Below are 144179 nucleotides of genomic sequence, written 5' to 3'. Positions count from 1 at the left end.
ATTAAAATTACCTTTATCTTTGCCAGCTGCAACATTAAAGTGATGAACACATTAATGCTTCAATGATTATAGTCTAATAATATATAATATTATGAAATGGGCCATTCTGCATGATGAGTACTATCACTTTTGGTGCTTTATGTATATTTTGATGCCAATACTTTTATATTTTTACTTGAGCAAACCTGTAAACAGAGTATTTCTACACTGTAGTATTATTACCTTTACTTGAGTAAAACATCTGAGTACTTCTTCCGCCTGTGCACTTGAGGACAGACATTAAAGTTCTTAATGACAAGCACCATCAGGGCTCTCCACCATCAACAAACCCTCACTGAGTCTAATTACAGAAAAAAATAATAAGACATAAGACATAATATAAAGCTCTCTGGGGTGTGCAGTGTCCTTGCCGCGGCGGAAGTGGATTCAGTTCGAGCCCAGGGCCCTTCTCTGTATGTTGTCCCCTCTCTCTCCCCCATTCACTTTTGAAACTGTCCTTTCATTAAAGACAAAAAAAGCCCAAAATCTTTTAACATAAAGTTCTCTGACCTTACATGTCAGATTCTTCATGGCCTGAGTGATCTGAGAGTTAGGATTTTTTATCTTGTGGGCCTCATCCACAATCACAGCCGACCAGTCTATGCTGCAGAAAGGGCAAAGGTAGATTTTAGTCACAGAAAAAAAAAAAAAAAAATTAAACAAGGAGCATGTATTGTGTGGTGTTTGTTGCCTGTGTGTGTTGAGCATGGTTCTTACTTATTAAACTGATCCAGACAAAGGCGCAGAGTCTCATAGGTAGTGAGAGCGATCTCAATGCGTCCCTTCCTGATGCGAGCCAACTCTTCCTCTTTTTTCAGACCGTGGACCACCACACACTGGAAGTGACCCCACGTGTCCAGTTCCTCTTTCCAGTTATAAAGCACTGACAGCGGGGCCACAATGAGGAACACCTGGACCAGATCATGGAAACACCAAATCAATGCTCATATCTGTAGCTGTACACTATTGCTGCACATCATTGAATGCATCTGGTATTTTAAAAAGGACTTTATTTATCCCTACAAGTTTTATGATTCATAAATATTTCCATGTACATAGCATATTTCAATACTCACTTTGTTTGGTTTACTTTGCTTTGAGGAGGTCATCTGACTCTGCAGAAACTGAGGCCTGTTGTTCTGGATGTCCTGCCATGTGCCTGTTTTCTGCAATACAGCAGCAAGGAAACCAATGACCTAAAATATGACCAAAGAGGTGGAGAGAGCGAGATCAAGAGAGACAGCCGTGTGGAGAAATCATGCAGACATTTAAACATTTCTGAAAACAGATGTGCAGCTAGTGTACTTTGTACCTGTACAGTTTTTCCCAAGCCCATGTCGTCCCCAAGGATACAACCTCTGGAACGGATGTAATTGTTGTAAATGAACCTGATTCCCTCTCTCTGGTAATCCCTCAGGTATCTGTTGACGGTGTAGGGGACTCTGTGTCCACCAACATGGCCCAACTTTAAGGGGACACACAGCCTGGTGTCTGTGACGCTGCCGGGAAACAGGGGTTTTTCCTGGGTGCAGTGATTCAAACCTGGTCTCATGAGTTTTGAGACAGGCACAGCTTCCGCCGTTTCTTCCTCATCCTCTTCTGCATCTTCATCATGGTTAGTGAACACCACCCATGCTGTGGTTTCATTATTATTACGAGAGGAGGAGGTCAGTCTCTTAATGATGGATTCTCGCAGGGTGCCATCTCTTGGGTCAGGGGCCAGACAGCTGTCACCTTCACGCCATGCTGCTATTAACCAATATAAGCATGTCATTCGTTAAATGTGCTTTGCAACATATCAAAAAATGTAATTAATCAAAAGCACACACATTTTTTGAATAATAGTGGGTGTGTATAATCAAAATTAGTCAAATTTTACCTTGGTTTACAACAAATATCTTCACAAAATAATATCTTTTCATGGAAGGGTTTGGGATGCATTTTCCTACTATTAAACTCCCTGCAATATCATCAGTAACAGTGGTTAAGTTTATCCTATCTAAACATAGATCTGACCTACTGATTGAATCAATCTTATGATAAGAAAGTAACTAAGACCCTACTGTTCCTGGACAGGAAATATGGCTAACTTAATTATTAGCTAGCTTCAAAAGCTTTGTGTAGGACTTGTATTGTGTAAACCAGTGTTCCGCTGAATTGTAGAAATAAGTAAAAAACATTCATTTCAAACCTTTATCTGCTGTAGATGTTGAAGCCATCAGGGTACATTGTAAGAGTCCTCCCCTCCTCTTCTCAGTGTGTAGGTGAAGTCACTGTAGCATGCTAACGTTAGCTAGCTCGGTTAGCTTAACTTAGCGAACATATTAAACAAAAGAAAGGGCGACGGCAACTATGGGAAAACTATGGGAAAACTGAGTAAGCTTTCACTTTATCCTCCGGTTACGTTCATTTAGTTGCTAAAAAGGCACAGGCACACAGACAGACAGACACACACACACAATCAGCAGAGCAGCTGCAGCCCCACAGCAGCTTGATGGATGTTTGTGTATTTTCACGACGAGATACGCACTTTCGACGATTTTTAAACTGATTTAAAATACAATTTGAAGACCTACTCCACAAAACAAAAATACTACAGAATTATTTATTCTAATAAAACGAATGTTTTCTCTTTTTTTTTTTTGCTGTCTCCCCCTTTTTTTTTTTAGCTTTACAAATTTCACTGTGGACAGCATGTTGAAAGTGCTGGGGCGAATCTAAATTACCATTCTACGAAATAAAACAAAACTAGGTTCAATTTAATTAAAAAATGCTGAAATAAAATCTGAGGAGCATTTAATCTCATCAGTACTCTTATCAGCGAATGTACAGGCTATATATATCCATAATAAAATAAAATAATATATTATTGCATTTCTGCTGCTACAGAACGCCTACTTGGAACTTCTGCCCATTCACAATAATGTGTAAATGTGCCATTATCAGTCTACAGGTCTTTAAAAAGTCTTAAAATGTCTTAAATTAAATGTTACAACAATAAGTTCTTAAATGTCATTAAATAGTCTTGATAGTCTTGTAGAGTGTTAACTACTACAAACATTTTATCTAATTTAATCTATCCATTTTTTAAATTTCTTTTTGTGAAAATGAGAGAAACCTTTCTATGTAAAAGTCCTCATTTCTAATGTTAAAAATCTTAAAAAAAAAAAACAAAAAAAAACCAACAACAAACAAACAGCTATATAACTGACATTTGCATAATATCGCCACTTACCTGTTGGCAAAATGTAAATCAGCTTAACTCACTCTAATAACCATATTCCTATAAAACACTTACCTCTGCACCAGACCACATATATACTACCTGCCTGCAATGCTTACTTGCAATGCTTAAATAAGTAAAACAAGATTTGTCCAGAAATCTGTCCTAAATTTAGTTAAACTGTGTCTTGAACAGGTCTTAAAAAGCATTAAATTTAACTGTCTGATACCTGTAGACACCCTAATTATGTACTACATGGTGCTGACATGTAAATTGTAAAATGTCACTTTCCCACGTGTAATTGATATTAAAGGAACACTTCACCCACAAAATGACCATTTGATTAGTCATTCCATGCTTCCTTGGATTTGTGAAGAAAGCTTTGTATTTCTTGCATGCCCCTGCAGAAAACAGTAAATTGATTGATTGGGGACCATGTTGAATGACTGCAAAATTATAATAACACATCCATTTACAAACTCTCTCACAACTTTCATTTATCCAGTCCTATGCTTGCAGGCTACTTCCAAAACACATGCATTTTCACTGAACTCTCACAAAACTTATCTATGCTCTCTTCATCACCACAAAATGCATGTTTTGGAAGTACTGAGCATTCTACTGGATACATGAGACTGTAGCCTATTGCACAAATTGTGATAGAGTTTGTAAATGTAAATGAATTTAATTGCCCAATCTCTCTGTGTAGAGGACCTTATAGTGTATAAGCATGTATGTTTATTCAGAAAGAAAGAAGGAATCAGTGAATATGTGTAGGGTACATTATTACTGGTCTGATTCTAAGGACACAATCTGGCATTACAGCGAAACAATAACACATCTCCTAAATGATTTTAGCATTATAAATACTTGGTCACTGTATTTAACCACAAACCTTGAGTGATTAAAAATAAAGATCTGCCCATGAGGCCAGAGTTAAACTGTAGAGTAGACTGTGAGAGGGTGGGAGAGCACTGTCACTGAAACATTCGTAGAGTGGAAACAAAGCATCATCATATCAACCAATATTTCTCAACAGTCAAGAGATTAACACAAGCAAGTCTTGACAGAAGGTGAAAGAAAGGAATCAGTTCAGTTTGAAAGACCTGAGACTTGGTGGTCTCAGAAACAGACACAGAAAGAGCAGGGTGAAGAGTTTGTCTGTCCTCTGGGGTTGATACGACGGCCATCAATAAGTTCATTTCAAGGTTTTCTGTTGCTATGCGGAACAGACTTGTAAACACACAGTAACACTGTCTCAGTTCTCCATCCCCGATTTGACTTTCCCTAAACGTTGGCCATGGCTCTGCAGATGAGGCACGACTGGGTCCGCTTCTCGCCATGGTACACTGCCATACAAAAATTGAACTTTTTGTTCCTGTTTTCTCAACACTGGGAATTTATAGGGCAGCTGCCGCAGATGTTCTCATAAAGAAAGCCCAAACACTGATGTCAAACGGTTTACATACTGCACTGGATCTCACACACACTTGTTCTCTCACTGAACCACAAGGGCCTTCTCTGGCCTCATTTACAATAATACATTACCGCTCAAGCAGATAGAGCTGGGATAAATAGATCATTGGCTGCAGATAAGAAGTTCTCATCAACAGCCGTTTTCACAGATGACTAGCTGAATTTGTTGAGTGACTGTGTCAAGTGGGCTGTGTTGGGCTTTGGCTTGATTTTCTAAAATGAAGTGTCGGTTTTCAAACTTCTTTGCTCCTTGCTCGGTTTGGGGGGAAACTAATGTGTCCCATTCTATGAAAAACATTTGATTTATGATGTGACACAATAATTTTTAGCTCTCCATCTAATAAAGACTGCAAAATATGTGACAGTCCCAGAGTTTAACCAAAACTGTGTGGATTTTTACTGTAATGGTCCAAATGTAAAACATTAAGTTTTCTGTTGACATATATGTTGAGGTCATTTTTGCAGCTGCATGTTTTCAGTCTCAAATCTTCCGTCCTTGACACAAGGAGATATTTTTACGCTGAAAAAAATGTAATTACTAAGCAAATCCAAATATATCAAAACATGCATCTACAGTGCCCTCCAAAAGTATTGGAACAGTGAGTCCAATTCATTTACTTTTGTTGTAGACTGAAAACATTTGGGTTTGACATCAAAAGATGAATATGAGACAAGAGATCAACATTTCAGCTTTTATTTCCAGGTATTTACATCTGGATCTGATACACAACTTAGAAGATAGCATTATTCGTAATGGAACACAAAATTTTTAGGTGAGCAAAAGTATTGGAACATATAAACTTAAAATAGATTAAAGTGAATGAGACTTAATATTTAGTTGCAAATCATTTGCTTTCAATAACTGCATCAAGCCTGTGACCCATTGACATCACCAAACTTTTGCATTCTTCTTTTGTGATGCTTTTCCAGGCTTTCACCGCAGCCTCTTTCAGTTGTTGTTTGTTTTGGGGGGGTTACTCCCTTCAGTCTCCTCTTCAGCAAGTAAAATGCATGCTCTATTGGGTTTAAGTCTGGAGACTGACTTGGCCAGTCTAAAACCTTCCACTTCTTGCCCCTGATGAACTCCTTTGTTGTTTTGGCAGTGTGTTTTGGGTCGTTATCTTGCTGCATGATGAAGGATCTCCCAATCAGTTTGGTTGCATCTTTCTTTAAATTAGCAGACAAAATGTTTCTGTAGACTTCTGAGTTCATTTTGCTGCTGCCATCATGTGTTACATCATCAATGAAGATGAAAGAGCCCGTCCCAGAAGAAGCCATGCAAGCCCAAGCCACGACATTACCTCCACCGTGTTTCACAGATGAGCTTGTATGTTTGGGATCATGAGCAGATCCTTTCTTTCTCCAAACTTTCGCCTTTAAAATAATAAAACTTTTTCCCAGAATTTTTGAGGCTCATCTCTGTACCTTTTGGCAAATTCCAGCCTGGCCTTCCTATTCTTCTTGCTAATGAGTGGTTTGCATCTTCTGGTGTAGCCTCTGTACTTTTGTTCATGAAGTCTTCTAACAGTAGATTGTGATACCTTCACTCCTGCCCTCTGGAGGTTGTTGCTGATGTCACTAACAGTTGTTTTAGGGTCTTTCTTGACAGCTCTCACAATGTTTCTGTCATCAACTGCTGATGTTTTCCTTGGTCTACCTGTTCGACGTCTGTTGCTTAGTACACCAGTGGTTTCTTTCTTCTTCAGGACATTCCAAATGGTTGTACTCGCTATGGCCAATGTTTGTGCAATGGCTCTGATTGATTGTCCATCTTCTCTCAGATTCACAATTGCTTCTTTTTCACCCATAGACAGCTCTCTGGTTTTCATGTTGGTTCCACCTCTAAATGCAGTCTGCACAGGCAAAATCTATTGTACCCAATCTGAAACTGAGCTCAGACATTCAGTGCTATTTATTGTTTGAATAATCAGTGTAACTGGGAGACACCTGGGCAACAAAACACACCTGTCAGTCACATGTTCCAATACTTTTGCTCTCATGAAAAATGGGTGGGTTCAAACAAAAGGTGCTATCTTCTAAGTTGTGTATCAGATCCAGATGTAAATACCTGGAAATAAAAGCTGAAATGTTGATCTCTTGTCCCATATTCATCTTTTGATGTCAAACCCAAATATTTTCACTCTACAACAAAAATAAAGGAATTGGCCTCACTGTTCCAATACTTTTGGAGGGCACTGTATGTAAATTCTATTCAGATCCTTAACCTCAAGTCAGGGTAGGCAATCTGCGGCTTTGAAGTCGCTTACAGCTCTGTCACCCCTCTCCAGTGGCTCGCTGTTGCTTTGCCAAAAAAAATCACATGGAAATAAATAACGGTTAGTTTTTAATATTTTAACTTTAAATTTATTATTATGACTAAAGTGATTCTTACAATCTACAGTTGTAAATATCTATAGCCTACACATCAAATAAAAAACGTTTCAACATCAGTTACCCAAATTGTGCATCATACGTCTACAGCCTGGGGACTTTTCCTTTAAATTTTGTCGAACCTCAGTAGCGGTAGTTGGTCTGTGGATACCAAATCCCCTCCAAAAAGTATTTGAGTAAAATAGAAAATGTATTGTATATGCAAGAATAGATTTGTTTGCTTTCACCGCCAAAGTTTAAGTAATCATAAATAGCTGCCTACAGGGTAGTCACACTGCAGAAAAACATATTGATGAATGCTCATTTAGACCTGTTAATAATGGTGTTAGGTTTGTATTGAAATAATGGGTTGTGTTACCTTGCTAACTTATTGCTCAAATATGTTTTGCTGTAAAAATAACACCACGGTGTGAAAATAAAAGTAAAAAATTTGAGCTAAATGTACTGAAAGTATCAAAAAAGGAAGTACTCATAATGCAGAATAAGTAAGTAAAGTTTATTTATATAGCGCTTTTCACAGACATAGCTGATGAAATGCTTCACAAGGACAATATACAACAAGAAAGAAATCATAGAGACAAACTGACTGCGTGAGCCACATTGTGAAAAGTACACAAAACTACTAGCAAAACTATTTGCACACACACAAGGAAAAAAAGAACGACACAACAACAATACACGGGTGGCACGGTGGTGTGGTGGTTAGCACTCTCGCCTCACAGCAAGAGGGTTGCCAGTGGGAACCGTGTGGGGAACCGTGTGGGGCGTGGGAGCCCTTCTGTGCGGAGTTTGCATGTTCTCCCCGTGTCAGCGTGGGTTCTCTCCGGGCACTCCGGCTTCCTCCCACAGTCCAAAGACATGCAGACTGGGGACTAGGTTAATTGGTAACTCTAAATTGTCCATAGGTGTGAATGTGAGCGTGAATGGTTGTTTGTCTCTATGTGTCAGCCCTGCGATAGTCTGGTGACCTGTCCAGGGTGTACCCTGCCTCTCGCCCGATGTCAGCTGGGATAGGCTCCAGCCCCCCCGCGACCCTCAAGAGGATGAAGCGGTTAGAAGATGAATGAATGAATGAATGAACAACAATACACAAGATTTGAAAAGGTACAGCCCTGGTACATACAAGTTACCAAAACGCCTGTCTACACAGGTGTGTCTTTAGCTGCCTTTTAAAACCACTGAGTCAGCAGATTGGAAGGGAGCAGACAAACATTCAAAATTTTAGGTGCAACAGTTGCAAAAGCTTGATCACCTTGTGTGTTAAGGTGAGTGTAAAGGACAGACAACAAGTTATATGATATTTTTGTACTGATGCATAAATGTGTGAGCAGGATTTTAATGCTGTACCTCATCAAAGTGGTGCTTGCTTTAACATCTGGTAATTGCCACTGGGTAGCTTAACCTATAAAAATGCATCAGATTTTATCTGTGTATTTGTTTTCAAAAGAAAGTAGCAAGGTAAAAAAGATAATTTTCCTCTGACGTGGTGGATTTTGAGTATAAAGAAACATATAAAAGAAAAACTCAAGTGAAGTATCAGTGGTTAAAGGTTTACTTAAGTACCACATATGAGTAAATGTACTTGGTTACTTTCCACCACTGCTATTTAGTAATGGTCGTGCCTGCAGCTGTGTCAACTTTGTGGTTTTTTGAAGTGCCTCTTTAAGTAAGGTCAATTTCATCGCATTTAATACATAATCTTTAAAGACTGAAAGGGAACTGTTTCATAATTTATTCTAATCAGGTCAGGAGGGTGCATTCTCTTGCATCCGCCATGAAATTTCCCTATTGGCTTTCCTGAGACCCACCTGGATTGACTTAAGCAAACTTAATTCTCTGGACGAGGTGTTTCCTGCAGCCATAGCTTTCATCTCAATCACATTAATTTGGCTGAATCGAGGTTTGATTTGAATAAAACATAGTGTTGGACCAGACGTTTGCTGAACTTCTGTTGTTGGTCATAATCAGCGGTTGGAGAGGAAGACCTGAATGGAGGTCTTGTCCTGCTCTCGGGAGCTTCGGAAACACTCCATCTGTGTTCCACCACCTCTCTCTCATGAGTCAGAGGGTCCGCTACGGGCCAAAAGCAATTACCACTATGCCAAAAATGACAGTTTCAGCTTCATAAGCATTGATTGCAGAGATGGAAAATTAGGTTGATAATTCATGCTTTTCTTTTCTATTTTATTTCATTTGTCTTCACTTGCTTTCCCATTCAACTGCTTTCCTATCCACTTCATTAGTTTCTTAATAATTCATTCATGGGGTGAGTGTGTCTTCACTTAAAGAAACCGAAAACAGTTGGATTAATATGACGTACCGTGTCTAAAATCAACATATTACACATGGTTTTTTAATCCAAAGGGCTGAATCATATTGGTTATGATGTTTTGGCTTCTTTTCCCTCCTCTCATCTCTTGCCACTGAACTCGACTACAGTAGTTGGGACATCATTATACTGAATACAGTTGCATTTGATTAAATGTGATGTTTCTGAAGTGAGTGGAAATAATATGTTATGTTTTTACATTCATGTACTGTATGTTACTCTGGGACACATTTTTGGTTTTTTGCACCGGTTACCGCGCAGAACAGCACAAGTTCAATGTTTAGTTTTTATGTTCGGTTTGTGGTAAGGTTTTCTTTTTCTTTCCAGACCAAATTACTTTTAGTTTGCTTCAGTTAATACTGTACCTGGGATATCATGCTAACATGAAATCCATCTTTTTTTAAAAACAATGACATGGTGATTTGATTCGACCTGATAGCATTGTCAGTGAAGATTTTCAGTCATCCAGGTCATGGTAATCGTAAGTGCTATATCATAGGCTTGAGTGCTTGAGTTTCTTGAAGACGTTTCACCTCTCATCCAAGAGGCTTCTTCAGTTCTAACAGACTGGTGCGGAGTCATGTGACCTCGACAACTATGTAACGTAAAGGTAAAGGTAAAGTTCCACTGACTGTCACACACCTGAGTGTGTGAAATTTGTTCTCCGCATTTGACCCATCCCCTGAGGGAGCGGTGAGCAGCAGCGGTGCCGCGCTTGGGAATCATGTTGTGTTCTAACCCCCCAGTTCCAACCCCTGATGCTAAGTGCCAAACAGGGAGGCAGTTTTATAGTCTTTGGTATGACCCGGCCAGGGATCGAACCCACGACCTCCCAGTCTCAGGGCGGACACTAGGCCACTGAGCTGAAACGTGGAACATCTTCAAGAAACTCAAGCAAGTTCAGTTGCCTATGATATAGCACTCAAGCTTAATAGCATTGTTTGTGTTCTTGACTTGTTGACATCACTTCCAGCACATTCTCACTATGACCTTGTCACATATCAATCGTTTGGTCATGGACTTTCAATGTCCACATATGACGTTTAAGGTACCCTGGGTGCGTTGGTTGTTGACGTTCTGGGATGCCGTGTCAAGTTCAGCCTTGTTACATGCATTTTCTTCTTTCAAGATACACTTCCGTTTTCACAGGAAATTTACCATTTACATACAGTCTCTTTCAAAATAAATGTACTGTATCGGTACAATACCTCGAATTTACGTTTTTTCTTCAACAACAAATGCACATAGTTGGGTTAAAGAAGACAGAACAGGGTTTGGCTTTAGAATCTTATGGGAAGTGAACACCGCTCTCTTGGGTAATTATCTGCCGCCGTCCAAATCGGACTTTCGCCACCTTAACTTTCGCCCTTGTCCCGCTGTATTTCCCCCTGATGCCGCTGGGTGCTGTTAAACTGTAACAGTAAGCACGCTCTTTTCATGCTGATGTTAAAGGACGCCCTTTTTTGCTGGTGTCTGATGCCACAAGTCACTACCCAAGTGCCAGATTTCGACGACTTCGGAGTGAGACTGGGCTCTCACTTCTGTAAACATAGGTGTAAAGTTTGGAGAGAATGGGACACATGCCCCCCAATATTTAGAAAATGTGCATCTGTCCTCCCCCAATAAATATATTAAAGAAGCAGGGGACTTTTATTTTTGATGGAATTAAAGACATATCTACCATAAATGAATGCAAAAAAGGCAAAAATAGATGCATAAAAATTTGCCAGAATGCAGGAAATTAAGTGTTTCACAATCCAAATTTCCTGAGCAAGGACCCCAAACCCCCCATTTCATATGTGTCCCCGAATTTTAAAACAAAACCTACGCCCTCGTCTCTAGAGATCGGACCAGCCTATGTCCCATTTTTTAAATGCAGCTATCATCTTGTCTTTGTCTTATTAATCATCCTTAGCCCATAAAAGTAAAGGCTAGTAACTGTAAACAGTGTCTATTTAGCAAGGCTGGAGACAATAAAAGCGCTGCATTGCTTTTTAATTGAGTTGTACAAACTTTGAATTTCTTCCAAGCAGCTCTGAACATCATCCAGTTTGTCTCTCCCCCCACACCTCCTGCTATCCTACACTCTTTTTGTTTTTTTCTCTATTTCAGAGGTATTTAGTTACACACAAGGCATGATTAATTGAAAACTTCTGCGCATCGATGCTTGAATTCTTTCTAAATGTCACAGAGCTCTGAGCAAGCACTGAAATAGAGAATAACTGTCACCTGTGCTTGGGGAATCCTGCTACTGTACCTCTGTCGTCCACTTTGGGGCCACAGACAGCCGTGATGACACAACTGATTCTGCTCAGTGATTTGATTTACAACGTAGAAGCCTCTGATGACCTGAATTTGATGGCTTGTCCCTTTTGTCCTGCAGTGAGATGGAAAACTCTGTAGAGCAACATATTTACGATCAAACCGCCCCTCATTACACTGCAACCCCGTAGAGGAGCCTTTTGTTCGTCTACTTTGGCCACACTAAGTACATCGACCAGCGCTGTGCGTGTGTATGCATGTGTATATGATGTGTGCATCCTTGTGTTTGTGTTCTTTGCTATCAAAGGCTCCACAGGCCCTTTTAAACAGATGATTAAACGAGACTGTTAAACTATGGGACAGAAATACAATAGAAATAGGGAATAGCCTCAGATTTCTGTCTCTGTTTTACTCCACTCTGGTCACAGCCACCCTCCTCCTGCCAGGCATGTGGGACCGGCACAGAGTGCTTGGTCTTGGAATGAAATATCTGGCCGCTAGACAATATTTCCCCCTCTTCCACTCTTCTGAACCACCCCTAACCCAACATGAACACCGACGGGGACTCAAAGAGCTGCATGACTGCACGTCCCAACAATGAGGCCACACAAAAAGCACCAACTCAGCAGAACTGGACGTCCGTTTCTCAGGCGTTTAAGCATGCAATTATGTTCCCCTCCACTCCCCACTTCACAATCAGGATTGGGGGAACACAACGTGGTGTCTGTAGTAGTTCAGTTCCTAGAGGGGAGATGTAGAGACAAGAATACAGTGCTGTCTTGATTGGAAGGATTTTGTTTGCAGGAGTTGTTGTGTGTGAAGAGAGATAAAAGTTGAATGGGGCACTTGTGTGCGTGGGTGTGTATATCTGTACCCTCAGAAAATGTAACATAATCCAGATAATACTCTGGTTCATGCCACATATGCTGAAATGTATCAGCCATGTTTTAACCCTGGTATATGCCCTTATGCGTGTGTGTTTGCATATGTGTGTCAGTGTTTTATGGGATGTTATCCGGTGGGGAGCAGTCCTGCTGAGGGCTAGGCCATGCGTCCATGCATGTAGCGCACACACATTCACCATATGGGGTCCAGAGGGGCTTGCAGGGCCAGGCCAAGCCATGCTTATGGACCATTTAGCACACATTGCTTTCTCCTTCATGGCTGCACTGCACTCCCCGAATACACAAGTCAGGGCTGGAAAACTTTACAGTGAATCACAGAGAAGGGCCCCACAAGGCACAGAGGATCTAACTCGAAGGATATACAAATCTGTATTTATTGGCATATTTGTCCATTTTTCCATTTTCCGTTATGTTATTTCTTTGATACTGTAGGATATCATTTATTTAAATCTGTCAGTGAAGCTGCAGTGTGTAGCGGGGCCTGTCAAAGTAGGCTGTTGTGAAATACAACTGCACACCTAGTTAAGAGAAATATGGCTTCTAAATAGTGGTGTGTAGTCTTTTTATTGAGCCTTCTTGCAAGATGACATACCCTGATTTACGTGCTCAAATACTTTAGGCTTCTTCATGTTGTGGACATCTTTTGTGCCACTACTTCTTCTACAGTTTTGAAGCCATATCCGATGATGTTGGGTGGGTAAAGTCAAGACAATTTTATTAATATAGACCGTTATCATGAATCACATAGTAGCATTTCGGCTCTAGCTCAAAAAAAAACAACAACAGAACAAACGAAAAAAACTTTTAAAGATGTCTTTATTTTCACTCCTCTCACACAAATTACCAGCTTGATCTCACACATTAACACATCTAACACATTCTCACTTTGACCTGGCCACATATCGACGTTCGGTCATGGACTTTCTACGTTCTGCCTGTTATATGCATTGTTTTCTTTCAAAATAAACTTCCGTTTTCACAGGAAATGACCATTTACACACACTGTCTTTCAAAATAAATACACTACATCAGTACAACACTGCAAATTGACTTTTTTTTCCTTCAACAACTTTATAATCTTACAGGATGTGAACATCGCTGTCCTGGGTGAAAGTCTGTGTTGGTTTGTTGGACCCATCCACTGCGCCTCCCACCCACCCGACTCGGACTTTTGCTGTCTTTACTTTCGTTCTTGTTCCACCGCATTTCGCCCTGACGCCGCCAAGTGCCGTTAAAATATGCCTTTGACTGGCTGCAAATCATGCCGACATCAAAAGACAGCTTTTTTTGTAAGTGTCTGACACCAAAAGTCACTGCCCAAGCACCAGATTTCAAAAACTTCGGAGAAAGACCAGGTTACACTCATTGGATACCAAGGTACCTGTGGCCATCAGCGACAGGTCCCTCCAGCATCTGTAAAAGATGCACCAAGCTGTCAACCAACTCCAGTGTAAACCAATCTGCTCATTATTAAATGTTCAGAGCGACGGTAGCATAAAGAGTTTGAAAGGGCGCTCAGGGTGGATGGGCCCACAACCACAGGACTTTGACCCAGGAGACTCGTGTTTGTGTCTCATGTAAAACTAAAAGTCAGCTCTGAGTTATTTTTTCATATGAGTTGACTGTCGTGACCATAGTCAACTAAGATCTTTTCCTAACCCTAACCAAGTAGTCTGGTTGCCTAAACCTAACTGCCAACCCCTTTGCGTCAAGATACAGCCCAAAGGCTGCCACCACTGGCTTCTGTCTAAGCGTTAAAATATGACACGTAGGGATGAGATTGTGTTGCAAATGACATATCTTTAGCTCAGTGTTCAAATACTTGAGACTGTTCTTGGTCTCCAGAATACTTTTGAAGGTCTGAGTCTCATTTTGAACAGGACCGCATTTTTTCTCAGACTTGTCTTCAGACAAAGAGAACTCTGCTCAAGATCATAACTGTGGAAATATTGCTTAATTTCCTGAGTGAAAAAGGGAGTGTTGAATAAAGATGATTCAGCTGATTTCAGCTCCTTAGTATTCGTATTTGTTTGCTGATATAAAACAAAGGAAAATTCCCACATAAAAAAAGTCACCTTTGCAATGCGGTTTGATTATTTTTATCAAGGCATTTCTCATTATAGACTCATAGATATGATACACAATAGTATGGCAACAAAAGAGTTAGATAGAGAGGACGCTTTATTTCTTTTCTGTGGGTGTTTTTACAGGAATGTGGATCTTTCAAATCAGTTTGAGGAGTGCTCATGGTTTGCATGTTTCACAATTTATCCTAAATGTGTCATGCAGTGTGGGACTCACACTGGACTGGTCTGGTCTCAGTCTTGGTTTAGCTGGTCTTGACTACAACACTGATTCAGCTACAGACCCTCTTACCCTAATTGAAAAAAAGTGAAAAAAGTGATAAAGCTTTTACTGTTCGACTTTTTGTTTCTAAAAAAGCTCAGGCTGCAACCAATACCTTTAAATCTTCACTGGACAAATTTAGACTGTATGAACTCATATAATTTGAGTCGTACACATATTTAAATCAACATTATGAGCTGAGCTGAAAATTTTAGCAACCACATTGCAAATCACTTGCATTAGTTTGGAAAATGTAGGCTCCTCTAGAGAAAATTTCATGTAATTTAGCTGACATGGGGCCCTTGGTTATGAGCTCCCACACACACACACACACACACACACACACACACACACACACAACCATCAACGTTATAATGTTGGCCTCTACAGTCACAATGCCCAGTGACTCAGTATCAGGAGTTACCCAGAACTTCCCCTCCCCTCTCCTTCCTTCTATCTCCCTCTTCCTCTCCATATCCTCCCTCCATTTATTCATCCCTCCCTCTCTTTCTCTCTCTGTCTGTCTGTGTGTGGTCTGGAGACACTGTAAATCCCCAGCTCACACATGGTGCCACCCAACACGACGCTCAGGCCTCCTTATCCACAGTATCAACTACCATGTCAGACCAACCAGGTCAAGGCCATTTATGCCTTTATACTTCCTTACAGAGGCATAAATGAACTCTTTCCACTCACACAAAAAGCCAATATGTAACCGCTTTGATATGTGATAACTATTAACTTATGTATTCCCACCCATTGTGAAACTGGTTCTATCTTCAAGTGGTTTGTGGCTGTGTGAGAATTGAGTGAGGTTTGCAGTAGCCTCAGAGATATGGTTGAAATTAAGGAATTCCTTGTACCAGTGGTTCCCAGCTTTTATTGTCAGACATACTCTCACAGTCCTGTCAGATCAGTTTAAGTACCTCATTGTCAGAACCACCCATCATGTTAAACGAAGGCTGGATTTGTAGTTCCAAATGGATTTCATATTTTATTGAATGAGATGCTTTGGTTGGGTTTGCATCCTATAGGATTCCTGGAACAGTTGGGAAAATAGAAAAACTGTTTTTCAGGCCTGGAAATGATTTGGAATAAAGAGAATGTTTTAGAAAGGTTTTGAATATACATTGCTTTGGCTATTTTTAATTACATGTTTAAACATTCCAAAACATTACCTGATTTATGTTCCTTGTATTACAAATTTAAAATCTAGTGCTGTGCTCTGCTGTGTGACTATTGAAACGTCACTAGTATCACATAATACACATAGAACATACCGGCATCGCATCAATGCCCCTTTTCGAGGAAAGAAACACGCTGTCACATTGAGAGAGGAACAGGTAAATGCTGAAAAGCATGAGGCACTTGAGGCATGATTATCACTGTCAGTGATTTACCAATCACTAAAGAATGCTGGTTGCAGCCACCACTTAAGGATAGCTAACATTAGCTTTAGTGGGAGGATGCTGCAGTGCTGTCATACAGTATAGCAGCATCAGACTGCCTTCCCCAATTAAATCTCACTCTATAGATCAAACACTCATTCATTCATTGATTTTCCGTTACCATTCATCCTATCGGGGGTTGCAGGGGACTGGAGCCTATCCCAGCTGACATTGGGTGAGAGGCGGGGTACACCCTGGACAGGTCACCAGACTATTGCAGGGCGATAACACATACAGACAGACAACCATTCACACCACCAACTCTTTGGACTGTGGGAGGAAGCCGGAGTACATGCAAACTCCACAGAGAAGGGCTCCCCCAACCCTCTTGCTGTGAGGCCACAGTGTTAATCACTGCAAAACACCGTGTCACCCAGTTGGCTGTTGATAGGTTGGTTATTCACAGACAATAATTAGCCTGATGATACTTGGTGATCTGCACATCTATACATGTAACAATGTCCGGATAAGCAATAACCAGCCAGTGTATTGGGTCAATGATCCACTTGGACAGGGGACACCTGATGGCGATAATTTACAATGCAGTTTGAAATACTGTAGGTATGTAGTGATACAGCCGTACATTATTAGGACGGAGGAAATCAGGTAGGTCGAGTCAGTGATCTCTTTTAAGTCCCCTCTTAAAACATACTTTTATCAGAGAGCCGATCCTGATTTTACCTGAGTTTTAAATTCATATTTTTATACTAAAGTGTTTTTATCAGTTCTTTAAAAAGTTGTTGTTTTCATGCCTTGTCTGTTTTAATCATTGAAAGCACTTTATAACTGTTTTGAAAAGCGCTTTATAAATAAAGATTATTATTATTATTATTATTATATTATTATTCAAAACATGCATTCCCCAGTTATTTGCAGATATGCAAACTTTGCTTTTTGTTAACTTTACTTGCTCATTAGACATTCCTGCCACCATCTAGCTGCATATGTCAGTAATCCAGACCGGCACGTACGTGTACTTCACAAAAACTCAAGGCTGTGCCCTTTTTGGGGCGATAGTAACTGTAGATCCTGTAGATACCAGTGATATTTGTCATGTGTTTGGATTATAATTTTGACAAGTTTGTATGCATTTATTTCTTGCAAAACAAACATTTGTTTCATAGATATATCTAGAAATTGTTTGCCACCTGAACATGAACATATGCAATGCCTTAAATAAAATCATGGAAACAGGATAAAATATTATGGAAAAGTTGTGGAAAAGTTTCATGTAATACCACTTGGAGTGACAGAGGTTTGACGTTTCACCTTTTCTTTTTTTTCCAGCAGTTTAAGCATCCATAGGGTGTTCACATTGCTTCCCATTTCCGCTGTTTAATTATTACTTTTACTCTACTTTTAACTCTAATCACTGCCCTATACTATATTTGAAATTCTCAAGGCTTCTTTACCTTGACTTTTTATCTACAGCCACTAGAGGGAATCACTTAAACAAATCCCATCTCATATGACTCACACTTTTCTTTCTTTCTCATTGTTTAATCAACACAAAACAAACCCTCTGTTTGCACATCCTATCTTTCACCTGGATGTTACACAAGTGAGCACTATCTGAGCTGTGTCATAATCACACATACTGGTGACAGAGAGGGATTAATCTCATTCAGCTCTGAGGCCCTGGGAACAGCGGAGGCGTTGAAAAATAAAGCCTTAACTCCCCATGTCTTGGCCCTGGCTGACTGGGTGGTCTACAGGCATAAATATCATACTAAGTGACCATCCTCTCTACAGTTCACATCAGCACATTCAAACAAACAGGGGCAGAGCATGCTGCTGGAGGGGAGATAGAGACACGCAACAGCAGGCACAACACCTTTGCTCTGCCTCGTTGTCTGGGCTGAGAGGAGGTGAAATGTGGAAACATGAGAGAAGAAGAGGGAATGATAGAGAAAGAGTGACCATATAAAACAGTGAGAGGGAGGGAGAGAGGAAAGGCAGCAGGAGGAAAAGAAAGAGAGTCAGGGAGAGCTCCTTGCACCGCTCTGTGTGTGGTCCGAAGACCTCCAGGCTTGTTCCGGGGTGAGTGTATGAGTGCTCCCTTCCTGGGCTCAGAGAGGAAGGGGGGAATAAAAGAAGGAGAAAGAGACAAGTCTGCAAAATAAAGGGAATGTTTGCCTTCGCTTGTGTATGAGAGCAAATGAGTGAGCTGTTCTTTTATGTGGAATAAGCAAGCAAACACAGGCATGTTTGGCCTGCCGTGGGGAGATTACTGTGTTATTTGCAAATATATCAGCTAGCTGGCCAAACAGTCTGCTTTTCACCGGGCCATCAGCCTGCCAAAAAGGAGCCTTTCCTCTCTGACACATACTTTTAAAACACTTGTGCACCTGTGTGTAGGCTGGTGTGTGTGCTTGGCAAAGGCGTGGGTGGATTTTATTGAAAAGCAGAATTGTAATATCATATAGACCAATGCTGCTTTATTTTCAATACCCCAAACTAAGTTGTACCATGTACTGTTATGCAGTGGTGAAATGTAACAAAACACATCTACTCAACGACTTTGCCTAAGTGCAAATTTGAGTTACTTCTACTTGAGTATCTTAATCTTATGCCACTTTCTACTTCTACTCCACTACAATTAAGAGTGAAAGATTGTACTTTTTACTCCACTATAATTACTTAATAACATTGAAGTTTTGAACACAAACAATATGAAAATATACAAGTGCAACTGAATTGATTAATTGATTAATTAGGAAATTGATTGTCAGCCATTTTCATAACTTCATAACTTCATTTTTAATGCAAAAACATTTCATGGTTCTTTTTCTTTTAATAATTTTGATTTATTTACTTCTTAAGCATTAAGTACTTTTAATACTTAATACATTTTCTCAATGTCACTTACATGCTTTTACTTAAGTAACCTTTTCAATGCAGGATTTCTACTAGTAACAGAATATTTTGACAGTGTGGTATTTTACTTAAGTAAAGGTTAATGGGGCCGGTTGCACAAAGCTCCTTAAGTATGACACTTAAGGCTCACATGAAATATCTCACCAATAACTCACTGGAAAGCTCATGTTGCATAAAACTTTGGAAAGTTCAGTGCTCCAGTCACAATCAGAAATTGACTTTCAGTCAAATATATATGCAAAATCAATTGCTCATCATTAAGTGTGTACATTGGATTCTCCAGGTCGTGAAACACCGGAGTCAGAGGTCCTTACTTTGGTTACTAAGGTCCTCAGTGCAACAGTTTAATAAACTTTCAGCAATTCCTTAAGTATCAGACCAAGATAGGAAGAAAAACTTAAATCCTCAAGTAAACAGTTTAAGGAAATCTTTAAGAGAAGACTTGAAGGTGTTTAATGCAACCGATTTGATTTAAAGGAAACCTTAAATCGTACTTGAAGGAAATTTTAACTTAAGGATCTTTGTGCAACCAGCCCCTGAATACTTCCTCTACCACTGCTGTTATAGATATACTATTATCTAAAGTACAGCATGCACATATGAAATGCAATCATTTTCAAAGCTCTCTGTTCATGATGTACCTTTAAGAAAAGTTTTGTTATTATCAACCAGCAAGTGATCCTTTTCAACAATGTGTTTGTTATTACACCGAAAGAATCATGACTTTGATTCAGTTTTTCTGTTACAGATTCATTGAACAGACCTGGAATACATGCTCTATACAGTATGTGACAATGAGGCTGTTGGATGGACATCTACAAATTCAAATTTCTATCTTTGTCTTCTGATGTCCATATAGCCTGCAGCCCAATTGCCAGAATAAATATTGGCAGTGTGCATCTCTGCAAACCACAGATATGTACCATTTGTATATTGTTATTATTATTATTATATTTTATTATGTTGCAGATGTATTGAAACTTTACATTTCTGTGAGATTCAACAGTGCTGTGGTTAACATGTGGTTATGTTTGGGTACAAAAACAACTTGATTATGGTTAGGAAAAGATCATGTTTAGGATAAAATAGCTGTTTTTGGTGGCACAATCATAGCTGGAAATGCCACGATGCCTTGCTAAAAAAACAACCAGTTTAGCAGTCATCTTGTCTAGGTGTCACGCCCTCCACCATCCCTCTACTGGAGACAATGTCAGCTCATATGCATGTAATCAGAACTACAGCACTTTCGAAACACTGATATGATATGTGTGAATTGTAGAAATGTAACATGGGTTGCAGAATCATACAACGCCTATATTTTCCTCTGGTGACTGGGCGAACACACAAGGAATTTTGGCAGTGTAGTGTTTCAAAAATTTGAAAGGCACAAGTGCAAGGTTTGATATGACAGCCAAAGTTTATTTAAGTAATTAAGATCATACAATACATGTGGATGATCCCTCTTTATCTCTTTCAACCCCACAAGCACACACACACTGCAAACACAAATGCATATGCGCAAACACACTGCAGATGTGTCTGTGTGTTTGTATATGCGGTGTATATGTGAGAGAGCACACACCCACATACATCAAACACACACACATACTTGCGCTCAATTAAAATCAACACTCAGTGAGGCCTCAAACCCCAAAACCATTTCCAGAGACATTTTGCGCCCCTCCAGTGAAATGTGGGCTGCGCCTGAGTCTATGGGACTGCAAGGACGTGGAGTGAGAAGGTCTGGTGCTGAACAGACAGGGTTACATATGAGTCCGCTGCTGTGTGCCCCAAATACAGAGACCCATATACCCTTCTTTAAATAAAGACTCTGATTGGACTCCATCAGTCATTTGTTAGGGTTGACCCAGAGGTTTTTCCACCTTCGACCTGGAGGGGAACAGATGTCAGCATATGTACACAAAACACACACTCGCTCTCTTAGGCACACACACACACACACAAACCACTTCAAGGACAGGTTATGAAATTATATATAAACTGCTGTGCAACTGATTATTTAGAAGAATTTTTAATTAAGTTTGCAACTGAACCTTGTTTGGAGAAAGATACATGCACAGCAGTGTACAATATTTAAAGATGAACATGAGTAACAACAAAATAAGGGTAAAATAAGCAAGTAGGAAGCTTGACTTCATGTAAGATGGTTTAACATTAGTGTTGTTGTATTTGTTTAATATTTGTTTATCCAGAGTGAAGAAAGCTATAAATGGGGACCGGCTTTCCCACTTTTTTAGTTACTGTGTGACTGTGATCTGCAACCCTACCAAAAGAGCCATTTTTTTTCAGAACAAAAATCTGTGCCGAGCCGCAAAAGATATTTGAGGCTTTTAATGAAGGTAAAACAGCCTATTAAGCCTAAATTAGCCTCTACTTATAGTCTAAATGAGCATTCATTCACATATTACCACAAGGTGGCCACTCTACAGGGCACTGTTTATGATTATTTGGTATTTTAACTTTGCAGAGCTGGCAGTGAAAGCAAATAAATCAGTCCATGCACTGCTAAATTCTTTATTTTATTGCAAGACTTTTACCTTTTTGGATTTGCCATCTATAACTAACCAGCTAGGAAGATTCAAGACTAGCCACTAATACTGAGGTTCAGCAAAACTACAAGGAAAAGATACCAGGCAGTATATAAGGATAGATATAGATATATTTATATAGGCATATATACTGCCCCGTTGTGGGTGAAGTTTAGGAAGGAGAGCCATCACAAACCACGGGTTGCATACAATGACTGTTTAATGATTCTGTTGAACAAGCCCAGGTGGAACAGTGCCACTGAACTGTTCTGCACGGCCAGAATTCATACCTTTGAAGCTCTGCTGAGGAACTTGATGTATAAATTTATATGCCGTCTAAACGGGTCAATGAATGGTGTTATCCAGGTGTCGACTAACCCCAAGTTTAGCACTGTCAGATATGGTTCCCAGTTTTGGACATATTGGTACCAGTGCCTTGTTCATTGATTTTTTTCTTTTATGTCTTTGTGTGTTTTTAAATGTTGTATGTGCTTTTATGGACCCGAGTGTGTTCAGTAAACTTGATTGATTGATTGATTGATTGATTGATTGATTGATTGATTGATTGATTGATTGATAAGGCACGTTTTAGTTGCGGAAATGTAAAGATTATTGTTTTATTTGGTATAGAGGCTTTACATGTTTACAATTGGAGAATGTACTATAGGCCTATAACATATAAACATCATCATCATTTCCACATAATATTATTTGTCAGAGCCACAGGGAACCACTGGAGAGGGGCTAAAGAGAATCATGCAGGTCCAGAGCCGCAAGTTGCCTACCCCTGAGTTAGAGTAATGTTCATTTACAGCAAAGGGGGGTAGATGCTTGTATTGGGTCATAGAGAGGGATGAGATTTTTTTGGAGGCCAACCTGGAAGCTAGCATCACCCTGGTTCCTCATCAAAAAGCCATATTGGATTTTTCCATTGGATTTTGCATTACTGCAGAAAGAAAAAACCTCTGTGGCAAACAAAGGTTTATGATGGTTACACGTTTTATTCAGTAAGTTTTATTCAATAATCTTCACAAATAAACACCACCTTTATTATTTTTGAAGTGTAAATACAATCGCCAGAAGCAAAAAGCTAACATTAAGCTATAAAGAAACTACACCACTGATGTCCCCACCACAGCGAGACTGTAAAGTTGTGTTCGACATGATGATGCTCTGTAGTCTCTTTTAAATCATGTTAAAGTGTTAAAATTCATGAGTGGGGTATTTACTGGTGCATTTTATATCATAGAACATCAGGTCAATGCATTGATCCCAGCCTGTGGACCTTTTTGTGGCTGTTCAGCCCAGTTACAAACTTTTTGTTGCCCTAGGGAGGCACAGTTTCACAGCAGCCCTAAGACTTTGCAATGTAGTAGAACAAAACATGCATATCTATTAAACTTGTGTTGACTACTGACCTTATTTCATGCATCTGCCCAAAAAACCCATTGAATTTGAGATGAGGGAACGGAAAGTATAAACATGCAAAAATTCAATTAGGACTCGTTCCTGCACCACTCTATTGGGATACAGTAGAACTGTTTATTGGCTGTATCTGTGTTGAAGCAATTTGGGATTTCTTTATTGCTTCTAAAGTTGGTAGAAATAGTATGTGCCGATAGTTTGCAGAAGTTAGGAAGGAAAGCATCAGAGCTAGGTGATTTGTTATTCAGCATCTGGTTTAGGGCTTTACTGAGTTCATGTGGTGCTAGTGTTGAATCTAAGGTATCGCCTTCTTTCTTGGACAGTTTCTGTAGCTCCAGAACAAATTGGGGTATTTCTCATGGGTCAGCTTCATGATCAGAGCAGCGCACTTGCAACATTTGGAAACAGATTTGAGCATTTACGAAGCACAATTGAGCTACACAAATATGGCACACGTAAGCATCTTTCAACAATGGATGGATTGAAACACATTAATCTGACATGCATGCGGAATCCGTTAGCATGAGGGCATCCGCAGCCAAACATTGATGTATGTGTGAAGTGTTTATCAAGAGTTTTTTCTCAGAATTACAGCATGTGTTGAGGTCATCAGTGGCAGCCCCACATGGCCCTCAGCACAAGCAGGATGTCCTGTCTGACAGCTAGAAATAATCAGCTTCATTAGTCACTTTGCCTTGGTTACACATACCTGCAAACACACACACACACATACTTGTTTTCAGGACATATCAGTACATATGACAAAAATGTGACAAATGGGAACGTACCTTTCCCAAGGTCCTAGAGGCTGGGGAATCAAAGTGTTTCTTCCCCATGCTTCCAGGAATGTGTGTATCTGTTGAGATTTTGGCTAGGGCTATATTTTGGTCAAACCTGATTTTAATGCGACTTATGAGGACACTGTCAGGTTTATGTGACTTATGAGCCATCACACACAGATTTGTCAAGTTTATGTGACTTATGAGTCATCACACACAGATTTTTCATGTTTAGGTGAATTGTGAAACCCATAGATACATAATCAATCAAAATAATCAAAAATGTGATCTTTCTACTTTTTAAGTAGTATTATTGTATTGCATTTATGAATTTTGTGGTAAATGTTCATCTAAATAAAAACATGGAAAACATCTTGCCATTCTTATTTTTAATTACTAGTAAATATGTAAATTGAATCCAGAATAGATCACAGAGAATGCAGCAATCTTGCCTCCAAATTTCTCCAAAATTCCAGTGAATTTTCAGTTCAAAAACCAGCAACACAATGCTGGAAACTTAGGGTATAGCTTAAAGTAACAAACCTTTCAAATACTTTCTCTATTGCTTGTTGAAAGAGCAGAGTATGCACCTATCATCTTAAACATAATTTTCTAAAAGAAATTATGGCAGGTACTGTGAATAAAACCAAGAGAGTGGGGGGTTAAACAAAAAATACTCATTCTTCAATCTGAACATTTGGTAGCACAGAGCAACTTGAGCAACTGAGTATCATCATTTACAAAAGATATAGAATGAAAATAAAATTAAGTTCAACTGATATGGAATTGTACTTGGGCCACATGATATAGTTCTAGCTTTTCATCTTCCTTTTTGTTGCTACGATTCTATTGTGAATGTAGTATTTGATGGCAACCCAGTCTCTGTCTTTCAGAGCTAGTGGTTCTGCTTGGAGGCAGGAGTCACATTCCTTTTTACCTGGTACTTTGCAGCTTGTTATGAAATGCAACATGTGCTGCTCAACAGCCTTCACTTCATCATCTGTCCACTTGCTTTTCACCTTCCCAGCTGTCATGAATAGAAACAAAAGAAAAAAAAAGTAAGATAGGATAGAAAATATTTTAGCTAATGATGTGGATACAAATTGCTTTTAAACCTTGCTTTCCACTGGGGTGTTTTGAGGATGCCTGGGATGAATGTAGTTGAAGTGCTGTGCTCTGCTGGGAATCTAAAAGGATGGAATAGAATAACAATGTAACACACATTCTACAGTCGATGGGTCAGAACATATGAGGACGTCACCTGAAACACACTCAAGTCTTTCACAGCCTAAAACAATATGAGGACAATGTAACACACATTCTACAGTCGATGGGTCAGAACATATGAGGACGTCACCTGAAACACACTCAAGTCTTTCACAGCCTAAAACAATATGAGAACAATGTAACACACATTCTACAGTCGATGGGTCAGAACATATGAGGACGTCACCTGAAACACACTCAAGTCTTTCACAGCCTAAAACAATATGAGGACAATGTAACACACACTCTACAGTCGTTGGGTCAGAACATATGAGGACGTCACCTGAAACACACTCAAGTCTTTCACAGCCTAAAACAATATGAGGACATGACGACTGAACACATATACAGTCCATGTTTCTAACTTCTAACTTCTCCTGCTGTTGTCAAAGAAGGCTCTAAAGCCCACACTGATGTAAACTGATCAACTTCCCCAGAAATCCAATCATGCAAGCTGATGAGCAGGAGGTGAAATGGACAAAACATGAGCCAGAGGACAAAAATATCAAATTTAGTGAGAATAAAGATTAATTTGATGCTTTAAGGGAAGTTACAGCTAACAAATGGTACAGCCAATTTCTATCAGCTATGCTATTCACAAACAAGTAATGCTAACACTGATATTGTGAACATTTCACACAAACTGACTGTTTGAATTCAGTGAAAGGGTATTAAATTTATGCACTGGGCCCACCTGAGACATATATTTAAATCCAAAGAGAAGAAATTCATGTGTAATTACCTGTTGGAAGGATGAAGTGGATCTCTCGCTCACTTCTTGGTCTGCAGAAGGTTGAGTCAGGATGTCAACACTTGGTGTCTGCAACAAAACACAACAATACAGTGTCAGAAATATTCTGTAAAATAAATCCTCACTAATTAATGAAGTAATGATCATACTTGTTTCAGTGAACTAAATTCAAAGGTGGATGTGGGCTCATTATGCCAGACTCTATAGTAACAACTAACACTGTATAGCATCTGCTACCCAACAATATGAGGACAATGTAACACACACTCTACAGTTGTTGGGTCAGAACATATGAGGACGTCACTTGAAACACACTCAAGTCTTTCACAGCCTAAAACAATATGAGGACATGACGACTGAACACATATACAGTCCATGTTTCTAACTTCTAATTTCTCTTGCTGTTGTCAGAGAAGGCTCTAAAGCCCACACTGATGTAAACTGATCAACTTCCCCAGAAATCCAATCATGTAAACTGATGAGCAGGAGGTGAAATGGACAAAAACATTAACCAAAGGACAAAAAATATCAAATTTAGTGAGAATAAAGATTAATTAGATGCTTTAAGGGAAGTTACAGCTAACAAATGGTACGCCAATTTCTATCAGCTATGCTATTCACACACAAGTAATGCTAACATTGATATTGTGAACATTTCACACAAACTGACTGTTTGAATTCAGTGAAAGGGTATTAAATTTATGCACTGGGCCCAACTGAGACATATACTTAATTCCAAAGAGAAGAAATTCATGTGTAATTACCTGTTGGAAGGATGAAGTGGATCTCTCGCTCACTTCTTGGTCTGCAGAAGGTTGAGTCAGGATCTCAGCACTTGGTGTCTGCAACAAAACACAATAATACAGTGTCAGAAATATTCTGTAAAATAAATCCTGACTAATTAATGAAGTAATGATCATACTTGTTTCAGTGAACTTAATTCACAGGAGGATGTGGGCTCATTATGCCAGACTCTAAAGTAATAAATAGTGATGGCGGAATGAAGTCTCATAAATCAATTTCTTTATTTTCTGAGCCCACCAGATGGCGATCTTTGTTCAACAAAAGGTTTAAAGCACACCAGATTTCTATTCTTCTAGCCTCTCTCCTTAAACCAAGAGCACCATCTACTGGGCTCGGAAAATGAAGAAAATGCTTCATGAGGCTTCATTCCGCCATCACTAGCAATAACTAACACTATATGGCATCTGCTACCCAACAATATGAGGACAATGTAACACACACTCTGTCGTTGGGTCAGAACATATGAGGACGTCACCTGAAACACACTCAAGTCTTTCACAGCCTAAAACAATATGAGGACATGACGACTGAACACATATACAGTCCATGTTTCTAACTTCTAACTTCTCCTGCTGTTGTCAAAGAAGGCTCTAAAGCCCACACTGATGTAAACTGATCAACTTCCCAGAAATCCAATCATGTAAACTGATGAGCAGGAGGTGAAATGGACAAAAGCATGAGCCAGAGAACAAAAATATCAAATTTAGTGAGAATAAAGATTAATTTGATGCTTTAAGGGGGAGTTACAGCTAACAAATGGTACGGCCAATTTCTATCAGCTATGCTATTCACACACAAGTAATGCTAACATTGATATTGTGAACATTTCACACAAACTGACTGTTTGAATTCAGTGAAAGGGTATTTAATTTATGCACTGGGCCCAACTGAGACATATACTTAATTCCAAAGAGAAGAAATTCATGTGTAATTACCTGTTGGAAGGATGAAGTGGATCTCTCGCTCACTTCTTGGTCTGCAGAAGGTTGAGTCAGGATGTCAACACTTGGTGTCTGCAACAAAACACAACAATACAGTGTCAGAAATATTCTGTAAAATAAATCCTCACTAATTAATGAAGTAATGATCATACTTGTTTCAGTGAACTTAATTCACAGGAGGATGTGGGCTCATTATGCCAGACTCTATAGTAACAACTAACACTGTATAGCATCTGCTACCCAACAATATGAGGACAATGTAACACACACTCTACAGTTGTTGGGTCAGAACATATGAGGACGTCACCTGAAACACACTCAAGTCTTTCACAGCCTAAAACAATATGAGGACATGACGACTGAACACATATACAGTCCATGTTTCTAACTTCTAACTTCTCCTGCTGTTGTCAGAGAAGGCTCTAAAGCCCACACTGATGTAAACTGATCAACTTCCTCAAAAATCCAATCATGTAAACTGATGAGCAGGAGGTGAAATGGACAAAAACATTAGCCAGAGGACAAAAAATATCAAATTTAGTGAGAATAAAGATTAATTTGTTGCTTTAAGGGGAAGTTACAGCTAACAAATGGTACGACCAATTTCTATCAGCTATGCTATTCACAAACAAGTAATGCTAACACTGATATTATGAACATTTCACACAAACTGACTGTTTGAATTCAGTGAAAGGGTATTTAATTTATGCACTGGGCCCAACTGAGACATATACTTAATTCCAAAGAGAAGAAATTCATGTGTAATTACCAAGGAGAAGAATGAAGTGGATCTCTCGCTCACTTCTTGGTCTGCAGAAGGTTGAGTCAGGATCTCAACTCTTGGTGTCTGCAACAAAACACAACAATACAGTGTCAGAAATATTCTGTAAAATAAATCCTCACTAATTAATGAAGTAATGATCATACTTGTTTCAGTGAACTAAATTCAAAGGTGGATGTGGGCTCATTATGCCAGACTCTATAGTAACAACTAACACTGTATAGCATCTGCTACCCAACAATATGAGGACAATGTAACACACACTCTACAGTTGTTGGGTCAGAACATATGAGGACGTCACCTGAAACACACTCAAGTCTTTCACAGCCTTAAACAATATGAGGACAATGTAACACACACTCTACAGTTGTTGGGTCAGAACATATGAGGACGTCACCTGAAACACACTCAAGTCTTTCACAGCCTTAAACAATATGAGGACAATGTAACACTCTACAGTTGTTGGGTCAGAACATATGAGGACGTCACCTGAAACACACTCAAGTCTTTCACAGCCTAAAACAATATGAGGACATGACGACTGAACACATATACAGTCCATGTTTCTAACTTCTAACTTCTCCTGCTGTTGTCAGAGAAGGCTCTAAAGCCCACACTGATGTAAACTGATCAACTTCCTCAAAAATCCAATCATGTAAACTGATGAGCAGGAGGTGAAATGGACAAAAACATGAGCCAGAGGACAAAAAATATCAAATTTAGTGAGAATAAAGATTAATTTGTTGCTTTAAGGGAAGTTACAGCTAACAAATGGTACAGCCAATTTCTATCAGCTATGCTATTCACAAACAAGTAATGCTAACACTGATATTATGAACATTTCACACAAACTGACTGTTTGAATTCAGTGAAAGGGTATTTAATTTATGCACTGGGCCCAACTGAGACATATATTTAAATCCAAAGAGAAGAAATTCATGTGTAATTACCTGTTGGAAGGATGAAGTGGATCTCTCGCTCACTTCTTGGTCTGCAGAAGGTTGAGTCAGGATGTCAACACTTGGTGTCTGCAACAAAACACAACAATACAGTGTCAGAAATATTCTGTAAAATAAATCCTCACTAATTAATGAAGTAATGATCATACTTGTTTCAGTGAACTAAATTCAAAGGTGGATGTGGGCTCATTATGCCAGACTCTATAGTAACAACTAACACTGTATAGCATCTGCTACCCAACAATATGAGGACAATGTAACACACACTCTACAGTTGTTGGGTCAGAACATATGAGGACGTCACTTGAAACACACTCAAGTCTTTCACAGCCTAAAACAATATGAGGACATGACGACTGAACACATATACAGTCCATGTTTTTAACTTCTAACTTCTCTTGCTGTTGTCAGAGAAGGCTCTAAAGCCCACACTGATGTAAACTGATCAACTTCCCCAAAAATCCAATCATGTAAACTGATGAGCAGGAGGTGAAATGGACAAAAACATGAGCCAGAGGACAAAAAATATCAAATTTAGTGAGAATAAAGATTAATTTGATGCTTTAAGGAAGTTACAGCTAACAAATGGTACGTCCAATTTCTATCAGCTATGCTATTCACACACAAGTAATGCTAACATTGATATTGTGAACATTTCACACAAACTGACTGTTTGAATTCAGTGAAAGGGTATTTAATTTATGCACTGGGCCCAACTGAGACATATACTTAATTCCAAAGAGAAGAAATTCATGTGTAATTACCTGTTGGAAGGATGAAGTGGATCTCTCGCTCACTTCTTGGTCTGCAGAAGGTTGAGTCAGGATCTCAGCACTTGGTGTCTGCAACAAAACACAATAATACAGTGTCAGAAATATTCTGTAAAATAAATCCTGACTAATTAATGAAGTAATGATCATACTTGTTTCAGTGAACTTAATTCACAGGAGGATGTGGGCTCATTATGCCAGACTCTAAAGTAATAAATAGTGATGGCGAGAATGAAGTCTCATAAATCAATTTCTTTATTTTCTGAGCCCACCAGATGGCGATCTTTGTTCAACAAAAGGTTTAAAGCACACCAGATTTCTATTCTTCTAGCCTCTCTCCTTAAACCAAGAGCACCATCTACTGGGCTCGGAAAATGAAGAAAATGCTTCATGAGGCTTCATTCCGCCATCACTAGCAATAACTAACACTATATGGCATCTGCTACCCAACAATATGAGGACAATGTAACACACACTCTACAGTCGTTGTCAGAACATATGAGGACGTCACCTGAAACACACTCAAGTCTTTCACAGCCTAAAACAATATGAGGACATGACGACTGAACACATATACAGTCCATGTTTCTAACTTCTAACTTCTCCTGCTGTTGTCAAAGAAGGCTCTAAAGCCCACACTGATGTAAACTGATCAACTTCCCAGAAATCCAATCATGTAAACTGATGAGCAGGAGGTGAAATGGACAAAAACATGAGCCAGAGGACAAAAATATCAAATTTAGTGAGAATAAAGATTAATTTGATGCTTTAAGGGGGAGTTACAGCTAACAAATGGTACGGCCAATTTCTATCAGCTATGCTATTCACACACAAGTAATGCTAACATTGATATTGTGAACATTTCACACAAACTGACTGTTTGAATTCAGTGAAAGGGTATTTAATTTATGCACTGGGCCCAACTGAGACATATACTTAATTCCAAAGAGAAGAAATTCATGTGTAATTACCTGTTGGAAGGATGAAGTGGATCTCTCGCTCACTTCTTGGTCTGCAGAAGGTTGAGTCAGGATGTCAACACTTGGTGTCTGCAACAAAACACAACAATACAGTGTCAGAAATATTCTGTAAAATAAATCCTCACTAATTAATGAAGTAATGATCATACTTGTTTCAGTGAACTTAATTCACAGGAGGATGTGGGCTCATTATGCCAGACTCTATAGTAACAACTAACACTGTATAGCATCTGCTACCCAACAATATGAGGACAATGTAACACACACTCTACAGTTGTTGGGTCAGAACATATGAGGACGTCACCTGAAACACACTCAAGTCTTTCACAGCCTAAAACAATATGAGGACATGACGACTGAACACATATACAGTCCATGTTTCTAACTTCTAACTTCTCCTGCTGTTGTCAGAGAAGGCTCTAAAGCCCACACTGATGTAAACTGATCAACTTCCTCAAAATCCAATCATGTAAACTGATGAGCAGGAGGTGAAATGGACAAAAACATTAGCCAGAGGACAAAAAATATCAAATTTAGTGAGAATAAAGATTAATTTGTTGCTTTAAGGGGAAGTTACAGCTAACAAATGGTACGACCAATTTCTATCAGCTATGCTATTCACAAACAAGTAATGCTAACACTGATATTATGAACATTTCACACAAACTGACTGTTTGAATTCAGTGAAAGGGTATTTAATTTATGCACTGGGCCCAACTGAGACATATACTTAATTCCAAAGAGAAGAAATTCATGTGTAATTACCAAGGAGAAGAATGAAGTGGATCTCTCGCTCACTTCTTGGTCTGCAGAAGGTTGAGTCAGGATCTCAACTCTTGGTGTCTGCAACAAAACACAACAATACAGTGTCAGAAATATTCTGTAAAATAAATCCTCACTAATTAATGAAGTAATGATCATACTTGTTTCAGTGAAATAAATTCACCGGTGGATGTGGGCTCATTATGCCAGACTCTATAGTAACAACTAACACTGTATAGCATCTGCTACCCAACAATATGAGGACAATGTAACACACACTCTACAGTTGTTGGGTCAGAACATATGAGGACGTCACCTGAAACACACTCAAGTCTTTCACAGCCTTAAACAATATGAGGACAATGTAACACACACTCTACAGTTGTTGGGTCAGAACATATGAGGACGTCACCTGAAACACACTCAAGTCTTTCACAGCCTTAAACAATATGAGGACAATGTAACACACACTCTACAGTTGTTGGGTCAGAACATATGAGGACGTCACCTGAAACACACTCAAGTCTTTCACAGCCTAAAACAATATGAGGACATGACGACTGAACACATATACAGTCCATGTTTCTAACTTCTTCTCCTGCTGTTGTCAGAAGGCTCTAAAGCCCACACTGATGTAAACTGATCAACTTCCTCAAGAAATCCAATCATGTAAACTGATGAGCAGGAGGTGAAATGGACAAAAACATGAGCCAGAGGACAAAAATATCAAATTTAGTGAGAATAAAGATTAATTTGTTGCTTTAAGGGAAGTTACAGCTAACAAATGGTACAGCCAATTTCTATCAGCTATGCTATTCACACAAGTAATGCTAACACTGATATTATGAACATTTCACACAAACTGACTGTTTGAATTCAGTGAAAGGGTATTTAATTTATGCACTGGGCCCAACTGAGACATATACTTAATTCCAAAGAGAAGAAATTCATGTGTAATTACCTGTTGGAAGGAGAAGAATGAAGTGGATCTCTCGCTCACTTCTTGGTCTGCAGAAGGTTGAGTCAGGATCTCAACTCTTGGTGTCTGCAACAAAACACAACAATACAGTGTCAGAAATATTCTGTAAAATAAATCCTCACTAATTAATGAAGTAATGATCATACTTGTTTCAGTGAACTAAATTCAAAGGTGGATGTGGGCTCATTATGCCAGACTCTATAGTAACAACTAACACTGTATAGCATCTGCTACCCAACAATATGAGGACAATGTAACACACACTCTACAGTTGTTGGGTCAGAACATATGAGGCCCTCACCTGAAACACACTCAAGTCTTTCACAGCCTTAAACAATATGAGGACAATGTAACACACACTCTACAGTTGTTGGGTCAGAACATATGAGGATGTCACCTGAAACACACTCAAGTCTTTCACAGCCTTAAACAATATGAGGACAATGTAACACACACTCTACAGTTGTTGGGTCAGAACATATGAGGATGTCACCTGAAACACACTCAAGTCTTTCACAGCCTAAAACAATATGAGGACATGACGACTGAACACATATACAGTCCATGTTTCTAACTTCTAACTTCTCCTGCTGTTGTCAAAGAAGGCTCTAAAGCCCACACTGATGTAAACTGATCAACTTCCACAGAATTCCAATCATGTAAACTGATGAGCAGGAGGTGAAATGGACAAAAACATTAACCAAAGGACAAAAAATATCAAATTTAGTGAGAATAAAGATTAATTTGATGCTTTAAGGGGAAGTTACAGCTAACAAATGGTACGGCCAATTTCTATCAGCTATGCTATTCACACACAAGTAATGCTAACATTGATATTGTGAACATTTCACACAAACTGACTGTTTGAATTCAGTGAAAGGTATTTAATTTATGCACTGGGCCCAACTGAGACATATACTTAATTCCAAAGAGAAGAAATTCATGTGTAATTACCTGTTGGAAGGATGAAGTGGATCTCTCGCTCACTTCTTGGTCTGCAGAAGGTTGAGTCAGGATGTCAACACTTGGTGTCTGCAACAAAACACAACAATACAGTGTCAGAAATATTCTGTAAAATAAATCCTCACTAATTAATGAAGTAATGATCATACTTGTTTCAGTGAACTTAATTCACAGGAGGATGTGGGCTCATTATGCCAGACTCTATAGTAACAACTAACACTGTATAGCATCTGCTACCCAACAATATGAGGACAATGTAACACACACTCTACAGTTGGGTCAGAACATATGAGGACGTCACCTGAAACACACTCAAGTCTTTCACAGCCTAAAACAATATGAGGACATGACGACTGAACACATATACAGTCCATGTTTCTAACTTCTAACTTCTCCTGCTGTTGTCAGAGAAGGCTCTAAAGCCCACACTGATGTAAACTGATCAACTTCCAAAATCCAATCATGTAAACTAATGAGCAGGAGGTGAAATGGACAAAACATTAGCCAGAGGACAAAAATATCAAATTTAGTGAGAATAAAGATTAATTTGTTGCTTTAAGGAAGTTACAGCTAACAAATGGTACGAATTTCTATCAGCTATGCTATTCACAAACAAGTAATGCTAACACTGATATTATGAACATTTCACACAAACTGACTGTTTGAATTCAGTGAAAGGGTATTTAATTTATGCACTGGGCCCAACTGAGACATATACTTAATTCCAAAGAGAAGAAATTCATGTGTAATTACCAAGGAGAAGAATGAAGTGGATCTCTCGCTCACTTCTTGGTCTGCAGAAGGTTGAGTCAGGATCTCAACTCTTGGTGTCTGCAACAAAACACAACAATACAGTGTCAGAAATATTCTGTAAAATAAATCCTCACTAATTAATGAAGTAATGATCATACTTGTTTCAGTGAACTAAATTCAAAGGTGGATGTGGGCTCATTATGCCAGACTCTATAGTAACAACTAACACTGTATAGCATCTGCTACCCAACAATATGAGGACAATGTAACACACACTCTACAGTTGTTGGGTCAGAACATATGAGGACGTCACCTGAAACACACTCAAGTCTTTCACAGCCTAAAACAATATGAGGACATGACGACTGAACACATACACAGTCCATGTTTCTAACTTCTAACTTCTCCTGCTGTTGTCAGAGAAGGCTCTAAAGCCCACACTGATGTAAACTGATCAACTTCCTCAAAAATCCAATCATGTAAACTGATGAGCAGGAGGTGAAATGGACAAAAACATTAGCCAGAGGACAAAAAATATCAAATTAAGTGAGAATAAAGATTAATTTGTTGCTTTAAGGGAAGTTACAGCTAACAAATGGTACGACCAATTTCTATCAGCTATGCTATTCACAAACAAGTAATGCTAACACTGATATTATGAACATTTCACACAAACTGACTGTTTGAATTCAGTGAAAGGGTATTTAATTTATGCACTGGGCCCAACTGAGACATATACTTAATTCCAAAGAGAAGAAATTCATGTGTAATTACCAAGGAGAAGAATGAAGTGGATCTCTCGCTCACTTCTTGGTCTGCAGAAGGTTGAGTCAGGATCTCAACTCTTGGTGTCTGCAACAAAACACAACAATACAGTGTCAGAAATATTCTGTAAAATAAATCCTCACTAATTAATGAAGTAATGATCATACTTGTTTCAGTGAACTAAATTCAAAGGTGGATGTGGGCTCATTATGCCAGACTCTATAGTAACAACTAACACTGTATAGCATCTGCTACCCAACAATATGAGGACAATGTAACACACACTCTACAGTTGTTGGGTCAGAACATATGAGGACGTCACCTGAAACACACTCAAGTCTTTCACAGCCTTAAACAATATGAGGACAATGTAACACACACTCTACAGTTGTTGGGTCAGAACATATGAGGACGTCACCTGAAACACACTCAAGTCTTTCACAGCCTAAAACAATATGAGGACATGACGACTGAACACATATACAGTCCATGTTTCTAACTTCTAACTTCTCCTGCTGTTGTCAAAGAAGGCTCTAAAGCCCACACTGATGTAAACTGATCAACTTCCACAGAATTCCAATCATGTAAACTGATGAGCAGGAGGTGAAATGGACAAAAACATTAACCAAAGGACAAAAAATATCAAATTTAGTGAGAATAAAGATTAATTTGATGCTTTAAGGGGAAGTTACAGCTAACAAATGGTACGGCCAATTTCTATCAGCTATGCTATTCACACACAAGTAATGCTAACACTGATATTGTGAACATTTCACACAAACTGACTGTTTGAATTCAGTGAAAGGGTATTAAATTTATGCACTGGGCCCAACTGAGACATATACTTAATTCCAAAGAGAAGAAATTCATGTGTAATTACCTGTTGGAAGGATGAAGTGGATCTCTCTCACTTCTTGGTCTGCAGAAGGTTGAGTCAGGATGTCAACACTTGGTGTCTGCAACAAAACACAACAATACAGTGTCAGAAATATTCTGTAAAATAAATCCTCACTAATTAATGAAGTAATGATCATACTTGTTTCAGTGAACTAAATTCAAAGGTGGATGTGGGCTCATTATGCCAGACTCTATAGTAACAACTAACACTGTATAGCATCTGCTACCCAACAATATGAGGACAATGTAACACACACTCTACAGTTGTTGGGTCAGAACATATGAGGACGTCACTTGAAACACACTCAAGTCTTTCACAGCCTAAAACAATATGAGGACATGACGACTGAACACATATACAGTCCATGTTTCTAACTTCTAATTTCTCTTGCTGTTGTCAGAGAAGGCTCTAAAGCCCACACTGATGTAAACTGATCAACTTCCACAGAATTCCAATCATGTAAACTGATGAGCAGGAGGTGAAATGGACAAAAACATTAACCAAAGGACAAAAAATATCAAATTTAGTGAGAATAAAGATTAATTAGATGCTTTAAGGGGAAGTTACAGCTAACAAATGGTACGCCAATTTCTATCAGCTATGCTATTCACACACAAGTAATGCTAACATTGATATTGTGAACATTTCACACAAACTGTTTGAATTCAGTGAAAGGGTATTAAATTTATGCACTGGGCCCAACTGAGACATATACTTAATTCCAAAGAGAAGAAATTCATGTGTAATTACCTGTTGGAAGGATGAAGTGGATCTCTCGCTCACTTCTTGGTCTGCAGAAGGTTGAGTCAGGATCTCAGCACTTGGTGTCTGCAACAAAACACAATAATACAGTGTCAGAAATATTCTGTAAAATAAATCCTCACTAATTAATGAAGTAATGATCATACTTGTTTCAGTGAACTTAATTCACAGGAGGATGTGGGCTCATTATGCCAGACTCTAAAGTAATAAATAGTGATGGCGGAATGAAGTCTCATAAATTAATTTCTTTATTTTCTGAGCCCACCAGATGGCGCTCTTTGTTCAACAAAAGGTTTAAAGCACACCAGATTTCTATTCTTCTAGCCTCTCTCCTTAAACCAAGAGCGCCATCTACTGGGCTCGGAAAATGAAGAAAATGCTTCATGAGGCTTCATTCCGCCATCACTAGCAATAACTAACACTGTATGGCATCTGCTACCCAACAATATGAGGACAATGTAACACACTCTACAGTCGTTGGGTCAGAACATATGACGTCACCTGAAACACACTCAAGTCTTTCACAGCCTAAAACAATATGAGGACATGACGACTGAACACATATACAGTCCATGTTTCTAACTTCTAACTTCTCCTGCTGTTGTCAAAGAAGGCTCTAAAGCCCACACTGATGTAAACTGATCAACTTCCCAGAAATCCAATCATGTAAGCTGATGAGCAGGAGGTGAAATGGACAAAAACATGAGCCAGAGGACAAAAAATATCAAATTTAGTGAGAATAAAGATTAATTTGATGCTTTAAGGGGGAGTTACAGCTAACAAATGGTATGGCCAATTTCTATCAGCTATGCTATTCACACACAAGTAATGCTAACATTGATATTGTGAACATTTCACACAAACTGACTGTTTAAATTCAGTGAAATGGTATTAAATTTATGCACTGGGCCCAACTGAGACATATACTTAATTCCAAAGAGAAGAAATTCATGTGTAATTACCTGTTGGAAGGATGAAGTGGATCTCGCTCACTTCTTGGTCTGCAGAAGGTTGAGTCAGGATGTCAACACTTGGTGTCTGCAACAAAACACAACAATACAGTGTCAGAAATATTCTGTAAAATAAATCCTCACTAATTAATGAAGTAATGATCATACTTGTTTCAGTGAACTTAATTCACAGGAGGATGTGGGCTCATTATGCCAGACTCTATAGTAACAACTAACACTGTATAGCATCTGCTACCCAACAATATGAGGACAATGTAACACACACTCTACAGTCGTTGGGTCAGAACATATGAGGACGTCACCTGAAACACACTCAAGTCTTTCACAGCCTAAAACAATATGAGGACAATGTAACACACACTCTACAGTCGTTGGGTCAGAACATATGAGGACGTCACCTGAAACACACTCAAGTCTTTCACAGCCTAAAGCAATATGAGGACAATGTAACACACACTCTACAGTCATTGGGTCAGAACATATGAGGACGTCACCTGAAACACAGTCAAGTCTTTCACAGCCTAAAACAATATGAGGACATGATGACTGAACACATATACAGTCCATGTTTCTCACTTCTAACTTCTGCTGCTGTTGTCAAAGAATGCTCTAAAGCCCTCACTGATGTAAACTGATCTTTCCTACTAGAAATTATTGTCAATCATTTGAATTAAATACACATCTTTGTACCTCCTCATACTTAACAGATCTTTTACTGTATAATCTATGAAAAGAATTTACTTACCAGAGCTCGCCATGGCCACTGAGATTTTCCATAGTCATAGGTTACACTCTCTGCCTGGATGTCTTCAATTGCAAACAGGCACAGATGAGGTTTTCCTGGACTGTCAGCTTTTTCATTTTGCAGTTTGGGGACTTGTGGGCATCATTAACCAGCCGGCCCATTGAGTCATCTTCATGGGAGGCATCGATGCTAAAATTGAACAAGGAAACCTATCTCAGTTTTCTCCACTAAAACCATAATGTTGCAAAGAACAACTGATCTTCTATAGGCCTTTACTTACCACCATGTGCTGTTGTTCCATTCAAAATCAAACAGGAAAGCATTTTGCTTCTCTGTGTATTTTTTCTGCCGCTTGTCTCGTTCATGTTGTGAGATTAACTCTCCACGGTATTCCACCACAAAGGATCCCTTTTCAATCGGTGCACAGGCAAATACACCACGTCCTAATACACCAAAGATCATTAATTAGTGTCAAGTAATACAATCCAAATCAGGTTCACTAACTGCAGCTAATCAGCTATTGACTAAACATATGCAGAACAAACATAAGACTTTTTAACAGTGTGAAAAAGATCTGAATGATGTTTAGTGATGTTTGAAATTGATGTTTAGGGCTGCAACAACAAATCAATAAAACCAATAAATAAACTATTATTAAAATATTGGCAGCAAATGTCATTATCAGTTTGTTGTCTTGCATGATTATGTCTATAATGTCTAGTGACGTTCATGCAGTAACCAAAGGGAATAATATATAACATACCTTTATAGTCATTGATCCACTGGACCTTTAAACAAGGCTTGTCAACTCCAGATAAAATAAATTGAGCAGCCTCAGCTTCAGGAGAAGTCTGGCTCTTCTTTTGACATGCTCTTTACTTGGCCATGTACACCTCAACCTGCAAACATTTACATGGGAAGATGACAAAAAGTCAGTGAGACAAATATAAGAAAGAACAGTACTTACTTTAAATCAAACAGGACTTCTAAAATGGTATTATTCATTACTCATTTGCTGATCAGGCTAATAGATCGGTGTGAACCCTGTGCAAATGTGATAACAGTGTGACATTAAAAAACCTTAACAAATAATATTAACCTACCAAAGCACCTTCAAAGATAAATGTTGCTATGAGATCATTATAAAACTGTTCGCTCCACTACCATCACCTATACTGACTAACTAAGATTAATTTGTGTTACATAGGAAAACATTAATATTATCATCTAAATTCCAGAAAACATATCTTTTGCTGAAATCAAATTTGTGTTCAAGAACAGTTAAAAACAACTTGGACTGTCTCTGCAGCCGAAGCTGAAAAAGTTTGTTTGGAGAATTGTCCCTTTAACTCATGCAGCGATTTTAACAACTTCTGCTGTCTATTGTTGAAGATAAAGCTAAAGTAAGTAATTACCATTTATCATGCATCATGCATCCCTTACAGTTTGAGTCCACTGCGTGTTGAATTTCCCTTCGCTAATTAGCCAACTTTATCTCATGAGGTGATTGTTCCAGCGTGACGTCGAAGGATTAAATGTCTCCTGTGGGCTGAAGGTCCCGGATGTTCCGTTCACCGAGCGCTCCGCTGCGGTCGTATCTGTTTTAGATGATTTGAGTCTATCGACCAATTAGAGGCTGCGTTTGTAATGAATGCCTCACGTGCCGCAGCGCTGATCTCAAACATAGTAAAGCTGGATTCCACCGCAGTTGAATGATAAAACGGAAACAAAACTGAAACCCAGAATAAGACTGGGCTGTGTATGGAACTGTAGAGGGCTTTTATTTTGAAAGAAAGAGACTCACAGGAAGTGGTTAATGCAGGATCTTCACCACTCACGGACTTTCACCGTCGTGTTTCCAGCAAAGGTTTCCAGTCGTTTTCAGGTAAGGACAATCTTTCTAACCTACTGACAATTGTCTCAACAATGTTTTGCAAACTGCTCTTACACTAAATTTGGTCCCGTTTGCATGTAAAACTGTTCTTTAACAACACTTGATAGACGCTTCAAAAACGTCCTCATTTTTCATGGAGCCCTGATTTTGGTGTGTTTATATAGGCTAAGTGTGTGTTATCATAAAATGTCCTAATTTGTCATGAACACAAGAGCAGCAATCTTGGACCTTCAGGTGAAAATACAGATATGAGGAAAATGCTTTAAAAATGTAGTATAATGTGTTGTTCTGAAGGATTTTATAGTTGCTTAGTGAATGAAGTGACTTCATTACCACTTTTAAATACTAAATTAATAACCAAAATAAGCTGGCACTGTGCATTTTTTAATAGTGTGTTAATAGTTGTTAAACATCTGCACTTTATACTATATTGTAAAACATATAAGGAAAGTTAAGTGAAGTTAATGAAGTATTGACTATGTCAATCAATACTTACAGATACACAAAGTGAGGAGACTGACGCTAATGATGACCATACTGAATCAGATGACGCAGCAGCAGCAGGAACCTCCAAGTTCAACCTATTTTTGCTGCACCTAAAGGTCCCTGAGGTAGAATACTAATTAACTAAAATGTTATAAACCCACCATGAATTGCTCTTTTGCTTACCCGCCGGAATGCTGTTGTCTCTTAAAACATTTTGAGTGAAAACAAGTAAAGCTTGACTACCTCAGTAGTCAGTTATTTCAAAGTTGGCAGTGCTTAAAGATTTCCTTCAGACAGGTTACAAGATTATATACAGTACTCTACTTTGAAAAGGTACATTATCTTGTTTAAATTATGGAGTGGGAGATACTGGGATCTGTGATGTCATACAGCCTGATGGCTAATGGTATGAAAAAGCCCCAAGAGTGCTTTGAGGCATGTGGCTGGATGAGTCTATGGCTGAAGTGCACCTGAGCAGCTTTAGCTTAGCATAGAGAGGATGAGAGGGACTGCCCATGATAGTTTTCAGCTGTCCTGTCATCATTTTATCTGTTACGTCTCCACACTGTCCAGTTCCATCCCCATCACAGAGCTGCCTTTCCTCACCAGCTTATTCAATTTATTTACATCACAGCTCGATGCCATCTCCCCAGCACCTTATGGCAAAGAAGATGTGCATCCACAGACTCATTTTGAATTTTTTTTATATTTCCAGACATTTCTCAAACAAGAGCTGCTGGCCCTGCACAACGGATCCTGAAGATCTTCCCTCGCACTCAGCATGGTCAGCGTATTCAACTTATACATTCTCACTGCAAAATTGAGAACAATCACAACAATATCCTAGACCAGTGGTCACCAACCTTTTTAAGTCCAAGATCCTGACCTCGGCCTTGGTGAAAGGCAAGATCTACCTATTGAAGTGTTGATAGAAAAGACAGCTAACACTGTGTACTTCCTACTTGAGGCCTTTTATTTGCCTGTATTTGAATTACATGCACCTTGCTGCAACATTCAAATTGATGCAACCAAGAAAAGACTAATTAATTGGCCTATCAAACAGCTGTCTTGCTTAAAGAATTGTACAAAATAACATTCACTTCAGAGTCATGTAGTTTCTTAACACAAAAATAAAGGCATGAGGAATACCAGCTAACAACATATTGACATTCTTCACATTTTGATACTTGGACTTATTATTATTCATACTTATCATTCAATTTTCAATTCAATTCAATTTTATTTATAAAGCCCAATATCACAAATCACAATTTGCCTCACAGGGCTTTACAGCATACGACATCCCTCTGTCCTTATGACCCTCACAGCTGATCAGGAAAAACTCCCCAAAAAACCCTTTAACGGGGAAAAAAACGGTAGAAACTTCAGGAAGAGCAACTGAGGAGGGATCCCTCTTCCAGGACGGACAGACGTGCAATAGATGTCGTACAGAACAGATCAGCATAACAAATTAACAGTAATCTGTATGACACAATGAGACAGAGAGAGAGAGACAGAGAGAGAGAGAGAGAGAGAGAGAGAGAGAGAGATATGCAGGTAATGACAGTCGCTTACAACAACATTATTGAAAGTAATAATATTACAGTTAAAGTTCTGGCTACTGCGGTACAATATGTTGAAAGTATGTATTAATATCTTGCAATCATTGACAGACATTTTTTATAAAGTGGAACTGTAATGTTTGCTTTCTCAGTCAGTGCTAAGCACAGTCACCTCATGCAGCATCACTTCTAGGTTTCATATGTAGCCTATCACTCTTCATTTTGACACTTGACCGACTTATTCTTACTTACTGTCATTTACAAATATAAGCATTTTATGAAGTAGATCTGGCTATTTTTTCTCAGTACTACGTGCAGTCATCTTATGCAGCATCACTTTTCACATCAGAAGGCAGTCGTGTTACTCAATCAAGTTAATGTGATGGCTGTGACTGGATACTGTCTGTGAGTGCTTTATAGTTTGGCTCATAGCTACAGACAGCCAGTCTGAGACAGTCTGTGAGATGTCTGTCAGTAAGGCAGCTCCTGTACTTTGATTTGATTATTTTCATCTGTGAAAATGCCATTTCAAATAGGTACGTGGATCCAAAGTAGGCACTCACTCTTAGTGCACATGCAGTGAGGAGAAGAAACTTCTCTCTGCTGACAAGTCCCCAAAAGTCACTGTCCCTGGATCTAGCTTTCAGCTCAATGTCATTTTGTAAATCAACCATCTCCATGTCAACTCCACTTGGCAAAGTAAATACTTTCTGGAATTTGGCTGCTACCTGCTCTATATCAATGGACAGGAATGAGTTTGAGATGAATGCAGCAATATCTTCCATGACGTCTAACTCACCAAAACGCCGATTAAACTCCGTTGTCAGTTTGTCCAGGTGAGAGCAGTACTGCTCAGGGAGAAAAGCATCCTTGTCTTCCAAGGCCTGTACCATCTTATCGAGGCTGGGAAAGTGTGTCAGCCTCCCGTTTGTCAGATGTGTCGTACAAACAAAGAGATTGGCATTGAAAGCATACAATGCAGTTATCATGTGGGGCATGATTCGGTCTCTTCCTGCAGCTCGTTGTTGAGTGTGTTCAGTTTTGCGGTTATGTCTGTGAGAAACCCCAGGTCCAGCAGCCATGCATCCTCTGACAGTTCCTTGTACTCCTCGTTCCTTGTCGACAGGAAAGTTTTGATCTCGAGCAGCAAGTCGACAAATCGCTGCAGCACTTTGCCGCGACTCAACCACCGCACATCAGCATGAAGAAGTAGGTCTCCGTAAGCAGCATCAAGCTCATCCGGGAGTGCTTTGAATAAGCAGTGCTGAAACGCTTTCGCTCGAATCAAGTTGACTAGTTTCACCACCAGCGTCATTACATGAGAAAAGTTCAAGACCTTCCCAGCCAAGGCCTGCTGGTGGATCACACAGTGATAATTCACGAAGTAAGGAAAATTGGGGTCATTACGGCACAGTCCTATAAATCCATTGCACGCACCACGCATTGCTGGGGCCCCATCAGCAGTAATCACCACCAGTTTATGAATGGGTATGTCATTATCGCCAACATATTTTTTGAACTCACTGTAGATATCCTCACCTCTCGTTTTCTCCTTTAAGTGCAAAAGAGTGAGAAAGTCCTCCTTTGTTGTAGAATCCGGTAAAACCATTTTGAGAAATACAACAAGCTGCGCTGTGTCCATTAATATCCAGGGATTCATCGAACTGTGGTGAGAAATATTCAGTTTGTCAAGTCCTTTAACACTTGTCTGTCCACGTCCTCTGAGAGTGACCGTTGCAGGGCCAAGGGGTACACTACAGAGTGCAGTTTTGATTTCTTCTTTGTTTTTGAAGTCGCTGAAAACAGTCTCTGCTGTAATGGCCATTGCTTCCTTAACTAAATCTCCATCTGTAAAGGGCTTCTTGTGTTTAGCCAAAAGGTGACTTACACGAAATGATGCTTCAGCTGCAGCCTTATTTTGAGAAGCAGGTTTGGTGAAAAGTGATTGCTGGGCCTTCAACCCCGATTTCAGCTCGTCAACTTTCCTTGCACGGATTGTGCTCTTTGGCGGGTAGCCGTCTTTGAATTTCTGGTGGTTGGTGTTCTGGTGCCGCTCCAGATTTCCTCTTTACACAGTGCTTGAGTTTGGTGGCATAACATACAAACACTCTTGTCTTTCACCAAGGTAAACAGAAATTCCTCTTCCCATTCTGGATGGAAATGATATGTTTTTGCCTTCTTACGCGAGCCCTCTGCCATGCTAGCTAGCCCCTCCGTCTCATTGTGTGTCTAAGTGACTGAGTGCACTTGTGTCAGTCACGTGACTGTGTCTGTGTGCGTCACATAGAGGTGACTAATATTCTCTTATCTCATTGGTCACTTTGATGCAGTGTCTGACACTGCAAATAGCTGGATCAAGAGAGAGGTGCTTGCAAAACAGAACATTAATATTGCGGGTGTAGGCTATTTGTGTATTTCTTAAGCTGATTTTCTATTATTTTGGAGAGCTACAGGAAAAGTCTGGAAGATCTACCAGTAGATCGCGATCGACGGGTTGGCAACCTCTGTCCTAGACTCTTATTAAGAATATAGAATGTTGTTGTTTCACTGTGAGAATTGGAGTGGTGCTTATTCTGCTTCAGACTGATTACTATACAGAACAATGAGATGTTTACTGTACAGAGCTATTCACTACTGATTGAGAACATTGTTGTTCATTGTGAGAATTTATGGTGCTGCTTACTGTAAAACTTCTTCACTATAGAGTTGAAGAGTATTGATTAGAATTATTAAAAATGTAATAATTATAATAAACATTTCAACTTCCCATAATTGCCAGCGCTATAAAAAGTGTTGTTCTTGCACAAGGTCACATTGCACCCATTTGATCTACTTTAGGCTACTGTTGGTAGTATTATTGATTGATTATTGATGAGAATATTAAAAACAATGGGATGTCAGAAATTTATTGTTTTGATTAGGCAAATCTAATACAAGAAAAATACAAGATTAGATCAACAGTAAGAATTGAGAATGTTTTTATTTGACTCTAATTATATGGAATATGTGTTTTGCAGTAATGATAAAACCTGCTTCAAATGTGTTAGTTTGTCTGAACAAAGTGACATATGAGGACGTGCAAAGTGACGTCACTGAAAGTGTGTGAAAAGTGTGTTAAGTTCCAAAACTGGCCACTAGTTGGCGTAACTGAAAATGAGCAAAAACGCTAAACACACTTCACACACTATTTTCATAAAATTGTGATGTTTCAGGACATTGGAGATTTTTGGTCTGGGAGCATGTTGGGAGGGTGTAGAACACTGTAGAGAGCTCAGAAAAATGAGGACATCAAAAATGTCCTCATTTTTCCAAGTGTCCTGATACTGAAGGTGTGTTATCATAAAAATGTCCTGATATGTCATGAATACAAGTGCACACACACACACACACACACACACCAAAGGAAAAGACACCAGACCCAAGTTCGACTGACTAATGGTCTAGGCCAATACCTTTCCATTTCCCCTTCCCTTCAGACAAAGCCTACTTTCTATGCCACACAGGCTCTATTTATTTTTCAATCTAAAACCAGACCTTCAGCCCTCCTATCCTCCCTCCATTCCTGCGAGCATGCAGACCAGGTGATGAGGTTTTGTTTGCAGGAGCTGTGAATGAAATGTTTTAGAAAATTGTGATTTTCATGACTATGCTGTATTTGGATTGGCAAATGTTATCTAAAAGAAGAAGAGAGCAGTTAGTTGCCTGATATCAGACAGAATAGTCAACTCGTTAAGCTTTGCTTAAAGTAGCATGAGACAAGCATTGAGCACGCACAGAGGCATTTATGCTCAATATGACGTTCGCTGCATTATGTTCCGAAGCACCATATTCATTCTGTGAATGGCTAAAAAGTCAATGAGTAATACTGGAAGAATGTTACTGGAAAAATAGGCAGCAACATACCACCAAACACTACATTTGTGTATTGTAATTCAACCTGATCTCACTCCAAAGTCGTTGAAATCTAGCATGTGGGCAATGACTTGGGGTGTGAGCACACGGCATTAAAAAGCTATCCTTTAACGGCGTGATATGCAGCTGATTGACATGCTAGTGTAACAGCACCCGGTAGTGTCAGGGGGAAACAAGAACAAAAGTGGCCGGGGTGGGTGGGAGGGGTGGTGGAAGGGTCCAATAACCATTGACGAAAAAGCCTAAAAAATAATCTTTAGACTTTCACCTGGGAGAACAGTGTTCGCGTCCTGTAAGATTATGAAGCCAAACCCTGTTCTTTTTTCCTAAACCTTACCACAACCTTTTAACCTTTGTTGTTGAAGGGGGAAAAAAACGTCAATTTGCGGCGTTGTGCCAACATTCGTACTGCATGCCTTTATTTTGAAAGAGACTATGTGTAAGTCATACATTTCCTGTGAAAACAGAAGTGTATTGTGTATTTTGAAAGAACACAGTGCATGTAAAAGGCATAACTTGACATGGTGTCCCAGAACATCAGCGACCAACATGCCCAGGGTACCTTGCATGTCATATCTGGATGTGGAAAGTCCATGACCAAACATCGATATGTTGCGAGGTTGGAGTGAGAATGTGTTGTGTAATTATAACTGTTGCTTACCTACAAGTCAAAATTATTTCATTCTGCTGTGTTTACCCCGGGTCACCTCTCTTTCCATTACCATTGATTAGCTTTTTACAAAATGATCCCATGTTCTTAGAGTCTAAAAGCCCCTTCTTTCCCCAGTGTGGCGGCCTTTCTTGAACCTAAGGCCATTTGACCATTTCTGTTGTCTCTCAATGAGGAGTCGTAGAGACGTCTGGAAAGACAAACCTTATCGGCCAGTCTTTCATGTTGAACTGAAAAGTGCAGTGTGCCTAGTTGCAAAAATGCAGGGGTGTAAAATGAGGGCTGTGACAACTTTCAGAGCATTCACACTCGACACAAAAGCGGTGATAACATCTTTTTTGGCACGCAAAGCTCCCGTTGGGGGCACTATAGCGAGTATAAATCACGCATTACAATCTGTTTCCATCTACAGTCTGACATCGGCTCCACTCTGACCAATTTCTGTGGGAGAGGGGATTCAGTTTTCCCTAACCAGTCACTAGAAATGCCATGCGAGTTTTATTGTTTTTGTCAAGGGTGGGGGGGTGGAAACAAACTGCGATGTTGGGCGATATTGGGAAGACATACTTATTTAGAATACCTTCAATAGCAGCATCTATATCGTCTGTAGCTGTCACCAATATTAGTGTTACTCGTCATTGGTTCAGGTGCATCGCTTGACAATGCTTTTCAAGAGCATAACAACAGTGTTAGTCTTGCTCGTGGTGCTGATTGGCTCCAAACTCCCCCAAGATCCCAGAAGAATTAGTCAGCTTGGTGGAGTATCTTCAAGGATCTGGAGCCATGCAGGCAAAGAAGTTGGTACAAGGGTATAGAAAGTCTTAAATGGGTGTCTTTACTCGTAAAAGTTCCAGCGATGCTTATTCTGTGACACACGTACATGCACACTCATATGCACACACTCTTAAAAACACGATTACAGTCATACACACACACAGGCATGCGGTGCTCCTTCGGGGCCTCATCTTTACCTCAGTAACCCACGGAGATATACGGGCCAGTGACGGGTCAGTGACTTATCTGCATGGGTGTTGTTGTTCATTCAGCTCACTCTTAAACCTCAGAAAGATCATCTCACAATAAAGTTCAAAGCTAACAGTTACCAGTTTATGAGGCACACCTGTACAAACAGAAAAATAATAATGACAAAAACAACATCAGATACTGTAAGACAAAATAAATGAGACCATACTGTGCCTAACGCCACTGTGGTTGTGTTTTGAAAAAATATTACAACACACAGAAGGAGAGAGTGTTGTTTTACAAGGCTACAGGTTGTAGCCCAAGGTGCATTCCCACCTATATGCCTATGATTCATACAGGTGTGTCTGCATGGGAGACCTGTGTATGTGTGTGTGAGCTGCGAGGTCATGTCCCTGTGTTTACCCACCCGTCCATCTAACCAGCCACATTCACCATTTACATCCAGTGAGTAGGAATGTTTATGATACTCTGTTAAATATAATGATGGCTCTGTTTGTCTCCATGAATTAAGACCTTTCCTATAAAAAGAAGAAAAGGAGGCTTCCCCCGGGGCATGTTTGGGGCTCTCTCCTCGCAGCACAATAGTTTTTACACACAGATCTTGAGAGCTATAACTGTGCTCTGTATATATGCTGTGACTTTACGCTGTCTGCTAAATGCAAGCCAGAGACCCTTTCTGACATTCGCAGGGATTTTATTGTGAGATGTTAAAATTGAAGCTCTGTTCTGTTTCATTTCTCTTTAAAAGGCACTGCGGTGGATTTTTTTCCGCAACTATACCTCTAAAAATAAAGAAAGCACTAAAGTCTGAAAAGTTATTACTGTTGTAACAATACAGACATGTCACTATGGAGAATGCATGAAACTCTATGTGCTTAAATCATGTCATCCTCACTGATACCACCAACTCCCATTTGTCTTACTCCCCTTTTTTATTTATTCATTCTTTCTTTCAATTATTCATTAAGGTTGATAAACATAAAATGCAAACATTTAAAAGTGCTGTATGTAACTCTGGAGAAAGATAGCTGAGTTTGAGTCTTATTCCCAGGTAGTCAGATATTGATGCATTGGCTTGGTGGTTTTGTCCAACTGTAAACCCAAAGTATTATTTGACAACCTGGGAATGAAACTTAACAGTCAACTGTCTTTCTCCACAGTTACAAACAGTACTTTTAATTCACACACACAAAAAAAACAAGATGTTATAGTTAACATATTAAAAGGAAAAAAATGACCAAAGCTTCGTTCACAGTGCAAGCCTGAGCGCTCATTTTGGATTTACTGCTCAGATCTAAATTTTTTATTTGGTTAACCATATTATTTTTCAACGTGGACAGTATCAGACGTGCAAACCGGTCACGGCCTTGAACTGACCCGCATGCACAAAAAAGCATTAACAGAGACATAACATGCAGCATCCTGTGGTACAGGAAATAAACATGGAGGCAACTTAAGTCAGCATTTACAGTTTTATTCATGAGTTTATGTGCAATGGAAGCCAGAACATTCATGAGCATCTAATATGGGGGACAAGGATTAGGAGAAAGAGAGCCAAATTTTTAATTTTGGCTCGTAGGTCCATGTTTGTATTCACCGCATGCACCAGCGCAGAATTGTGATGGATGTAAATCTAGAGTGTCGTAAAAGTCACATGAATTTCTATATGACTGTTCAGCCTGAGGTCGAATTGCGAAAAATCACATCTGTATTTTATTTAGGACTTCATATTAAGCAGAATTGGAAATATCATATTCTGTGTTATTTGTGCTGTTTACAATGTTATGAAAAAGACAAACAGTTTTGAGTCATATGAGGACAAAGAAAATGTTGTCCTCAGATTTGGGTCACTTTTGCCCACAGTCTGAACATAGCCTAAGAGTCTAAAGCAATGCTAACAAGCCAGCATGTTGATTGAAGGGGAGGTTCAGAAGGAGAGGTCTGCTATCATGGGTATTGGTCAGAATGCATCAGCCATTAAACTCTTTTTTGCACACAAAGGTTTATTTCCAAATTAATAAAATTGCAGGTACACATAAAGTGGGAGGAAACACACATGGTGTTTTGGAACAGCGCTGCAGCCCCATGTGATGTCGAAGAAAGAATGAGTGAAACAATGTTCAGCATTTAAATGGGGGTGAACAGGTGACCTCAATCAGATTAATGAGTATTAAGAGAGTGAAAGGAACCAATCAGTGCTGAGGAAAAAGGAGGAAAGGAAGTGAGGTAAAGGAAGTGAGGAAAACTAGTGTCAAATTAAAGAAAATAGGAATCTTTGATACACTGATGTTCAACAGGTATAATGTTTGACATGCACCACAAATGCACATCGATCAATCAAACAATCATTCAAACCACTTACAAACCAACATCTCGCTGCTAGCATGGCTAAAAAAACTGGGTTATTCAGTTTTTCACACACTTAAAAGATCAGTGTGTAAGATTTAGTGGGATTTAGTAGCATGTAGTGGTAAGAATTACACAGTGTGTTCAAGAGGTTCTTACTGGGAGCTGAATTATCCAAAGAGGTCTCCTCCTCTCTAAAACAAACAAACTAGGTGATTTAAACCGGTAAAAACACTGAATAAAGCTGTTTCAACAAATCAGCGTTTCTCCTGTGCTGTTCTTCACGTCACAGGGCTGTCACTACAACGCAAAAATGCGAAAATGCAAATGGCCCTTTCCAGAGCCAATGTTTGGTTTGTCTGTTCTGGGCTGCTGTAGAAATACTGCGGTGCAACATAGCGATTTCCATGGATGCTCCCTATGTCGACATAAACGACTCAACCTAAACAGGTAATTCTGAGGTAATGAAAACAAGAGGATTCCTATTTTCAGGTGATTATACACGAAAGAAAAACACACTCATTCTATTACTTTCTATTACTGCAAATATGTCTCACTAAGTCCGGCACACTGAACCTTTAAATCTGAAAGTGATCCATTCAAAAGTCCACAAATTATTTGCATTATACGTCCATGTGATTGATCTGACTGTATAATACACACAATAATACTGTTGTTAGCAAATTATACGATATGTTTGTTTTACTTACAATGAAAGTCATCTGTATATAAATGAAAACATCTCCTTTCTCTCCTCATCTCCTCTCATTTTTCTTTTATGTAACCACACCATCAGTCAACAACCATCACAGCTGACATCTACTTACCTCTGCTGCTTTCAAACTGCTTACATTTCTAATGTACCAATAATGATCCACAGGTTAAACCACAGGGAGAGGCAGAAACCTGATACAAGTATTTGAAGCAGCAGGAAATTGAAAACTACAATTACCTCTTTGCCAGCAGCCACAGGCACTTTATTACACATTACATTTGGACCGTAATACGAACTTTTGATAATAATATTTAAACGTGGCATTTTGACAGGTGATGATGCCTTTTTGTATTTAAGCATTTGTTCCACACAATGACAGCGTTTTACATATCATCGATTTTGGTTTTTCTCCGGTGACATGCTCCAAAACAACTCCGAGGAAACAATGGAGCCTGCTGGGCCCCTCAATCAGAGTTCAGGCTTGGCTCGACCAGAGCCAGATGTGGCTCTTGAGATGCTGATTATGTTTGTCTTGTTTACAAACGCAGCTCAGAGCAGATTCCTCATTTTCTGCCCCCCTCCCTCTCCCTCGGATCTATATACACAGACTCTGACTCTGACATAAACTGCAAACAAAGAGCATTTTGGTGCAGTCACATAGAGGGCTCTGTTTGTTAGAAAATGTCGCTCAGGGCCACGGTTTATGGCATCAGCGCAGCGGTTGTGATGCTTGTGTGAGTCTGCTCAAATTGCTTGTTTACTCAGGAGAAAAAGTACAGCAGAAATCTCTGAGTGACAGTTATGAGATGACACTATTTCCCATAATGTCAGAGAAAGAGAGACGACTTGATCATTGAGGGTATACATAATATAGTCAGTGGAATTCCCCTAAAAAGTAAAATATCAGCTAATACTGATATCTATCTTATATGTAGTATCAAAGTTTTGCCCCTATGTGCTCATATTTGACGTGAAATACAAAGATAGGGGCTCAAATTCACATATAGCCTGAGAAGAATACAATAAAATACCCATTATACATATTTCTTACAAAATATTGTGTTGCCCCGCTGGGTTAGGGCCCATATCACGAGGGCCCCCCGCTGTGGCCCCATTTGAGGTCAACCAATATAGCCCCCTTCACCCCTCACAGTCACTTTGGCAGGAAATGACCTCACGCACAGAGAATGAACCCAAACCATCAGACAACAATCCCCTTCACCTCAGGTCAAAGGTCAGTAGAGTCATAAGGGAGTCAGTGTGTGTGTGTTTGAAATGTGTGTGAGGGCAGTCTCTGATCAGTTGTCAGTGGCGGACAGTTTGAGTGACTCATGTATTTGTTTGAGCGGCTCTGTGGTATGTCAGGCATGTGTGTGTGTGTGTGTGTGCAAATATGTTTTGTTTTTAAGTATATGTCCACTTGGGCAGGTGGAGACATAAGTGCGGTCTATGTTATGTGTGTGTGTTGGGGGGCACCAGAAACTAGAGGTGTGTGTGGTTTTGTGTGTGTGATAAGGTCTTCTGGGGATTCCTTTAAAGTCATGCATGACCTCTTTTGGAATGACCACTCAAAACAGTGACAGAGTGAGGCCACTTCCTTCAGTCAGATCTCCCGATAGTTACTGGAATACCCCTCTTTAAGAGCGGATGTGCCCTTTTCTCCCCTTCTCTTGAGGATGCACGTGTCTTTTTACAGTTGTGTAACTTTGCGTGACTGACTGCTAGTGAAGACTTGCTGAACTTTGGAAATGAGAGAAATGTTTCCTTGCATTATAATTAAGCCAGCATCTTGCCTTACAGTGACTTCCAAAGTGGGGTGGGAGGTCCCCCAGGAGTGTGTGGCACTCTGCTAGGGGGTCCCTGAAAGGGTTTCAGAGTCATTAATTTAAATGATTGTAATATATTTTTTATTATAATATATTATGATAATTGATTATCATCATAATCTGTGTTTTATTTATCTTATGTATGCACTAGGGTGAAACTTTCTCTTGATATGTGTATAATTTATGAGATGCACTTCAAATCCACCCTGTTCTCTTGATTGCCTCTGATTGTTTAGGTACAGTGTTACTTGCAGATACTTGAATTAATGTCAGTTGCACGGTTTTGTGTTGGGATGGTGCAAATATTTTTTAACACATGTCCAACATCTTTCCAACACATTGCTCTTGTGTTGTTCTTTTACATCAGTGTCTCCCAACAAGTGGCTTGTGGGTCCATTCTGAATGGACCACAAGTGACTGAAGTACAGTAAATTTCTGGCACAGAGCTTTTATTTTGAAGTCCCGTTTCCTGCTGTAGAATGAGTGAATAACAGACAGCTACTTAGCAGAGACAGCGGACTTGCTTGACGACATAGCCAAACGCTGAGTGTGGACCTTACATTACTGACTGAGGAGAAATCTGGACCTTGTGGCTGGACCACTTTGGGAACCACTGTTTTACATGACTTTGACCATAGAAGTGCAAAAAATAGATTAAGTCAAATCATTCCAAGAGACATACATGAGGGGGGTCCACTGTATATCTTGTATGGGGTCCTTGGTGGAATTAAGATTAGATTAGAGAGTAGAAAAAGAGTGTTAAACCAGTCCACCTCTGACCCAACTCCCAATTTAGGAAGGGAACTCGACCTTACAGGTTATTTACTTGGTGTAAAGTGAAGCCAGAAAATGGACGATAGTGACGATTGGGTACAACTTGCAAAGGTTACCACTCATTTTTAAGATAAATGGATAAATAAGTGGAATCTTACGGATCTCCTTTCAAAAATATGTCCATTTCTGTGGTTCTTTACTGTGAGCAACTACTTAAGACCTGTCCTGAATCATAGATTTTTCACTCATCAATCTTTGAACCCACTGGCTATCATTTGAAAATGATAAAGCCTCTGAAGGCAATAGCCAATGATTCGGGAGATCCGGTGTGGTCAGCAGATATCTAAACCAAGACTTCCTCTTCCGTGCACTGCTCATTGTTCACAGTTTGATTAACAGCTTGAGAGGTTCAGATAACATTTCTGCTGATCCCTATAAACAGATATCTGCATATGACTGCAGATACATTTTTAAAAAAAGATAATAAAAGGCTAAATCATCGTCAGACAATAGCTGATGGCTTTTGAGATTGCGTTGTCGCCAGTGCATTCCACCTCTTTCGCTCTCCACACGAACTTGTTTCCATGCAGGCAACCAAAGCCAGCTCAATACTATTCGGACTACAAACTGAAATCAGAATGCTTCTGACACCAAGATCTTGTCTCAAATCATAGATTGACAAGTGCAGACTTTTTATTGTAAGATTTTATTTAGTTAGAGTGCAGTTCCAAGGTATTAAATCACACCCACATTATGTAAAGATAAGCGATATGATTGAAAGTTCCAGCTCCAGCCATTAAATGGACCTTATGGTGAAATTGTTTTCCCAAGTGCTATCGGTTTCAATGACTTTGGAGTGAGACCGTGCTCATTGGGCTTAGCTGGTTAGCATGCTCATTTCAGTAAATATCTCCGCAACACAATACAAAGACATCTTTGACATAACATCAAAACTCATTTACTTCTACACATTTGGTTGATAATGTTCATTTCTTGGGTGTTTTAAACTAAAATGCTGGCCATATCTTACACATTGGACCCATAAAATGCTCAAAAAAATGAAAATTTGATCATCTACAAATCCCTTACGATCAGACTCTTATCTGTTTATAAAGATCATGTGATGTGATTGAACCAGAACCAGGTAAATCAGCCTTGTGGTTAAGCTGTTTATTCAACATATAATTCCTGGTTTATGTCTCTCATGCTTTTCCTTTGACTCAAACCCTTGAACAAAACCCACAGAAATACTATTACATGATTTGGACTACATTACTGATGGTATTATTATGATATTTACAGTCCAAAGAAATCTATACCATTATATTGCCACAATAACATGCATATGCACATTTTTCTGTTCAGTGCACAGCTCAGTCCATGTTAACGATCATGCTACATCCCCATCTTTGTCTTGTTGTGATAAACTTTAACACATCAGCAGATTTCTGGGGGTTTTTTTCTAAATGATGTCATGATTACAGATTTCAGCTCATCGTTGACAATTGTATTTATGTCCAGATGTTTACGGGGAAGTTGTCTTGAGTCAACAACATGTCTTACAACAATATTGCTGACTTATTGTCTCTTTAAAGCCTGTTTACACACACAGCTCCACATGATCAGGGCGGCTCCACATTGTGCTGAGTTTTCCATTAAAATGTTATGATGTGCGGACAGAGATGAATGCTGCAACATCTGTAATTTGTATGGAGTAACTAAAGTTCCAAAAATTTATTTCTGAAATGTTTCGGGTCCGTGCTCTCTGTCATCGCCGCCGATAGAACCAAGAACAGGTCTCAGGCTGCCATTCTCCCCAAAGCAAGGTGATTTTATTAAAAAAAAGTCTGAATCTGTATACAAACACATGCTAACTTTGTTTCAGATTGTTTGACATTTCAGTGCTACACACCAGTGTGGTTGTGAGAGGACAGATGGATGTGTGTTTATCTGATGCCTGCAGACCCAAACCTGCAAACACTATATAAGGATGACTGTGTTACATCAGCTCTGAAACAGACTTGCACTGCAATAAACTACTTTGTTCTTTGAGATCTAACCTTTCCTCCTTCAACTCACACTGAGTCTCCTCTCATTATTTTTCCTGCATATCAAGAGATGGTTGTAGCAGACACGCACAGAGCAGCAGTTACATCACACTTGACATCACTACAGTAATCCCAAACAATGCTGCTTTTGAATCGAGCAGATGCATTTCTCAGCGCTGCCAAGACTTCTGAACTAGCACCTTCTCTGCAAGAAAGCGAGGCTGGACTCAGATAAGCTGTCAACGGCCCACTCAGTGTATACACAACAGTCCTTGGCAGCCTATGGAAAGTCAAAGCAATAATTAAAATGCAGCCAATAAACGTGCTTCTATTACATCCAGCTGTGTTTACATTTAACTATTCCATTTGGAAAGTCAGTCTCTCCTTCTCCATATACCGACCTCCTCGCTGTCACCACCTCAGTCCCCCTTTAATCTCATTTTATCACTGACACCTATTCATAGTCATGCACACCTGGCTCAGAAACTGCTCCCTCTTTTTTTTAAATTATCCTTAAAGAAGCAAAAAGCTGTTGCACATCATCTTGTGGCCTCATGCATAGTTGTTTTCATCAGAGATTAAGGTTGAGTATTCACCACTAACAATTTCTGGCTGGACTGTGAGTAAGTTAGAGGAGAGAGTGCCCACATCTTGACCAATACGCATAAATTAGGCAAGAAGATTGTTCGCAGGCGGTAATTAGGAAATGGGGATTTCAGCTGTAAGATACAGGCGTGGGTAATTATGACTGCCATTTTCCCCCGCTCAAGTCAGACCTCACAGTAAGCCCTCCAGAAGTTGAACCAAAACAAACCAGACACCCACAATGAATCAGAAATGAACACACACACAAATGCAGGTGTGATGGTAGGATGACAGGGATACAGTGGACAGGTTTCAAAATCCTTCATTCGCAGATGTCCAACCAATCCTGATCCAAATCTTGCTATCTCTGGATGTGCCCCAGACTGAACTGTGTTTGGGCTAATTGGCCACTTAAGCTATGACCTCATGGTGCGATGGGGAAAACAAGCAGATGATGCCTGTGACGGCGCATTGATGAGCCTGGAGGGAGTTAGTGCAGACATGGTGGTTTGGCTGCAGGTGCTGTCAACACAGGTCTGCACTACATCTCATGCAGTGACATTGAATTAATTAAACCCTCTTTTTTTCCCACCCTCTTCCTCTATCTGTCTCTGCTCTTAGTCATTCCTCCCTTTTTTTACACTCCATTAGGGGATTATGAATTTGTGAAAATGAGGCTCAAAAACGACTTGGAGAGGAGCTGTGACTGTAAAAATTAACGTTCCCCCGCTGCATCTACATCTACAGGGAGCAACAATTTATAAAAACTGATCCATGATCCAACATTTCAAGGCTGATGTGTCCTTGAAATGGTCAAAACAAATCCAGAAATCCACTGTGGCTGCACAAAAAAGTTCATTTTCCAACAGAAATATTGTCATTCTGTCAGGGTGCCAAAATTCCAACACAACTGATGCAAAGAGTATCATAATTAACAGTTTTAAGAACATCCCAATTTCTGTAATGAGTGTTTATGTCAGAGGAGCTCTCAACCACATGCTGTCTAATTTAGTCCACTGTGTATTGCCTTGTCTCCAAAAACTGTGCTTTTTATTTGTCACTCTTTCCTCTGTTTTTATGGTTGGTTTCTAAGGTCTTAGTCAAACACAAACATGATCAAATAAATAAAGAGTACTTAGTGAAACATAATCGTATTGTTTTTATTCTGTTGATTATGCTTTTTTTGATCCAATTGCATAACTATACAGTGCTATGTTGTTTTGAAAAACACAAACAAGGAGCTGTATAAAATATTCAGAGCATTTCTAGGGTTTGGAGTCTGATGCAGGCTGTCTGCACACAGTTCTCGACATGGAGATGGCTGACTAGCTAGCAGCTAACGGTGATAACAGTGGGAACGGTGCTAACGATGGCAACAGTGCTGATAGAGCTAAAGGTAACTGTCCACAGGATCTGTCATTTCCATGCCTCCTATTTATTGTCTGTGTGAGCAGCCATGCAGTGCATTCTGGTAGCAAAGTGTTGCATTTTGAGAGACGGGGTACCTACTCCTCATTTGCATAAAGTTGAATCTAGGCACCTCTATGCAAATCAAGGGCGTCCAGCATGCCTTAACTTACCACCTATGGAAACCTTTGGTAAATAGACCTGCACTTGTATAGCACCTTTCTAGTCATCCAACCACTCAGAGCGCTTTTTACACTACGAGTCACATTCAGCCACTCACAAACTGGTGGCCGAGGCTACCATACAAGGTGCCATCCGCTACTCAGTTTTTAACACACTCACACACTGATGGAACAGCCATCAGGAGCAATTTGGGGTTCAGTATCGTGCCGCCCCAACTTTTGAAAATGTTTAAACTACCAATCTATGAAGACAGATTCAGGAACTAACTGCATGGCTTATTTGTTGCCTCAAATGTTTTTAGAAGGACAATAAACTGTTTTTGTAATGTAAAATAAATGTTCCAAACGAGCCACCATATTAATAGACTTTGAAATCTGAGAGCAGACAGCCAAAAGGGTCCAGTGGTGCAACCCCTTGCGTCCAGAAACGTCCCTGTGGTCATGTACCATAATGCTGTTAACCTGGGGGGAAAACGGAGGATAGGTGGTATACAATACACCTCTGCAATGATGCTGTGGTTTGGCAGTATCCATAGGCAGATTATGACACAGTATGTCCCTGGACCCAGAAGCGTAAAATACTCCCCTACCCCCCAAGGCTGGTACAACATGCTGTTGCTTCTTTCCACAAAGCTGAAGAGCAGATATTGCATCAAGTACTCAGTGCATTTAAAGTCCTATAGATAAACTGAGGGAAATGGAAATGCTCAGTTAAAATGTATCATGATGGTTTCTTAATGATGACATCTTCAAAGTGAATATTTAGGCTTTACTTGAGTTTTCCTCTCTTTTTTGGACTTTTGGGGCTCTTTTATTGGCATGATGATGAAATCCTTTGACAAGAAATGCAACGTTAATCAGGGGCGGAAATCCCGGGGGGGACAGGGGGGACATGACTCCCCCTTCAGTAAAGCTGTCCCCCCCCCTTGAATAATTTGAGACACAATTAATAATTTTTGAACAATGCAGCAGCACAATTTAAGCGGTGCTCATTATAATCGCGCAATAATGTGCTATTTAAATCTTAAAAGATTTAGTCCCCCCTCCCATTCCTAATAGTGGTATATCCCACACACTTTCCAACGGGCGGGGCTGCTTGGCAGCAGTAGCAGCGTGTGGCTGGAACCGCTGCCCACATCGCGTATCGCAGAGTAAGATGTTCACTCACACAGACACAGTTTAACTTACACAAGTTACAGCACATCCCATTTACTGTTACAACAAGCCCCAGGCCCAGGCTGATAATATAAACTGTCTGCAACATTTCTCCTGCATTGTTCAAAAGCCTACTCAATTACAAGTGCTGCTAAGCTAAAAGCTAACGATTAAGGTCAGAGTTTAGTGATAGTCAGAGAGGACAGGAGAGAAAGAAGAGGGAGAGGACAGGACAAGAGCAGTCAGTGGTGGAGCGGCTCATGGGTCTGTGGGCTCTCCACCTGTCAGTGAGACAAACATGAAAGACATGCAGTCTAACTGACGAGGAGCGGTCATTATGCGCGACTATTATGCACGGTTGTGACGGAGCGGCTCGTAGGTAATGGGTACCTAGCTGTAGGCTCTCCACCTGTCAGTGAGACAAACATGAGAGACATGCAGTCTAACTGACGAGGAGTGGTCATTACGCGCAACTATTACGCACGGTTGTGAGGTGCGCAGCGGCGGATCTCACAGCACACTCTTAATAAACCAGTTTACCAGTTTAATTGCAGGAAATGTTTAGTTGTTAAGCCATTTCTCATAAGTATAGACATTCACTCTGCCTGCTGGAGAGATAGAGAGAAGATTAAAGCGTCAAATTGCGGTAAAAGATGCTGTATAAAGACAGGCTACAACTTTTTTTCCTTGTCCCCCCCTGGAATTGTTCTCTAAAATTTTACTGTTTATTGTTCCCCCCAACTATGAAATGGGATTTTCGCCCCTGACGTTAATAACAGTGATTTCAAGCAGAGGCTCTGGCTTAGGGGTCCACTGAGTCCTTGGGTCCCTGGGCCTGGGCCCAGTAGACCTGTTCGGTCATATATCAACAGTAACACCCATATGAGCACATTGCAGAGTGGCGACACAGAGGGAACGCCATACTGTCCACCACAACAACGAAGAGAGAAACAAACAGAGAGGTAGCGTGTCTTCATTCTCAGCTCAGGGCGCCATTACTCCTTTATATCTTTCCATAGTTGTTTGCTGCTATATTTATGTTCTGAATGTCATACAGCTCATAAAAAGTAGTTATTGTAAATATATCTTAATTGTTTCTGCTCTTTACATATCAGCTGATATATTTAATTCCATAACGACATGATGTCTTTTGTACGACTTAAAAGTATCACACTGGGAAAGAATTTCAATTTCAAAGTGAACTTCATGTTCCTCAGACAAACTATTAACAGACTCCAAATCTTGTAATTACAGGTTTATTATGCTATTAGGCACAACTCAGAATAGCTCTGGTATTCAAAACATTGCTTAACACCATTTCATCCTCATTAGTACAGCTCTTACTCCAAAACTGTAAACACAGACCCATGAAAAGAAGCAGTCACTGACACACCACAAGCTGTGGCTTTGTTTTAACAAACTTATGATAAATGATATTTTAATTTGGAACATTAATATTATGTGGGAAACATTTGATAGATTCATTAAGGAACACATGTATCCATGCTCTGTGGTGTTGGAATAATTTCTCTTAATGAAGGTTGATGCTGCTTGTTTATGAGCGTGAATTCCATTGAGGAGGGTAACAGTTCCCGCTGTTCTCGACTGAATAGGAGGTCTGGGTGAGTAAACAGAGGTCTGGACAGCTTATGAGGTTCTTACCTTTAAATGTGTCACTTTTTCCAGCGGGCCTCCCACAGAGACCCACCTCAGCTTCAGTGGAAGTAAGCAAACCTCAGTCAAAAAGTGCAGACATAAGAATTTATAACAAATATATTTGTTTGTGAGTAAAATGTCTTTTCTGTCTTTACACAATTTATAAAAATGAATTCGATGAGAGACCAGCTCCATCTGTTTCACCGCTCTCTCTGCCTATTTCAGGTTCCTTCTTTCTTTCAAACCCCGTCTTTCTTTGGGGCCACAGCGTTGATATTGTATTATACTGCTTATTTGTTGAGGCCATGTGTATACATTCAGAGCAGCACACGTTTCCTGTTAACATTGGAGGCTGAACTCACTTCCAAAAATTACAGCTTCTCAGGCCAGTTCTGTAGAACAGACCAGTGCCTTGTCTAAATATCGGCCTGCTCCAACATTGTCTATCCCAGATCTCAAAGTAAATGTTGGCCAAACGGAGAAGTGGACTGCTTCACGGGGAGCAAATGAGACTAATAGGGCTTAAAAGAGCTTAAATGCCCTCAAATCAAAATCAATATTCATCTGAGATTCAGAGTTTTCATTTGCAGTCACTCACTTTCGGCAAGGAACACTTTACCTCTCATTTCTCCATTTTCACATTTCCTGCCAACTTAGTTTTTTCATGAAACGTGACCGTAAGGTACATGTTACAATATTAAGTATAAAACACACTCTTACACACACACACAAACACAAACACACACACACACACACACCATCTGAGGACCTGTCATATGAAATCCTACAAAGTCCCCTTCCACTCAAAAATGTGTTATTCTTGCGTTTATGCCCTCTAAAATGTCTGACCTTGACTCTACTGACTTGTGTCTGTGCAAAGTTTGTCAGTAGTGAGGTGTTTTCACATTCCTCCACTAATACGAAATGCCAATCACTGTCTTAAATGGTAAACAAATACAGACAAGGGACCAGACAAGTACAGAGAGTGAGAGTTCACTTAGCATAGTAAAAGTTTTAATAGCAAACATGGGAGAGTGTGCAGTTTTTGGATGTAAACTGGACCCTGCTCATTCTGCTATCTACCAAAAACTAGATGCTGACTACATTTACCATTCTGATACAATGCTAGTCACCAATTTTGGTGTACTACAGACTTGTCATCTGAGTCTAGGTCTGACTGAGGCTTAAACATGTATGGCTGAATCTCCATTGTTACCTCCAACACTACTACTAATGTGCACTGCTCTTTCACTGGCCAACCATTCTAGCCCAGGCCACCTGGGAGTGCCTTGGGCCAATTTTTGTAATGGTCAAACATGGAATCACATTCCGAGTCGATCACAGGATGCCATCCCAGCCAGCATTTGTATGTGGGTAGTAAGTGGGCTGAAAAATGGGCCCTATGTAGGGATGTTCACGGGTTCCATATTGGCTCCAATACCCAAGAGGACCCCAGATAAGATGCCCGTTTCCGACCCATACCCACTTTGGACCCAGGTTGCCCACTTGGGCAAACCCACCCATGTGGGCAATTTGCCTGGGGGCAATACGGAACACATGGACAATGCAATATAGGGCCCATTTTTCAGCCCACTAACTACCCACATGGGCCCCACATACAAATGCTGGTTGGGATTGTACAACCCCCCCAAAAATGTTTCCCATCAACTTACATTGCGAAGAAGTGTAAAAAGTGTAAATCAAAGGATCCGATTTTTTGAGCATCGCAACTATTGTGAAATGACTACTTTTACAATCAGAATTTGATCAGTTGGGTTCCATAATATTTGAAAAGTCTAGAACAACTGCAGGACTAAATAATTTTATCATTATTCTAGTTAGTTGAGCGCTACACTGGAAATAGCCGGCTTGGCCAGTGGAAGTCTCTAGGAAGCATGGTCTATGGGCCCTGTAATGCAGAAGCAGTGCCGATCAACTGGGTAATTTTATACGCACCAATTAAACGTCTTAGGCTTCATGCGCCATTGAGCAACTTTCAAAGAATTGACTGTGACTGTGTGCCTCCAACACTGTATCCAGATCTCTTGATACATCCATGGTCTAGCCTTAGTAGCACAGCACCATCATCTCTTTATGCGGAAAAACCACGTTAAACAAAATATTCTTAATATATTTACACACTTTCAAACCAGTCTGGAGAGGGACTTTAACTCTTGAAATAGTGGTTAGAATATAGCCCTCACTCACTTTCAGTAAATCCCCATTTCTTTACCACACCAGTATGACTGCGTGTAGTCATGTATTCAAATAAACAATGTTCACTATCTTAAGGACCACAAGACACACAAAATCAACTTCATTTATTTTAAACATATATTCTAACGCGTTTTCCCTGAAGAGTTTATCTATTCTGATTAAGCCTGTCAAACTCAAGCATTTTCTGCATCATGTTAAGATGCCTTTGGTCAGCTTCTCTGCGTTGCTGTTGCTGGTTGAAGAATGGTGGAACTGTCCTCTTGGATCGTCTCTGAGCTGCTCTGATTGTGCATACAAAGCCAGTCGGAAATTGAAAGAGGTAAACAGAGGCCAGGCGGTGCTGCGAGCTGTCAAACAGCTCTGTGTATGATTGAAGACAACCTTGAGCTGGAACATAAACATCCCAGCAGGCTCTCACCGTGCACTCAGCCCCTACCGCTTCACTGGCAGCCATGATGGACCAGGGGGAGCCAGCAGCTGGGTCAAAAGTGAGGAGGAAGGGATAGTTTTATGACTTGGCAGAAATATTGGAAATGGTACCTGTATGGAGCATCCAGAGGGAGATACTGTGGGGGTGCACTGACAGGGAGATTTTCTCGTGAATATAAATGTGCTGCCTCGCAGATAGAAACACGTATTTAAAGGATAATTCCAGTTTAATACAATTTATACAAATTTCCATAGTTTTGGCAATTGTTTCCGTTACTTATGTTAACATTAAAGTAATTGCTGACATCTGGAAACATGGCAATATTGCTACAACATAGTCCATCACGGCGAGAAACGGTGGTCAGATATTCAACAAGTTGGAAGCCAACAACCAGCCAGATTCTCCAAACCATTTCATTGTTAAGTAAAAACAACAGTTAAAACAGTGTGTGAGCACGACTGAGTTTCAGTCAGGAGAGACGAGCTGAAAGGAAGGCTTAAAGAGTAATAAATGAATTTATGTGACAAAGTGTGCACAACAGGAAAAATTAAGGAGGCATGTGAGAAGTCATTGGCAATAACACCTAATCATGATGTAATCAGTTTAAAGGGGTAGTCATGCTGTAAGCGCTGCAGGAACATGCAGTCTAGACACTGGTGGTGGTAAAGGAGCGAAGATTAGCCTTGATGACGATGTGGATGGATGGACGTGGAGCGAGACTTCTGATTCGCTCATGAGTCCTGCATGTAGTGTGGGTGGGTTGCATTGATCTGACCCCATATGGACATAGCTACCATTACGTCACCCATTGGTTTGTGGAGTCCTGTTCTGAATCCTTGAGTTCAACATTTCCACTGTCGCCAGTTTGTTTTTTGAAGCCAGAAGTGAGCACATTTGAACAAGATGGTGGAGCTGGGTTGGATCTGACTCACAGACTGTAGCAATGCCTCGCAGACAGCCTGTCACTCAAGTGGCACCACCCTTAAAGATGCTTAACTTTAAACCTTGATAAAAATGTAAACAGGTGAGTTATATAAAAGAAAATTAGCAATAGAGCCCAAAACCATTTTTGTGCCAAGCTGAAAAGTTGTTTATTTCTGCTGTAAAGTTGGGCATGTTAACGTAGGTGTCTATGTGGATTGACTGCCATCTGGAGCGAGCCAGCCTCAAGTGGCCAGTAGAGAAACTGCAGTTTTTGGCACTCGCATTGGCTGGATTTTTCAGCCCCAGAAACAGAGGAAAGAAATTTCAAAATAAGATATCATCTTCATCCAGCATATTTCTCTTAGCGAAACTGAGGTCAATATAACATCAATAAATGACATTTTGACCATTTTCTCATACTGATTAAACTCATCTCCTGAGAAACAGCCTTCCTCTTGTCTCAGCCCGTTCCTAATTTAATGAAGCTTCATATATTTAGATTTTTCCTTTCCCCACTTACAGCACAGTCAGCTGACCAAGAGCTTTCACACTGTAAGACTTCAACAAACGTCTGCATGCCTCTGATCAATGAAGAACCCGGAAACAGAGACATTTTTTTGCGTGTGACTTTGGTGAGTCTGAACTAATCTTTTAAAACACCAAAGTCACACAGTAACACAAACAAATTAACTGATCGAGGCAGAGGTAGATCAGCAGCTCCTGTGTCCTGCAGGGTATAATTACTGTTATTGTCAGTAGAGTCTGGCTTTGAAGAGAGCATGAATAAGTTTCACTTTCCATTCAGTTCCCCGTCGGAAAGGCCTGTCTGAAGTACTGAGCATACAACTGGATCAATGAGACTCGGATTATACTCCATGTGTTTCATGAGAATTTATAAATAGATGTTTTCATAAAGTTTTGCTGTTGTTAAACACGGCCGCCTATGGCCTCAATCCATCAAGAAATTCCGCCGTTTCTGGATTCTGAAGCATGCGAGAAAAACAAAGTTTTCTTCACAAATTCAACACAACAGTGTGAGTGACTGATACACAAACGATCATTTAGGGGCCTAAGTATTGCTTTAAAACAGTTTCTTCATTCATCAGTCACTTTAGTTTCCGACAAGTGTTAACCTCCCCAGAAGAAAATTTTGCTGCTCACAATAGTCTTTTGGAAGGAGATGTACTTAATTAATCCCAGAGGGGAAATTCAATTTTTTCACTCTTGTTGTCATATACACACAGGCCTGAAATACACACGCAAGCATGCACTTATAGGGCCTATACATGGATTAAATTAAGAGATGTCAGAGTGAAGGGACTGCCTTGGACAGGCAGGAATTGGGGGGTTCAATGCCTTGCTCAAGGGCACATTGGCAGTGCCAAGGAGGCAAAATGGCACTTCTCCAGCTACCAGCCTACATCCCACCCTTCGGATCCCGACCCAAGTCCATATGGACCATTTCATTGCCATTCTGTTGCTAGGGCAACAACTTTGGCCCTCCTTAGGAGAAATAAGGAACAAAAGAATAAATCAGCAGAAGTTCTTTTACTGTGCTCATAGGCTTCTCAAAAGTTTTTTTTAACTTTGAGAGGAGATATAAAACACACAGTTGAGACTTCATTTTTCTTTTGGATCTTACTGTTATCTAAAGAGCTGATTATTTCAGATGAAAAGATTACTGCAGCGCACAAGAAAAAAGAGCATTATAAGATCTTGTGTGCAGTTAAGTCAAATTTGAACCAGAAAGTTCCTATTTATGAATGTCTAGAGAGGACAGATTGGGTAATAATTTTGTCTTTGCCTTTGTTTTCTCTTTCAAACAGGTTTGGCTAACCTTGATTTTTTTTTTATTTTTATAAAACCTCTATGATTGTCTGAAAACTCCTATTTCTTGTGCTGTTTGACTTCTTTTTAACACTGTTGCCATGTTTCCAGGTCTAACCATTTAACACTCAGGCATGTCCAAAGTCTGGCTCGTGGGCAGATTTTAAATGGCCCACAGCTTGTCTCTCAAAATATACTATATAATAAACACAGTACCGGTTAATCAGGCAAGATCACTTTGCATTTTTTCCGTTCATCTTACGATGGCAGGACTATCATACAGTTGTAGATATGCACCAAGTAGGAACTATGCAGGCAGAACTAATTTGTTTTCATAAACAAACGGTACAAACGGAAACTAACTGTTACCTCGCAGCAGACATTTCCTGCTAGGTATGACCACAGCAAAGAACCTTAAAGTTGAGAGCAAGGACTGCTGCTCTCAGAAAAATGGAAATTTAATATCTTTTCACTGGAAGGTGAAACAGTTGTGCTTGTCTCATTTGTATGTGATCTTTTTAAACAACCCATACAATGCCAGAAGCAGCTGGCCCCCAGGTATTTTCACATTATCTAATCTGGCCCCCATTCAGAGAAGTCTGGACACCCCTGACTTAACTAGATTAATACAAAGTTGTAATCACCAGTGGACATGCTGGGAAAAACTAACAAGTTGTGATAAATCAGCTATCCTTTGATGATAAATAAAATGTGACAAAGACACACCTACACTAGCAAAACAAGGTAGTGCAATGCATATTTCTTACAGTCAGTACTGTGTGCAGCTAAAGTCACATGTGCTCTATAGGCAGTCTGCTATCTCTCAAATCTCTCAATGAATGGAGCACGATCTTTCAAGCATCAAGAGCCCCTCGCTGCAAGGCATTCATATTGTTTTTCTCTTCTCTTTTTTTGGAATGAAGGAGAGACAGAAAGAGAGAGACAGAGAAAGAGAGGACATTCTTACTTAATTGGGATCTTGAGTGCATTTGTTTCCAATAAAGAGGTGTGCTTTGTTTGCACTCTCTTTCTGCTGTTCTGCTGCTTCAGAGTGGCTTCACATACAGTATGAGTGGATCACCCTGCACCACTCCTCCATCTCACCCTGTGATGGCTGGCAAACACAGCTGCCTCGTCATTTCAATTCATAACTGCTCAACTAAGACGCTTGCTGGTTTTGGAAACTTTTTTGCAAAGCTTTTTCAATAATGCATGGTTTGATACTGTTGCTGTTCACTGTGGCAACAGACAATAGTCTTTGAGTCATTATGTAGCTGTTAGAATAAATTATCAAAATGAGAAATGGAAGTTAAAGGCTGATACTTTCTCAAGCTAATGCCTATGAGATTGATTAGAAATCTCCATGTACCGACAATGAACCTCTGACTTTGGCTTTGACTTGAGGATATTAGTGTTTTGGCACATGTCTACTTAAAACTGTAATCCACCTGCAAATCATAAACAAGCACATGCACTAAACAAGGTTTTGATGCTTTTCCCTTTGGCCCATGAAGGGCCCTGCCAAGGGTCAAAGACAGTGATTGGTTGATTAAGTTGTTGCTGGATTGACGCCCAAATCCTCCAGCTCCAAAATGAATACTTCATCTCCTATAAACAGCAGCAAGAAAAAGTTTTTCTGCCCTCTCTGGTTGAAAGTTTCAAGGCTGTTACCTCTGGCACTGTGTGAGTTTTGCACCTACAATCACAACCCAAAGTGATGTCACAGGGTCCTGAAGTACACCTGTGCATGACTGCAGCAAGGTGAGAAATGAAATTACTGAAAGTCAGCAATTTAAGATTTTCAGAGGGGCTAAATATACAATGTGATTTCATCCGTACTCATCATAGCCTGACACTTGGGCGACAAAACTACTTAGGTTTCAGAAAAGATGATGGTAGACTTTAGTCATGTCAGTTGACGCATGTGACAAACAACTCACAAGAGACTAAGGAGTGACTAACTAATGATGTAACAAAAAATGTTAACTTTTAGTTTCACAGTAGACACTGGCAACAAGTCTATTGTGGCCCCTATGTTATTGCTATGGCATTGGGTGTAGCTATAATCATAACTTCCAGAGGATGAAATGTCATATTTTTGATGACGTTCAGACCTTTTCTTTGGTGCCACCATCAGACCAAATTGTCCACATATTGCACCATGTCTTTACATGAGCAGGTTTTTATGAAACTTACAGAGCACTTTAAAGATTACCAATAAACTGTTGACCTTTCCTGTAGCACCATCTGCAAGAAAATACTAACATTTAAACACCACTATTCTTAAAGTGGTGGCACGGTGGTAGAGTAGTTAGCATTGTTGCCTCACAGCGAGAGGGTTCCCAGTTCAAATCCAAGGTGGGGGGCTTGAACCCCAGGTGGGGGAGCCCTTCTGTGTGGAGTGTGCATGTTCTCCCCGTCAGCATGGGTTTTTTTCTGAGTTCTCCAGCTTCCTCAAGGGTCAGCAGTGGGTCAAAGTCCTGTGCTTGTTTGACCCATCCATCCACCCTAGGTGGAGTTTTGCACTCTTTATACAACATCTGTTGCACTCTATGTCTAATAATGCTGCAGATGGGTTTATATTAGAGTTGGTTAAAGGCTGGGTGTGACTCATATAGACACTAAAGGGTGCATTGCACATCTGTATCTGACACTGAGAGCAACTACTTCCCAGCTGCTTAAGTTTCTTATTTGGACCAAAGGTTCAAACAACACCCTGAAGATTTTGTGATTTTAAGAGCTTTAACAATATCCATCTTTTAATTCATTCATTTTCAGTGAGAGGCGGGTTACACCCTGGACAGGTTGCCAGACTATCACAGGGCTGACACATAGAGACAGAAAACCATTCACACTCATTCGCACCTACGGACAATTTAGAGTCACCAATTAACCTGCATGTCTTTGGACTGTGGGAGGAAGCTGGAGTACCTGGAGAAAACCCACGCTGATACAGGGAGAACATGCAGACTCCACACAGAAGGGCTCCACTGCCCAGGGTTCAATCTCCCCACCCAAGATTCGAACAGAAACCCTCTTGCTGTGAGGCAACAATGCTAACCACTGAACAAGTTTAAATGCTTGTATTTTCTTAAAGGTGGTGCTACAGGAAACGTCATAGAGTCATTAAATCAAACTGTTTATTGGGCTCTGCAAGTTTCATAAAAATCTGCTCATTTTAAGACATAATGCAAAATGTGGACAATTTGTTCTGATGGTGGCACCAGAGAAAAGGTCTGAACGTCACCAAAAATATTAAAATTCATCCCCTGGATGTTATGAATACAGCAACACCCATTGCCATGGCAATAACATAGACGGCTGAATAGACTCGTTGCCCTTGTTCCTCACAAAAGAAACCCAAACTATTGCCTGCAATCACAAAATTAAAAGAAGCTGATTTGGAATACAGTTCTCCCTATTTGGTATAATTCCTAAAGTGAACAATTAGTCCATCTGATCCATATTAGCACATGATGGTAAATGAAAAAAAAAGGAAATATGCTCATGTTTGGTCATGGGTGTTTTGGCATCTTATGTGCATATGTATTTCATTAGTTCACACAGATGCTTGCAATATAATCTCCCAGAGCATTTTTACTGGCATATCTTTACAGCCTCTACACTACAGTATTCAACAGGGAGGACCATTTTCCACAATGACCTACGGCGCTTTGATGGAGTCCTGTAGCGTTACCATCATGACAACAACTTCAACATAGAGATATGCTGTTTCACTGAGACAGGTCTGGTTCTATTCAGGGGCATTAGGGGGCATTGTAGACTAACTTTGTCCCCCTTTAGATCCTCTTTCCTTATCAGACACCACTCTAGGGATATCTGATGCCAGAGAAATGATGTTGCTGTTGCAGCAACAGTTGGTGTGATGGTCTCCATCACTTGTAGCCTTCCTTTTGAGAGGTTTGTTGATGGGACTGCCTTGTTTAGATAAAAACCTTCTTGTCTATAGACATCCTCTGAGTTTTTCTGAAAGAAAAACACATTTTATACAGGGTGGGATCAGTCTAATTAGAGAAATATGGTTCAATCTTGTAATTTAGGCTGCTGACTAAATAAAAGTGGTACAAAAAATGCTAAGAAAACGGCATTCCCATGATAAGTGAGCAAATCATGACAGCATTTTCATGTCAGTAGCAGTCAGTTTTCATAAGCTATGACCTAAAATTTAATCTGTGAATTGGATATGTGATCAGATGTGCATGTATGTGCGTATGTGTGCATGCTTTATGATGTTTGTAATGTACATGTGTGTGCACATACCTCCATATATTAGCCTATTAACACCTATTAACACATGCTTGCACGCCTTCAAAAGCATGCACATGTGTTTATATATATATTACATGTGTGTGTCTAAATGTATGCATGCACACGTTTGTACACAAATGTATTTATGTGTGCACCTGCATGCTCAGGTGTGGCTTTCATAGCGAACATACCACAGCATAACTCTGCACTCTTTCTCCCTGAGTGCGTGCGCGTGTGTGTCACTGACTGACTGAGAAGACGCTGCTGTGCATGGGTTGGTACTGTTTACAATGTTGGGCTAATCACGTGACAATCAAAGGGTCCTGCCTATGGAGCGAACGGGACCACCCACGTGGCCAAAAAGGAACAGCCATGTAATTGTGAGTGAACTTTTTTCCCGACGCAGAGCAGGATGACTGCGACCAAGGCGGATTACGATGCGTCTCTTTTTTATCCTCACCACAATAAAATCAGCTCATTGTATCTTCATCATAACTGACACGTTTGGGACTCCACGGGGGGCGGATATCACGGATTTGTTCTGAGAGCTCTCCCCACCTGGACTAAAGATGGTAAGTGCGCGGCTGGCAGCCAGACGAGCCGCTGAGCTGCTGAGCTCGGCTGGCTCAGGTGTGAAGTGTGGGCTGTTGATAGACTGATACTCTGGTCCATCAAGCGGCTACACTGCTAAATTACCACCCAATTTCTCTGTGTTTTTTATTCCTCCTTTATTGTCCACATTCATTCAGAGTTAACAGTTTGGTCTGAGTTAAATGCGGTGATATTTAAAAGTGTGTCGTGGCTGAAATGTCTCAAAGTTCTTTGACTTTAAGCTGTTTTTCTCCGTTGTTTCTGGGTCATGGAGGTTTTAATGTTAAAGATAAGTGACATTTAGGGAAGGGTTAGACGTTGTTGTCTATTTCTTTAACCTGGCAAGCCTTTAAATCCATGTTTTACCGCGTACTTTTTACCACAATTCGCTTAAGTTTTCATCTGGAACAGTGAGCACTCGGTTAAAGTCTGGAGCACGACAGTTACTAGGAAAAGCATAGCTATTTGTTAAACTGTGCTCAAGGAGAAATTATCAGACCATTTAATCGTCCAGTAGAGACAGTTAATGGACAAGATATTGATAAAATACATAATGTAGGCATTAGACCTGGGTGCCTTGGTTTCAGATGGACAGTGAATGCGTTATACGCAAAAGTGATATCCTCCGGTATATTTGGCATATGAGGTTACTTATGTTGAATTAGATCTACATAAACGCCCTATTGTGGTAGTTTAGCAGTGGATAAGAGACTCCTCAACTGTAGACTTTATAAATAAAGTGGATAATAAAATTGATAGAGATGATAAATAAGGATTCCAATGCGTAAAAGCGCGTAAATCACATTTTAACATGCTGTGGTTTAAAAAAGCTCAATATTTTACTAATTAATTTGTGTTGGGTCACAGGATAATTGTTTTGAATGCTGTGTTGAATGTTTTGTTATTAGATTGAGATGCAGTTGGGGGTGGACAACAATGTAGCCAGCTGAGCTTGTTTCGCATATGTTTGATTACTGAGTCCATATGTTTATTTATTAAAATCCAAAAGTTTTGCATTCCCTCAATTATTGTCACAATATAATACAAAAAAATGCACAACATGGCACAAAAGTATGAGCTGCACATTATAAAGAACATATGCTATAGTGGGGCTGACATTGTATCGACAACATACTGTAGGACCGCCCCTTGAACTGCTGTAATTTGAGGTTCAACTACCACCATCATGGTAGTGGCAGAAAAAAAAAATCAAAGTTAAATACTGCAGTTTTGACATTCCTCGGCCCCCTTCCGACGCATAGCCCGTGTACCTTGCATCAGACATCGGGTCCTCTCTGGGAAATCTTTCTTTCTAGCGACAGGGCGCTGTGTGGAAACCCAAAACACCAAACGCACCAAGCTGGTTTGGCTCTCAGCGAGCCTCCCCTGAAGTTGGAGATGCACACATGAGGTCTCCCCGCCTGGGTGGTCTCTCTACTTTAGTGAGCTGTTGCTAAGCAGCTAATAATAGTCGTGTTTGCTGAGTAATTTTTGCCCTTCTGGAACCAATCAGATGCAAGAAAGTCCTGCAATCTGACAGCCCCAGAGGCGGGATCTCGAGTCTTTTTTTTTCTTTTCACCCCTCCTCCTCCTCTGCCTCCAAATGGAGAGAGGTCTTTTTCTCCTCTTCTATTGAATCTCAGAGTTGGCCGTGACGCGCGGCCCAGGGGAAGACCACATAGATCTCACCAGAATGCAACGACCATCGAGGTTTCTTACCCGACGACTTGTGTATGGGAATCACTTTGCGCACCTCGCTTTTTGAGAGAAACTCACTTTTATTTGAAGAGACACGGTGAATGCGGTGAAAGCGGTGGAGACCTCCGGATCGCGAAATGTTGGGATGGAAGGCGCAGACTTTGACTCGCCGTCTCCAACAGGAGTATGAGGTCCTACTTCACGGGTGTGAGATCTCCGAGAGTGAAACTTTGTTGCCTTGGGATATCGCTACACGCTTTCGGGGAAATACTATAAAGTGGGAAACGGTCTCGCAGTCCCCGCAACATGGCCTCGGCTGCTAATGCGCCCTCCGAGCAGGAAAACAGAGACCCCGATCGGCCGAGGATAAGGCGGAGGAACAGGGGGGACTATACCCGCAACACACCGCTGGATTTGGAGTATTTGCAGCGGCCGAGTTACTGCGATGCGGGCTTTGCTTTGGAGCAAATATCGGAGGTGCTTATTTCTCATCTTAACGCGGAGAGAGCTTTATGGTCTTGGTTTCATTGTATTCGCCGAAAAAAGTGACCAAACTATGTCCAGTCGCTGCTAGGTAACGGGGCGGGCTGGGCAGGGGGACACAGGGGTAAGGCAAGGTTGTAGTAAGCGGTGGGTTGTTTTGTTTTATATTGAGCAACATTTAGTCTCTTCCTCTGCACCCGGCTTCTGTTTTAGGATGTCAGACAAGTTGTATTTACAAATACAACCACTCGATTGCTCCTAGTGCAACATCCCCAACCTATAACGGTCTCAGACCAGGCAAAACATGCAGCTTTCACTCACAGTCAGCTCTGCCATTTACTGTTTCATAACACCCAGCTTGACGTTTCTCTGCTAATGAGCTGCGTACAGAAAATGTTCCAAAAGGTTTGCATGACAGTGTTTAAACTTGGGACACTCGCGTAAAGAAGAGAGGGAAAAAAAATCCATGTGGCTGCCCTCTTCCGTTCACAAATATTGTGAGTCCCCCTGTGATGGCTTCTCCACTCCCCATGCAGGCCGGAACACACGGGCTGCTGGACGGGGAGTGGGGTTGCGTGTGGTGGTGTTGGTGGGTTTCACCATATGCACCTTTTCATGTTGCTGAATATCAAAGTTTGATGTGTGGGTGTTAGTATAAGCTGTTTTTCCAGTCAGCACATAGGGACCTTACTGTGTTATTTTGCAGAAGACATGTGCATCCAAAGCAGGATTTTAAGACCCTGCAGGCTACATTTTCTCTGTGTGAAATAGAAGGGCATTATCAAAAGCCCACCTACTGTATAATTGCATCTTTACCGGCTATCTGCTTTCATTTACCTCCAACCACTCTGGAGGTCCAGCTGCAAGCCTGTTCTGGAGCACAGCAACGCAAACCCTTGACACCTAATGTCAGCCTGTGTGTATTAGCATCCTCATAACTCATCACATGCAGCAGTGAAATGACAGAAATGGACCAGGCTGTGTGTGTGGGTGACCTGCAGGGGATGAAGATATCTTCCTTCTGCATGTCTCCTGCTAAGGTTACAGTTTATACGTGTTACTGATATGACAGAACCTGTGGCTCTCACTCTGGGGAGTCCTTTGTGGTTTCCAGGCGGTCCTCAGCAGATGTGTATATTTCAATCATCACAGGTTAGTGTGAGTGAGACGGGCAGTGTGTTTTATTATTTTGATCACAGCTCCCATTTCTCTTTGAGCCGTTATCATAGAAATTTGCAGTGAATCATATCAACTAGTGTTCTCAGATGATGCTCCTCAGGTCACAGTAGGGCCCGTAGTTTACATATGTTAAGAGTCTTTGACATTGAGACCACCTGCAGTCATTTCTTCACCAGTATAACATCAAACCTGTTCTGTTAAACCCCACAGATGTACCTGTCCAGGTAAGTGCAGAGTTCTGTGTTTGATCTGACAGTAACGCTGGAACTCTTGTCTCGTTGTAGGGGAAGGCGACTGGGAGGAAAGCACCTCTGTGGCTGAGAGCAAAGTTCCAGAGACTTTTATTTAGGCTGGGCTGTTACATACAAAAGAACTGCGGAAAGTTTTTGGTTGTGGGCCTCATGATTTTCGGAGCTTTTGCTGTGGGCTTACGGGCAGCTAATTTGGAGACGGATGTGGAGAAACTCTGGGTAGAAGGTAAGACTCTGATTTCTTATTTGTTTATCTGTTTTATAGTGTGTGTGTGTGTGTGTGTGTGTGTGTGTGTGTGTGTGTGATTGAATGAAAGATGCTTGGACTGTTATTTCACTTCTCCTGAAGCTCTACAATCTGATATTGCATGTTTGGAGCAGCATGGGATGGCTCAGATTGGAAGAAGAGAGGGTTGGTGGGTGCTACTAAACAAGCCAGGGGGATTGTTTATTGTTTAGACCCTGGCAAGTGTCCAAGTGAGACCTGAAAATGATTTAATTTACCCCAACATACATGCAGCTCCTCAAACTATGTCAGATGCACGCACGAGATGTGCAAGAGGTGGCTTTAACTGCACTAAGAAGTAAGGTTGTAATTAAGTTCATAAGCAGCTTTTGGGGTAGAGGAAATTTTTGTCAAAGCCGCCATTTTGTGAGAGTGTGTGAGTGTGTGTGTGAGTGTGTGTCTGCCTGCCCCCAGCAGTTGAATGCTCAGAGACTGTGTGTGGTCCCGTTTTGGACAGCTCTCAACTTTCCAAAAAGATTTGTCTCCGGCTGCAGGGAAAAAGCGGAGTGAGGACAGGAACTCGTGTTTGTGGAGTGGATAGCTCGCTCACTTGTTGTTGTTGTTGTGTTTGTTTTTTTTTCTCCTCTCAAAAACAACTTATAAAGACTGTATGTTTTTAAGGGAAAAGGGGACTGTGCGTATGGGTGGTGCTTTGGGGGTAAGGGGAAGGGGCTGTGCTTTTTTCCTTCCCTTTGATCCGCATTCCTGCACTTAGGGCTAGAGTCGGCTGTAAGAGTCATGAATGGAGGAGCAGATTTTGCTGCTGGGAAACTGAATAAGTTTTTTTTTTTTATCATAAATGTTAGAAACAAAATTGCATTTACACGTAGTTGTTGTTAGGTTTGCGTGGTTGCCTTTTCTGTTTTCACCCCATTTTAACTACCCCTCCTCAAATAAAACATATAGCTCATGAGATCAAACATTAAAGCGGACTGATTCCCGCACAGATCAAACACCCCACCTCCTCCTTGGGTTGGCTGTTCTCTCCTTGCTTGCTGCTGCAGGGGTCTGACAGACAGCGTGTTCCTCTAATCTGTGGCGCAGGCGCAGTTGGCAGCAGTTTAGGCAGAGGGGAGCCTCCTCAGTACAGGACTCTTGATTGTAGCCAGAGGAACACACTGTTTTCACACCCTTTTCACATGTCACACCACAGTCATGTGTGCCACGGTGAGGGGCGCCATATGAAATTGAATGTACTTACAGACTGACAGAGCATTTACCCTGTACTGGCACTGAGCGCCGAAATTGATGAGTCAAGAAATCAATTGACAGAAAAGTAATTGCTGACTGTTTTGATGATTAATCGCCATCTCTCAAATGAAGCCTCTCTATTGTGATGGTTGTCTGCTCTTCCTCTTTGATATCATATCACCGAATATCTTTTTTGACGACAACAACAAAAAAACAAACCAAAAAAGGACATCCATTTCAGGCTCTGGTAACTTTTGATTAATATTCCCCTCTATTTACTCGTCCATGTCACGCTATTGCCCTTCTGGGAGCTCTTCTGGATGTAGTGTATAGCCATATTTTGGCAGACATTTTATTTGGACCACACTGAGCTTACAGAGGGACAGCAGAGAAGTCCATCATGCTGCAGAAATGGTTGATGTTTGATACTTTTTGGTACTTTGGAAAACTTATCGCCATTGAAATACATTGTAACTGTCATGAATTCAAGCTGAATGTAGCTGCTCTGCTTCATGAAGCAGCAAACCGCTTTCAGCCACTTTTAAAGTCTACAGGGGATTATATGTCTCATAATCCAAAAAATACAGTTAATTGTTGAGTAGCCTTGTTGGACTAAAAGATAAAGATAAATCAGGTATTGATGTAGTATCCACAGGCCCTTTTGTGCTGGTACCTGTGGCACTACTGGCGTTACATCCAGTTAACTGCCACATGACTGATGACTAAATTGTTATGTAGCTTTTGATCAGTATATTTTTTGTCTTCTCTGAAATTGCACCATAGAGTTTTGATCCCAGTCTGGCTTTATGTTGAACCTGTCACTTGAAGTAACCTCTGGTAGACATTCACAACATAGTCTCACACTGGCTCGCACTGATACACAGAGACCTGTTCAAACACACACACACACAGACACTGACAAAGAGACTGGGCTGTGGTGGTTTCCTAGGTCCCGGTACGTGAGGGGTTCCAGATGTTGATAGGGAGAGATCTGTTTGTTTAGATTAGACTGCACAGCTGAGGGATAGATTAGTTCTGCCTGGACCGTGGAACGCTGTGCTGGGCCGTGCTGGGGGACTGGCCCATCGTCTGAGAGGAAAAAGAGGAGAGAGGAGGAGAGGACAGAGCGGCTGTTTATGTTTCATTTGGAACTGCCCACCGCAGGCGACCCATGGACGACCCCGCCTGGAAGCTGTGTGGCCTGTGGACGCACGCACTCACACACGCATACGCACACAATGCACCCAGCTCGTATGAGATCTCTCAATTCCTTTACAATCAACTGGTGCTGCATTTTTTACATGCGTGATCTCATGTCGTGTCTTCGTCACCTGCTTTCTGCTAGGGCTGGGGTCTGCAGCAGACTACCATTAGCTGCGTACCGGAGCTGGCCAGTGTGTTTATTCTACACGCCGTCACGTGCCGCAGCTTTCGCAGGGATTGTCTCTTCTCACACAGTGCTCACTCAGCACTGTTTATAAACACTCAGACACAGGAAGTTCTGTTTATTAGACAAAGCGACAGAGACCAATTGGGAGCGAGACGCATGCTTGCACAAAGAGGCGATTGTGTCAAACCTCTGAGGATGTATGGAGTTTTGTGTTCTGCTGAACACTCAGGGAATGATAGTAATATTTTTTAAAGTCTCCTTTCCTGCCCAGACCACATAAAAATGATAGTGGCACGTATTCAGAGCGGACTGCATCCACACACTGCAGATAAACGCTGTGTTTATGTCCACTGTGGTGCTCACAGGAAATAATTGGCTTAAACAGGAAGTCGTAGTATTGTGGTCTCGTATCTCGCTCTCCCCACACACAAATGTGGCTCGCCGCCCTCTGTGTGCTTTCCTCGATGTCAGAACACATGCCTATTGGCCTGTGTACGACTTCAGATACATCTTCAGTTTCAAATTGCAGATGATTCTACATGATCTTGCGATGATTAACTCTAAGCCACGTTCAGGGAGCCGAGGCATAGAAGAGAGGAATAAGACCGCTTTAGAGTTCCTCCTGGCCACAAATGGAAAATGGAGCCATCCCTTGGCATTCTGGGTTAAGGCAAACATAGGCCAAATTGTAAAGAAAATAGCAGCGCCGCCTGCCTCTAATTAAAACAGTATCGCGTAAACATTGGCCTTCCTGTAGGACGGCCCCTCACTCTTTTGCTCTGTTTCTGTGCTGAGAGAGGGGCGGCTGGAGATGTGGCTGTGGTTAAGGGGCTGTGTTGATGGGTGAGAGAGGGTACAGGCAGGAGAAACTTTGGAAATGGGGCTTTTGAAGCTCAAGCTCCGGGCAAGGGTTGGAGTTGAAACTTGGGGCAAAGCCGATGAGATGGAGCTGCACTGTAATCTGGGCTGAGTTGTGGTTAGCCCGTAGCTTTAGCATCGACTAAAGAGAGGACGGGGCCTGCAGCATTCAGAGGATGTCTTTTGTTTTCACCATGGACACACAGATATGTGTGAGTGATTCAAGTTGAAATGAGTTTATAGTCCCCAGATTTATGGCCTGGACCGGGGCACAGGGCTATGGATTGTAGTCTCAAGGCTACAGACTGAGGGGAGGCCCCAGGTCCCGGAGCGCTTTCTTGGGGGACATAAGTGTAGAGGCCAGGGGCCATGGGGTTAGACCCCCGGGACCCTGAGGTCATCTCGTTGAGGCCCCGCTATTTAAAACCTCACCTGATACTCACCCTGTGGCCTGGGTGCGGAGTGAAGACTCACAGCAGAGGGGACAGAGGGGGGTGGAGGATGGGAGGGGTGGATGAAATGCAGCAGAAGTCGCAGCTGTCACCAGTCACTGTTTATATGTTCATGTGTGTGCATCTGCATGCCTGTATGAGTGCATCTCATGAGCCACATGTTGTCAGGAGCTTACGCATTGTTCTCCTGTGGCAGTATTTCATTTCATGAATTTGTGTTTAACCTTTTGACATCTGTCCTCCAGCAGAGGGCAGTGAATCAGATATCATTTTTTGATTTAATCTCTGAATTACTGTGTAATAATTCCCCGTCAGACAAATATCAAACTTTCACAAGTCATTCCTGCTGTAATGACAGAATACATGTTGAGGAATGACACGTCAAAGAGGAGACAAGTCAGACTCCCCGAATGTTCATTATTTATTGTCCATCTGCTTTCAGCTTATTCCTCATATCAATATGGTAACAGTTAACATGGTGCCAATCCATGTTTGTGTGCATCCTAAGCCTGATTTAAGGTTTCAGAATCCAGTCTGATAGGACCAAATTTTTTTTTTCTAAAGCAGCTCCCTCCCTCCCTTGCATGTCTGTTTTGTATCTAGTGTGATTAAGAGCTGACTTGACAGAGTTGGTGGTTGTTTTGTTGTTTTGCTGGTAATGGCAGCGGAGAAGGGAGCGGTATAATGTTAAGTGCATGCGGAAGAAGCCTTGACATCCTTTCTTGTGGACGAAGATGAGGAGGATGAGGAGGAGGAGGAGGAGTGCCCTGAATGTGGCGTCTCCACTGAGAGGATTGTGGTTTGCATGATTGAATTATCCAGCTTTTGATGTGTATGGGAGCACTGATACATGCATGGGTGCACGCGCACATACACACACATTCACATATGCAGAGAGGCTTTGGAGTTTTGGGTTCTGTGAATGAGTAGGTGGTTGACCAGGGCTGGCATCGCAGGCTATTTTGATGGGCCTCTTTTTGCTATTTTCTCCTCTTTATTCATCTGTTTTCCTCCTTTTTCGTTCACCCTGTCCCTCACGCTCCATCTCCAACTGCTTTCATTCAGCAGCCGCAAGCAATCAAACACACAAATGCACCCACACCCAATATTTTTTCCTAGTTTGCACAGAATACACTACATAGAGTCATCTATCTTCCTCTCCATCCATTTCACCATAAGCGCGCACACAGACATGCACACTTTTTTTTTTGACATTTTCCAAACTGGACTCAATTAAGTTTGTGTTTATCAGTTCGCTACAAACAGGATTAAACCTCTATAGAAGGAATAACATTCCAGCGTGTTGTGTTAAACTTTATGAGTTGATGAAAAGTGCAGGCTTGCTGGTGAGGGATTTAGTGTGGGGAAACATTGCGCCTCTGGTACTGTACACAGACTTACAGCGCTGTTTTCTCAAGCTCGCTCTCCCCTCATTTGAATGCAGTTTTGTGTATATTACCCCTACCTGGCGCAAGTAAATTTGAAATAACTTTTAAAAAATCTGCTTGTTAACCACGCTGTGTGTGTGTCCGCGCGCGCGCATGTATGTGCGCTCCCGTAGGCGAATGCACTCCCATTCACAAACGACATCCTGAGATGCCTCCAAGCTCTCTGTTTACATTTTGCATTCTTTCAGGCGCTCTTATTCAAAAACCAGAGCCCTGCGAATGACCGACCACAGGAGACTGTGGAGAGAATTACCCCCCCCCTCCACCTCCTTCTCTCTCCCTCTCTTCTATCCCTCTCTTTCTTTTCCTCTCTGCCAGAAAGGTCTCTCTCTTTACCCGAGCCTCCTCCCCCCTTCCACCACCACCACTCCCCCATCCCTGGCTGGAGAGAGTGGCCTCAGAATGCCAGATGTATTACAGAGTGAGCCACGGCAATGTAAACACTCAGCCCTGCCATGAGAGCAGGGTGGTCTGGCCTCCCTCCTTCCCTTCCCTCCCCTCCTATCCCTCCCTCCCCTCTTCCCCTTTCCTCTCTTCCCTCCCTCACAGCACTGACTGCCAGAGGGGTGGAGAAAGTACAAAACAGCAGAGGGAGAGTGTGTGTGTGTGTGTGTGTGTGTGCATTTGGGGGGGAGACTGAGCGAGGGAAGGAGCAGGAGTATAGTAGCGGTAGTGTGTTTGTGTTTTGGCTGCAGTGCCTACCGTACACCAGGAGAGAGATTGGGGTGTGGATTGATGCTTTTCAGACTGCAGCGTGGAGAATTTTTCATGCAAACATACTATAAACATTTCCAAATCGTGTGTGTGTGTCGCTGGAATTTTTTAAGCCCCTCTGGCACACATGGGTTACGTACGTAGCAGTATAGTTCATTGCAATTCCTACAGCGCAACGTCATAGAATCTGGCAGCAACAGCAATTACACAAGTACCACACATGCACACGCAAGGCATGAAGATACAGCGATATAAAACGTTTCCTCTCTCAGATGATTGAGAGGTTTGGAACTCCAGATTGAGTCAGTATGCGTCAGAGTGAAATAGTCTCCTGTGCTGAGACCGCCCTGCGAGTCTGACTGAAGCATGAGGACATTGGGAACACTTGTGACCCGGCAGGCTGTTGTGTTAAAAGTGCAGCAAAGCGTGATGGCTATCGCTTGTTTTCTATCATTATCTCTCTGGTTTTCTCTTTAGACATTCACATCTGACATTTTTGTACAACGCTGCACACAGGTAGTTGCGCACACTTCCTATTCTGTATTTTGCCTGGGTCTTAATCAGGCAAAATACCTAAATTGTTGCCCCTTTCAGTGTAACTTTGAATCTTTCAATCTGGTGTGCTGATGCGGTTTCCTTGCTGTTTTGGTTTACTCTCTTTGCTCTCATCAGCAGTGTTTTCTGCCTGCAGCGGGGAGATGTTTTAAGCCAACAAGCTCTCATAAACCCACTACACCAAGTTAGCGACTAACTGGTGAACATCGTGGAACATTTAGCAGCTAAAGAGCCAGACATTTCCCCTCAGGACTTGGCACAGAGAGCTAAAGCAGGGTTAGTATTGGACTTCCACTCATCAGGTCGCCAAACAAATAAGCAACTGGATTTACAGCTCACAGTGGCTTGATAGTACACAGTCTCTGGCTTTTGTTTAATATCTAATGTCTGCAAAAAATGTTGTTGCACATTTCTAATCCATCATTAGCGTAATTAGCACACTAGCTCCAAGGGCTAAATAGGATAAATTAGTATATTTATTCATTTATTTTTTTGGGGTGGGGGGGGCATTTTCAAGCCTTTAATCGATAGGACAGATGAGTGTGAAGGGAGGAGAGAGAGAGGGAGTGACATGCAGCAAAGGGCCACAGGCTGGAGTAGAACCCGGGCCACTGCGGCAACAGCCTTGTACATGGGGCGCCTGCTCTACCACTAAGCCACTGGCGCCCCAGGCTTAATTAGTATATGATGTGAATGTCGCTATCACACGGAATGTCCCACCAAACTCTATTCAAAAATCTGGCAGGTTAATAGTGTTGCTGTGTCAGGTACAGCCCTAATGTTCACCATATCAACTTAATTCAACTAACTACTATTCTTATTGTTGGTTATTTTATTGATCAGTCAATTAGTTGTTTGGTTTAGAAAATGGTCTAGAAGAAAATGGTGAAAAATAATAACCAGGGTTTCCCAAAGCCTGAGATGACATTCTCAAATGTCTTGTTTTGTCCACAAGCCAAACATGTTCAGTTTACTGTCATGACGGAGTCAAACAAAAACATGTAAGAAGAGAATTTTGACATTTTTTCCTGTACAAAAACTGACTCAAACCGATTAACCGATTACTTGGTTTACCATTTAATTGTTGCAGCTTTAGTGTTGTGTTTACAGCTTTTTGCTTTGCCCTCAAGTGGTCAAAAACATTTAATTTAACATCTAATTTAAACTTTGAATTGAGGTATCAGGAACAGTATTAACTTGGTATTAGTGGGCACCAATATTGGTAACTTTCAATTGTTACCTAATAGTGACCATAAAATGAATTAAGTGTAGAGATAACTATATGAAAATTTATTGCAAGAATGAAGTAACTGGAAAGAAGTACAGTTAATTTTTGTCTTTCTCCAATTCACACTCATTTTCTGTCTCCCCGTCTTCTATTCCACACGTTGGAATGTGTGATTTTGGGATACCTGGAATCATGGGCCATCTTTCCAGGAAATGACAGAGAGATGGCTGGTTGAGATTGGCTGCTCAGGCTCATGTCACGGTCTGTTATGGCTGGGCTGCGGGCCAATCACAGGGCAGTAAATGCAGCAGGGGGAGATCACTCACCTGGCTTGCATTGGACAGGCACTGACAGGAGACACAGGATGAGATTTTTTTTCCCCTAACAGAGCTTGAGTTGATGGAAGAGTTGCTTTTTCTAATTATTTCTTCTAATTCTCGTCTTTTACTTCACAAAAGACTGTACTATCTGTGGAGATTATTAAACACGTTTACACCACTTACAATAGCAGTAGCATCAAATCAGACATGTCCTCTTGGTCGCCAATTAATACATCATTTGTCCGATGTGTTGGGTACCTTGAATTGAACCACAACCGCTGCACACATGCACGCACATGCTGCAAACACAGACTTTCTGTCAGCATTTTCTTGCCCTACTACTCTTTCCACTTCTCTGTGAATCCACTGGCATTGAATAGGATTTTTTTTTTTTCAGGGGTGGAGGTGGGGGGCTGGGAGGGGAGAGTGGGACCTGAATGAAGGCAGCAACGTGGAAGAATCTGCCCATTGAGGAGTGTGTGAATGTACACCTCGGGCCCAGGGGAAGCTGCATTGGGAGCCAGCCGACTGCTAAATACACCCATTTTAGGGGCTGCAGGGGCCGGACAGGTGATTAGCATAATCAGGGGCGAGGGGAGCCATACATATGGTAATGCTGGAGTTGGGGGGTGAGGGTTGGTGGTATGGGTGGGGGTTCGGAGAGGAGGGTGGTGGTGGTGGGGGGGCAGGGGTTGGCAGCTGGGGTGTCACATTTGTGTCAGGGGTCGGGGTGCTCGGGGGTGTTTAGCTGCATAAGGAGACACTCAGCTACAGCTGCATGTTAGAGCACTTCCACGCTGTTTCTCATCGTTTCTTCCTCTCTCTTCTCTGTCATCCTCTCACTTTTTTCCTCTTCTTTTGTGGTCACCCACTCTCTACCTTGCTTGTTTTACCCTTCTTCTGTGTGGCAGGCAGACCCCTCCTCTTGTAAGCTGAAAGGAGAGAGGGAAAGAGAGAAGGGGGGGGGGGGGGGTCGGGGGGGCAGAAGCGTGAGGGGGGCTCCACATGGGTCAGATAGGGTCTCGGCTCTCAGTGAGGCCTTTCATCACATATTTGTGGCTGTGTGCACACCTGCATTGCAGAGCCCACATTCAAAACTACTATTGCTGCTTTGTATACCGCTGCTGCCACAACCACTACAACTATTACTGCAGGGAGAGAGAATGCAACTCAGCTATAGACTCAGCTGTACTGATGCAATCTAGCATATGATAAAAGGTTCGAGATCTTGAAAGTTAGTGGTTAAGTAAAACCAAATCATGGTTCTTTCTTGGTACTCTGACAGGAAACTGTGGCAAAATTATGATTATTTTTTACTTAGCTATTGTCAAAGGCATCCAGAACATATCTATGATTCAGAGTCTAAGCTGGGATTGTCTGCACGTGGCTCTCACCATGGAGAATTTTGAGCTGGCGGCTAGCAGCTTATAGTGTGCTGACAACAGCAACAGTGCTGACAGAGGTAACTGTATTAACCTGGGGGAAACTTGAGGGTTTGATGTTATGATTTTACGTCAGCGCCATTGCCGTTGTATGAGCACAGTGCAGAGTGGTGATGATTAGCTAGTCAGTGCAATGCACACACACACACACACACACACACACACACACACACACACACACACACACAGGGATTGTTTACCATGACAAACAACAGAGATTTCACCACACATAGAGGTAGCATGACATCATTCTCTGCTCTGGGCACCATTACTCAACTATATCTTTACATAGCAAATAGTTGTTTGTTGCCATAATAATGCTCCTAATGTCATAAACAGAACCTTTAAATATTTTTGACCATTGTTAGCAACAATTTGTACGTTTCATTTCCACAATCTTATAAGTCCTCTATATCTTCAGCCATGCCTCATGGCGGCAGAGACTTGTTGACATTTACCCGCAGTTATGAGCAGGTCTATCAAGATGTACAGTAGCAGCAATGGTACGATGCAGCAGATATTTACTGGGCTGCAGATTCCATGAAATAAAGACTGGGGTGACTGAGACTGGGGTAACATGTTTAAATCTGTGTGAAGGGATTTGTAAACCGTGCCTTGAGATTGGCAATCTGTGCATCCTGGTATGATAGACACCGACATCTAAACCAATTCTATCCAGAGATTTTGGAATCTCTGTAAACATCAAATATCGTCAGAAAGATAAACTGCTTATCTTTTATTTGAACCCATTACTGTTAGATGGAGATAGTGGATCTCTTGGAAGGGAACATTTCCTAAACCTTTCCTGCCTTAACTATGATTGCTGTGTTTACAATGAGCTCAATGAATGAACAACTATGATACTTCCAGCTCCCTAATGGCCTATCTACCATCAGGTAAAATACTATCTTTGTAGAATGGCCAGGTCACTATTTAATTGGCAACATCAAATTCACGTCCTGATATAAAACCACATTACAAAATGGTGCACACATCAATCTGAGGGCACGGGCTACAACTCTTTCTGCACAGATTTACACATCAATTTTTTTTTACGCTGTGGACAGCAGATTGCAGAAGGTAGAAGCAGACGAATGGTGGAGGAGGGCAACAGGTGGGTTCGTCTAAGTGATCAAAGAGCTGTCAGGTGATTGGCAATAGCAGCTGAGGAGAGCAACAGGAAGGAGGAGAAAAGAGGAGGTGGTGACATAAGGTGAAGACTGACCGTGGGAAACTCTACCTGAACAGACTGACCAGTAGCCGGGACAAAGCAAGGTCCAGCGAGAGATGTTGGACAGAATGATGCAACTAGGATTTGTAAGAGCACAAACGCTTCTATGGTGAGCCTTCTGTACTTTTGTTCTTTATTGCTAAAGCTCTTAAGTAACTTGAAAATCAGCTTTAGCATAAGCAGCTGTGTCTGATTTTCCATATGAGAGCCCTTTGTTTGAGCTTATCCTGTAAATGGAGATGACGACATTTCTATCTTAACAGTTACCTTATCTGACAACAGTCACTTGTTAGATTTTTGTTACATGTGACATCTCATGCAACAGGTGTCACTTGACATGTTAAGTCTTTTTAAAATCCATTTCTAATGTGTAAATCTGACAAATTTCTTGTCTATAATGTAAAATAATTGTATAAAAACATCAAAGGCACATGTGTTTCCATACATTGACTTTGCTAAACTATCTTTTCAAGTAGCTTTTGGCTGTTTTTGTAGTTTTTGGGAATGTTTTTCCAACATCTCATCCACGTGTAGGTGTTCAAAAGAGAGCTGCGTAGTCCTGTTCATCTCCTCTGGCGGTATAGGAGGCTCAGGGTATGGGAGGTCGCTGTAGACTTGGTGGCAGAGAGATGACCTGGTTTTGGGGGGCTTCCTCCTCACCACAGGGGGTCCCTGCTGAGAGGGGGCCTAATCCAGCTAATCCTTTCTCTGCACACACACACACACACACACACAGAGATGTGTTAGCCTCATGCACGTACATACAGTATATTAATGTATGCATGCTTGAGGTCCTGCACACTTAGATGAACTATTTAGCGTCTTATAGCACAGTCAGATATTATGTTAGGCATCTGTTAGCGGTGGTGAAAGTGGCAACGGATTCTTGGTCCACATTCATTTCCACACCAGCATCAGACTCAAGAGTTTTAGGAGCTGTTTGCCACCGGTGCATGTTTTCCCTGAAAGTGAGGGATGCTTCCGTTGTCAGGAGTAAGAGATGTGCAGGGGGTGGGGCCATGCCGTTGTGTGTTGCATGGAAAAGAGAGAAAGTTGGCGAGAGGAAAGGGGGGTGGGCTGGCTTTGACAGAGGGGCCGGGCTGATTGCCATCATGATCTGGCCAATCACGGAGTAGAGCTGAATAGAGCAAAGAGAGAGAAAATGAGAGTATAAAGATGAGGGGGAGTTCAGAGCTGAAAGGAGGGAGGGGGGTGATGTCAGTTCCTTAGAAACCTACTTTCTCTCCCTTCGTCCCCACCACCCCCTGTTCCCCTACTTTGAGAATAGGGGGGTCCAGGGGTTAATGTTATGCAACACACTGAATACCCGCACTGAGCGCTCCAATACAGTGACACACATAGGCCTGCTTCTCTTCTTCTTCTTCTTCTTCTTCTCTTTTCTTCTCTTCTCACTTCGATTCTGTGCAGGTTTGTTTTTTAGAAATGCATGGTTTAGACGTGTTTTCAATCATTCACCAGGAAACACACATATGCAGATGTAACACGTACACAGGTTGCTGGCAGTTACTATTAACACAGGTGTGTAAATCAGGGGATGGCTGCTCACAGAGGGCATTGATTTAGGGCTTCTAACTTCTATATTTATCATCGATTAACCTTTTGATTATTTTCTTTATCATTTGTTTGGTCTATAAAATGTTGGAAATTAAGGATGAATGCCCGTCAGAAGCTGCCAAAGCCCATCAGGACATATTTAAATGGCTTGATGTCCAAAGTCGTAGTTAATTACCACAGAACACCTCTTCCTAACACAGCAGGTGGGCGAACTCCAGTGAATGGAGTCCGAAAAGTTGTCCAGACATACTTTGAGTGACAACATTCAGGCAGCCTATGGAGTCTAAGCATCGGCTTGCTGTTGCTCTGAAAAAAGGTTGGAGATGAAGCAAGTGCACAAAACTTGCACAAAATAGAGCCATGGCAGGCAGTTTTATAAACAAGCTACACACCCCTTAGCCTGTTTGCTGACGCACGGAGCAGGTGAGGACATCTTCCCTGGGAAAATCTTAAACAGTCTGATGTGCGCTTGTTCACTCATTTGCATTACGTCCAGTTAGATAAAGGTCTACGACAAAGAAAAGCAGCAAAAGTTGAAAAGCAAAAGACATGTAACAACAATTACCAATTATCATAAATTGTTGCTGATTGCTTCTCTGTTGATCAACCAATCAGTTAAAAGACAAGGCTCTCCAGCTGTAAATCTGTTGTCAATCAATGATAAACGTTTGAACATGCAATTGATTCATAATTAATTGAGATCATTCAAGTCATTTATTATGTAAAGACGCCAAATATTTGCTGGTTATAATTCCAAATTGAAGAATTTCTTGTTCTCATCAGTTTTATGTGAACATGTTTAAGGCCTCACTTTGGGCTATGGTAACACCCAGTAGCAATTTGAGGAAAGACGAGGAGAGGCGCCTCCCACTTGTTAGCATAATGACCAAAAGGCATCCCGCTTGTTAACCTGCCATCCCTCTCCATCCCTGGGTCTGGACTCAGACACCATCCAGAGAAATATTAGATGTTTGATGCAGCATTTTTAGCACTAGTTTAGAGGACTACAGACTAATGACATGTAAATCATCTCACGTGATGCTACTCAGCCAATCAAATCTGTGCGTTATGATAAGCGCTGCGACTCGAGTGAGTGAAACACATGAGAGACGTGACAAGAGATGGCAGTCGGAGAAATAAGAGTGAGAGGAAAGTAATTTGAACTGAGATGAGAAAATGAAATATTATGAATCATAATGCAAGTCAGACTACTGGTAACATCAGATGTGTATTGTTTCAATGAATAAGCAAAAGAATAATCAACACATAAAGCATCAGTGCTGAAAGAAAGAGTGATGTAGAAAGGATGAAACTAAGGAAAGTGAGTGAGAAACAGAGCCGGTATGGGAAGCATTTTCAAAGTCAGTCACACTTTGTTTTAGGTCAAAGCAGCTGAGCCCTGAGCGGGACACCTTCAAGATATCAACACATGCCGGGGTCAACCAGTTTTCTTAGGAGAAGGAATATGGGAATATGTGTCATTGAAGAAACACAGCTGTGTGTACACACACACTCACATGCACACGCTCACCAGCGCGTCAGCGCACACTCACACACTCGCACATTTTCTTGGTCCAGCTGGGGTGTTAATTTCACCCCGAGGCTGTGTGAGTGTTGACCCCAAAACGCTGTAACCTCGTGAAGTGTGGAATTCTCTAAGCCCGAGGCCGTGATGTGCTGTTTCCTGTAGAGAGAGAGTACATTCTTTCGACTTGTCCCGTTTCTCGCTGCTTGCTGTAAACTCAGGGTCCTTGGGTGGCAGTCCACAACTTGGAATGTGTACAGTACAGACAGTGAGTTCTTTCTGAGCTCGTCCCTCTCATCGTTTTTAATCAGACCTTTCCTCGTCTCCTTGCACATGTAGAAACTGAAAATGGACGCACCTCTTTCTCCACACCCATGTTTCCTCTCAGCCATGCACCTTTAACAAAGCCTCGGGCTAGCTTTGCCTTTGAGTGCTGAGTGTACCAGACAAGTCGACTTGTTAGTGCACTGTCAGTGTGCGTAGGGTCTAAATCAGTTCCATGCGTGCTCTTTCGAAGGGAGGGCTGGTGTAACGTAGCCGTGTAGCTGGCCTAGCAGTGGAAAGCATGTCGCTCCGGTTAGCCTAGGCCTGCTATTAATGATGAGTATTATAAACATGCCTTCAGACAGGATCAGATGGGAATGCTGTTTGGGTCCAGAAAAAAAGAAATCAAGTGTATTTTCCTAATGCCCCAAGACATGGCCCCCTCCCTCCCTGTTCCATTGGTCTGACTGGGTGGTCCAGCTAAGCAGAACAGGCATGCTTATGTTCAACTTTAATGCCATTACAATGAGCTGAAAATATTCAATCTATGCCTGCTGTTGCACGAATCGAGCGGAATTGTTAAATTGGATTAGGGCATAATAAAATGTTACAGAGTTTTCACACAGTCGGCTCTCTCACTGGGCAGTTTTCATGTTGTGTGTGTGTGTGTGAGAGCAACTGAAAGAAGATGACTATAAATTGCTTGAGCTTTCACTGAGCGTTCAGTCACTGATGATGGAAGCGCTCAAATCCTCTGCTCGTAAATCAGGCGCAGATACACTGAACTGGCGGATAGGCACGCAGGCACGCACACACACAAATCTCAGGCTGTTGATCATGCACTTTTATATTAATATTTGTGGTCCGTTTTCTTGGTATTCATTCGTTTGATGTTGCATTTGACTGAAAATTTGAGACTTCGTCCATGCTTGCATGACTGCAGTCGCCTGCATTTGTTCGTGTGTGTGTGTTTGTGAGAGAGACTTTGCCAGACCTGCCTTGGCTGTACCGGGGTGGAGCAGGGCAGCTAAAGGGCCTGAAAGGCTGCTTTTGTAGCTCGGGCTAGCTGGGAGCTCAGAGCGCACGCACAGGGCTTAGTCCCACCACGATACTGGGAGCAGAGCCTGGAAGAGAGAGTCTCTCTCTCTCTCTCTCTCTTTATCAAACACATACACACCCACGAACTGTCGCACACACACATGTAGTCAGCGTGGTCTGGCGCTGCTGACTTGTTAGCAAATTTGAGTAGAAACATAGAGCTGTTTTTGTGAAAGGTGGATTTGTTGGGAGTGATGTTGCTCTCTTCTGGATTCAAAGGAGTTAGGATGTTTGGCTTTGTCGTGGCACAAGCTCACTGTAAGCAAAGTGCTTTTGTGTAAGATACAAGCGTGATAATGATCTGGTCAGGCTGAGATGTCTTAGGGTTCGATTTGCACAGGATCACTTCTTGAGTCACAGCTGTTTCAGCGCATGATGGTGCTTGTGTGCGTGGGTGTGTGAGTGGTACAACTATGTTCAGGATATGTCACCTTATGTAAATGTTGGAATGATATTTTTACCTCAAGTATCATGTGTTTGGGCTCATTGTTTTCAGTTTTCAATGTAGCAGTACAGTAGTATGACTTCACCTAGATACTCATGCTCCTGCAGCAATACTGTCTTACATCAAGGATCACAATTAAAATAAATCTTGAACTTTATGTGTTATCCTTGACATTTTGCAGTAGCGCTGCACAATATGAAAGATTAAAATCATATACAGATGCCATTCCAAAATTATTTCGATTAACTTTGCAGCACTATTTTGCAGATTTGTGTGACCTTGGGTCTTGTCTTCACTTCTCATCAATTAAACTAAACTAAACTGATTTATTTCTTGACTCTACTTATATCCTTAGAGGGACTTTGAGTCCTGTTCTCTCCATTTTTCTCTGAAATTTTTATCACTGATCTGTTCCTAAAGATTTTCTGAACTGTTGGAAGAACAATTTGTTCACTGCAAACTTTGGCAGTCAGGGTGTTTTTGCAGCAAAACTTTGGAGAGAAAATCAGTAAAAGCTGAAAATGATGAGCCTTAAATGTATTTTTATAAAATTGATTCAGAGTAACTGCATGTACGTACAGTAAGGGTTTGTTTGGATGTTTGCATGGAGCATTTGAATATGCAAGGCTAATAAACACATTTCACTCTCCTTTGTCCAGTTGGTGGGCGTGTGAACCAGGAACTAAAGTACACGCGACAGAATATAGGCGAGGAGGCCATGTTTAACCCTCAGCTGATGATCCAGACGCCGCGGGAGGACGGAGCCAATGTTTTAACAGTGGATGCACTCCTGCAGCACCTGGAATCAGCTATCCGAGCCAGCAGAGTTCATGTTTACCTTTATAACAGGTAAGCAACTATTCCATGTCTGCTTCCAGTTTTGCCTCTTGTCTATATGTCTGTAAGCATAATGTATTGTGGATAAATCGGCTCTTTGTAAAAACATCCTGAACAGTGAACACTGGAGGAATCCTAACCACTAACCGAGTTCACGCTTCTACACAGTAGAAGTTTAAGCTGGTTGCAATCTGCAATCTTCCCCACTAGATGACACTAAATCCTACTCACAGCCCCTTTAAGTTTGTGTTGTTGTATCGCATTGGATTGCTCTATGTGATAATCTAATATTTTGTGGATCCCATCTACGTTCGTGTATGCAGCATACCTGTTTATCAGTATTCAGCTGTGTTTTGGCTAGCATTACCTCATAATGATGAGAGATTTATTATCACTTATTATCATTCTTAATCAGCCTAGCCTGAGGGGCTCATGGTGTCGTGACAAAAGCGAACAGAAACTCTTTTGTTCTCCTTTTCAGACAATGGAAATTAGAACACTTATGCTACAAATCAGGAGAACTAGTCACAGAAACTCATTTTATGGATCAGGTAAGATGCAAATTCTTCAGTATGTATTCATTCGTTTTTGTGTCTGATGTTTTTTTTCTGTGCAAACTTCCTGCTGTCAATGTGTGTCAAACCTGCTGTGTGTGGGCATGTGTTTGTCCAATTAGATCATAGAAAAGCTACATCCCTGCCTCATCATCACCCCTTTGGACTGTTTCTGGGAGGGAGCCAAGCTCCAGTCTGGAATGGTCTATCTCCCGTAAGTACACAAAACTCCTTTTAACTAGACAGAATCAGTGCTTTATGATGTGTCAGCACAATCACGACATGCCAACGCAGCGTATCAGTAGATTGACCGATCTCTTTCAAGCGTGATCAAAAGCTATTTTAAAGAACCCTAATTGGGCACACATACTGTAGGGGTTTCCTCACCGTGAAGCCAGTTGGCAAACTGATTAAAATGGTGTTTGGGGACAACAAGGCCTTGAATGCTGAGCTCATGAGCGCTGGTTATGGAGTTAGCGTATATGGTAAGAGCATTCTCAGATTGTTTTCAAGACAGCGAGAGCGAGAAGGGGGAGATCTGGATCTCTGTATCTTGTTTTTACCCCTTTAGTAGAAGCTGCCCAAACACGCTCAACCCATCCAAAGAGACACCACAGAGGAACAAGAGTGTGTGTGCATGTGTGTGTATGTGTGTGTGTGTCGTCCCCTCTGAAGGCTCTATTGTAGTGGTTGCTGGCATGCGTATCGCTGGCGATAGTTTCTCTCCAGCCCTGGGCCTCACACCATTGTCTGGCCCTTCTGTTGCTAATGGCCTGCTGCTACAGTAATACTCAGCAGACCTTTACCTCTGCATGTGTGTGTGCATGCACATAGTGTGTGCCATTGCTATCGGTGCATACGTGTGTTTTGTGGACGTGTGAAAGTGTATCAGCGCTTGAGTCTGTGTCATCAGTGTGTGTGTGTGTGTCTGTGTCTGTGTGTGTGTGTGTGTGTGTGTGTGTGTGTGAGTGTGTGTTGCCCGTTGGTCTCAGATGGTAAATAAGGTTTTTACTATGTTCTGGTTGGGAGGCTGGGAATAATAACCCAAGCCTGGTTAAGCACATACAATGTAGTCTGAATGACAGAGAGGGAGAGAGAGATGCAGAGAAAGGGAGATTGGAATGTGCAGGGCATAGAGAGACAAGGACTGGTTTGGAGCAGGAATTCAGCACTGTGCCATTGCATGATGGGAATTAGTCTCCATTTATTGTTTTGTGTCACCTAGCGAGAAAGAGATTATTTTCTGCTCTCAAAAATGTGACTGTTTTGTGAGGTTAAATTTTGGAGGTAATTACGCCCAAACATCTCGACAAATGCAACCCAGCCTTGAATACATTACGTCCTGAAATGCACACCAACAGACACGATGGCGACAAACAAAAACCAAAGGTATTTTTGAGAATCTAATGGATTCTACGGGATTTTACTTGTCTATGAAGAGAAAGACAACACCTATTGATAAAACAGCTCATTAAACTGGATGTAGATGTTGCATCTCTTGCGTTTGCTATTAAAAGAAAAGTTATACTTACTTTTACAGTTTTGATCATTTCCATTGTTTATGATAACCAACAAGAAACACCAGCACTTAATTGAACAATAGGCCAGATTACCTGAACCACTTAAAATGGAGGTAGAACTGAAAGTGAGCACAACCAAAACGTTGTTAATACTGTGGTTACTGTGGTAGGTCAAAGTTGAATCGAGAAGTTGGTCTGTAAACTGTGATTATGAGATGACTTGATTATGTCTTGATGCAGAAAAGTCAATAATTGGAAATCTAAAAGTTCTTGACAACATGATCGCCTCCACCACCTTTGTAGGATTGGGCGATACGTTACGGCTACAGCTAAACCAATTGGATGGTGAAACTGACTTAAACATGTGTATCATGTTTAGTTTCTGCTACTATTGTATTAATAAAGATAATGGACATAAATTCATCATTTTATTTTTTATTATGGATCAGTACAAATATGCTGTTTTAAAAGTAGAAAGTAGTCACAGAAAAAAAGAAATTGTGTAAAGAAATCCAAAATTTTGATGCAAAAAGCATTGATACAGCTGGGTATCATTGAAAAATGACGATACCAGTACCCTTAGAATAATATCAGTACAAATAGAGTACGTCGTTTAATGCCTGTTGTCTGATACCTTTTTTTTATTGTTTCATTTGATACCTATCATGTGAATGGAGTGGGTGTAGTTTAACCATACTTTCAAATTTTTTGGTGGCAGCTTTTTATGCTGAACTGGCAACTCCATCAAATACACCATGCTCAATCCTCACCACACCATAGACAGTATAGGTTGTAGCTGCTGTGGTAGAGGGCCACTTGCAGTTCACGCTTGCAGTGACTGCAAAAACAAACCAGTTTCTTTTCTAGATCTGGGTAAGAAAGGGATCGAATGCAGATACCAATAGACTGGATAAGTTTGGATACTTCTTGGTACAGGGTTATTTCGATTGTTCCTTAAGGTATCGAGTGCTGATACCCAGCCCTACGTATTGATAATCATTTATCATTGCATCGTAGCCACCTGGATCAGAGTCAAATCAAACAGTGAGGTGCCTAAAGATGCCAACCCCTGTGTAGAATGGACAGCTTAGATAAACGTTTTTCAGTTCACCTTGGTTTTCTCTTGGTTAACTTAACTTTGTGAGTACAGTGTTGTTATTACCAATAGGAAAGATGGCCAAAAGTGCAAATGAGGTTTTCCTTAAAATAAATTTTAAAAAAATGTCCAGAAACACAGCACCTTAAAACACAGTTTCAGTCACATTTAAACATCTTGTTTACTTCTAACTTTGCAGAGGTAAAGACCCTCTGCAGTGGACCAACTTTGACCCCAAGGAGTTCCTTGAAGACTTGCGAAGGGCAAATTTTCCCGTGGAAGGCTTTGAGGAAATGTTGGAGAAGGCGGACGTCGGACATGGCTACATGGATAGACCCTGTCTGAACCCTGCTGACCCCGACTGCCCCCTCACAGCGCCCAATAAGAACTCAACTAAGGTAGGCGCACAATTCGACTCGAGCTCTGGGCTCGGAATATCTGTGTACAAATGCCACATTTATACGTTTTGATAAAACTTATAGTCTTTGGTTTGAGACAAGCTGCTGACAGTTATTTTCTCGCCTGTTGCTTTTATTGCACCAGCCATTCGACGTGGCGCGGGCCCTGAGTGGCGGCTGCCATGGTCTGTCCAGGAAGTACATGCACTGGCAGGAGGAACTGATCGTAGGAGGGACCACCAAGAATGGCAGCGGACCCCTGCTCAGGTAACATACCCACGCTTACACATACACACCCTCATAAACACTGCTGTGATCACTGCAGGGCTTATTCTGGAGAGAGTGTGTGTTTTTTGTTCTTTTATGCTCTCCGAAACGGCGCATGCACGCGTGCGTGTGCGCGGTGTGCTGTAAATCTTGCAGTCATTAGCAGATTCCAGTGAAATCTTAGAGCTCCAGCTGTTCCTGCTCAGCTCTGGCCGCTCTGCTTGGACACTACCCACTCATACACACACACACACACACACACACACATACACACGTGCACAGAGTGATCTATTGCCTGGCTAGTTTGTCCAAATATACAGCGATTTGGGGTACATGGACTTAATTCCAGCACAAGCACCAGGACAAAGCTTAAAGATTATGTAGTATTATGCAGTAGAGTGCAGCATGTATATTATACACATTTTTATGTGTGCATTAAGCTTTATGCCCTCCACATTAACAGACCACATTACATTCAGTCAATTATTGTTTTGCACAAGGTTTTTATGTCGATATAAAACATGCACAGGAATTAAAAGCATGCACATTTTATCAAGCAATAAGAAGCTTCCCCTGGCAAAATGGGAAAGCTGCAAATTATCCAACATTTCGCTAATGGACCACTTATTTTAATGTGAAATTGCAGTTTGGATGGTGCGTGCACATGCATGTACACACAAAAGGCAATCCCGCACACACACACACACACACACACATTCACACGCATACTGGTCCCAGAGTACAGTGGGGTGCGTTGTTTGTTTTGTGGTTGTGTTTTTTCCTGGCAAGATTGGGTCATTAGGGTGTCTGTGCGTGCCTGCCTGCCTGTGTGTGTGTGTGTGTGTGTGTGTCCGTGTGTGTGTGCGGTTTAGTTGCTCTGTCCATTGGGCTGTTACTGCTGGCACTCAGTTTCTACATCTTGTTTACTAACTGCCACCATTACTGTGATTATCACCATATTACAGAGATCACATTCATAAAGAGAGTGACTAGCTAATGCCTGCTCCTTCGCTTCGTAAAATTTGACGACTTGAAATCACATGGACTGACTCGACTACTGTTCTTAAGTCGCAGTCTCTTCCAAAGTCACTTTTTAATGACTAATAAGTTTTATTTCTTAAATATGTGCCTAATGTGTGCACCACCAGGACTGTGCATTCCTCATTACACTAGACACCATGGCCCTCTTAAAATTTGTCAGAACATGATCAGGAATCTTGTATATTAGGTCCAGATACCTACTTTATAAGATCTGGCACTTCCTTTGTCACTATCAAATCCAAGTCTATGAATTTCTTGAAATACTAATCTTTTCTGCCATCCAACTTCTTTGTTTGGTTTGGAATAAAGACAAGAAAAGATTTGGACCTGTATTTCTGAGGCATGTCCATAAGGGACACGCCAGATGGGAAACAAGGTCACAGTTGTTTAGGACACCGTATCATTCCAAGGAGTCTTAGCAGCGATGGTGGCAGGAGGATGAGGGGAGCTAGGAGTTTGGAGAAGGGGGGTTTGTATTGGACAAATAAATATGTAAGAACACATTTCTTTTGTAATACGGCCAAAATCTCCTATCACAGTATATGTAATTTTATATTGTGCTAACAGTATATATGAAAATGTTCTACAGATTCAGTCAAGAAGTGGTTTAAAACAGTCATATCATACATGTTTACTTTTGTTCTTCCTTTATTTGGAGCATCCTTACAAACAAACACTTAGCTTTAAGGCTCCTGAGAACAATAATTTCCAGTTTTAAATCACCTTTCCAGGCAGCTGGATTTGCAAGATCACACGAGAATCCAGCTCAGATTGGCTACACAGCCTGCCCCAAATAACTCCCACGATAGAGACGGTATTGCCAAATCTCCACACATTTTAACCATTGCACAAAATATACCATCTTATTGCCCAACCCTAGAGGGAAATGCATACTTCACATATTAGGTGCACTATAGGCTGGCAAGTGGTTTCATATTTGGTGTCTAAATTGATTGTTGATTATATAAAGCAAGCATTTTAAGCATATCTCTTTTTGCGCTGTGGGACATTTTTCAGTATTTTCTTGCATTTCATAAACCTGTAGTTCTCAACTAGGGGTCCTTGAGGAAGTTCCATGGGGTCTCCAGAACTATTTGATTCACTTTAGAAGTGAGTCCAGTGTGAGTAAGAGGCATAAGAATGACTATTCTGATCATGGCTTTTACTTTTTCAATTGTAGTGGACAACTACAGAACTCTGGTCTTAATCATATCTAACAGCCAAAATCTTCTCAGATGGAGAGCCCTGAAGCGATATCCTATCAAACGGGGGTTTGTGACCTAATGTGCATCAATGTAGGGGTCCTTGACACCAAAAAGGTAGCGAACAACTGCGATGTGAGTTGCGATATTACTGGAAATACTAATTTTTGCGTTTCATTTTCAGTGAAAAATATGTAAAAATGACGATGATGTGATTTTTGCTGGTGTCTATACCAAACGTTCCCTTTTGTGTGGAGTATGATCTGTAGCACCACGATGCTTCATTTATGATGGTATGCTGTGACACATTTAACCTTTATGAAAAAATTGCAGCTCCTGCAATTTGGATACTGCACCTGGCCATATTGAAATTTCGATAATATATCAATCAAATGCACAGCCTCAGGATTAATGACTACATCAGAAAATTATCCACAGACGCCTTGAAGTGAAAACAATGGTTATTTGTAGCCCAAGTATAAATATTTCAGACAGCTTCAGAAGTGGATGTTTGTGCTGTGCTGTGTGTGGCAAACGAAGCAAGTCTCATGGCTGAGGGCATCTGTATTCTTGGCTCAATAGTAATATCAGATGGAACAATATTCTGCTTATGCAGCAGGTGTGCTGAACACGCCATTGTTTATGATGACTGTTATCCAATGTGCTCCAGGCGCTGTGGTTTTGATGTTTTCCTTTTTCCCCCCTCTTCCTTTGCCGGTTAAATTAGCACCTTCTCTGTTCTGGGACCTTCTGGTTTAGAAATTAAGCAAATGTCTGGCCTTTTGGTTTGATGAGTTTTTGACATTATTCCATCTTTTCTGCTTTTCTCGTCTTCCAGTTCTGGTTTGGTGCTCCTGCACGAACAAAAGATACAGTATTTGCGCTCCTTGTCTACAGAATGAGTTATAATAATGCAGAGCTTGTGGGATTCAAACAAAAATACTGATCGGAGTGTCCTGTACATTTCAGAATTGAAGTTTTAACCCTCTTTGATGTAATTTGCACAATCCAGAAAGCCAGCTCATCACCTTGCTGATCTTCTTGTGTAAACATGATGTTTTCAGTGAAGGCATGCACATCATTGACCTCTGTCTTTCTGTTCTCCCTCTTTCATCCTTTCCTCCCCTTTTCCTCCCTCTCACTGTGCCACCCTCCCTCCCTCCCTCCCTTCTCTGCAGTGCCCAGGCCTTACAGACCATGTTCCAGCTGATGACTCCCAAGCAGATGTTTGAGCACTTTCGGGGCTACGAGGAGGTTTCCCACATCAACTGGAATGAAGAGAAGGCTGCAGCCATACTGGAAGCCTGGCAGAGAAGATACTCTGAGGTAAGGGCCAAAGCAATCATAGACAGAAAGAGAGGGATCCAGAAAAGAGGGCAAGAAAAGAGAGAAGGTTGAAGAAATCTACCCTAAATCCTCGACAACCACATTGTAAATCACCGACCGGATACAGGTGAACATGGAAAGGCCCCATCCAAAGCCCGGGCCCCTGATAGATACTAGAATCACTGCTGGTGTGTGGTAAAGGACTAAAGCTTTCCTTTCACTGCTTGGTGGAGAGGAGCAATAGAGCAACAGGGTGAGCAGGTCTGGAATACATTAAGGGAGTGCTGGATATCTCTCTCTCTCTCTCTCTCTCTCTCTCTCTCTCTCCCCTTCTCTTTAACTCACGTACAAACACACATGCAAACACACTCAAAAGTTCACACACAATTGCTTTCCCAGCTGTGGCCCCATTGGTGGCTCATGTGTGACATCATCTGGTCTTTGTTTTGGGGGCCCCAACCTCTGTTCGACATGGTGTGACCTTGTGTGTGTGTGCATACAAGTGCGTGCGTGCGCTCCATTTATCTTGGGGCCCAGAGATCAGTGATAGATAGAAAGGAGGTGAGACTGTTTATTCGAGTGCAGCGTTTTTATCAATGGCTCTCATAGAAGAAGTAAAACATGCCAAATAGTGTTAATGTGTGTGTATTTGCGGCTGTGTGTACTGAGCACGATTAGGCGTGTCTGCAAGACTAGTACGTGCATGCATGTCGGTATGCACCTGACACATGTGCGAGTTCACATGTGGGTGCGAGTGTGTGTGTGATCTAGTGCGTGTTTCCTAATGTGTGTCAGCCAGCATTGCTCCCCACTGAGCAGTAACTGCAGTTCAATGTTGAAGCCATCTGTCTGCCCTGAGATAGTGAGAGAGGGAGAGGATGGGTCATGGTACTGTCTGCAGATTCTCCCAAATACCTCCGACAACAGAGGCAGAGCTCATTATTCAGTGCTGCGATTTGTCTGAAGACACACAGAGCGAGAGTTTCTCATTCCATACCCTGAGGCATATACTGTATATTACATGTTATTTATCAAACAGGCGAGAACAGATTGGGAGCGCAGTTTTGCTGTCATCTGAGGTGTGACTTTTAGTGAATCAGTGACTGTGTTTACATGCACAAAATATTCCTACTAAACAGATTGACTAACAGACTAAAGACTAAACAGACTAAAGACTAAACAGACATGTAGCTGTACACACTCTGATTAACATACCTTAACGGAGTCGCTTGTGCTGTTTGCTTCTTTGCATCAAAATCGGATTTTTCCAAAGTTTCCCATCGGTGGCACAGCTTCCCTCTTTCATTCCTTCAGCCACCCTTTTTTTAATAAGATCGGCACTGAAATATTTCCCCAAATCCAAACACCTATTAATATCCAAGCATTTTATAATGTTCAAAAGTAGGTGTGTTTCTCCTTCCGACCAGAAATGTGGGCTTTTCTTTTGGGCATGCATCTCTACCCCAGCCTTTTGTCTACAGTGTTTCCATGGCAACGCACAGGGGCAAGAGGCTGTGTGGCACAAACATCATTGAGACACATATTACATGTCCTAAGAATGCTATTAAAACCCCCAAAATATTGGCGTATCCCACATGTCTTAATTGGAAAAGCATAAGGCCTAATTGAGAACATCCAGATGTAGTATGCAGTTTTCGTGACCCGTATCAAATTCAAAATATTTTCATTTTCAGAATAATAGTGGAATATTACTGTGCATGTAAACATAGTCAGTGAAATGCAATTCTTTCCTTCATTGTTACACATTAAAATCATAACCAAGAAAGACTAATTGCTACTGGAAATCAGGCAGCTTGCAAGGTTCTGCAATGCCTGGAAAATTGGTGCAAATTTGTGCTGGTATATTAGAGGAAGAATGTGGTGAGGAGGAGGAAATTTTATTAGCCTTTGTTCTCTAGAGAGCTGCTCTGATTTAGTTCAAAACAAACCTCTTAGAAAGAAAAAGAGCAGTAGCTTATTATAAATGAACACAATATTTAAAACAGAGTTATGACTGAGTGGCCATTAAACCTGAACTGGAGCATTCACTGAGCTGCTGCTGCTGCTGCTGCTGCTGCGGCTGCACAGTGGGAGAGTGGATGCAGTGTATTTTATTTATTTTTTTATGAGCAGTCTCTTTCAGCTGTTCATTCCAGATCTTTTTCATCGCCTTGCAAGTTTGTTTTAGGACTACTTACATCTCTGTCAGTAATACCTCATTGTTTTGTTTTTTTTACTTCTCTGTAGTAATTTTTCACATTGTTTTTCCTCTCTTCCTGTTTGTCTGTCTCATCTGTAGGCGGTGCTGCAGAGTGTGGCAGCAAATTCGTCTCAGAAGGTCTTGTCTTTCACCACCACCACTCTGGAAGATATTCTCAAGTCCTTCTCTGATGTCAGTGTCATCCGTGTCGCCAGTGGATACCTGCTGATGGTGAGAACGGAGCCACAAAAAACGCTCCTTTGTTCACATTATATTTGGGAAAATGCATCAGCTTTGAAAAGCAAAAGGGGAAGATGTGTGTGGAGGTACACAAGCGACAGGTTGATTGATAAATGGATGACTTGTTTGCTGTTTGTTCCCAGCTGGCCTATGCGTGTCTGACCATGCTACGGTGGGACTGTGCCAAGTCTCAGGGGGCTGTAGGGCTGGCGGGTGTCCTGCTGGTGACGCTGTCTGTGGCTGCTGGCCTGGGCCTCTGCTCTCTCCTGGGCATCTCCTTCAATGCTGCCACCACGCAGGTATGATGTCAGTTAGTATCAGTCAAGACCTACTGATTGATGCACGAAAAAGATACTAAGCCAGTAAGGAAATTATTGTGTGTCAGACAGGATCACATTCTTTCAGTGATATTAAGCTCTGATCAGGCCTAATGACTACTACATCATAGGCTTATTGATAAATTGTAATGATTTAAACAATGGCATAGAATGTTAACCATTGTCATCCACTGGTTTTATGGAATCTGAAGTACTATCAGTGGTTGTTTATCGTCTGGGATGTTCTGCAATTTGTTTCTAGAGAGAGACAAATACTTACAACATGTATCATTCTGTATAGTAGAAACTAAAAACTACTAAAACCGCTGCACTGGCCGCGCTCCTCTTTTTGGCTAATAAAGTTTGCATGTGTGCCACAGGTGCTACCCTTCTTGGCTCTGGGTGTCGGAGTGGATGATATCTTCCTCCTCGCTCATGCCTTCAGTGAGACCGGACAGAACAAGAGGATCCCATTCGAGGTGAGGCAAACATCCACACTGTTCCTTACCCCTCTGCCTTCTTATCTCCTCCGTGGAGGAATGTGTGAAAGCCTGTCTGTGCCTGCGATGTAGCATCTAACAACCAGTGTGCCACATACTCAGCCCGCTTATCTAAGCAATGCTCCATATTAAATATGTTCCTTTTGGAAAACAGAGCAGCGACCATCGCATTCTATATTGGATCATAAATCAAAATATTTTCCTCTCGAGCAGATCGAGGCACATCCAGAAGTAAACACGGCAAAAGTTGGCAGAAAGCGAAGTTTACAAAAGTGTAAATAAAGTGTATATTTCTGCAAACTCATGTGGGTATTTGTGTGTGTGTGCATGTTTTGCGGAGCGGGATGACTTTTCATCTTCAGAGGGGGGAAAACACAGGCATGTATTTGCTTGTTTTTGTTTTCCCCTGCTTTCCTCCCCTCCTATGCCTCCCTCATCCCCCAGCTTCCTTTGTGTGGCTGAGATGAAAACTAAACAGAGCTGAACCTGATCTCTCCTGTCTGACACACACACATATATGCACACACCACACACTCACACACAAAGATGCACACGCTTGCAAACACTCCCTGTGTGGTCCTGCACGTCCTCAAATCTTCACACAATTGCCGCCAAACCTTCCGGGGCTATGAGCATGCTTATCACTAAATAATAAAGAAAAAGTCAATCAGCAGTCATGATAACACTGAGAATTGATTTGTTTGAGGAGCAGTGTGTCATTACATTTCTTTCTACTTTTGCCCTGATTCTTCAAACAGACATAGACAGGCCCAGGTGGATTATTTAAGAGCACTTGAGGGCCTCGAGAAACGTTGCAATCACTGTCAGTCATATCTGCATTATGATAATTGTACATAATCTCAAGTATTACACGTTTGCCTCTGGCTACAACCTGATCAAAAGAGTTGAGTTTCATTGCTTTTTCCTTTCATCTACCTTTTCTCTCTGTCTGTCAGGACCGTACGGGGGAGTGTCTGAAGAGGACAGGGGCCAGCGTGGCTCTCACCTCCATCAGTAACGTCACAGCGTTCTTCATGGCAGCCCTTATCCCCATCCCGGCGCTCAGAGCCTTTTCTCTACAGGTATGCCCGGTAGTTAGTGTGTGTACGTGTGTGTGAGTAAGTGTGTGTGGGAGAGAATTCAGTCGTGTGGGGCCTCTCTCTCACTAATAGTCCTGTTCCTAGTCTTCATTGGCTCCAGATTTCTCCAGACAGTTGTTTTATTGATTCCTTTCATCAAACTGATAGTGTGTGTGTGTGTGTGTGTGTGTGTGTGTGTGTGTGTGAGTTAGAAGAGGAGTGTGTCTTTTCTTAAATCCATCCAGCCCCCTCCCTCCCTCTTTGAGGCTGTTTAGTGGTGGGCCGAGTGTCTGTCCAGATTGTGGCTGAGGTCCATGTAACTGAATCTCTCTGCATGTGTGTGTTTGTGTGTAGTTGTGTATGTGCATGTGTGAGTGTGGTGAGTTGTAGTATCTGTGTGGGAGGTTTGAAAAGCAATGGTCTAGCTGTTTGTGTGTGTGTGTGTTGGGGGGGGGGCTCTGACTTCTCGAACATCTGTCAGTAATTATAGACGTCACCAGAACAGTGAAAAGCGGGACAGAAAGAGACGTCCAGTAATCACCAAATTGTTAATTCATAAAAACGCTCACTCACTCACAACAATACAGACTGCAATATCAAACTAAAGCATTTGTGATGCCTGTGTTAAGCCTGGGTCCTTGCAGCTGTATAAGAAGCAGGATAGAGGAAGAAAATAGAACGTAAAACTGAATATAAACAAATAATTGTTGCATGAACAGGTTGGACAGACATGTATCATCTTGGTGATTGGGACATATTGGACTCATAATATTAGGCCATCACCAACATCACAACATGTGTTACAGTCCAAGGCTTTTCTTAAACCATGTTATACCTTTTTCTTCACATTATATTTTTTTCTGCCTTTTCAGTCAATGCACAACATGTAGGATAGCAAGGGAAGGGAATTTTTCACATTTGAACCTATACCGATACCTGGAATTTGGTACCAGTACCCAACAGTACCTTTTTTAGTACTGTTCTGCCTGTGAAAATGTGGGGTGTTATTAAGGTTTTAAATGCATTACTGGGGCATGTATACAGCACGTTTGGAATATGCGTCACAACTGGGGTTTTTACTGCAGTTTACGACACACAGATGAGAAGCACATCTAGTTGTAAACATAATGAAAGCCTTGAGTATCAACTTATTTTGGGTATGCGCAAACATCACAGTGCTGTTCGCACGGTCCAACAAGTCCGCAACCAGTAGATACTTTTGGAACATTTTACACACCACACAAAGTAAACCCCTCCCTTCATATGTCCCCTTTCCCAAACCCCTCCCAACAACCTGTCAAGCCTGTCAATCTGTCACTAGAGCATAGTGTCAGATAGCTGTCATGTGTGTCTCAAAGGAAGCACAATCAACTGTAGTAATGTAGCAAAGTAGTAGTGTTTTATGTGGCATCAACCCCATGTTTACACTCACCCAGATGCGTTCTCACCGATTGATTTTACGCGAAACGGTACCCGGAGGTACTGATGTAATTCAGTCGGTACCCTTAGAAGTGTGAAGTTCATTCAAACAAACGTGAAGATAGAGTAAGCGTTAAGAAGATCTAGTTGGTTTGGGGCATCAGTAGCCTTAGGAAGAAGAAGCAGCCATCAGTGTGATCGCTGGACCAGCATGATATATTGCACTGGAGAAGTCAAAGGAAGATTGGGCCATTCCTAATTACCACCACTGATGTGCCCTTGAGCAAAGCTGCAGAGCTGTATGAAACAAAATCTTGACATGTCATTCAAGACAATTGTGCAGTACAATTTCAGAGGCTCTCTTTTCTGATTTGCTGATTGCCCTCTGGGGCAATTTTGGAGAGCTTGTAGAGTTTGTCAGCAACCTGCAGCTAAAGTGCAAAATAGATTTTCATGAAGCACATTCGTCAAACAAATTTAGACAATAAAAACATTCAATGAACAATTCAACATGTTTTGAGGAAGGAAAGTATGAAGAGTGTTGATTAATACATGATTACGTAAAATTCTACTCTTACTGTATACGCTACCCCCTGTCCTCCTTTCTCTTGCTTTCTCTCTCTCTCTCTTTCTCTCTCTCACACACACACATACACACACACATACTCTCAGAGTGAGGCAAGATGTCGCCACAGTGCGTACAATATTAGCATGTGTGGATAGATGGCTTTAGTACAGCGAGTCTGTCAAACATGATCCATTTAGCCCATGGGTCTAATCCATGCAGCCTCGTTTTATGCACACAAACACACACACACTTGGAGACAGGCGCACACACACATGCACATAGCATGCATACTTTACACTTGTGGTTATGTGACTGGCGGACTTGCAGTGAGGCAGACAATCATGCTGATACCCATCTTTTATTATCAAATACACACACGTCAGAACCGCAATCAGACGTGCTCATCCCTCAGCCTCACAGAGATGTGTGTTACTATGTGTGTGTCTTTATCAGCATTAAGCACTTCCTGTGGTCGACCCATCCGTGGATTCATCTCTTTCCTCCGTTGCGTCTCTCATTCGCTTCGTTCCATGAGTATGAACGAAAAAACAGGAATCTTTTCCAGATAACACGAAAACACACACAGGAACACACACATTCATGCTCCGAGGACAGATGTGATGATAAATCTCCTCACTGTGAGGTCAGCTAGCGGTCACTAAGTGTGTGTGTGTGTGTGTGTGTGTGATTGTGAGCGGAGTCATACTGTATCTGTCTGGATGTTAGCGGGCCAATTGAGAATTAATTGTTCTACTCTACTTACAGAGGCTTCATCTCTCTTGTTCTCTCACATTATTACTCTCTCTTGTTGACTGAGCTGAGGAATGAGGGAGGGCGAGGGTGTGTGTGTGTGTGTGTGTGTGTGTGTGTGTGTGTGTGCATGTGTGTGTGTGTGTGTGTGTGCGTGTGTCTGGTTGGTGTTAAGGTGTGGTTTAAGTAGGAGGCTTCACAGTTTTTTAAGCTGGCAGTAGATACGTGTGTGTGTGTATGTGCATTTTTTTGTGTGAGTGTGTTAGGGGTGTGTGTTGTCTGTACAGCCGCAGCGCCTGCTCATCACCTCAGGCCCCGCGGGCCTCCGACTCCTTGGGTGGTCTGGCACACACACAGGATTGTGTGTATGTGTGTGTCTGTGTGTGAGTGTGAGTGAGTGAGTGAGTGTGTGTGTTTGTAGTGGTCTGGCAACTACGCAAGATCCAGATTGTACTCTGGGCAGGGCCCCAACCTAACCCCAACCCCCACCCTCTGCTCCAGTGCACCACCTTCAAATACTTAACCACAACACTGCACTGGCTTCTATTACTTACACACTCACACACACACGCACGCCTCGCTTTTTCCCTGCACACTCAGTGTTTTTGTCTTGAAAGGAATTGAAAATGTGTTGAAAGGCAATTTTTCCTTGACGCCAGCTTATTCAGATTGTGTTATTTTAAGGTGTATTTAAGGCCTCCTAGTGTTTGTGTTAAGAGACAATAATTCTTTGATGTGAGACGATCTCATCTTCAATCGTCTTCACGATCATTTTGCAATTTTGGAACTTGTTCATCAATGGAGATGCCAGAATATTAATTGAGAAATACGATTCATTACATTTAATTATATTTTTACCTTGTCTGGAAAAAATATGTCTTCTGTTTGTTTTTGGTTTCCATTGGATTTTAATCTTACTTATCCACCTTTTTAAAGTCGCAGCTGCTTCACAGTTTAGCTCATTTTACACAGAGATCCCACAACACTGCTGCAACAAAGACGCTTCCCGACATCTGGAGTGCCATGAAACATATGCATCAGGCAGCGATTTTTAAACAGTAACAATGGCATAACATAGTATTAACAATCATTTACCTTCCCTACAATATGGTGGTTGATCTCGTCCTCTGCTCATAAGTTAAGGAGCTCCCAGACTTCATTGTCTCCCCCATTTGCAGACATTTTCAGTCGCTGTTCTTCTTCTTTGAGTTAGCTGCTAACTACAACTCGCTGCTTTTTAGATCTCCTAGTGGTGGGTTGTACACGTAACACTTTGTCAATAGGTCACACCTGTACCGTCTTGCTGGCTCACACTTTTTACACAGACGTTGATTCGTTCTGTTGCTACCACTGCTGCCAGATTAAAGGTGCAACAACTCCCCCATTCTGTGTTCGTACCGTTTATACAGAACCGCGAGGCGGAATGGCGCTGCAACATTCCCGCCTTGAACAGTCAGTGTAACTGGCCACTTTGTGTCCTCTGTTACTGCTCAGCAAATGATACACAAATGATTAATAATAGATCAGCCCAGTCCTTTACTTTGATAAAAGCAACTTTTTCTCATTAATAAAATAATGTTTTCTGTGTTTCTTGCAGGCTGCAGTGGTGGTGGTGTTTAACTTTGCCATGGTGCTGCTCATTTTCCCCGCCATCCTCAGCATGGACCTCTACCGACGAGAAGACAGACGTTTCGACATTTTCTGCTGCTTCTACAGGTGTGCAAACACACTCACAAAAATAAACAAAGAGGTTCTTTCATTTCTGATGAAGGTTATTGCTCTGCTGTTCATTAAGTATACCTTTTATGTTTCCCTCTGATCTCCGATCTGACAATGAATGACTTTAACGCACGGTTATCTCTGAGATATCTTCACCTTAATCCCCCACAGTCACAACCTAATTACTGCTTAAGTTGTCTGTTTCTGTCTGGCTGCTCAGTTGTTTGACTGTCTGTTTGTCTGTCACAGTCTTTATTAAACTTAGCCAGTCTGACTGCCAGTCTGGGCATGCTTGTTGGCACGGCGATCATACAGATGTGCGCACACACTATTAAATTCCCTCGTTGGGTCTCAACTCTATATTTCATGCTGCTGGCAGAGCAAAAGAAAATGAAAATTCATCATAACATGGGGCAGATGAATTTTTTTTTTACATATTTAATGCCGTTAATCTAAAGAATGTACACATTTTTCTAGAATACCATAACCTTGACAGTTTTAATGTTAGAAACCATTTCATACTATCAAATGATGTATCTGTCCATAGTCTGACCTTTGTCCTCTGTCTTATCTCTTCAGTCCATGTGCCAACCGTGTGATCCAGATCGAGCCTCATGCGTACCTGGATGGGGCGGACGGCAGTCGCTACAGCCCTCCTCCATCCTATCGCACCCCTCCTCCCTCATATCGCACACCTCCCCCAAGTTACAGCAGCCCCCCTCCCTCCTACAGCAGCCATGGCTTTGCCCAGCAGACTCAAATCACCATGCAGTCCACGGTGCAGCTCAGGACAGAGTACGATCCCCGGACTCAGGCCTTTTACACCACAGCTGAGCCCAGATCCCAGATCTCTGTGCAGCCTATGAACCCCGCTCCGACTAGGAGCAACCCTAACAACGACTTTTACAGCAGCAGTAGTAGCGATCACAGCAACCTCAACAACAACAACAGCGGGAGCCGAACTAATGGGGGGTCTCGAGGTTCTACCACCTTTTCCCATCATCATCCTGCAGCTCCTCCCGCTGCTCCGACTTCAAGTGCAAGCTCAGCTCCTCAGGGCGATGCAGCCTCATCAGCTGGCCAGGGCCCAGAGAACAACAGCTCCACACGGGACCTGTTGTCCCAGTTCGGAGACGGCTCACTGGGCCTGCGCTGCCTCGAGCCTCCCTGCTCCCGCTGGACTCTGTCCTCTTTCGCTGAGAGGCACTATGCTCCGTTCCTTCTGCAGCCAACCACCAAGGTAAGTTTAGTCTCTCTGTGTGTTATGGTAGAAAAGACAGATGGAGAAAGAGTGGGGAAAAGCTTCTGTGTGAGGTCAGAGTGTGCTTCTGCTGACTCACCGTGGTGATAATTTGAAAGGGAGGGTTAGTCACCAAAGTGAATAGTAGAAGGAAATCTGGGGTGGAGGTTGTGGTCATGTCCTATCTGAGTCACATACCAGCAAACACACACACACGCATACACAGTCTGACCTCAGTCTAGTGGGTGGTCGGCTGTCTTAAATCCTTCCAGAGCTGAAATCATCTAGTGGCCTGCACTTGACATTATAAGAAAATCTTAGTCTTTTCATCATGCTGTCAGATGTTTCTCCATATTGCCAAATGGCTTTATGCACTCCTCTGATGCCTTAATCCAATACTCCCATTATCGCTGAATGACTTAAAGGAAAATTCTGGTTTATTACAACCTGCCTCTTATTTTTGGCCATCATGGCAACTTTGCGGCACGAAACTGTGTGTGTAGTATAGGTCAAAGTCGAACCAGGAAGTTTATAACATACAATTTGGATCGTAATTTTACCGTTTGTCTTCCTCCAGATAACTTTGGCTAACCTTGGAGTTTATTTAAAATCTCTACGATCATCTGACTGCTTGTGTTTGTTGCCACATCAGAAATATTTCAGCAGTGTTACTGTTGTAATGCCTTGTTTCGAGCTATTTTAAATGAAGACTGTCATTTAGAGGGCGAAATTTTGGAATATGTTGCAAAAATCAACCTTAGATTATGCACTTTATCCACATTTTTGCTCTTCTCTTGAATATGCATCATGGTTCAAGCAGTAATTAGTGCAAGCTGAAGCTGCCCCACCATCACTCTGTACATAAAATTGATTGATGAAGCTCCATCTTCGTCCCTCTGTTTCCAGGTGGTTGTGATTGTGCTCTTCCTCTGCCTGCTGGGAGTCAGTCTATACGGGACCACCCAGGTGAGGGACGGCCTGGAGCTGACGGACATCGTGCCCAGAGAGACCAGCGAGTATGACTTCATCGGCGCCCAGTTCAAGTTCTTCTCCTTCTACAACATGTATGTGGTGACGCAGCGTGCAGATTACGCCCAGAAACAGCCTCTGCTGCACCAGCTCCACCAGAGGTTCCACACCGTTCGCTACGTGCTAAAGGAGGACAATGGACAGCTGCCACGCATGTGGCTTCACTACTTCAGGGAGTGGCTGCAAGGTAAAATGAAGCTTGAAATATCACTACCTTCCCAATGTGGACCAAAAGTAGATTGGGTCACACTAAGGAAAAAAACTCTTTGGGTCAGATGTAGCAGTATGATTCACAGTCAGTGTTAGATCACTTAAGTTTCACCCTAGTACTGGTGTCACATATGATTTTGTTATTAATGCCTCATTTAACAGCACTATTCAAAATAGTTCAGGCATGGGAATAATTTACTTTCTCGTGAAACTGTTTTGAGATCATAATTTTCTTCTGTGTTTTGACATGAATCTGCAGGAAACAAGATGTTGGGCAGAAGTTCAGAAGTAGGCGGGATTGCAAAATGGACACTGACAGTAGCCTGATTAAAATCACTTGTGTCGTCCGTAAGTGCGGTTGATGGAGGAGGACGAAGTGGGAGGCCATGTTTTTTATACTTGGCCGTAGGCTGTATACAGTATGTTGGAAGCTTTGGCAGTGGAGAGAGCTGCAGATGAAGTTGGCAGCGCAAACTGACACTCAGATACACTCATCCATTAGTACTACTCCTGCTCCTTTCATAAAAAATAATTACACGAAAATCTGAAATAGTTGGCATTTAATTAGCACTGCACCACACCTTTAATTTTAGGGTACTTTGAATTAATTTTGTATGATGGCAGTATTCACCTTTGGATTGGTTGTATACCCAGCACTGACGGCCACTGTGCCACTGAACAAGACTATTATCTTCCACATGTCAACCCAAAATCTGGGAATGGATTCCTTTTAAGCGAGGAAGCGCACTCGCTGACTTGCCTGTAACGATAAAACACATTGTGTGAGTCTGTGTGTGAGCCGGCTGGGAGCCACACAGAGAGTGAGTGTGTGGGTGAGAGAGAGAGAACTGTGTCTGATATTGCTCTCTGCAATGGTGGGACAAATTGGAGCCAGACAGGCCAAGGAACGAGACCCAAAACAACATCTCCCACAGACGGACCACAGCATGGGCCTTGGGGGAGAGCCGAGAGGAGGGGAGTGATACACATATGGATTAGAGAGTAGTATAGAAAGGGAGACACATGTTACTGATATATTCCCTAATGATGGCTTTGAATCAAAAGCAGCAGATTTTAGGCTTTTGAAGTCTTGCTTAGTGGTTGAGAATGGAACCGAGTTATCGTATTAAATCAATCAGGCTTATTATAGGGTTAGGGTTAGGTTGCAGTGTTGTGTTATATTGTCTTGTACTGCGCTGGGTTGTTATTTGTTGCGTTTTCTTTTGAACTGGGCTTTTTGTGAGTGTGTTGCAGAGGAAGAATGAAGATAACAGGGCATGTAACCTTTTCAAACATCCACATCTAAACAGTCTGTCTTGTTGTGGTTTCCTGCAGGTCTCCAGCAGGCGTTTGACAAGGACTGGGAGGCCGGTCGCATCACCCTCAACAGCTACAGGAATGGCTCTGATGATGGCGTCCTGGCGTACAAGCTTTTGGTGCAGACAGGACGCAGGGACAAGCCCATCAACTTCAACCTGGTATGTTCAGGATTTTAAGCCCATTTCAGCTACTCCTACGATTAAGAGTGAGTCACAGCTGAGACATGACTACGATCTGAGGACGCTGACACCACTGTCAAAGCTGTTTTGTCCTTTTGTATGTGCATGAATATCTTTGTGTTTTGTCATGTGTGATCGGGGCTGGAAGAGCCACACCCGGCTTAAAAACCGCCACCCTCTCTCTCTCGCTCTCTCTCTATCCGTCTTTTTCTCTTTCTCCCTGCGTCTGTCTTCATCTTCTCCCAGTGATGACTTTACCGAGCCCAGGAATTTAAAGCTCTCACTGGGGCTGCAGCCTGCCTCTGAAAAACCTATTAACTCTTCATTTAAACCATTTGTCCCACTTGGTAGTTCTGTGTGTGTGATGCACATGCATGCAGGGGCCTTGACAGTGAGACGTCTTCCCTCAGCATCAAGCCTTTCAGTTTGACACTTTGTTAGTGATTCCAGACGTAGTTTGTAGTTTGAGAAGTTGGAAGGCTGAAAAAAATCAGTGCACAACAGAGTGACTCATGCAGGCCCCAGTGGGTCTATAAATAATTTGCCTGGATTCTGCAGCCACGTGATAAAATATAATTAGAATTGTCAAAATGAACCGAAGCAACATATTTGCATATTTGTTGCATATTCTGACAGGTGATAAATTGAGCTAGTTGGCCACACTGTGCAGCTGAATGAGTTGAACCTTGGAGGTTTGAAGGGCTTTAAGTCCTGCATCCCCAAAATGCAGAGGTAGGTTGGGTAGAAAAGCACCAAGATTTCATCACTTTTGTACACACATAAAGTGCAGGTAAAAACCAAAAGCCCATATACAACCGGAGCAAACGAAACAAGTGATGAGAAGACAACACTGTGAGTGAGTGACAGCAGGCGGGGCTATGAGGGTACTGCAGCGGTGTGTCAAGAGAGTGAGAAAGTATTGAAACAGTTTCAAATATTAAGAGTCAATGCATCAATAAATTGGTACTTTCAACAACACTAAGAGGTAGTTATCTTAATCTTCTGATAAACTCCAGTTCAGCTCCGTGTTTACAGTGGAACTGGAGCGGTGTTTGACATCCAACAATGACAGAAGTCAAGCTTGTGAACAGCTGAGGTCTCAGAAGGAGGTCCAGAGGAACCTTGCTCAGCTTCAATGGGGCATTGCACACTGTTTTTACTTCAGTGCCACCCCCAAAAAACAACATACATGGATGCATGGCTGCATTCTTTGGCAGGGAACTGCGCAAAACACAAGATAAGGAACTGGAGAAATATAAAAACAAAATTCTTGGCCGGCATCTCTGAAAACTCCAAACACAAAACAAACCAGGTTTGTTTCGACACTGAGATCATTTTCTTCAAAGATAATTAACTTTGATATATAGCTCCGCTGTGTCTTGTGTTTGTGTGTGAGTCTGTGTGCAAGTCGTGCAGTATGAGAGCTATGTGCTCTTCTACTCTTAGCTGTTTGTTTTTGGCTTTTTCCTCTTACCCATTGGGTTCCATTGCAGCAGCATGCTGTTCTTCCCATCCCTTCCACTAGCCTCGCAGGAAGCAGAGGCGGGCCTGGTGTGCGGCCCCGTGACATCACTTCCTGTGCCTGTGAGGGAAGTGTATTTGCCGTGAGGCGCGGGGGCCGCCAGCAGAGCTGCCTGGGCTTCCCGTGACAGCTTGAAGACATACAGTTGTTGCGTATCCCGCTGTTAAATTCAATCCAGATCCTCTGGAATCCGGCTCTCTTTCTTGCCCCCTCTCTCCCTCTCTCCAGCTCTCCTCCACTGACTCCTGCTCGCACTACTGCTCTTGCTCTCTCTGTGTCTCTCTCCGTCCCTTCCTCCCTCCCTTTCCCTCCCTCCGTGCTCCACTGCTGTGTCCTCTTTCAATGAGGGGAGCTGAAACACGTGGTTTCTTTGAGGCAGCTCTGTGTGTGCATTTGTATGTTTTGAGTGTGTGTCCTGCTCTTGTCTGTTGTGCGTGCACTTACAGCAGTAGCTGTTTTTTGTGTCTCAAAATGAGGACCAGATCTTTTCCAACCCTGGCAAATTGCAAAGCTAGATGTTTTATTTTGATATGCCACTCCATGGATCTGTGCAGAGGTGTTCTGGCTTTGATCTGCTGCTGCTAACATTTCCCTCTGTGCTGGGCGACCATTCATTCCTTATGGCCTTGCCTGGGAGTCATATGGAAGCTGGTTGTCTGTGTGAGTGTGCTGTGTAAGTGTGTGAGTGTGTGTGGTTTGACAATAAGGCAATAAAAAGATAAAGCTTTGGAGAGTGAACACAGAAAGAGTTGGGTATAGATAGAAGAAGGAGACGGAAAGTTTCAAAGTGCTAAGGAAGGCCACACTAATGCTATCAAGAGCGCTTTTCTTCTCAGGGCCCGGTTGGTCTGTGGCGCCGGGCATTCTGGGTACCCGTGGGGGTCAGGAGAAGCAAGTGTGAGCAACATTTGTACAGATGTTGTGTTATTTTTATAGCTCTACTCCATTTGCTGGGTGGCATTTCCTTCAGTGTTAACAACCAGGTTAACTGCACACAGACGCGCTCAGGGACTCCAGCCAATTTTTTTATTGTTACGCTAACTCAAGCAATTTTTCTCTCCCCACCCCCATCACAAAAAAAACTACTACTTTCTTCATCCACCTAACCCCATGAGTCCAGCTTCACCCCCAAAGCTCTCCCTGCCTCAGTGAAGGAGGGATTTATGGTTCCTAGAAAGGAGAATGGCAGAGCGGTGTGCAGTAATGGTTTTACCTCTCAGGAGGTAGCAATGCTAGGCTACACTCCTCCAGTTCCACATGGGAGGGCAAAAATAATGGCCCTGAGCAAGACAGTCATTCTTGTCTAACTACTGACCACAGTCGTCACAGCAAATGATGCAGACTGAAATAAAGGCTTTGTAACATATTTTTTTAATCACCCATCTCTGGTTTCAAACAGCGAGAGTGACTCCAGTGTAGAGGAAGGAACCCAAGCGAACAGTATTGCCTGAGTTAATAGTTTTGACCTTTGTAGTGGTCCAAGCACAAAAAACGCTGACGTTAAGCAGGAATAATGTGTACCATGTTCACTGTTTTATATAAGGGTGTTAGCATGCTATCATTCACTAATTAACACAAATGCAGCCCAGACTGATAGAGGTGTCATTGTTAGCAATCAGTCTAGTAATTGAGACATTTCACTCAATACCAAAAATGCCAACTTAATGGTGACTCCAGAGGAAAAGTCAGGGGATCACCAAAGTCATAAGGGCCTAGTCCAGTGATTCCCATCTGGCCCAGCTATGGGATCCAGATCTCTCCCCAGTAATTAGTTCAAGGTCCACACAGTTTAACGTATGCAGCATCGTACTCGCATTTGGCCATGTCAGTGAGCTAGTTTGCTGTCTCATTAGGACCTGGGACCTACTTTTGGACCTGGACCCACCAGTTGGGAACCACTGGCCAAGTCCACATGCACATGGGTGTTCTTCGCTCCTGTGATCTCAAAAAGAAAGAAAAATATGTCCATACAAGCACTGTTATAAAAAACATGGAGCGTTGTTAAAAGCACGGCAAACCAACAGGTAGTGATATAACTGTAACCCTAAAGCCACATAAAGAAGAAGATGTTAGCTAATCAGAAGCCTGAAAAAAGCTAATACCAGAGGGCTACCTGGAGCAGTGACCTCTGTAGTGCATTCTGACGCCTCTGTTTCTCAATGTAGTAGAAAAGTAACTGTAGATTTATGTCTAGACATGTAAAAAAAAAAAAGTCTTGTTAGCAAGGTTAGAATCAGCACTACTTGGGTCACGACACCCATTCCACAAAATGTCACCTGAGTTATGACGCTGTCCAAAGGAGGAGCTCATTGCACGCGATCCAAAACCTCTGTTGGAGGCCAAATGCGTAGAAAAGGCTACATTTTGAAATATACCCGTTTAGTGAGGACTAGGTTTCGGATTCATTCTCTTAGCACCATGAATTGCAATCTATTCATTAGTTGCTAGATTTGGTTGCTTATTTTCAGTCTGGACCAAAATGGTGGACCAACCTGCAGACATACCAACACACACTGCCATCCTAAAAGCTGCTAGCACAGCCAAAAAACACTCATGTTGCCACTGAGTCATTTTCCTCAGCTTTCAGCAACACATCAACAGCACAGGAACCAGAATGGAACCAGATTAAAGCTTGTCTCATACAAGAAATATCAATGCACTGCTACATTTCTCTTCATCAGAATTAAGCACATTCATTTCTGCAGCTGCTTCTTGACAGAAAAGTGCTGCGAGGCTCCCTTCAGAAATTTATTCAGAGTGGTCAGGACATTGGGCCTGAGGTTGGCCAGCCAATATCTACTGTATGTAAAGGGAGAAGCTGATTCAACATTTTCCATGTTTTAATGTGGCATGATAATTCTGGGAAGCGGTGATGAGAAGTACGGGAATTTTCAGAAAGGCGACCAGTGTTTGACTTGTTGATTTTTCTTTGGTTGGAAAGAGAGAGAGACTAATATTTGACTCTTATTTTGAAAGCTGCTTCGTTCTCTTGCACTCATGCATGTGTGTAAGTAAGCATTTCTGTGGTCAGCTCACCTGTAGAATGTTTTGGTTAAACATGTCCTATTTCCACAATACCTTTTCGTGTCCAATGTATACTTAACGGCCGCAATATGATTTCCTATGCAAGCTCCACCTGATTTTTTGACCTTAGCTGCACTTGTTCCATTTGCTAATTATTCCGTTTTTGAATTTCAAAATTTGGCTCAGCTCAGTGTAAGTTTTAGATGTGTACAAGTATGTGTCTGAGTGTTCTAGTAGAATCAAACAGAACAGAACATGTCTGCATCAGAAACCAAAGTGCCGTCATTAATTCATCTCCTTTCTGGCTTTTGTAGCTGACTCGTCAGAGGCTTGTGGACGCAGATGGGATCATCAACCCTGGGGCTTTCTATATCTACCTAACCGCCTGGGTCAGCAATGATCCTGTGGCGTACGCCGCCTCGCAGGCCAACATTCGCCCACACCCTCCAGAGTGGCTTCACGACCGTACCGACTCCATGCCCGAGACACGCCTCAGCAGTAAGTCAGCATGTCCACAAAATGTGCTTGAATTAAAACCGGGAAGCCTTCTAGTGTAATGGAATGAAGTTCCGCTTCGACACAAGGAAGGAAATGGTAATAATAACGTTTGCTCCAACAAATGAAGCTAATTTAAAAAGTTGAAGTTCATACCTGCTCCACGGTACAGTTGAACAAATTGCATTTACTGAAATTTTAAGCCAGATTTTTTTGGGGCTCATTGGTCTCGCCTGCCACTTTTTTTTCCTTTAGGTTCCATAAGGCGGTTGCTACATGTGAGCAGTGTTTACCTCTTGTGGTTTGAGTTATTGCTCCTTGTCTGCCTCTTAGCTTTAAGTGAGGTAGTAGACTTTACTGTACCACTGCGGTGTGTGTGCGTTTGTGTATGTGTGAGCTCAGGTTGCAAGGCTGAGGACCAAGACATGGCTCACTGTGGTTCTTCTAATGGTGCCTGTGGTGAATGCTATAATCCTGGCTACCATGGGGCCCTACCATTACACACACAGACACACACACAGACACACACACACACACACACACACACATTATTAAAACTCAGTGACCCCAAACACTACACACACCCTGTTCTCATTTCCCTACCACACACACAGACTGTAACTCACATAAAAAAGTACAGTCATGTTGTTGTTTGATTCCAGCCTGTGATTTGGTACAAGTCAGGAAGTGCTCCACGGGGGAGGAAAATGATTGGATAACAAGGAGAGACTAGGTTTGGGTGGGAAGCACAATTGGATAACAAGCAGGAAGTCCTTTACGGGTGGGGGGGAATATGATTGGATAAGCAGCGTGAAGTGCTTGGCTGTGCGGGAGCCCCCCGGAGCAGATCTGTGTTGGCCAAAAGCCAACTGGTGTCCTGATGGAAATTTATAGTTGAGATTATAACGGGCCAAACCATGTTAGCAAGTGCTCCTATCTGACCCTGCAGGCGCTGTGGAAAATACACACTCACGCCAATGCCAGACAGTCCAAAAACATGTGTTTTCATAAGAAAAGGGAGATAGTTAGATGTCCAGAGTAAATCCTTCGATATGCTGCGTGCTACAATGTGGTCTTAATTACACTGCACGCAAAAATCCGAATGAACACACTGTTTTGACAGCAGCAAATATGACTTCATAGCGGAGTGACAGACAGGTATGCGTGTTTATGCATTTATATTATGCTTTATGTGGCAGTGCTAAGTTTAGGGTGTGGTAATGGCAGTGATTCTGACATTGTAATTACCGTGAATCAACGTTAGCCCTGACACTCTGCTGTGTCTGGAACTGATAGGCCCTCATTAGCCAGGCTGGGCCACAGACTGGCTGGGCTTGAGTCAATGGAGCTCTGTTTCATGCTGCTCCGCCCACCCCCACCACACACACACACACACACACACACACACACACACACACTTGCCCCACAGATGTAGCTGCTCTTGGAACAAGGTTGGATTAGGGAGGGAAAGCCTTGATATTGGTGGTTTGGCTGAAGAGTCTAAAATTATTTCTGCAGATACACTAAATGATCAGAACCTAATGCTAGCTAATCAGAATAGACAAATATCATCTGCAGATGTCATCATTGCCAGTGTTGATGTATCTGATCGCTTCCTTAATGTTCCTCAGTAATCTTTTTCCCTGAATTGAAATTTCATCAAACTGCATGGCTGTGTGGCCTCTGCTTCCACTGCGCCAAAGTGCAAAATCATCATCAACTGCTGCATGGGGGTCTAATGTAAATCATTACAGCTACATTTGTATAAAGTTCTGCCTTGTTTTGCTTACAACAAATTGACCTTCTTCTCGTTGTCTCTCCATCCAGTCCCGGCTGCTGAGCCCATCGAATACGCACAGTTCCCCTTCTACCTCAACGGGCTCCGGGAGACACCACAGTTTGTGGAAGCCATCGAGAGCGTGCGGGCTATCTGCAGCAACTACAGCCGACAAGGCCTCCCCTCCTACCCCAACGGCTACCCTTTCCTGTTCTGGGAACAGTATGTCAGTCTTCGCCACTGGCTTCTGCTGTCCATCAGCGTCGTGCTCGCCTGCACCTTTCTGGTCTGCGCCCTCTTCCTGCTCAACCCATGGACCGCCGGCATCATAGTGAGTGTTGGAGAAAACATACAGGCACTAAATATCTTAAAATGCACCATCTTGTTTTCAAGGGAGCCCTCAGGCACAAAATATGTATATTAACAAACATTTAAGCACCTAAGTAATTGTAATAATAATAATGACACAAAAAATCCACCATCCTTAACCTTCTCAAAATCAACAGATTTACCGCCAATGAAAATAATCATTAGTTGTAGCCCTGCTGGTTTAGATATGTTTCACACAGGCCCATGTCTTAACATAGAGAGCCAGAAACCCCCATCTTTCAATTATTAAAAAATCCCTTTTCCTGTTCTCCACCCTTTATTTCCTGGTTTTTATGTGTGGTCCAGAAGGCATCTCAGAGAGGACACAGTCAAAAAGGAGACGGGGCTGCTGTGTGTTATTGTAGCCCCAGTCACCGGTGTTTATCTTGTGCTGTTTTGTTAGGGCCCGTCTGTTTAGTCTAGTCCAACACTCCCAGACACCAACGCTGAAATAAATGAGGAGAGGACACAAAGTTGCTCAGACAACCCGCTCCCACTCTAAACCTATAAAAAGTTAGATTTTATTTCCATCCTCCGCACTCCTACACGCCCCCTCCTCTTACTGGAGGAGTATCCAGGGATACACGCAAACACGCATTCACATACACAGACGCACACTTTGAAACATGTATATACTTGCACACATACAGTACGGACGTGTAAACACGCAGGTACATAACTCACACAGAAACACATACACAGAGCGCTCTGGTTTTTCTCTCTGGTGGGTTGTATTTTACGACAGGCAGTGGCCAGGCCACCCGTGCCCTTAAACAAGGGAGGAGGGGACCTCATGTTCATCCTTCAGGCTTTACTAGCAAGATCAAAAGACGAGTTATGGAGAGGCGTCAAGTTTAACCATTCGCTTTGTCCAGGACCAGACCACCGCCAGCCCTACAACGTCAAACCCTCAACTTTAAGCCCTTTCAAACCCTCTTAGCTATTTGCCCCGAAATCCATCTTAACCACATGGACAGGCTTGTTTTAAATCCCGTGTCTTGTGTTTTGATTTATACAGATGTTTCTAATCCACTTGATATTGATTGGTGTTCACACTTGGCATCGGAATAGGTCTCGGCCGCATCTCTCCTGTGATCTGGGTTTGCTTCCTGTCCATGCTTTCATTTGACGCTTTATCTGTGGGAAAGCCGTGACTTAAAAAAAAATACATGAAAATGTTGCCTAAGTTGTCTGTCACATGACGTTTAGAAATCTACTAAGATCTTAAAAAGACTAAAATAGTTGAGACTAGTTGCGAGTTTAATTCCCTGAACATCTCCAAATGTGATCAGGACCAAGTGTTCTCTCAGTATATCAGACCATCTGAGTGAAAACACAGCCAGACACACACATACAACACACGCAGATACCCACATGCACATACTCTGTGCTCGCTCACTGTATAGGCACACATACACACGGCTCCCTCCCCTGCCCACCTCAACCCTCTTCAAAGGAATAGGGCCCCATGTAACCTGACGCCTGTCAGCTGATAATGGCATTTACTCCCAGCTCCTGTCCCGCTTTGCACTGGAGCCTCCGCACATACACCAACACACATATATTTCAGCCACATGTATGGATACTGCTTAACACCTCTGTGAGATATTCACACATATCATCCTCATGTATGGTTGCCCTCTGTCTGTCTTGTGTACATTCAAAGTTGAGGTCAGCTGTAAATTCACACTGCATGTGCACCGAATAATGGTTTGTACATTAAGAACATTAAGTAGACGATTGTTTCCATTTATGGTTATTTGATGCACTATGCCTACATATGTTGTTTAGCATTGTCACCTGGAAAATGCACATTGTGATAATAGATTGATTGGCCTTTTCTTACCACTTGGATTGACAATATTTTTATAGTCTTTTGGGCTCACACAGAAGAATAGAAAATACATTTGGGACCTGAAAAACCTGCAAAAAAACATTTGAAATTCCTCCAAAAATAAGACGGAGATGTTCAGGAACATAAAGTGCTTGCAAAGTTTGGATTATACAGATTAACATCTTGGAAGAAATATGGCTAATTTTCCATAATAAATGAAACAAACTGCAGCTATGAGACACTTCATTACACAAATGTAATTTTCTTACATTTTGAGTCCTTCATGATGTGGCCCATTCAGCCTGAATTTAACCCTTTTTTTGTCCTGTCCTGTTTTTAAATGCACATAAAATCACTCAAGGGTATCAGCTAAGTTTCATTATTGGAGGGGGACACATGAAATTTCCTGCATTCTGGTGATTTTTTTTTTATGCAGTTATTTGTGCCTTTTCCGCATCCGTTTGTTGTGTAAATGTCTTTAATTTTGTCAAAGTCAAAGTTTTTATTTACAAATTGTGACAAATGCTCATGTTCTGAATTTGAGAGGGATGAAGCACCTTCATCTCCTCAAAATCTACACCTATAAAATCACTTGTCAGGTAGATTTATCAACCACCTTCCTTGCTAACAGTGGCTCATCCTTTCCCCCTCAGGTGTTGGTGCTTTCCCTCATGACTGTGGAGCTGTTTGGCTTCATGGGGCTGATGGGAATTAAGCTGAGTGCTGTCCCTGTGGTCATTCTCATTGCCTCTGTGGGCATTGGAGTGGAGTTTACCGTCCACGTGGCTCTGGTAGGCATACACATAATGAATTTTTCAATGATTTAAATCCTCATTTCGTCACTAACAACATGGTTTTGGAATCCACAATCCCCTCCAGAACGAGACATAAATCATGTGTTTGTGTGTGTGTTGTAGGCGTTCCTGACAGCCATAGGGGATCGTCACAAGCGGGCAGTGCTGGCACTGGAGCACATGTTCGCTCCGGTGCTTGACGGAGCCTTTTCCACCTTATTAGGAGTCCTAATGCTCGCTGGCTCTGAGTTTGACTTTATCGTCAGGTGAGTGCAAAAATCAAACCTTATGAGAAAATGCTACTTTTATTTAGCCAGATGTATATGCAAGTACAAAGGTTATCGTATGGGGTCTGTGTGGCGTCAGTAGACCGTTGAGACCGTGCCTCAACCTGTATGTCACACAGGAATCTACCTGAGCCACCAATCATGCATGAAGGCTCCTCGCTTTCTTCCTCCGTTCCCTCCCTCAATCTCGTTCTCGTCTTCCACCCGCATCTCCTTTTCATATATTCCCTTTCTGTAAACCTCATCCTGTTCCCAGCTACCAGTGACATACCTGTTTTTTTGTAGTTTCGGGGGGCTTGCTCTCGAAGAATCCTCATAAACAAGGCCTTTATCTTTCTCCACCCGCTGCTCCCCTTGAGTGTTGTCTTTCATCCTCCTCTCCTTTCCCTTAGTGTCTCTCATGCCTGACATTTTAGGGGAAACCAGGGGAAGGATGGAGAGTTGAAGGTCAGGAGAAGTAGGAGGAGGAGGAGGGGGAGCTGGGAGTGAGTAGATGGAGAAGCAGAGGGAAACAAAGTCAAAGAGAGTGGAGGGGGAGAGGGAGCAGGAAAGCCCTCTGGCTTTTGTAATCTCCTTCAGCTAGTTTAACTGCCCTCGCTAGACATTTATAAGCATGGGAAGGAGTTACAGAGTGGGGGGGCAAGAGGGCAGTTGTAGAAAGACAGGAGAAGTGGAAATTAAAACCGACACACTGTGGGGGCTCTGCGTCGGTGGCTCCTTTTGTGTGTGCACGCTCTTGTGAGTATCAGACAGAAAGGTGGCGACCAGCTGCCATACAAGGGAGGAAAATTAATTATTCTGTACATTCTCGAGCCTGGAGTATTATGAGAAGTTTCCAGTGAGCTCACTGAATAATTTAAAGTAGCTGAGGTAGCCGTATGATTTGGTTGACCTGCTCCTTTAAGAAAAGGGAGCACTGCAGTCCATGTGATCTGCAAGCACGCAAACTCTGTCATGTGCATAGGCCTGCGCTCGTGCGTGCACACCCACACAATCACACATAGTCCCACTCATACACACACACCCCAACCTGCTCCCTGACCTTGTAATCATGGGGGTCAATGATGGCGTGCCTGCACACACAGATACACACTCAGAGAGACACACACAAACAGACACACGTACGCACACAAACACAGGGAGGCCTATAGACCTTCTCTCCTCACCTCCAGTGGTGTGCTCTGGTTTCTGGCTCAGTCCCGGGCCTCCATTTAAAGGTTCTGCTGTTGTCTGAGCAAACAAAGCAGCGCCCCAAGACGGTGCAATAACAACAGGCCCAGCTCGTATTTTTCTGCTTGCGCCGAAAGAAATGTTTCCCTGGCTTTCCCCGTCAGCCCTGTGAATGTTTTCACTCTAAACAGCCCGGCAGGGCACTCAGCCTGGTATGTGGGCTGCACGCGTGCATGTGCAGATGTGTGTGCATATATGTGTATCCAAAGGTAACGTGGCATTTACCCCTCCTGGTGCGTATGGACAAGCTAACCCTAGTGATGACACAGTTATTTCAGTTCCACTTATAGAAACAGTTCTGATTTAATCTAATAAAGTATGAAGGATTGGTGGGTGGGCTTTAAATACTGTGTAGCGTGTATATGATGCGTGCAGGGTAGAGCTTTACCAGAAACAAAGTCAAAGGTCAAATCAGACGTGATTACCTTCAGTGCCCATTTACTTCCAAGGACACTAGTTGAATTTGGCATTTTCTCAAAGGTTGAATATGAACTTTGGGCACAAGTTCCCTGGCATTGGAGGATTTTCTGTAAATGCCAGTAAGTTTGGTTGGGATGAGATGATGCAGGAAAATAAACTCTACAGGTGAAATCTAATCTTCCTTAACAAGTAAACAAAACAAATCGTCTCAGATCCTTCAATTTAGCATGAAAACATACGCATTGAAAAAAAAAGTACTTGATAGAATTTGTTTTTAAGGGCCCTGACACACCAAGCAGACAGTCGCCATTGGTCAGTGCTGGGTTTTTGCAGTGTATCCGACACTGTTGGCACTAGTTGGTCCTTGTCGTGCAAACTGGCTAACTGGCATCTGGAATCCGTCCTGACGGTCCTTCAGTGTCCCTTTTTGAATGGGAAATACAGACTACCACTACCTGCTGGTATGGTATGGCACAACGTACTTACTAGTTGGCTGTAGTCTTTGTGTTGTGTTCAAGTGCAACTTCTTGGCCAAGACACAAGCGACATGAGGCAACACAACAGTCGGCCTCCATCGCCAATAATTCTTTGAGTTCTTTAAAAATCTCCTTTACAAGAGCTTTGTGGCCAAGACAGGCAACAGCACATTAAACAAAGTTGCAGACAAATAACCTGTGAAAGTTACAAATGGGAAAAAAAACAATCAGAAGTCACAGCATAGCAAGAAATCAGGTCAACATGTTCTGGATCAAATAGAAGCAGATATTCACGCCTTCCTTTTACTCCTTCAGACTAGTTTCAGAAACACTTAGGGGAGAGACCAGCTTCTCAAGACCCATATCAGTCTGCATTAGATTCCCAGCTGCAGGGGCAGCATACCTAAAAACCCATTTTTCCAATTTCAAGATGAACTTTGGAACAGTAAGTCTTGTAAATGTGTCACATAGCATATATGTTAGCTGTCAGCATTTTTCAGATGGATAAAGTTAGATAGATCAGGAAGCAAGTGTAGTATTGCTTTATAAATGAGAACATGCCAGTGATTAAGTCTATGGATGGACAATTCAGGCCAGCATACAGACAGACTACATACTGTAGTCAATAACAGCCATAATAGATGTTGTCCTTCCGCATTTACCTGAAAGATGCAAAAGCACAGGCACATATGAGTTATTTTTAAGTGGAATACAACTACACATGGTTCATTCTTGTGCACAGCCCTGATTCAGAGAATGTATTTTTTCTAAGTATCCTGAAATTCATGAGCTGGTCCCGTTGTTGCGGGCTCCACATGGGAAGTGTTTCACCAAGTTACTTCATCTGTCTGCAGGCTAGATCCCACTCTGCTCTGATTTTTTGACTCCGTTTCTCTGTTACCCCCTGAGAGTAAACTGAAGTGAGAAACTGAGAGACCGATCTAGATGCCTGTGGTATGACATTGCATGTGAGAATGGGAGGCAACACACAGTATATCAAGGCTCATATAAAACACCACAAGGCTAGATCTTATCACTTTTACATAATGATGCATTTATTTTCTATTAACTGAATTTATTATGTTTTGAAATATAACTCACATGGCCTAGTTTAGCGTGGAGCAGCACGAGTGTGTGTCCATACCCGCAAATTATCATGAAGGCATTTTCCACATTTAGTAAGTTTCCATCCTGTTTCACAGTCCGTGTGCCAGTATTGTGAAGGTGAGGCCACCCATGCTGGGTAGACAAGAAGCAGCTCTCCTCACTTGTGGTTCCTCCGTACAATGCCTGCCTTCCTGCGCACACACACTTGATATAAACACACACACACACACACACACAGTGAATAGTTATGAATGTGCGTCTAGTTTGAGACCCAGCTGCAGAGCATACCAGCGCATCTACACCTCGGTCAGCCCACTTAAACCATAATCGCCACCCCCCCCTCCTCACTCACACACAAACAGCGCAGTCAAGAGTCAGGCGAAGGGGTTCATGGTTCATCAGTGTGTCCCTGATAACCTGAGAGCTTTCAGCGGAGAACCAAGTGAGGAGGAAAGCCTTCCCTAATGAAGGGAGCTGGATTGGAGCGAGAGCGAGAAGAGGGGAGGGATTTAGAGTGGAGATTGGGGGTCTTACCTGATACATTGGAGATTTAATTAGACGGAGGGGATTGTGGAGTGGCCGGGAATTTCACAGGGGCTTAGCTGGAAAGAAGGGAGAGAGAAGCGAGGCAGGGAAAAGAGAGAAAGAAATGAAAGAGAGGGAGAGCGAGACCAGGGAGGGGTGGCGCTCTGAGGGTCCCCTTCTCTTCTTCCTAGACTAAATTGTTTAAATTCTATACCCTTCACTTCATTTGTTTGCTTCTCCCTCTCTCTTTTTTTTTTTAGAGCCGAAGAGGAGAGAGAGGCCCCTGTCCTCTTGTGCCCCCCCTCAACGTTCCCCTCACTCGCCTCTCCCCCCTTTTTTACCCTCCCTTACCCCTTACCCCCCCTCCGTTCACATTCCTTACTGCTTTGTTTTCTCCATGTTTGCTTATACACCACACACCCAAAAGAGAGTACCCTCGCCCCCAATACCCCCCCCCCTTTTTTTTTCTTTCCTCCCGTGCCTTTGAATTAACCAGCTCTGGCTAATTATGCTTCCCCTTTCTTTTCTCTCTGCGGCGTCCTTAAGACTAACCCTGTTTGGCAGGACTTAGAAACACACAAGGTACATTTCTGTGTTGCTCCTCAAAACCGCGGTGCATGCCTGCCTGTCTGTGGGGGGTTTATATATGTGTGTTTGTGTTTGGGGAGTGGCCGGGTGTCTTTGTGGAAGTATTATTTCGGGCGTGTGTAATGGTTGATCTTGCACATGTCTCCCCACGTCCAAACCTCTGTGGTTTGCACAGGTATTTTCTTTGTTTCTTGGCTTAGTTGGCTGCTTAGTTTCTCTTCTTGTCTGTCTGTGTTGGCCTGGGCAACTCAGCTATGTTTTTTTTTCCTGACATGAAATGTCCCAATTTTGAAGTATCCTGTATTTTTAGTAAATGTTTTAATTTTGTTAGGAAGCGAGAGGAAAAAATTACACTTTGCATGCAGTGCGTTTCATTCGTACGTGTTGCGTTTAGTTAAACTGCTCCTGAAATTTAAGTTGTTCCCTATGTTCAACTACTTTTCTGTGTGCCTTTTGGTGTGTTGCAGGTATTTCTTCGCAGTGTTGGCCATCCTTACAGTTCTTGGAGTTCTGAATGGACTGGTCCTTCTTCCAGTATTACTCTCATACTTTGGGCCTTATCCAGAGGTAAGATCTCAAAGAACACACCTGCAAGGACTTTTAATCCAAAGTGTTTTTCTCATATCAATTCCAGACAATGTCCGAAGAATCAGGTCTGGAAATTGTCCAGAGTTTACCTTTCACACATGCAGCACCAACAGGAGATTGTCTTCTCGCCTAAGGGGAATACTCCGTTTGGTTTACGCGAGGGGTGGCGCCTGTGTAGACCGTGCAGATTGCAAGACATGATGCAGATAACAACGCAGTCACGTAGCTGGTTTCGTAATTTAGTCAAACACAACGGAGTCTCCTGCCGTTATTTGAATTTGTCTGACAATTTTGGCTTCAGCCCTTAGCAACAGAAGTTCCTGAATCTCGTTGTCTCTCAAGTTAGCCATTTTTGTCGGCATCTTCATGTAAATGTCCCTTCCTCTTCACCCTCGAATTTTTGCTTTCTTACAGTTTCACGTGAGCCACATTATAGAAATGTCATCAACACACCCACTGGCTCACTATGAATTCTCCGGACAATGACCTGCTCTATTCACACATGGGCTCAATTGGACATTACAGACGTTGTAGTTGGGAGCTGGCGGGATAAAGTCTGTTTAATGTCTGATCCAGCTGATTCAGACATTTGCATTCTCATACACAGATGTTTTTAATAATTTCAGGTTTGCAGCACATGTGTGAAAGGGGCTTAAGTTGACTCAAAAAGGTGGCAGTGTTTTCATTTAAAGAGTGGAATACTCACTGCTGCCTCTTCACCTCTCTTCTCACCACTCAGGTGTCTCCAGTCGATGGTCGTAGCCGGTTACCCACGCCGTCCCCAGAGGCCCCTCCTCACGTGGTCCACTTCTCAGTCCGTCCTCACCACACCACCGCAGCCACCACCACCTCTGGTGCAGCTTCAGACTCATCTGACTCAGAGTACAGCTCCAACACCACAGTGTCTGGTATCAGCCAGGAGCTGCAGAACTACAACCTGCCCTCACACAGGGGACAAACTCGTGCAGAGGAGCAGCAATACCACCTCCAGACCAGCAGGGGCAGAGCAGCCAGGACAGAGGAGGAAAGGAGAGCAGGGTCAGGGCACAGGCGCTCAGCCAGGCAGCCCGAACCTCCTGCATATACTGTGTCTTCGGTAAGAAAACGTCCTCTGATGTGTGGCATGTATGATTCTGTAATTGCTTTGTCACATTATAGAAATAAAAACGTTATTTTCTTGTTCTACAGTCCTCTCAGGGTTGTGATGCTGGGCCTCAGCCCGGGGCTACTCAGCGTAACAGCAGCAGGGACCCCAAGAGCCAGCTGCACCGGCAGGCACCGCCCCCAGCCCGCCCGCGCATGGACGCTTTTGAAACTGCTACTGAGGCTGGGGGCCATTATGGCTCACATGGCCATAGAGAACACTCAGCAGGCCACAGAGCCCGCTCTTCCCACAACCCACAGCCTAATCACCACCTCCCGCACCACCACCACAACCCCACCCCATATTGCCAACCCATCACTACGGTAACAGCTTCAGCCTCCGTCACTGTTGCCGTCCACCCGGCCCCCTTGTCCAACCAGGGCCCCCCCGCTTCCTCTTATCCAGGATACACTGCAGCGGACAGTTACTGCCCATCAGGGCCGGAGGGGCAGGAGCCTGCCTTCCAGGACCCACATGTGCCGCTGGACACCCACACAGGGGCCAGAGGAGTCAACGTGGAGGCCATGGAGCTCCAAGATTTGGAGTTTGAGGCAGCTGAGAGCAACAGTGGCAGACGAGCAAGCTGAGGTGAGCCTTTGAGTACGTCAGTACATCCATATGTAGTTTAATTGCCCTCTTAGAAAAGTCTGTTTCATCTTAAAGCACTGACAATATCTCCTTTTTGTTTCCAGTTGTGGAGAACGGAAGTACAACGGCCAAAGATGGACTCCTCTGTATTACTAAGCAGCTGACCTGGTCTGGCCCAGTCCAGCCCAGCATAGCCCAGCCCGGCTTGCCCCCGGCCCTAAGCAGCGAGAAACTCGCCAGTGTTGCCGTCATGGTGCTCATTCTTACTGTAACCCAGTGGACTATTGTCTTAGATATTTCTATCTATATTTAAAAGATGTATACATATGTAAATATGAACAAAAAGTAGCTATAATGTTAGGAGCTGTACAACTCCTCATGTTAACAGACTGGGGCTGCCATTTTATATGGTGTGAGTGTGTGTTTGTGTAAATGTGTAAATGTGTGCATGTGTGTATGAGAGATAGAGATAGATCTCTGATTACTGTTCACTCATCTGTGGATCTGTGCCATTAGGAAGCTTCATCTAGACAAAAAATACCTGTCAGCATTCACTGTTGCTGCTCAGAAATATTTTTTTAAATAATATACATTTATAACTCTATGCAAATGTCTCTTTAAACAAAAGAAGTGATCTGTCCATGTATATGTGTGTGTGGGCGCGCGCGTGTGTCTATGTGTGTGGGTAGTTGTTGTGTGTAGGGCTGTATGATGTGAATCAGCCCCATTTTCTTCTGGCTTCTACATCAAATACATCCTCAGAACAGACTAACATTTACACTCATTTTAAAACATGAGGGAAATTGTTAGAATTATCAAACAGGGCTATGGTATATATGTGTGTGTGCGCGTTTATGTGTGTGTGTTTATTATTGTATAAAGGTACGCATGTTAAACTATTAATTTTTTATCACAAACCTGTGGTAGTTATGAAACAATTACTGTTTAACTTGACACGCTATGCGTGCTATTTAAGACGAGCAGATATGAAGAAATTTTAAAAGCTGTTTTTTTTTTGTTTGTTTTGTTCTTTTTAGTTATCGCCTCTGCATTGGAACCTGTTTCTGCTCTCAGCTTTGTATCACTGTCTGTTAGGCTGCTCTCTGGTCGTATTTTACTGTAAGAGGTTACTGTATGTATTGTTTAACCCTAGCAGGCTCAAAAACAGGTTCTGTCTTGTACGCTAACGTGCGAGCAGTAACCCCTCCTCAGAAACTCACTCTGCCATTACAGGGACATTCACATTACTGATTCTGGAACAGGGTCAACACGGGGCACTAACTCTGTGTCTAGTGGATAAGCTAAAGCTCAGACTGTATACTGTACGACCCGATTCAACATGGCACTTGACTGCATTTAAACTTCACTCACAGGAATATCTCGCCTCAAGTAGCTCTTTATTTCTGTCCAACCAATAAGCTAGCCCACGCAGCCTGCTAAGGGCTAAGCCCTGTGTGACAATGTGCTCTGTGTGTCTCAATGTATGTGTGTGTACAAACATTTATGTGTGTGTCCGTGTCCATCTTCTCACTCTATCTCAGCTCTTCACAGTAAAGACAACTGGCCCAAATTTGGCCTTAGCCGTCCCCACTGACCTCAGCTAGTAAAAATCCGCAACGTAACGCCATGACACTAATTGGACGCCCCCCCCTCAACCGCCAAATGGCCTCAGGGGTCAGAGTTTACACTGCCAGCCCCTTTCTCCACCAGCTATGGCCAGTTTATATCTGCATGTGTGTCTATGTCAACATGCATACCTGTAACCCCCCTTTCAGTTCCAGACCCAGGCCCCTTTGACCTCATCACTCACCCCCTCCACACCTCAGTTCACCTCCATGTTTTTTTTACACTTCCTGTTGAACACGTGTAGTTCTTCCCAGAAGTCTTTGCAGTTTTCCTCCCTCTGTCCACCATGTTACGTCAGCTGCTTGCATGAAATAGGTTGTTCTGTTTGTTTTTTCGTTTTTTGTTTTCTCCCAATGTCACATTGGCAGTAGTGGAGAGAATCATAGCTGGCAACTATTTTATTCATTTTTAAATGTTTTTTTGTTTGTTTTTGTTTTCAACGTTCAATTGCGATATTTATATTTTTGTAATATAAAATATGTTGTTTTTTCTTTTCTTTCATTATTGTCGTGATGCCAGTGGATAACAAATGCAGGGATTTTTATGTCTATTGAAAAAAAAACACTATTACAGTTTAATGTTTTTACATTAATGGAGTTTGATCTGTATAAAGTGCTTACTAATGTTAAATAGGAAAAAAAGAGTATATAACATTTTACACTACAGGTCTCATCATAGCTCTTAGAGGATTTTAAAAGGAAAAAAAAAATCAGTGGTTCTTCCAGACTGCCATTTTGGTCTCGGTTGGCGTGGATGTATGCTGTTTTCAGTTACAAAGATAAATGTATGCCATATAATTTATTTATATGAAAATTTATTTTTGTAGTGTACATAGTAGTTGTCAAGGTATTTGACAGAAGTATATTTTTAAAGAGTTTATATGTAATGATATACCATAACAGAAAAAAAAACCTTAAGGTGCACACTTTCACTGCTAACTGTCTTGTGAGACAACATCGACACCTCCCCTTCAGTATTATGTTCCGATCCTTGGAGAGAGACAGCTGTTTCTATGGTTTGTCAAAGGCTAGCCATGAAAGTAGAAAATTGTACTAGCTCTCTAAATATTAATGTTCAAACACTGATAGAATTCTAACAAATAAAAATATTATAACTTATTTGTCTCTTTGTTCATAACTTTAATAAATGGAAACTTAAAACGATTGCTGTTGTCTGGCTGTCAGTTGATTGTTTCAAAAGGGGTTTGTGCTTAAAGGGACAAAATCAAGAACTCTTATATGTAGTGCTATTTATCAATCTAGATTGTTTTGATGTGAGTTGCTGAGTGTTGGAGATATTGGCCATAGAGCTGATTGCCTTCTCTAGAATATAATGGAACTAGATGGCACTTGTGCATCTTCTCATGGACGAGAGGCTTGTGCTTATGACAGCAAGAGATGTAAATATTAATGGCTGATATCTGTGGCATTCGGCAGCTCAAACCAAAACAATCTAGACTGACAAATAGCATTACAGTTCATTCATTCATCTTCTAACTGCTTCATCCTCTTGAGGGTCGTTGGGGGGCTGGAGCCTATCCCAGCTGACATCGGGCAAGAGGCAGGGTACACCCTGGACAGGTCGCCAGACTATCACAGGGCTGACACATAGAGACAAACAACCATTCACACTCACATTCACGCCTACAGACAATTTAGAGTTATCAATTAACCTAGTCCCCAATCTGCATGTCTTTGGACTGTGGGAGGAAGCCGGAGCGCCTGGAGAGAATTGCTCCCACACCCGGGATCGAACCGGCAACCCTCTTGCTGTGAGGCGAGAGTGCTAACCACCACACCACCGTGCCGCCCTAGCATTACAGTTAAATTAAAAATCTGTATTTTTGGTTTTGGGTTGGGATTTCTCCCCTTAAAGGAATAGTTCAACATAATGGGAAATGCACTTAATTGCTTTTGTCTCTATGCCAGTGGTGTACTCATATTGACCATCCTATATTCCTATCTAAAGCCCCTTTCCACCAAACAATTTCAGTATGGTACCTTTGGAACCAAAAGTACCCTTCAGACATGGTACCTAGACCCTAAAGTTTCCACTGCAAACAGTACTCTTTCATGTGGGCGGGTTTGTTGTCACTCACTGTATTTCCTCATTACCGATGACACCGATGGATGTCTGCACCTCATTTATCGTCCACAGAACGAGGTTGCACGCCAACATTTTCTAAACAAAATAAAACAGGCTGCAGCGCGAGTCTCTCTTGATAAGATATTTAAAAAGTGTGTACATGTTGAAGTGAAATTCAAGGTGTGTTGATTGATTCACGTCGTCAACTCACGCATTGAGTAACATTACAAGTTAACGTTCCACCTTAACAGTGAATTATGTTATTTTTTTCTCAGACTACAGCTGCTGCAAGAGGCAGCAAAACATCCTTTCATTTTATTGTTAGAGTAATAAAACTCTCCACGGTTTGAACAGTGGTTACATGAGCTTTAAAACCAGCCCTAAGCAGAGTGACCGTCCTCTATTGACCAATCAGTGAACTGCAGTGTTCACAGCTCCATCTTTTGGTGCCAGATCTGTGTGCTAGGTACCCCAGCAGAAGGTGTGACCAAAAATGGGGACGGTATGGAACTGTTCCATTGGTACCATCCACAACTTTTCACAGTAAATAGAAAAAAAGCGTACCTAAGTGAACTGTACTGTACTGCTTGGTGGAAACAGAGATAACTCTACAAAAACAGTGAACAAACTTATTTCCAAAAAGGCCAAACTGTACCTTTCTGAGTTAAAGACATTGGTTTTGCACTGTTACTGTGACTGTCAGGCACCACAAAGATCACCTCCACGCATGTCAAAAATATTTCTGGTATTCCCTATTAAGCACAGCTACAGGTAAACATGACCTCCCCTCCCTCCCTTAGCCGTGTCCTGCAGTTTAAAACTCTTGACATCTGGTCTGGAGCCCTGCAGCCCTCCTCAGCAGCCCACCCAGCTCCGCCCCTGCGCCCCCCACCTCCACTCCCTGTTCCTTATGATTTTGATTGACAGCTTTATAGACTGCAAGGAAATTGGTTGTAGTTACAATACAGCTGGCCTGTTCGGAGTAATGAAAAAGGGCATGTGGCCTTGAGCTTGCTGCACTGATGGTGAGAGGGAGAGAGAGCGCGCCTTGTCAACTGCATGGGTGGTGGCTATTTATTCTCATACTCAAGGGTTGTAAGAGCTTTAGACTCGCCAACGTGCAGGAAACATACAACTAAAGCACTTTCATCAAAATAAACAAATATTGCAACATGCATCTGCAATGTAAGTGATCACAATGCTTTGCGAATATACAGCTGTGTTTCTTCTGTTGTTCCTAACTACAAATAGAGGATCAGTTTCCCCAAGCCACACTCTCAACCTGAACCTGAAGGAGGCTGAGGAACTCACTGACCCTCGTTCAGCGGTTAGAGGCAGGCAGTAGGCATGTCATTATCTTTTAAGGCCAATAAAGGCTCACTATTCTGCTGAGTGCTGTCCAACCACTGCAAAGAGGCAGGCTGACATCTTACAAATGACAGGGTGTGTTTGGAGAGCTGGGTGGCAGGATGTTTTCTGTCATGTTTTGAACTTTTCTAACTCGGACTGACATTTTTAGTCTGTTGCTCGACGAGATGCAGAGCAAAGGTAGAGTCTGGTGCAGGTGTTGCCCATGCATGCTGATCGTAATGTGGCGGTCAAAAAGAAATTCAGAGTTTTTGACATTTTAAGGATGTGTTTTGTAGTTTTATTCAACAATGTCTGAGTGAAAAAACATTCTTTAAAACGTCGTTTTCCATTATATAATGGGTTTCAAGAACTTATATCAACACAAAAATAAAAATGCAACTTCTGGGGATACATGTTCAGTGTCCAGTGTGTAAGATTTAGGTGGAATTTAGTGGCATCTAGTGGTGAGGATTGCAGATTGCAACCAGCTGAAATTTCTCCTGGTTGGAATTCCTTCAATGTTCGCTGTCCAGGAGGTTTTACCGGAAGCTGTATTATCCACAGAGGTCTCTTCCTCTCCAAATTAAAAAGACCAGTGATTAAAAACAGTTAAAACACAGAATAAAGCAGTTTCACGTTACAAATCAGTATTTCTCCTACCCCTTTCAGGGTAAACGCGAGCTGAGACGTGAGGAAGAGATGCAAGTGAGGGAAACGTGGAAGGTTTTCATACTGAGCCGAATTATCTGCAGAGGTCTCTGTTTCTCCAAAAGAAATGGACCCAGTGATTTGAACCAGTAAAAGACCAAACAAAAAGTTTCATGTTACAAATCAGTGTTTCTTTGATGCTCTTTGGCATATTGGAGACAGGCCACGAGCCCAGCACCTGCCACTCTGTGCTCATTATTTCTCTCTGATAACTCAAGACTCAGACATTCAGAAGGTTTTTAACAGGTGCCAAGTTATCTGCAGAGGTCTCCTCCTCTCCAAAATAAATAGACTTAGTGATTTAAACAGGTAAAAACACTGAATAAAGCAGTTTCATGTTAAAAAAAAATCAGTGGCTTTTCGACATGCTCATTGTAGAGGGGCAGCTACTGTAACTATGGTGGCTGATTCAAAAATGTAATTGGCCCTATCTAGAGCCAGTTTTAAGTTTGTCTGTTCTGGGCTACTGTAAAAACATGGCAGTGCATCATGGCAATCTCCATAGTTGAGGACCTGCTCCCTAAAAAAATGCATCAAAGGTAAAATATCTGTGAACACCCCATGGTTGTTTGTAGGTGACATGGTTCATTGAGTTCTACTGTTGTTAAGGTCTCTAAAACCAGCACTCCCCTCTTATGCTGGGGGACCCCAGGTCACCAAACCAGCACCCTCCCTCCTCTGGCCCTGCCTTACCCTTTAGCCCCCTTCACCTCCAGCCTTCTCACAAACACACTCAAGAGCTGCCCTCAGAGGTGGAACTGCACATTTTGTGAAGAGTGCTTCATTGAAGCTAACAAGCTCCAGGTTGTTAATGAATGAGTGTTTCCTGTACCTGTCCTCTCAGCCAACAGAAAAGGGGGTTGAAGGGAGAGAAAGATGGAGGGAGGACAAAAGAGGAAGAGAGAGGAGGCAATTAAGAAGTTCCTACTCTCTTGGACTAATGGACTGTTCCGCCGTGGCTCTCTGCCCAGACTGGGTGACAATGGAGCGGATACATACTGTACAACAAAGCTTTTTTCATTCTTCCTCCGTTCATTAATTTCTTTTCTTATTTTCCTTTCTTTCTTATCTCAAACCTACATATGTAAAGCGAATTTTACACAAGTTAATCATTGATTCCTCTGCTCCAGTCCTTCTTTTCCATTCATCTGTCCCTCCCTCTCCCTATTTCCATCCCTCAATCGTTCCCTGAAAGGCTTGTCCATCAACACCTGCCGGCAGAGCTAAACCCTCTGAGTGTATACTCTCCTCTACATGAATGATTGCTCTGTTGACATGACTGCATGGGACACACGCAAACACACCCAGGCGCTCCTGCCAGATCCACGGCCAGATTTACACATTCTTTATAAAAAAAACAGAGTTTAAGAATAAATCTGCAGGAAGCATCACATGGTGTGTTGATACAACTCCAGATCCAGACGAATGGGGGTTTTACCTTTGAGGCCTCACAGACACCTTGAAAACCATTTAGCTTTGGACTTGTGCTTGCTTCTGTGTGTGTGCGTCCAACAATGTGCCTATGAACACGGACTGTTTGCCACATTTACTTCAAAGCCGCTGGTGGTTTCCAAATGCCAGACTTAAGTGACAGCAAATGAACGTCGAGTGAATAAGAACTGTGTCTCTCAGACTGTAAATATTAGCCTGATCATACATATGAGGACACCACATTGAGGGCCAAGAAATCATTGCTGTAGTAGTACTTGCATTATTAGACTACTACTTAAATCTACACTTTGCTTTTTTCTCACTCACTGTTATGGTTATCATGTGGGACTTAAAATAAAAGACTCAAAATTAAGGAAAAAAAATGTGCTGCTAATTTTCTTTCTTAGAGTTAAATAAGAAGGTCAATACCACTGTCATATTTGTGTGCCTAATATGAAGCTATACAGCAGGAGACGGTTAGCTTAGCATATCATAGTATAAAAACTGGAAGCCTGCTAGATCCTCTAAAATGTACTTTATTTTAACTCCACAGCTTCTCCAACCTGCCCTTTTTGTTTCTGTATGGATGAAACAAACAAGATTGAACATGTAAATGTAGTTAAATATGTTAGCAGTCCTTATAGTGAGAGACTTTCTCCAAATAATGACTTGTCAAAGTAGTGACTCAGTATCTCAAAATAATGACTTAGTACCACAAAATGAAAAAGCTTTCTCCAAACAATTATGTACAATAATGACATAATGAAGTAATGACATCCATCCATCCATCCATCCATCCATCCATTTTCATCCATCTATTAATCTGGGGCCGGGTCTCGGGGCAGCAGGCCAAGCAAAGCACCCCAGATGTCCCTCTCCCTAGCAACATTTTCCAGCTCCTCCTGGAGGACCCCAAGGTGTTCCCAGGCCAGATGAGATACGTAACCCCTCCAGTGTGTTCTGGGTCTGCCCCAGGGCCTCCTACAAATGGAACGTGCCTGGGACACCTCTAACGAGAGGCACCCAGGAGCCGTCCTGATCAGATGCCCGAACCACCTCTGAACCACCTCAACTGACCCCTTTCGACGCAAAGGAGCAGTAGCTCTACTCTGAGCTCCCTCCAGATGTCCGAGCTCCTCACCCTATCTCTAAGGCTGAGCCACCCTACGGAGGAAACTCATTTCAGCCACTTGTATTCGCGATCTCATTCTTTCGGTCACTACCCAGAGCTCATGACCATAGGTGAGGGTTAGGACGAAGATAGTATCACAATGAAATGAGAAATCTTCTCAAAAAATGACTAAAAGTATCTCAAAAATTGAGTTAATATCTTAAAATGATGAAAAACTTTCTCAAAACTGTAACTCACTTACCTCAAAATAATGACATACTATCCTTTCGCAGATACTAAATCATTATTTTAACTTACAGGATCTTTTATTTTTCATCACATTGCCAAAAATGTGCTTCCATATTTTCTCCCTGCTTGCGGTCTTCACGCTAAACTAAGATAATCTACTGCTGGTTGTGTACAGCTTCACATTTATGTGTGGCAGTTAACACTGAAGATGACAAACAGACATGAGAGTGGTTTTGATTTTTCCAGTTACTTTAAAAATGTCAAACTATTCTTCAAAGAAAAATGTCCTTTGAAGCACAAAAACAAAAACTATGATGGCATGTGACTCATCTCTACAAAGGCTCTAACGTCGTAAGAAAGAATAACTCTCTAATATTCTCTGCTATCCTCTGCTATTCTGTCAGCAGTCTCAAGGTGGGTGGTTTTGGGAGGGTTTTGGTGCTGGTGTTCAGTCCCACCCTGGGACCAGTTTGATTTGGCTGGCTGCTTTATCTCACACAGAGGGAGTACGTTCTTCCCTACAAGATCTATCCAGAAGAATGTGAGGTTCAAGTCCCTCGTGGTCAGGCTTACATAAACTCAGCATAAAAGTGCAGCTCTGCAGGCTGCAGTGGTGAATAACAAGAAATGGCCATTATGAGAATGACGTGAGAAATATGCTCGGCATTTGTAGATTTGGAGAGCAGTGATGCACGGTTGTCAGGATACAAATTCTGAGTGTATATCTGTGCTGGATTTGCTAGTGTTGCAAGAGGGACTCCAGCATCTGTTTCTCTCTTATTCCCCAAGTCTCACTTAGTTTGTTTGTCTGAGAGTGATTAAAGTTGGAATTCAGCTCTCTGAAATCAGATGTTTAATGATCAGAGAAGATTACAGTGCTAAGGCAATGGACTGGGGAAAAAATTATCACTGGGGAGAAGGTGTTTAAAGAAAGTTATTAAATGTGTAAATACTTGCATTTGACATATAGTAAGTGCGCACTTTATATATGTATTTACACGATAAAACACAATATTCCCAGATGATGAATTGCCATGACTTTGCTTCTCTAACTTTTCCACTAGTGCCACCATGAAGTTCAAAACTGGTTTTAAATTACATATCTCAAAACCTTTTGGTTGGATGGATTGCCTTGAAATTTGGTACATAGAGTACATTCATGTCCCGCTCAGGATGAATTGTAAGGACTTTGGTGATTCATTCATTTTCTGTAACCGCTTATCCTGTTGGGGATCACGAGGGGGCTGGAGCCTATCCCAGCTGACATTGGGCGAGAGGCGAGGTTCACCCTGGACAGGTCACCAGACTATCACAGGGCTGACACATAGAGACAGACAACTATTCACGCTCACATTCACACCTACGGGCAATTTAGAGTCACCATTTAACCTGCGTGTCTTTGGACTGTGGGAGGAAACCGGAGCACCTGGAGAAAACCCACACTGACACGGGGAGAACATGCAAACTCCGCACAGAAGGGCTCCCCCACCCTGGGTTCGAACCAGAAACCCTCTTGCTGTGAGGCAACAATGCTAACCACTGCACCAGAGTTTGGTGATCAAGGCTTTTATCTCAAATTCAGTTTGTCCTTGTCTTTGGTTTTTGACCAAGTAACCTGCATCCTCAGCTGTACATTGTGTTTAGCAGTAAACATGCTAATATACTAATGTAAGGTGGTCATGGTAAGCATTATACCTGCTCAGCATTAGCAATATATCAATGTATAGACTCATACAGAAGTAATCCCTCTCAGTCATCACTTATGACCCACTAGAAGTGTGTGATGGTTTATTTATCTGCAGAGACTCTGCCCTCTGCCTGTATGTTCTCATTATCTTCTTATTTTGTGGTGTTCGAGACGTTCCTGGGCACAGTGTGCAGGTGAGCCCGGGACTTTATAAAATGGTAGCAACCAGATGCCAGACCGCAGCACGCATCTAAGTAGAAGCTACAAAAATCATGGACACGGCACACACACTCTCACACAAAAAGCAAAAATAGCTTAGTGAAACGCCAAATGACAAAGCTTTGTCTTTCCCTTTTGCTGGCAAGTGCGTCTACAAACAGTAATTTATAATTCCTGCATAGTATACCTTTGAGCTCAGCCTCACAGCAGCAAGGCTGCAGACTCAGACTTTGTCTTGTTCTCATATTGAACACTAATTTTCTTCTTATGGTTGCTTTCCAAAATGAACATATAACATTTTGGATCAGAGCTACTTTTTCATAGCCAAGTATTCTTTTATTCATACATGACATGTTCTCCACAAAAGCCTTTGTGCGACACATTTTCTTACACACTGCTACAGCTCTCCAGGAATCCTACGAGAGAAAGAGGGAGAGAAGACGAGCGACAGAGACAGAGCAGCGCTGAGGTCCAAGACAGCGAGGAAACTGCATCCAATTCTTAGAAACAGATGACATGATTCACTATGCATTCAGCAGCGTTCAAAGGCTTCTGCTGCAAGAGCCAAAGATTGTATCTCTCTCATAGTGTGCAGTAAAAAGCTCAAGAAATTTGCCAAGATTGTTATTACTGTTGGCTGTTGTCGCGGCATTCAGACAACATTCTCAACGAAATGCTGATGTACTGTCATTTGTAGTATTTTTCTCCAACTTTTGCAGCCTCATATTTCTCTCTGTGCGGTGCAGATTCAGACCACCCTACTCAAGCTTGAGATCTAAGGCCTGAAACGAGGGGGTTCATTTCGATATAGTCAAAAAGGAGGAAAGGTACTTCGCCAAGGATAGATAGAGAGAGAAAGTGAGCGCGAGAGAATAAAGTAAAAGGTGTAATCAAGTCATAGAGAAAGGGAAGAAAAAGGATTGGGAGTAAAGACAGATGGAAAATGGCGGGAGGAAGAGAGTGAAGGGGGGTTGGAGGATGGTTGATGGTAGATGGGAGTAGCCGTATGAGAGTAATTATAATGACTGATGTTGTTTACTCCCATTTCCCCTCGCATCATTTATTCTGTGGAGGTGGAAAACCCACCCACTCTTTCTTTGCGTTACAGACGAGTGCTACGGAGCGGTGCCAAGGCATGTCATAATCTCTCCTCTTCCGCTAATACTGGAAGCATTTATCCTGCCCTCGGCTTCCCTCTTTCCACCCTCCTTCACTTATATTCTGCTTCCATCGGACTTCGCTCTTTTCCTTTCCTTTCCATCTGCCTTTGTCCCTATCCGTCTTGCTCCCAGCTCCCTTCTTTCCATTCTTTTGTTTTCATTACTGCTGCGTTGACATGGCTGTGTGTGACTGCCGTGATTGGGCCGAGCACATGTAAGATGTTAGCATGATGTACGGCCGTTTACACTGAAGATGACAAACTGAGGTTGGATGCTGTCATCCTTTCTCCCTTTTGTTTAATGTAGTCCTGGTGGCACTCACTCACACACACACACACACACACACACACACACACACACACACACACACACACACACACACATACACACGCCAGATGAACACACACCACCCACCTCTTTGTTTAAACTATGCTGTTTGTCTTGTGCCAGAAAACATGCAACAATGTATGGAAACAGATGCGTCATCTTAAGGCGCAAACGGGGGGGTTAGAAGAGGGAAAGAGAGAGACAGAGAGAAACCCACAACTAAATATTTTCATCTGTGTCTGGGAGTGTTGAGTGAATATGCGATTCTGCAAAGCCAAACAAAACTGGAGCATATGATTTCACATGTCCCTAACACTTCGTACTAAGGAGGAGGGTTTTAAACTGTAGGTCATAAAGGAAATAATGGTGGTACAAATTACTAAAAGTACAGTAAAGTCGAGGAGGGTCTTTCCTCGGTGATGATGGTAAACACTTTGGAATTTCCTAATGATCTGCCCATTCACAAAGAGGAGAGGAGACATTTTTTTTTTCTCTTCCATCTGTGCTTATTGATTCTGGCACCATGACAGATGCCTAATGAGAAACAGGGCTGGAGGAGAGCTCTGAGGACCCCAGAGGGAGCCTCAGTCTGAATCAACGCACAGACACATGCACAGAAAATATACATACAGTTTGGAGCACACACAGTCATGCCTGATGTGAATGCGCGGAGATGAGCTAAGAGAGTATTGACAGACATAGTGAGAATGTTAGAATAAATGTGGCGGATATTCACACACATTGAACTCCACTGTTTGCCTGGAGCTCCATGCTCACAAACTATATGGAGTTGGCAATGACAGTCTTGGATCTCTGGCTCCCTCTAACAATGCTCAATAAATAGGTAACCAAAAATCAAGCAAATAAAAACCAAAATGAGAATTTAAGACGTAAATGTATCCGTATAAATGTGATGTGTGCAGTATATAGGAAATTAAATGTTTGATGCTCGAAATTTCCTAGTGGGAGAACCCCAAACCCCCCGTTTTATGTGTCTCCCCCTCCCAATGTTGAAACCGAATGTACACCCTTGAACGCAGCATTAAAAACATAATTGGATGTATTTTACCCAAGACTCCAAATAGTGATGGGACTATAACGGAGCACTGTTGAGACAGAGAGGTAGAGAAAACAGTGTAATTATTACAGGAAGGTAAGGAAAACTTACTTTAAATATTTTTACTTGACTTGAGTTGTGCTTAAACTAGAGCACACACACACACACACACACACACACACACACACACATACAGAAAGAGACATCTGAAACGGTTCAAATAAGCAGAAGTGCTGTGAGTTATTTTCTTTCATATCTGGATGCGTGTCATGTATTTACTCAAGGTATGTGATGTATCTGTTTCGCCACTGATGAATCAATGCAAACCTGTGCGTCTGCAAACCAACTCTTTCACACACACACACACACACACTTAAACTTTAACAGAGACATGATTGGAGTGGAAGCTGTCGGAGAAGGATTTTAGAGCAGGAAGTGTGTAATTATCGTGGACAGAGGGGCAGATAGATGGATGTGTGTGTGTTTAACACTCCCACTCAATTTCCCTGCAATCTACTGGACTAATAGAAAACAGGTGTGTACGTGAGAGTGTGTGTGTGTGTTTCTGTGCAGTGCGTGTGATTGTATGAATGCACCTATGTGTGTGTGTGTGTGTGTGTGTGTGGTACAGTGTATCACGGTAAAAACGGACCCACAGCTCTGGTATCGGGTTCTTGAACTTGGATGGTGAATGAGTGACAGGGACAAAGTTGCATTGGGGGCCGACTCACTGACATTTTCAGGTCAAATGGAGTCCTCAGGGGCCCAATACAGCCAGAAGTGATTCTGGCATTTGAAACATTATAAACTGGGTCCTGTCCTTTGCTCCTATGTTCATTAAACTAGTAGTCAGAGTGTAATAATTTATACAACATAGAGAAAAAAAATTTGTGTGTTCACTGCATTTACTTTTTGTGCAGGACTTTTTTGCATTTTTTTTCTTACTTGAAACTGCTTTATTCAGTGTTCTTAGCTATTTAAATCCCTGGGTCCATTTGATTTGGAAAGGAAGATACCTCTGTGGATAATGTGGCTCCTTAAAAACCTCCTGAATGTCTGGATATTAAGTTATCTAAGAAAAAAGGGGAGCACACATTAGCAGGTGCTGGGCTGGAGGGGTGTCTCCAATATGCTAACCAATGTCACAGAAACACTGGTTTGCAACAGGAAACTGCTTTATCTGCTTTATAAACTTGTTTTTTAATCACCTAGTCCACTTGTTTTGGAGAGGAGGAGATTTCTGTGGATGAACACTGAAGAAATTCTCACCAGGAGAAGTTTAAGCTGGTTGCAATCTGCAATCTACATCATTAGACACCACTAAATCCTCCTAAATCTCCCCAATGGACCTTAAAAGGACAAATTTTAGAATATGAATATTAGCGAAAAGTTATTTTTAATCATGAAAGTGACAATTAGATGTTATAGGTTGGATGTGGCAGCTGGCGCTTTACTGGCAATGATTTTCTCACTGATTGCGGATGCTGAGTCTCAGCTGCTTCTCTTCTTACGGGTTGATTACCTGTAGCGGGCAGCTGTGTTATATGTAACCATCTTTAATCAGCGGGAGTACCAGATTAACCTGTGGAACATACACACACAAACATGCACACACGTATAAAGTTAGAAAGCAGCATAAATATGTGACGTATTTCACGTGTAAAATAAACATGTTAAAACTTACTAAGATACATGAACGGTTCCCCAACAGTTTTCATAATTGTGAATGTGCAGTTCTCAGTAAATACAGTGTATGTGTGTGTCTGTGTGTGGGTGTGTGTGTGCGTGCCGGTGTGAACAGGCTTATGCATGCAGTGCTGTTTCACATTGGTCACAGAACCTCTCTCCCTTTCTCAGCCAATCCTCAGCTTCCTCTCAAAGCAATAAAGAAGCATGCTTTAAAAATGCCTGGAATTGCCATAAAGTGTGTGTCCTTGTGACTACACGTGTTTGTGCATGAAAGAGAAAGTAGGATGCGGTGAAGATGCATATTTTGTTTTACTGTGAAGTTGTTCGGTTCCACGTATCTTACCGGACCTATAAGTGATTCCCTTAAATGTGAAAGATGTAAAAAGGGGTTATGTAAGGTAAGATCTGCTCCTCTGGGCAGGATTTTACACACATCTTCTGTGACTGCTCACACCAGACATTGTAAGGCTGTAGAGCCTGGGTAGGTCTCTTGATTTCCTTTTAAGGCTCCTCTCTGTTGCATTTTTATTTTCTACTTTCATGTGTTTTGTTTTTTTTCTTTGTGTCATTTTGGTTGAGCGTGATAACCCAGTGAAACCCTGGGGAAGAGGGTTGTGACATACAAGAAGAATGTGTCAGAGCACTTCATAAAAAAAGAGAAAAGTGGAGTCTGTGATTCTAGGGAAAGATTATTAATATTTGGAGTCAA

General features: G+C 42.0%; 2 protein-coding genes and 1 long non-coding RNA gene across 6 annotated transcripts in view; 1 reads left to right on the top strand and 2 right to left on the bottom strand.

Annotated features, from left to right (window-relative positions):
• ercc6l2 (excision repair cross-complementation group 6-like 2) overlaps positions 1-2528 on the bottom strand; it is a 21062-nt gene extending 18534 nt beyond the window's left edge. Inside the window, exons 1-5 of one of the 3 annotated variants that reach the window (XM_049579135.1) lie at positions 2231-2528; positions 1352-1788; positions 1116-1235; positions 757-950; positions 550-643 (exon numbers count right to left, since the gene is read on the bottom strand). In XM_049579135.1, coding sequence (XP_049435092.1) covers positions 550-643; positions 757-950; positions 1116-1235; positions 1352-1788; positions 2231-2258 — 873 coding nt within the window. In that variant the 5' untranslated portion in view covers positions 2259-2528. Of the gene's footprint in view, positions 1-549; positions 644-756; positions 951-1115; positions 1236-1351; positions 1789-2230 lie in introns of those variants that run through there. The other 2 variants (XM_049579136.1, XM_049579137.1) reach the window with 2 other exon arrangements.
• A 36473-nt stretch (positions 2529-39001) lies between these two features.
• Positions 39002-39700, bottom strand: LOC125890404 (uncharacterized). Its single transcript, XR_007449550.1, has 3 exons — positions 39663-39700; positions 39180-39342; positions 39002-39088 (listed from the first exon to the last, which is right to left on the bottom strand). It is a non-coding gene; the product is annotated as an uncharacterized LOC125890404 (long non-coding RNA).
• Positions 39701-71228: 31528 nt separating this feature from the next.
• Positions 71229-131558, top strand: ptch1 (patched 1). 2 transcript variants are annotated; one of them, XM_049579145.1, is made up of 24 exons: positions 71229-71340; positions 75004-75196; positions 91652-91841; positions 92311-92380; positions 92506-92597; positions 95199-95397; positions 95543-95664; positions 99086-99233; positions 101533-101664; positions 101817-101972; positions 102371-102469; positions 103447-103572; positions 107904-108022; positions 108605-109265; positions 110172-110481; positions 111840-111982; positions 116864-117047; positions 118872-119152; positions 121678-121815; positions 121942-122084; positions 126919-127018; positions 127779-128135; positions 128228-128771; positions 128876-131558. In XM_049579145.1, exons 1-23 carry the CDS (start codon positions 71338-71340, stop codon positions 128768-128770), a joined length of 4509 nt encoding a protein of 1502 aa, XP_049435102.1. In that variant the 5' UTR covers positions 71229-71337; the 3' UTR covers position 128771; positions 128876-131558. The 2 variants fall into 2 exon arrangements, with proteins under 2 accessions (XP_049435102.1, XP_049435101.1); XM_049579144.1 differs by lacking the exon at positions 71229-71340 and adding an exon at positions 72969-73534.
• Positions 131559-144179: the final 12621 nt, after the last annotated feature.

The sequence above is a fragment of the Epinephelus fuscoguttatus genome, linkage group LG6 (genome assembly GCF_011397635.1).
Source record: "Epinephelus fuscoguttatus linkage group LG6, E.fuscoguttatus.final_Chr_v1".
Taxonomy (NCBI): Eukaryota; Metazoa; Chordata; class Actinopteri; order Perciformes; family Serranidae; genus Epinephelus; species Epinephelus fuscoguttatus.
Note: the sequence above shows the minus strand (reverse complement) of the source record. Positions and strands in the feature narration are given on the sequence as shown.

Bases quoted from the DNA above. Each gene is read 5' to 3' on its own strand.
- ptch1 (XM_049579144.1), top strand. From the start codon at position 73,364: ATGGCCTCGGCTGCTAATGCGCCCTCCGAGCAGGAAAACAGAGACCCC. The intron at 99,234-101,532 runs GTAAGGGCCAAA...TCTCATCTGTAG, and splicing joins GGCAGAGAAGATACTCTGAG to GCGGTGCTGCAGAGTGTGGC. The intron at 108,023-108,604 runs GTGTGCAAACAC...TTATCTCTTCAG, and splicing joins ATTTTCTGCTGCTTCTACAG to TCCATGTGCCAACCGTGTGA.